This window comes from Plecotus auritus (genome assembly GCF_963455305.1).
Source record: "Plecotus auritus genome assembly, chromosome: 6".
In the NCBI taxonomy this organism is placed as follows: Eukaryota; Metazoa; Chordata; class Mammalia; order Chiroptera; family Vespertilionidae; genus Plecotus; species Plecotus auritus.
In genome coordinates, this window is record NC_137773.1 from 95,679,945 (window position 1) to 95,803,744 (window position 123,800).

The 123,800-nt window shown below is 47.0% G+C and overlaps 1 protein-coding gene and 1 pseudogene across 7 annotated transcripts; one reads left to right on the forward strand and one right to left on the reverse strand.

Annotated features, from left to right (window-relative positions):
- Window positions 1-2,166: 2,166 nt before the first annotated feature.
- EPS15L1 (epidermal growth factor receptor pathway substrate 15 like 1) lies at window positions 2,167-115,273 on the reverse strand. Of its 6 annotated transcripts, XM_080671862.1 has the most exons (25): window positions 115,169-115,273; window positions 87,941-87,982; window positions 87,656-87,745; window positions 87,157-87,204; window positions 84,925-85,020; window positions 83,800-83,862; window positions 80,740-80,865; window positions 79,091-79,150; window positions 74,057-74,290; window positions 68,847-69,004; window positions 66,304-66,460; window positions 65,972-66,057; window positions 61,312-61,384; window positions 42,911-43,072; window positions 42,124-42,321; window positions 40,071-40,235; window positions 35,235-35,358; window positions 34,256-34,306; window positions 32,807-32,943; window positions 27,503-27,563; window positions 26,644-26,726; window positions 19,210-19,342; window positions 16,882-16,929; window positions 7,807-8,012; window positions 2,167-2,786 (listed from the first exon to the last, which is right to left on the reverse strand). In XM_080671862.1, the coding sequence occupies exons 1-25, from the start codon at window positions 115,199-115,201 to the stop codon at window positions 2,643-2,645; spliced, it is 2,778 nt and encodes a 925-aa protein (XP_080527988.1). In that variant the 5' UTR covers window positions 115,202-115,273; the 3' UTR covers window positions 2,167-2,642. The 6 variants fall into 6 exon arrangements, 5 of the variants coding, with proteins under 5 accessions (XP_080527988.1, XP_080527989.1, XP_080527990.1 ...); XM_080671863.1 differs by lacking the exon at window positions 16,882-16,929 and having other exon boundaries at window positions 115,169-115,272; XR_013960785.1 differs by lacking the exons at window positions 16,882-16,929; window positions 19,210-19,342.
- A 1,887-nt stretch (window positions 115,274-117,160) lies between these two features.
- LOC308252290 (large ribosomal subunit protein uL23-like) lies at window positions 117,161-117,630 on the forward strand (annotated as a pseudogene). The gene has a single exon. The product of its transcript is annotated as a large ribosomal subunit protein uL23-like (transcript).
- The last annotated feature ends 6,170 nt before the right edge of the window (window positions 117,631-123,800 follow it).

The following is a 123,800-nucleotide window of genomic DNA, read 5'->3' on the forward strand; positions in this document are numbered from 1 at the left end:
CATCCCATTCCCCTTGGAAAGAACTCTTTCAATCCATTGCATGGTCTTCAACTCAATGCATTGCAAGGTTTTCAATTCAGTGTATGGTCTTGCATTTATAGGACATAAAGAGCCTCTTTCCGTGTCTTTTCTGGGTACATTGGGTATGTAAAGAAGCAGCAGGAATAACAAATAAAGCTTTTCTAAGACCAGCCAAACACTGAGCCGCCACCACTGGCGGGCTCTGGGGTTCTGGACAAATAACTGCAGACACTGAGCCTTGGTTTTCCCATCTGGAAAATGGGCTAACACCCCACCCTCACCTACAAGGCTTCTCTGAGGTTAGAACAAAATGATAGAAGTTGAATGGCACTGAAAACTGTGAGGTTTTCACCAAATAGTGTGGGACTCATGTTCAAGTAGGGAGCTATAACCACCTCGGAGAGAGGTGATACGGTGCCTTCCCTGAAGGGCCATGATGGTAGGCACATGTGGCACTGCGTTTGCAGATGTATTCTGGTGGTTCCTCCACAGGAGGAGGAAGCCTTGGGAATCACCTCCAGCCACATTCTGGAAGCGGCTTACTTTTCCAGAGAGGATCAAGGGCACCTGGCACCAGGCCTCAGACCCATGTCACCGCACTGACAGTTCTGACCTAAACTGTAAAGGTCACCAAGACTGAGGAAGTCCAAGGAACTGTCTCAGCCCAGAGGCACCTCAGGAGCCATGATGACTAAATGCAGCGTGGGGTCCTGGGACAGGAAAAGGACAAAAGGGGGAAACTGAGGAAATCTGAATAACGTATGGAATGTAGTTAATAATAATGTCTCAATGTTGGTTCCTTAACTGTAACAAATGTACCATACACATGTAAGATGTTAAAAACAGGGGGAATTGTATAAGGGCCTTATGGGAACTCTTAGTATCTTTGTGATTTTTCTGCAAATCTAAAACTGGGTTTGAAAAGTAAAATTAAAGTGTAAAACCAAGCAAATAAATAAAGTCATCCCTTGTTATCCACAGGGGATTGATTCCAGGACCAACACAGATACCAAAACCCCTGGATGCCCAAGTTCCTTATATAAAATGGTGTAGTATTTGCATGTAACCCACTTATCTTCTCATATACTTTAAATTAGCTCTAGGTTACTTATAATACCTAATACAATGTACATGATATATAAATAGTTGTCGTACTATTGCTTAGAGAATGACAGAAAAGCCTTATGTTTTCAGTACAGACGCAGCATAACATTTCCCCCCAATATTTTCTATCTGCTGTTGGCTGAATCCGTGGATGCAGAACCCACAGACATGGAGGGCCGCCTGTACCTCTCGGAATGATTGCCTGGTTTGGATAAGGCATTTGGAATCAGGCAGCTGAGAGCCACCGTGCAGGGGCCGGGGTCGTCAACAGCCCTGCCCCAGCTGGAGTAGGAAGGGGAGAGAGCAAGGCCTGGGACCCAGACACACAGAACACGGAGAAGGAACTTTTCAAAAGGGCTTCTAGGGTCTAACTCAGATGGGGTGGGGCTGCGTGTGCCCTGCGATTTCCGTTAGGGCTGATCCTGGAACATTCTGGGCCTGTGAGTCCTGGTGTTGGCATCTCACCCCCTTCTTGCATGGTTTTGGGATTGGAGGTTTCTCTGGATAAAGGCTGTTCTAAGGCTGTGTTCTGGCCACTCGGATTCCATCTTTATCATCTTTACCTGAGAGAAGTTGGCCTAGGAAGTGTTGTCTGCCTGAGGACAGTGAAAACCAAAGCAGGGCCAAGTGTGCAGTGTCCTCAGCATGTCCTGAGGTCATCCCAGCAGTGTTGTCCAAGCTTCTGGAATGTTCCGGGGGAATTCAGCTGTCCTAGTGGAGAGCTCTCCCAGTCTGCCTTTCAGAGCTCATGGTGTGAAGAATGCCCCTCCTGTAGATCAAGCCTCAGTGAACTGTACGCGGGAATCTCTTCAAACAGCAGTGAGGTGACAAAGGATTGCATCCTTGGGGGACAGGACGACCCATGAAAACTTCCAAAATTGGCTTTCTCTGTGGTCCTAGAAGCTACTCAAACAGGATTTAAAGAGAAACAACCCAATTCTCCACGTCACTGTGGCTGGTCTGCCTCTGTGACATCACGCGTGAACGTTAATGCAAGGAAAACAATATTTAAATGAAAGGGAAGAAGAGTCTTTGTGTTTTGTATTAAAATATTTTATATTAATCATTCAAACTTAATTTTTATACAACGAATGCATACATCGCCAAGGATCTGTCTTAGGTCGGGAGGCGGCAGGGTGGGTGCGCCCTGACGCTGGTACTCGGAGCAGCTATGAGCAGAGTGTGGCAGGCCAGGAGGCGCTGCCCGCTCCCTCTGCCCGTTCCAGGTGGGGCACTGTCACCAGGCAGGGCTGTCACAGTGGAGAGGTGATGGTGGTGGCGGTGGCCTGTGCCTTTCCAGGCCTCTCTGCAGGGCGAGCCGCATTTCCTCGCGTGGGACGAGCGGCCCAGAGCCTGAGGCCTTCTGACCAGCAAGTGCTTGACCTACAGTGGCTGTGACATGTCACAGGTGAAACGGGACCGCTGTGCGAGTGTGTGTATATACAGACTCGGAGGCTTTTCCTGTTGAATACCGGCCACGGCAGTCCTGCCCCGCGCACGTGCTTGGTTGCCTTTGCCTAGGCGGGCATGTCAGCCTTGCTGAGCGCGATGGCCAGCTCCAGGTCCTCCTGTTCCTGCCGCCGCAGCCGCGCCAGCCTCTCCTGCTCTGCCTTCTCACTTTCCCGCTTGGCCCACGCCAGCTGCTGCTCCTCATTGCCAAACTGCAAAGGAAAAACACAGGTTGGGTTACATGGCTTGGGAGCTGCAGCCACCGGCCAGGGGTGGGGTGCGTAGGGACAGGGGAGGAGACCGAGAAAAGGCCTGTCAAAGGTGGGCAGGAAGCAGGGAACTGCACGCAATGCTGGGATGCATGGGGGGGTGGGGGGTGAAAAACCAGAAAAAGCCAAAAGCTTGTATCTTGGTTGGAGTTGGGAAGGGGACACGCACGCCCCAGCCCTGACACCCAGTCTGGGAGGGGTCACATGCACAGAGAAGCAGGGCTGAGTCTGACCTTAACCGCCACCTTGGACCTCAGAGAAACTAGCCACCTGTCCCCTGCAGGGAACTGAAGCAGGCAACACGACGCATCGGTGTGGGACCCTAACTCCAGCGGTCCCCCGGGACTGAGTCTAGGAGGCTTCCTGAGCTGGGAGAAGCCCCTGCTCAGCCTCCTCTGGGGCCGGAGGGGCATCTCTAAAAGCAGCCATGGAGCAGAGGTCAGCTGACCCCCAAGGAGCTAGGACGGCGAGCCTACAAAGCCTGGGCCTCGAAGGCAGGCTGCTGACGCTGGTGGTGACAGGCGCTGGGACTGCAGAGTCTGGCTTGAACAGATCTCTGATTTCCAAAGTGCAAAAAGGTCTGGAGGCCAAGTGTGGCGACAACGGTCTTGAAATGTGGCCTCTCCTCCCGCCCAGCCTCGCTCCGGCTCACCACGACGGTGCCCTGGCATTTACGCTGCCATTCAGTCCACAAGGTTTTCATTGTTGGCGTCCTTCTCTGAAAGGTTCCATTTTTTAAAAAATGGTTTTTTCAAACAAGGGAGAAAACGGTTACGATTCCAAGATGGGTGATTTCAAACCATCTGAGGTCCCTTAGCTCTAAGGAAAGAAAAGAAGAGCCAGATCCACACGCTTTTCTCCCAGGGTGGTCCCTGGCTCCCCCGGGCTTCCCCCGAGGCCCCCGGTAACTCTGTTCCGTCTCCCAGTGAGACACCTCTGGCCCTGTGGGCCTGGACACGAGCAGAGCTGCGGCCTGTTCTGGGCCTTGGCCTCCCTTTGCCAGAATCTCCGTTCTCAGCACTGACTCTGCCAAGCCCTGGGTGACACAGAGATCAAGTGGCAGGCTGGCCCACGGGAACAGACAGACCAATAATCCCAATCCCACCCAGCTCCCGTGGAGGCCCTTGCAGGTCCACCAGGGTGCTGGGAAAAGTAAGTGTGACAGGAATGTATAGCTACTTCTCCACACACACACACACACACACGAGTCCGCGTGACAACCCAGGAGGTGGAATTCCGGGACAGATGGCAACACCACGGCCTGGGGAGGGTAGGTGGCTGCAGAGCCCAAGTCCTCAGTAGCCTGGATTCTCTTGGGGTCGGGGAGGGGGTGGGGCTGTCAGCTGTTTCTGCAGGAAGTCTGGGTACAAGATAGTACTCAGGCCTCCAGGGTCCACCTGTGCTCTGGGTATGGAGGGGCTGAGCATCCAACCTTGGCGCTACCAGAACGGAGGCTGGGGTGAGAGGGCTGGGCTGAGATAGGCTGTAGGCCCCAGAGAAGAGCTGAGTTACCCTCAGCTCCTTGGGCCAGTGATTGGGCAGTTTTGAATGATTCATGGTTCGATGGCCGATGTGGGAGTGAGAGAGGGCCAGAGGGTGGGGACCCGGCAGGGGAGTGGGGAAGGGTGATGGAGGGAGTCTAGTCTGAAGCAAAGGTGTCCTGGAGGAAGAGGGGGCAGCCCAGGAGGCCTCTCCCCACCTGGCCTGGGAGTCAGCATGAAGTACCATTCTGGGAGGAAATGTTAAGTTTTCATTGAGAAACTGCCCTGAAAACTGTCCCCACCCTTGTGTTTCCACCACTGCGCACAGATAAGCCCCAACACTCTGTGGGGAATTTTCCAACACCTCAACGGGAGAAAAACAAGGAAAAAACAACAAATGCTGGTGGAAATGACTCCAGGCTGCTGCTGACAGGAGAGGCAGGAGACAGGTGCACTGACAGGGACCCTGCCCCCTGCCTGCCAGCGGAGGGGTGGGTGGGGGCTGACGAGTGATGCCACAGGTTATCCAGACCAAAGCCTGGAACCAAGGCCTTGGTTCCCAGGGTCCCCGCGCAGCCCGTGTGTCTAGGAGCCGTCTGCTCACGGGTCTGCATTTCAGATGAAACAGCTGACAGAACGTTCCAGGTGCCTCCTGAGTGGACTGGTTCAAGGCCAGCTCAGGCCCCAGCGTGGAGACTCGAATCACACATGTGGTTTATGTGCGCCGGATAAGCATCGTGGACGGTGACGTCCGAGAGAAAACTGGCGGAGGGGGTGTCTGTGTCTCCAATCAGGTGACAATCCTTTCTGGGCCCTGGTGGAGACGCCGGAACAAGCCTATTCTCGTCCTCTGACCTGGAGGCGTCACGATGGCCAGGATCCGGGATGCCCGTGGGCGGCTCTGATCTCTGTATCACTCTAGTGCCATCATGGGGCTGAGACACACAGTAGGCACGAGGATGCTGCCCCTCCAAGACTCCTGCCCGAGGGTGCCCACTCGGGAAGAACGCTATGCGGTTTTATTATTGATCCTCGATTCAGACAACTCCTCACAGGAGGGCCAGGTGCCATTCCTCCATGGGGACCAACATCCGCATCCTGAGACATCTAACGGCACTGCCACACATCACCCAAGGGACACTTCTAGCTGCCTCCCATTAACTCACTTATTCTGATGTTGAAATTGCATCCAACTCACTCCACAACTCAAAGTTTGCCCCATCTGACATTTGCTCTGCTCTCAATGCAGACTTCCGGAAAAGGTGCCGTTTTGCTAACCTATAAACACTACTGCCTAATAAACACATTTCACGTGAGACAGAAAGGCTGGTTTTTAAAGAAATCTCGGAGAGGTTTCCCGTGAACAAGCACAAGTCACCCACTGATGGAAACTTGGGACTCGTAAATTAGAGGGTTCTAGGTGGCAGAGCTGGGGTGCCAAAGGGGGGCCACATACATGTATGACATTGGTGCCTGAACTCCAACACGGACCAAGCTACCTTTGCACAGGTAACACCATGTCTTGGCGGCACTCAGAACATCGGATCTGAAAGTCACACTGCCAGTCTGCTGGGCAGTGAAAGACCCCTCAGTTTTTACTGGGGACCTAAAATACACCGGAGAAACCCACTCTGGCCTTCTCTGAGTTAGCACAAATCCAGGTCCAGTGTACCCTGAAACCACAGGCTAATGGGCTGAACCCCTGACGCCAGGAAAATGCAAAAGATATCTTGATTTCCCAGAGGGGGACAGGTTTTAACATTTTTGGACTATGATATGACCAAGGGGAACAAACCAAACCAGTAAGATTCCTGTCTCTCCTCCGGCCATCCTATCAGAGGGGGCAGAATCTCACTGATTTCCAGATTTACTCTGGAAAACCTGGGGCATCTGAAGCAGGAAAGGTGATTTTAAACAGAAAACAGAGCTGCAAACTCCACTGGGCAGAATCAGATTCCCCACCTGGAAATGAGGGTGATTAAATATCGGGAGTGTTTTAAAATCAAAGTTAACAAGCGTTCTGGAATGACCAGAAGTGTTGAGCCAAATGATAATTTAAAACCTTGGTATTTTTTTTAATGTTTTCCAAAACCCAGCCATTGGGAGGGTGCGGGGTCCACAGGAAACAGAGTTATGCGTTTCAGAAAGAGAACAGTCATTTCTTCAAATTGCCATTCAAATCCACTTACCCCTCTGCCCTGCCCAAAACAGAGTACCTGAGTTATGCATGAATGGCTCTATTTTTTTCATCAGCATTTAATATTTTTTCCACTGAAAAACAAACGTGGTCCTATTCAAAAAACTGTAGATAAAGCAGGTTTTGTTTCTGGCTTTTATTAACAATGTCTCCATTTGTACACATCCACAGTGTGCACAGGCTGTCAACAAAACTGAGCTAACTGCAGTTGTAAAATATTTACAGGTCGCCAAGAGCCAGGAACATAGCAGCGCATTGGGCGGCTTCAATAAACCACAGGATAGTTGGGCACGAGGTGGATCTGAAATGAATCGGGCGTTCACGGGGCACGGATATGGATGGCAGAGGTTGTTTTAAGAAGGATATTCTAGGAGTCAAAGCATCTATAAATAATGCACGTCACACCTAACCAGAAAACAAGATACTTGGCAAATGTGAACGAAGAAAACTTAAAAAAAGAAAGAAAAGAAAACGTGGGTGCACAACAGACAGTAAAACCAATTCTGGGAAGACAAACTCTGAATCTCTCTGAGAACAAGATCTTTGGGTACTGATGACGGTGCCAAAAACACCAAAAGTGACAGCATTTATAATCTGGAATCTTTCTCATACCAAGAAATAGCCAGACTTCTGAAAAGGCACTTGAATTTGCTTAAATAGCTTTTGGAGGGTTTGGGGTTTTTTTGTTTTGTTTTGGCAAAAGGGCTTCAGAGTGGTTGTTCTAGGCTGGATTTCTCTTTTCATCAGAGCTGGTAACTGAAATAAAAGCTTTAAAAAAACCAAACTGCTCTTCCTTCATGTCCCCGCCTGGGTCCTTCACTGCGTACTTGCTGCACAAAATGCGCTGAGGAGGGACAGTTAGAATTCTTGCAGAGACCTTTTGGGGACAGTGAGATCCTAATGTAACTTTTGCAATCTTGCTTTGATACTTCAGAAGTGTCTGACATCTCAGCTTCCAAAAGTCAATGAACACAACAGCCTCCGGGTGAGAGAAACAATACAGAGAGTCGACCGGGACAGGGAAAGACAGAGACGGACAGGTGCGGCCACCAGCTTGGGCCACCATGCTGGAACGACATGTGCCCTCATCACAGAGTATCCAAACCATAGCACTTTTTTTTATTGAGAAACATTTTTTTTCTTACAGAAAGCAGCAGTACAGAATAAATAACACAGTTGATGGCGTGAGGTACCAGGAAATGTAAGCCAAAAAACAAAAAAATAGCCCCAAAGAAGCTGCAAGCAGAGGGGAGGGAGTGGAACGGAGGCGAAGAACTCAACTTACAGAGGTGAAGTCTGCAAAGCCCAGGGAAGAGGCTTTAGAAGGCTTAGCTGAAGAGGAGGGAGCAAATGGATCTTTTCCACTAAACGGGTCCCCAAACCCCCTTTTATTTTGGAACGGGTCACTGCTGTCAGCCCCGAGCGGCTGGAATGGATCGGGGGAGTCGGGAAAGTCTGCAGAACCGAGCTGGCTTACAGGTGTACTTTTACCTGGAAAGTTCAGGAGACAGAAAAAAAAAAAAGAAGAGAAAAAAGAAATACAAGTTACTGACCATGGACAGAACAGAGTCCATGAAATGGGGTTGCTGTGGGATGAACTGTGCCCACCCTTCACCCCCCCCAACTCATGTTGAGATCCTCAACCCCAGGACCTCAGGATGTGACTGTATTTGGAGAGGCCTTTAAAGAGGTAATTAAGTAAAAATGAGGTCATTACATGGGCCCTAAGCTGAATGGTGTCCTTATAAGAAGAGATCAGGACAGACACAGGGGTAGACCTGTGAGGACACAGGGAGGAGGCAAGCCTCAGGAGAAACCAACCCTGCTGACACCTTGATGTCACACTTCCAGCCCCCAGAACGGAGAACAATAAATGTCTGTGGTGTAAGCTGCCGGGTCATAGCAGCCCCAGCAGACGCATAGGGGACAAGGTGGTCTGCCCGGTGACTGAGCAGCAGCTGAGAGCAGGACCTGCCCACAGCGGTCCGCCTGCCTTTGTAAGTCACAATTTAATGGCACGCCAATGCCAATAAGCTGTGTGTTTATTCACGGTCTTCTATGCTGCCTTCATCCAGGACAACAGAGTTGGCCACTTGGGATGGAGCACGTAAAGCCTGCAAGGCTAAAAATATATTGGTTATAGCCTTTTACAAGAATACTGCATCCCCTAGCATGGAGAGGATGTTTAGCTCTGATGTCTGGCAGGCAGTAAGCAAGCCATATGTGAGACTGAGGGATGCTCCAGGCCCCCAGAAGTCAGAGCCAGGCCATCTGGGTACCCTTTGAATCCCAAAAGGAAACAGAGGACTCCAACTGTAGCTCTGCTCTGCCAGAGGTGCTCAGATATAGGTGGGTACCTCCCCCCAGTGTCTGCAATTTCCTGTCCAGCTCCCATCCAGTCTCCTCCAGCCCTCTGCACCCCTTCCCACTGAGAGGAGCACCATGTGTGTAGGTGGCAGGGGAAGCCTCCAGGACAGGTCCTCTTTGGGGTGGCTGGTTCAAAGCCCAGAAGAGTTGCCTTGGGGAGAGCCCAGGTGGTGGCACCATCCGAGGCTTGATCACAGACACACACGTCCACACAAAGCACACTGGGAGGGTGTATGTGTCCTGGAGCACCTGCAGCCACTCCTGGGCCCAGGGAGACCAGCTCTCATGTGTACACTGTGCCAGTGTGAGGACATCACACCCATGGGCAAGGGTGCCCTGGGAGACAGCGTCCAGAGGGATGGGGACACAGGTAACAAATGCTGACCTCCTGGCCTGGCTACCCCTGGTCTTTCCACAGCCATTTCCACTGCCCTGACTGCCCTGCACTGCCCAGCACAGCTAGTCTTGCACACCTCCACCTCCCCTGGCACCTCCCTTAGCCACTCCTCCCCTGCAGCCATCTCCACTGCCTTGGCCACCTCCCATGGCAATGACTTCTGTACTGGTCTAGCCTCCAGCACACCTGAGGGTCCCCGAAGGTCAGCTCCATGTGGGTGGTGGAGCTCAGCATACTATAGGTGCCAATAAATCACACTCTATCCCTGGTTCTAGCCAGGGATACATGTGAGCCAGGGACTCAAGGCCTTTGGGGGAACCACTCTGAGAAGCTAGAAGGGACTAAGGACCTCTAGCTTCCCTCCTCTGCAAGAAAGAGCAATACTCACTGGTGCACTCATGGGCTAATTTTTTACCAAAAACTAAAATGATGATGGACCAAACAGCAGAATTCTAACCCGGGAGAGAATAAGAGCTGCTGGAGACGGGCTGAGAGCCCCAGGGAAGGGCACAGACTCTGGTTCCGGCAGCAGGTCCGGGGCAGCTGCCTGACTTTTGGGGCATTCCTTGCAAGGTCTGGTTGGTCACAAAGGACAGATGTCTAAGCAGGATAAAAAGGTCAAGATGATCCCAGCCAGGGGTCTGAGTGTTCAAGTACATCACCCGCTACTGTGTTTTTCTTCTTTTTAATTAAGAACTTCCTCCCCTGGTTTGTTTTTTGTTGTAGGTTTTTTAAATTGCTTTTGGGGGTGTGGTAAGAATCCAGCCTGCTGGGATTTGAAGCTGAGGTTTCTGACAAGCAGAGATGTTGGGGAGATGAAAAGCATCGTTCACATCAAGAATTGCTCACGCCTGGTTTGGCTGGTGCCGAAACCGTTGTTATTTAGAAATCATGACTGTGTTCGTATGAAACCAGGGCACATCAACTGCTCTTGTTTTCAGAGGGGGGAAAAACACAACGGTTTTTTCTCGGTCATCTGTTTTTGTGTTTCAGTGCAAGGCTGAATTATTATTGTGCATGACACTTGCAAAGTCGGGGGTGTTGCCAGTTTGGTTGACACTCTGCTTGTGACCAGAGGCTTTCTGAGTAGGACACACACCAGGACAGCTCTGAACCCAAACTTCTCTCTCTGCATCCCCACTTATTTTTAGCAGCTACACTTATAAAACATTCTGGGTCTAGTTCCTGCTTTTACATAACCACTTCTGCTAATTCCTTAATCATTTTCCGATTTTCTGAGGTGTAGTTTATCTCAAACGTGACAGAATAACTTTAATTTGCTTCCGTGTCCCTGAGCAAACTCATTGCACAGTTTTATGCCTTTTCATGGTTCCAGGTACCACGAGAAAGGATCATGACTGATGCATGTTTCAGAGAAGAAACAAAAATCTTTAAAAAACTGGTACAAACGCTAACCAGGATAATGCCTGGCACGCACGGTTTGGTGTCATCTTCCTAGATTTCTGCCCAGGGAACCATCGGCCCCCGACTGTAGCAGAAGGCGGTGACCGAAGTCAAACGAAATGGAGACCCCTGGGGGCTGCAGGCTGCTGACCTGGCACCCACAGTGATTCTCCAACACTCAGAGTAGTTTTCATGAACAAGAGGAGGACGCAAGATTGAAGAGAAGGCAAAATAGGGCTTATTTCAAACCGCAGCAGTTTCAACAGTTACCCAAGCGGTGCACCGAAACCGCACACAGGACTGCCTTTAACAAAAACAATATGAACCCGATGGTTTACCACAGTGTGTGCTGTTAAAAAAAAAAAAGCTTGGTGGCCGGCTCCACCCTGGTAGAAATGTCTTCAATTCTCCTATTTCTTAACTTCTCGAGGCCTGAGAGCCCCCAGGGCTGGGATCGGCCAAGTGGCCAGGATCAGGGCAGTGACTCCAGAACGAGTTATTGGCAACGAAACTCCCAGTTCTGCTTTCCCAACATGCTTTTCAGGAAACCCTGGCCAGGAAGGGTCCCTGAGAGCCAGTGCATGGAAAAACAACAGAACACAAATACACACTCTGCCCGGCCCCCAAACTTCAAAAAATATGAACACTGAGAAGTCTGAAAGAAGACGGATTCTCTCGTTCAAAACTCTTAGGATGATAATGATAGGTTTTGGATGATTTAGGATCTCAACATATCTGATTAATAAAATATCAAAAATATACGAGTGTGAATGTGTGTATTCATTCCAACCTTTCCAACCAGACACTTGCTGAGTTCTATTTATAAAATTCAGGGCTATAGTTGGAAAATGCAGTTCTGCAGATGAGAGATAAATACAAAAACAACAGAAAATAAAAAAAATAAAAAACAAAGGTTTGTGGTCAGGACAGCTGCCCCACCTCAGCTATTACCCTACACAACACAGGACGTTCTCACAACTGCCATTTATCCCAACATGGGACATCCACACAGCTATCACTCACACTACACAACATGGGACAGCACACAAATGTCACCCATCCTACACAACCTGGGACTCCCATCCTACGGGGGATCCTCACACAACTGTCACTCATCCTACACAACCTGGGACTCCCATCCTACGGGGGATCCTCACACAACTGTCACCCATCCTACACAACATGGGACGCCCACACAACCAACCAGGCTTCTTAGAGTCACACCACAAGGAGAGCTGTGGCTGGGGAGGGGGCTCTCCTCATTCCTGTGGCTTCTCCCTTCCCACCCCCACATACCAGCAAAACAGAGTTGAATTGGGGGGAGTGGAAAGAAAGAGAGAACCAGGCTGTTCAGAGCACAATGCTTCAAATTCAAAATTTCTTGGGAACTTTACAGAAAAAGACTGCTTTTTACCAACATGGATCCATGTTTGCTCTGGCTCCCACTATGGTGGGCCGCGGAATGCCAGGATGCACAGGACCATCTCGCCGGCCTGCAGGTGAGGAGTCCTGCAGAAACAGCCCTGCGCTCACGGCTGCACATGCAAGGAGAAGGCGAGCGGCAGATCAAAGCTGTGCCAAGTAGCACAGCCCCACGATAAAATCTGAGGTCCCACCATCACAGCATTGAGATTTTCCACTAAAAATATTTACCGAATTTTAAGAAAATCTGCTTAATGCATTGAAGGGAACAGGATGAGGTTTGGTTCTGAATTGTTGAGAAAAGCTGAACAAATATTTACTATTATCCACTGGGCTCCCTACAACTGGTGTTTCCATCCTCTGGGAGGGGTCTGGGAGGTCAGAGGTCATGGAAATCTCACAGGGTGAGGAGCCCAGTGGACATGGGGTCAACCAGAATCAGAAGGAAAAGGAGACAAAGGGGGGAAAGTAGCCATGTACTTTGGGTCCTCCTAAGATAAATACCTCTCGGAATGAGAAATACAAGTTTCAAGGTTTCCACGAAAGGCTACTATGACATTTATAAGAAACCTGGTGGAGGAAAAATCAGATCTACAGCCAAAACGGGGGGAGCTACATGATTCACAAATGAGTCCCAACTCAGTCATCGTGACAAAAAAAAATACAGACTGCAGGTCTCACAGTTCTGCTTTTTGAAAAATCACATTTGTTCTTTGATTTGCACCTTCGACACACTCTGCCGGTCTGCCCGCACCCTCCAGGGGCTCAGGTGCCTTGGGGGCCTGGGGAGACGCTAGCTACATAGCAGCCAGGTGGCGGGGCCCTGGGTCTACACCACAGGGGCCACTGCCTTTGTTCCTCCCTACAGAGGAACGCTGATGCTGCCAGAATGCCACTACTGCTCTGGCAGAGAGGTGCCGTGCCCACATTTAAGAAAATCACCAGGGCGCCACGCTGTGGGTCTGGAAGCGGTTAGAAGGCATGTGTGCACTGGAGGGCCACGTGCAGAGCCCATCAAGAACCTTCTCCTGCTGTGGGGGCGGCTCAGGAGTCAAGAGAGCCTGTAGCAGAATGGGGGACCCCCATGCTCATTCTTTTTATGACCATCTGCCCCCAATCAATCATAAATGTGCTGCTTTTCAGTTGACAATGGTGAGGGGGGGGTGCGGAGGTTTGACTCAGTGCTTTGAATGTGAGAAAAACAAGAAGAAATGAACAACCATGTTCACCCCCATCAAAGAAAAGCAGGGCAGCACAAGGGAGCACCTTCCTGGCCCCCCTCACCTTGCTGTAGGTAGAACCAAAAACCCAAGGGCTGGTGGCAGGTACACAGGTCCCAGAGTGGTTGGGAAGGGCACCAGGGGCAGGGCAATGTCTCCTGTCTGTTCATACCCATGCTCAAATACAGGATGGGAATTCAGGCTCTCTGTACCCCACACCATGACCCTTGAGGACCCCACCTGGCTGAGCCAGCTGAGCCCTGATTTCTGTGCTTCAAGACCCCAAGCCTGGGCATTTGCAACGCACTGAACAACATGTGACAACTGTGTCACTTGACTCCCACTCAATCCACCCTTCTGGGTGCAGGAGGGTGGGTGTGCACTAAGATAGGCAAATGCTTCTATTTTCGAACTCAGCCAACTTTGCAGAACAGAAATTCACCCAAAGAACAACCCATCTCCAGGCATTTTACTTGTAAGAGGCCGAGAGGAAAGCACTTTCCCTCTGCTGCAAGTTGGGTCCCGCCAGCTCTCGAGCACTCCTCAGGGGCACGCCCAGCCTGGCACAGACCCTGCCAGTGTGCAGGAAAGGTGGCTCCGAGGGCTAGCTGGCAGTGCCGAAATTTTCCAGGCTTCTCATGCGGGCGGTGAACCACTTGTCCCATTCTAGAACTTCATATGTACCCACTGATTATCTCTTTGAAATCATCGTGGGAACGGAATTAAAGTAGTTAAGTTTAAGGCTGAGGTGCTAACCGCATGGCTCAACTGGAGAAGCCATTTTAAAAGTGGATCTTGTGTGATAAACATGAGGTCGGGACCCACATGGGTGAAGGACGACCACCCTGGTTTCACCCCAGCCTGCCTCTCAGAACACAGGGAGAGCCAAGCACACACCTGCCAACCCAAGGATGGGCGGCAACCAGAAAACTGTGCAAAAGAACGAACCTGAAGCCAGTCAACCTGTGTGGAATCCACACACAGTTTGTAGGAGGGACTCTAGGAGGAAAATGATTTTTCCTTTTTATTTTTTTTGAGAATCATTTGAATCACACAGGATGCAGGTTAAATGGTATCTCGTTTGTCTGTGGTCATCAGAAGGATTACGGGAAGGGAAAACGGGGCAAAAAGACCTCGTGTGTGCACTGGCTTTTTTGGGGGGGTGAAAAGGTCATTAGCAGTAATAAAAGGACAATTAAATTGTGGAGAGGTTAAAGGTGACTGGCTGGTTAGTGGTGAAGGCACACTAGCTGGTGTTACCCGGGCTCTGCAGGAACCGCAAAGCAGGGCTGCACTTGCAGGAAGTGGCAAGGGTGGGGCCGGGCATAGCGTCCCACTATCTATCGCCGTGGGGCGGGAGGCCCAATCACTGACACCCACACAGCCATTTCCTGCACTTGAAAAAAAATCTGTTTCTCCCTTTGCAAATCAACAACTTTTACCTAGAAACTCTTCAGCGGTGAGTTCTGACTGATCTCGATCTCTGCCCGTTGCAGAAAATACACACTGTTTACCTGGGGAGGTGTGTGCACGGACTCCAACTGACAGGTTTCGAAGGGTCTGATTTGCATCTGCCTGGAAGAAACCAATTCTCTTGACCCCAAACAGACACCTGCTGGTTACTCAATACTATAATAGACCTTTCTAGAAAAGACCTCCAGGCACAGAGAATTCAGTGCTAAAGCCCTGTGCCCCAGAGGGTGACATGATGGTCCCCAAGGGCACCCCTTCCTGGCTGGGGTCAAGAGAGAATTGAGGATTTGGGGTTGAGAGCAGATGGCCAGTCATGGGCTGCTATAGTCACATGAGTATGACACCAGAACTTTCTCAGGGAACCTCCCAGGTGGAGGTCCCACACCGTGACAGCACAGGCTGACATTTAAATACATGTATTTATCGCATGTCAATGAAACCTCGGATCAGGCTAAAAATAAAAAAATAAAAAAACAATTACCCCAGAATGTGAACACTGCAGCTTCTAGTGCATGCAAAACACCATGCATGACTAAGGCCCAAATGTGCATTTGGTCCCATTTGAGCGGCAGCGCCAAGCTTTGCCAGAGAGGCCCCTGGAGCCTCTTTGTAGTTCAGCTAACCAAGCTCTGGCTTTACTCAATTGCAGATTTCTCCTAAACTGCAGCCTGGTGGGGAGAAAGAGTCCCTGATAAACCCTGTGAGCACACAGCCCATCTCGTCTTTTCTGGGGAAAGGAGCCTACAGAAGGGGGATCCCGTGTCCTGGTCTCACACCCCAAGTGGGTTGGGTGATGCACGTCACACACGTCATATTATGGATCATTGCCTTGTGCAGGCACTACCCACATGGGCACTTGGTAGGCCAGAGTTGGTCCTGTGCTCAGACAGGAAAACTAAGGCTCAGCAAGGCTAAGACGCTTGCCCGAAGCCCCCTCAGAGAGATGAGCAGCAGGGGCAGCAGGGCCAGGACATGAGCCCAGGCCCTCACTCCAACATCTGTCCAGAAACCAGCCTGACCCAGCAGGCTCCCTGCGTCCTAGCAACACAGACAGCTCAGCAGCCAAGGGAAACAGCACTGGAGTCACCTGTGCTGGCTTCACATGTGACAACTCTAGGCACAGAGACTGGATGGGTTCTAGAAACCTCGGGGCCCGTGGGACAAACAAGCCCCAGGTAGGAAAGTGGCAACCTCAGACCCTTGTCATGTGCAGGGTGGCAAGATTTTGGAAAAGCATGTTCTGTCACCTTGGTTTCTGTGAGTGCAGGTATGAAGTTGTGTGTTTGGTGTGTAAGAAAAACCACTATAACTGGGCAGTCTAGATTGTCCACTATGCTGTGTCCACAGGATCACAGCTCAACCACCAGGACCCCAGGACCACAGGGCCCCGGGAGGAGGGTGCCCACCTTACCTCCTCCCCACTGAGCCACACTGGGATCGCGCCTCTGCTACATGTCAGGAAGGCCCTTGACACACAGCGCTCCCAGGTGAAGGTGGCCACCTCCTCATGCTGGCTATGTGGCCTCTCCAAGCAGGAAAAGGCCAGGTCAAGAGAAGAGCAAAAAACACATTCTTTTCAACCTGTCCGATTATATATTTTCTTAAAAAACAAAACAAAACCAACCCAACTCTTGGCTGCCTCCCATCCTAAGCAGCCAAGAGAACAAGAGGCGTGCTGGGTGTTTTTTAATGAATGCTTTGAGCAGGACTTCCCCCTTCCTCATCTGCCGATCTGTCCTGCTAATAACCAGGTACCTCCCAGGCTGCTCCCAGTTTATGCGCCCTGCTCCATGCAGTGTGGACAGCAAGAGGCGAGGGCACTGCGCACAGTTGGGCCTTAATTCTCTCAACTAGAGAAGCAGCAGCGTGGGGCAGACACCTTCCTTTGCATCCCCAAATTGCCAGATGCTTGCACCCAAATGCAACTCGTGAAAAATTCAACTGCTGGGTCCATGTCGAGTATGAATGCATCACACAGCTTGCAGTTTCCATGGCTAGTGCTAGAGGTTAGTATGAAATCACAGCAAAACGCCACTGGAAGTGCTCAAATGACAACCACCACACAATATGTACCTACCACCCAGTAGCGTATACAGTGCACAGCTTTTCTGTTCAGCCATCGCTTCTAAGTAAGAGAATCAGACGAGACATTTAGGCGTCTACCAGGATACGTCACGGCTGGTCACAGATTAAATACTGCATGTGTTGACAGTTTTCCAGAGCATTCCGGACCTCACAGTATGGTTCTCATTACAGCAGTCTTTGGAGATGGGAGGCCTGGGTGGGGGTAGGTTACTGAATTCAGGGTCAGTCCTGCTGCCACCTCGGCGTGTCCTCTCTCACTTCCCTTTCCTCTTATGGTAAATAAAGGACATCACAATGCCTGTCCTGACTTGCTTGCAGGTCTTCCTAGGTCTGGAGAAGCAACAGCGCTTCCTAAAGGTCTGCTGTTGTGAACAGGATATCTGGGGCACCTTACAGGCCAAGGCAGAGCACGGGTATGACAGCCCAAAGCCATGAGCAAAGGCAGCCTAAGACCCCATGATACAGGCCCAAACCTCCCAAGTTGTGGACAGCTCTCTAAAAAGCCCGAGCTCTGAAACCAGCTCCGAGGAAGTCACTGAAAAGAAAAAGAAGCCAAAATGGGGTGGGCAGGCTCGAAGACAGAAACCTGAGGGAGGGGACAGTGCGGGCAAGTTCAAAGCAGAGCTAGCACTGATTCAGGGAAGGGGAGGAGACTGGGTGAGAGTCTCCAAGGAACCTTGAGAATGAAGCTCTGCTCTTCCCAGCAGGTGAGGGGAGCAGCTCCTCCTCGAGGCCCAACTGGTGCACTGCCCTGTGGGTGTGAGCACATGCATTCACACCAGAGCGTGTGCACCTCTGCAGTACGAAAGCAGGTGCATGCAAGCACTGTGGGTGTATGCGCGAGGATGGATGCATTTGAATATGTGCATGTGTGCATGCAGTATGTGAACACATGCACACACATGAAGTGTGTGCCTGCGCGTGCACGTGTGTGTGTGCGCGCGCGTGCACGCTCTAACTCTCATCTTTCCGGTGGGATGAGGAGACTCGATGCTATTCCATCAGGAGACCATCAAGAGTCCCCTAAGAGCCACTGCCTCTGTCTCAGGTACACGCAGCCTCTCGTAGTGGAAGGGAATTCCTCTGTTGTTTTTGCTTTTCTCCCCATTTTATGGTAAATGCTTGGATGTGTGGCTGATAGAAGTGATCTCTTTATGCTTCTATTGCTGCTCACAGCTCACAGCAAATCTGTTATAAATCCACCCAGCCCATGGTCAGACTTGCTCTCATGTCTCATCTGCAGGGGAGCAAATGGCTCTGCACACAGGGCGCCCATCCTCCTGAGAAAGCCCTGGCCCTGGTGACAGGAGGGGCGTGGCAGCATTTTTAAATAACTCGTCCTCTGTCTCTACTGTGTATCTCATGTAGGAAGACTGACGTGCCTTGGCCCAATGACCATTTCTAACTACAGACTCAGGGGCTGCAATGATGACACCAAGTGGAGCCCTTGGGGCAGACCAAAGGGAAGGAGAAGGAACAGAAGGCAGAACCGAGGGAGCATCAAGTCTAGAGACAGTGGGTGAGAGTTTGCCTGGAGACCACAGAATGAAAGATACGTGCTGGCCAGGGTGCCAAGAACATAGAAAGTGGAATGGGTAAAGAAAATGGGAAATGGCAGTGAGTCCCTCTACTGCTTTCAAGTCTGGTACCTGGCCTGTGGGCCTATCACTATCACGTAAAGACTCCACGCATGACTTAAAAGTCCCCAGAATCCTCAGAGGGTGCCAGGGCCAAGGCTGAGTGAAATTGCAGCGCCAGCCACAGCCAGGCAACCCCTTGCTGGGAGCCATCTACCGAGATGCGGGTGGCAATGGGGGAGCATCCTGCCTCCTTTCATATCAAACTCAGCCAAGGAAGACTCCCACCCCTGATTTCCCACCCCGAGCCCTTAACCAGTCTAAATATACTGGATCGAGGGGGCAGACTCAGCTGCTGTCCCCACCCCTGGGCCACCCTGAGCCAACCTGAGAAAAGCTTGGTGGGGTGGGGAGGCCAGAGGGACTGCAAAGCCCTGGCCACATGTCAGACAGGGGCTGTGTGGCATCTCTCCTTGCACCGAGGAGGGCCCTAAGCCCTGGGCCTTTGGGAGACCATCTCAGCCTGGAATGGACTCTGGCCCACAGGACAGGGCAGGAGGAGTGCTTCAGGCACACACCATGAGCGGACCGAGGCAACTGGGCAGAGGGTGGACCCTCTTGTTCCCCGTGCAGACCTCACAGCAAAGCTCTATTCTGGGCTGGTGAACGAAGGGGCCCTCAGTCCCACACCGTCCTGTGACAGTGGGTGGGTGGGCGGCGGTGAGAGAAGAAAGCGTACTGACCGCTGGGCGGTTTAGGCCGTGGAGGAGCAGGTTTCTTCGGAGGCAGAGCGGGAGTGTCCTGTTTACTTTTAAAGGGGTCATCAGAGAATCCTGCCCCTCCAAAGGACGAGGTGAAAGGACCAGAAGGTGGGGGCTGTAAGAGAGGACACGAAAGAGAGGCAAAGATAACTGTTAACATGGAGCAGCGGACTTTCACCGAGTCAGCACTCGAGTACCGAGAGCCTGGTGAGGCCCCACCCTCTGGGCTGTGAAACTCAGTCCCCACTAGGACCTTGGATCTCTCACAAGCCCCCACTTTCCTCCACCCTCAGTAGACAGGGTCCCCTGGTCTGTGAGGAAGAAGCCAGAAAGATCACAGAATAGGTGAGAGCAACCCCATGTCTTGATGGGCTTGTGTCATGGAAGGGTGCTCCCTGCCACACACACATCTTTCCTTACTCCAGGATCCCATGGGCCTCCTGCTCATGCTTGAGATGTGCCCCACTTTCACCCCCTTCATTCAGTGACAGGCAGCTCCAGACAAGGGTCAGAACCATACCAGACCCTCACTGTGCCCCCGGGGGCCATTGCCCACCTAGTGACTCAGGTCAGAGCCCACCCTTGAATACCTGGCCCATCCCCACCCATAAGCAGGGTCAAGATTGCCTCAGGGGGCGGGGGGCTCTTAGCACCTCTGGGCCAGACCCTCTGTCAGCAGCAAACCACCCCATCGTCTCAAACCCAAACAGGAGCCCATCTCCCCACAAAAGACATATACATGGAAGATGGGTGGGTGTGTGAGTGGGAAGATGGTAGGTAGAGAGACGACAGGTGGGTAGGAGGTAGGTGGGTGTAAATCAAGATGACAGGTAGGTAAGTAGATGGTAGGTAGAAATGACAGATATGTGGGTAGGTAGGTAGAGATGATAAGTAGGTAGGTAGGTAGAGAGAAGTTAGGGATGACAGGTAGTGGGTAGGTAGGTAGGTGGTAGGGAGAGATGACAGGTAGGTAGATGAACAGAAATAGCAGGTAGATGGCACTGCATAGCCCTGGTGGTCATAGGTAACCTCCAAACACTCTTCATCACAACCCCACAGCCTAATTCTTTGGCCTCATCCCTGCTGACTCCCTCCATCCCCTTCTAAGACTCCCTGGTACCTGCAGCCCCTTGGGCCTGCATTTCCGGTCCCCTGTGCACAGAGGGTCTCCAGGTGGGGAGCCCTGTCCACCAGAGCCCCTCTACTTCCTTGGAGACTGGCTAGACCTCACTGCTACCCCCAGAGCTCTCTCTGACACCCCTTCCTGCCAGCTGTTCCTGCAGGTTCCCACAGGACTCACATCACCACACCAGGCTAACAGGTTCCCAGCCCCTTCCCACCTAACTGGTAGCCTGGGGGCAGGCTCGAGTTCTCCTCTTCTCCAAGTCTGCTGAGAGCGAGTGCAGGTGCTGGGACCGATGCCTGCTGGCCAAACCTATAGCAGCAGTGACTATCTATGTGCATCCTGACCTCGAGCACCAGCACAGCACCTGGCACAACACACATCCACTGACAACTGGATGAGCCACAGACAGGCCAGCTCATCTCACACGACGGGCATCCCAAAGGGAGAAAATCACTTTCTATGGGTTTGGGGAACCACTTTTACTGAGACAGAAAATAACTAGAAAAAAAGAACAAGAAGATACATAGCTACCTTTTCGCTTTCCACAGTTTCAGTTACCCCTGGTCAACTGCAGTCTGAAAATATTAAATGAAAATTTCCAGAAATAAACAATTCTTAAGTTTTAAATTGTGCACTTTTTTGAGTAGCGTGAATCATCCCTTTGCCTAGTATCTCCATGCTATAAACACTTCCTGCCCATTAGTCACGTAGTAGCCATCTCGGTGATCAGACCAATTGTCACTGTATTGCAGTGCTTATACTCAAGTCAATTTTATTTTACTTAATAATGTCCCCAAAGCACAAGAGTAGTGATGCTGGCAATTCAGGTATGACAAAAATAAGCTATAAAGTGCTTCCTTTAAGTGAGGGGGGGAGTGGGGGGGCACACAACGAGGGGCACTTTTAATTCTTCCCCCAATGGGGCAGGCCTAGGGACAGAAAACAAAGCAGGAACACATTGGTGGGACTTTCTCGGATAAGCTGGACCAAACAACCACTGGAGAAGTAGGGAGAAGGGCCCGCCCGTCACTGGGACTGTGCTGTGCACTGCTCCTCCCCTCCAGGATCCAAACACAGGGACAGGAACTCAGCTTCCTCTGTCTCTGGTATCTAGTCATAAACATTAGTCTCAGGTTGGGGACAGATGGCTAGCCCACAGGGAGGAGGGGTCCAGAAGGCTTCTACACACTCAGCTGACTCCATTGGACACGCTGGCCCCTACCCCAGCACTCTGATGCAGCCTGCATAGGAGATGCTGACTCTGCCATCACTTCCGTTTTATTTATTTGTTTGTTTGTTTTTAATATACTTTTATGGAATTCAGAGAGGAAGGGAGAGAGAGAAACATCAATGATGAAAGAGAACCATTGATCAGCTGCGTCCTGCATGACCCCTACTGGGGATTGAGCCAGCAATATAGGCATGTGCCCTTGACCGGAATCAAACCCGGGACCCTTCAGTCCACAGGCCAATGCTCTACCCACTGACCCAAACCAGCTAGGGCCCATCACTTCCATTTTACACACAGGGAAACAGGGGCACAGAGAGAAGACAGAGCCTGCTAGTCACACAGCACCTCAGAGGAGTCAGAGTGGGAACCCAGGACATATGCCTCCTGAGCCAGGGCTTCTGGGCCCTACCCTAGGCTCTAGCATCCTGTCACCTCATGGTAGGTCTCAGGCCACATTCTGGGCAGAGCATCACTGTCTTCAGGCCTGTGAAGGAGACACACGTGGATGTAGACAAGAGCAGAGCAGGCCAAGGGGTCAGCGGGTAGGAGAAGGCCCCAAGGAAGATGGGGATCTGTAACACCACCCTTCCGCCCTCCCCAGACTCATTTCTCTGTCAAGACCACACCCTAGCTCCAAGTGAGTGGGGCTGCCAGGGCTGTGGCAGGGCAGAGAGGTACCTTCTCCACAGCTGCTGCTCCCCTCTCCCAGGCTCTATGGTCACTGTTCTTTTAGATACAAGTCAGGGAGTCTCTTAGCAAAATCTGTGGCTCAAGTTTCCAGAACGTCTGCCTGGACAGGCTGCAGAGCATGGTGGTCAGGGGTGGGGTCTGGAAGCCCAGCCTTGCCACCTACTAACAGCCTCGGTGCCTCAGTCACCGCCTCTGTGAAGCTGACAATAATGACAGGCCCTAGCTCATAGGCTAAGGCCAAAACACAAGGTCATGTGTAAATTGCTCCAACTGGCTCCGGACAAAGTCAGCACAAAGACAGTGTGGTTATTACCATGACAAAGATGTGGATGTGATTGGAATTCTTTCAGACATCACAAGAATCTGCAAACACCTCTCAGCTCCCAACACTTTTGTCTGCTGCTGCCTGTCATCTGCAGTCTTTCCGGGGGCAGCAGCATGGGAACTGTGGTAGTGTTGACCTGAAGCTTAGCTTTAAAATGGGTGATTTAGCCCAGCAGGTGTGGCTCAGTGGTTGAGTGTCGACCCAGGAACCAAGAAGTCACAGTTCAACTCGTGGTCAGGGCACATTCCCAGGGTTGTGGGCTCCATCCCCAGAATGATGTTTCTCTCTCATCGATGTTTCTATCTCTCTATCCCTTTCCCTTCCCCTCTCTCTAAAAGCAATTTAAAAAATAAATAAAATGGGTGATTTAGGGTCTGTTGTCTGGGAAAGAATGGGGTGGGGGCAAAGGACACAGAAAGGTAGGGGACATTAGTGCTTCTGCCTCTGCTGTTCGTAGAACACACCCCAGGCCTGGGGCTCACACAATGTCACCACAACCTGAGACTAACAGGCAGGAATCAAGACCATTTTCCTAGTAGAGCAGCAGCACGACGGGCCCTGAGGCCCCCACAGGGACCCCAGTCCTGGTCCTGAGTACTGGCCAATGTATTAGCTCTGGGGATGGGGTGCAAAGGGATACCAGAGCCCTCTGAATAGCTCCCCCACCAAGTCTCTGGGTGCAGCGTTCCCTTGTCCAGCCGGCCCATGTGCTACAATAACTCTCCCGGCAGGCTGGGTACTCTCCACTCCCTCTTCTGTTTAAACACAATGAGTGAAGCAGCTTGCTCCCATGTGAGAGGGTTTCAACCGTAAATGCCTGGTGCACCCACATCAGCGAATTATATCACTCCCAACACTCAAAAGCCTGTATCATTTCCAAATCCCAATTTTCACAACTTCAAGTTTCCCAAGAAGCCTCCTTTGGAACCCGACTTATTTCTCCTCAGGCTGTGACTTCAGGGAAAGTCGCTATTTTTGGAAGTGTTTCAAGTAAAGTCAGTAGGGGCTCTCTGGGCTGGCCCAGAGTGAAGTGTGCTTTAAAGAGAGAGAGAGAGAGAGAGAGAGAGAGAGAGAGAGAGAGAGAGAGAGAGAGAGAAACTACTATAAAAAAAAAAGCAGCTCTAAAAGAAATGTTTTGGGTTAAAAAAAAAATCCCTAAATAGAAATGCCTAGCTAAAAAAAAACAAAAACAAACAAACATGAAAAACAACTCACGAGCTACCAACCAGCCAAGTATTTCATAGATGGCCTTTTTCAGAGGAGAGGTGTGAACTAATTAAGCTGGGGTCTTGTTTTTATTCTCAGATGCTCCCTGAAATCTATTTGGGGGAATGTGTTTTGAAAGCTGGGTAACATAGGCTTGATACAGTCTAGAAAAATCTCTCTGGGTCTGGGGACACCTCAGCTAGGAATGCAAGCCTGAAGAAGCTCCCAAAGGAATTGACTGGAGTCACATCACTGACTTGTTACTTTCCTTCAGCCAAGCCGAGGGTAGACAACCCTGCTCAGATGGGGAAAAGCTGGCAATGTATTAAAAAAAAAAACCAAAAAAAAAACCACACACCTTCTTGCCACTTTACTTTCGTTTCCCTCAGCCTTTTATTTATACACATGATGTTCTTGAAAAACAGAGAGGGAACCAAAAGGGAAACACAGACCTACAAGGTTAGGGCTTGGTATTTAGGGGGACCAGTAGCACGAGATCAGGAGCGGATGGGATCATGGAAGCAAAACAATGGGGTACTGGAGGCAGTTTTCCACGGCCCCATCCAGCTCCACCCCACACAGGGCTGCCAACAGGAAGGGGCGCTGGCTATGGAGTCATTAAGTGCACGTGTGTGTGCAGCCTGATGGGGACATGAGAACAAGGAGAAGGAAACTGGAATTTCAAGTGGGACAGTGCAACTTTAGGTTAGAACGAGATGAAAGACTGAAGGACCTAGGCTCAGAACTGCCTGGCTCTGGGGTCTCTGCAGAGTCTGCCTGGAGGAAGGAGGGGTGGCTGGCCATCCTGCATCAGCCCTCAGAGCCCACAGCCTCTACTGAGATACTCTTGAAATGAGGGCCTCCCTTGTGCTCTGTCCTTGTCCTTGTCCTAGTTGGACCAATGCTAGTTCTCATTCCCTCTGCCTCTGGGGCCAGCCTCCTGCAGGGAAATGACCCACAGTGACAGCTTGAGAATCCAATCAAACCCTTTCATGGGGATGCTGCCACCATGTGGCAGAAGTTTTCTGATTTCAAGAGATGGTTTCCCGTCTGCTAAGCAGGGATGGAAGCTGAGAGCACACAGCTCCACTCAAGGAGTGCAGGCACGTGTCACAGCCACTAAGCAACAAGCAAATGTGAGGAATAATCTCACACCCAGGTGCCTTCTGACCAATCCCAGACAGCAGCCCAATAGTCCGGGTCACAGTGTTTCCATATGAGGGATAGAGGCCCATTCCCTCCAGGCACTGGAAGAAGAGAGGCCAGAACACCAGCATCTCTGGGTTCCCTACTGCAGCAGTTGATGGGCACATAGACACTCTGCCTCTCCAAGCTGGATTTTCAAAGCTGGATTTGCTACCTCAACAGTATGCTAGCGCGTTTCTTTGAAAACCTAAACAGAATCTCAAATGCTTCTCGGAAGCTGCGTACCACAATCACATGTTGCTAACCACAAGAGCTCAGTGCCCAGACAATTATGTGCTCCTAGGGCTGAATGAACATGGAGCAAGCAAGCAGGATGCCGCGAGGAGCTGGTGCAGTGAAGGTACTGGAGGGGACAAGCAGGGTACTCCTTGATGTGCGTGCATGGCTCCCACATCCTCCAGGTACTCCCTACCCAGTCCCTTCTGCACCATCTAGCTGTGAGCCTTCCCCAACTAGAACATAAGATAAGAGAATGGGGATGTATTCTGTTTGTGTGTCCCTCCCCTCCCAGGGATCAATGATAACTGGCCAGGAGCAAGAAGAATGAATGAAGAAAGCAAAGTTCTACTGCTCCATGGCCATAGGGTGTATTGCATGAGGTTCTTTATCTATGAGAGATCCCCCCCTCACCTGCCTGGGGGGCTGCCAGAAGGAGTAGAACACACAGGCCAAGACAGCATATCTAACGCTTTCCTTAATTCTTCAAAGAAATGCATGCTCATAGTTAAAACCAAGGCACCCCAAAGGTTATAAAAAGAACAAAAGACCCTCAGCCTGCTGCCTTTCCCACTTGGGAAGGCCAACGTTTTCTACTTCTTAGTAGTTTCTTCTGAAATTTACCTCAGTAATCATGGGGTTCCACTGCTAGTTCTGGATCTGTCCATTCTGGACATGATCTACTGACTTCTTACTACATTAAAGATTCAGCTCCTCCCCAAATTGCTCTCGAGACAGCACTCTGACACCATCTGCAGCTACATCCATAGTCAATTAATGTACCTATAGCCACAAGGAAATGATGTCCAGCCTGAGAATGGCATGAATGTTGTCTGTCTTGAACTTTTCACCTGTGGATTTATTCACTGAACTCTCCCTTTCCAAACCCACTGGGATTCTGTCCACAGGCAGTCCCAGATACTTATCACACTTCCTCCAGACACCTCCCACCTGCCAGCCTGTGGTGCCAGGGTTCCAGCCTCAGAAGGGATTGGGGGCTAGGGCAGTTTAGCACAGAGGAAGGAAAATGGTTCTAATCACAGTCATAGGTACTTTCTAGACCAGCCTTGGGCAAACTACAGCCCACGGGCCGGATCCGGCTGTTCTATCCGGTTCTCTTGCTCTCCCCTCCGCTCCTTTACTTTGAATTTGTATTAGTTCACACAAACACTCCATCCATGCTTTTGTTCCGGCCCTCCGGTCCAGTTTAAGAACCCATTGTGGCCCTTGAGTCAAAAAGTTTGCCCACCCCTGTCTAGACCTTGTCCACCGTGTGAGGGTGCATTTCAGAGTTTGACATGTACAAAGAAAATACATATGTGGTGTTAACAACTACTCCTGGCAGCCATGACAAGACCACCACAAGAGGCACAATGACCTGGCAGAGGCACAGGTGCTCCACGGGAGGGGCTTTACCTTGGACATCTGACTGAAGTCTGCAAAGCCCTCAGCACTATTGAAGGACCCACTTCCGAAGGGGTCTAAAGTTCCAAAGTGACCTGCAAGCAGCACCAACAGAGGCAGAGTTACAGGGCATCCCAGGACACGCCTCCTGGGGTCAAAGGAAAGTGTTGCCTCTCGGTACCCAATAGCCCTGGAAGCAGGAGATCCGGGAGGTCACATCTGTTTGCTGGGGTCATGCTTCTGGTTGGGGCTCTCCCACTGGTTCAGGAGGAGAGGTAAGAGGGAGAAGAGGAGCCATTCCACAGTAACCCACCACCCACACGATTGACATGAGGTAGTCACGTGTGGGTAGAGATTTTTGTTGAGCTTTCTCTTTGCTGGGGCGATTTGCTTAGAGTAAACCCCCCATGCCCACCTTTGACATCACACTCTGTAACCAGCAAGCCAGCAAGGCCGCAGGACCAGGCAGGGCCTATTCCCAAAAGCAAGGGGGAGTCTGCAAATGCTCCTTTCCCTTGATGTAAAAACCAGTACCCTTGATCAAACTTTGGATTCTTTTAGGAAAAATTCCAAGGTACAAATCAAAGATTTATACAGAGGAATGAGTAAAGAGTAACCAATAACGTTGGTGTTATTACAGAGTTAATTCCTACTGCTGAGCTTCCTTTCAGGAAAGATGACAGCACTTACTTGGGAAGATGAACAGCTAGGGGGAGCTTTGGCTGAACTGCCTCTGGTGAGGGTTTGAGTACCACTGTCTAATGACATAAACACTGAGGACACACCAGTTTTGGAAATGAAATCATTAAATGGGTGAATTCTTTCCACTGCCTAAGGAAGAGTCAAAAGGAAAATAAGCCATCAGTCTCACCTGATCCTCTTGAGGAGACACTGGAAGATGAAAAAGGATCACTGGATTCAAAGGGGTCGAGCTGAGTGAAAGGAAAGAGGAAAGAGTGAAAAGCAGTTTATTGCCCCGTCTATTCATTCAACCCACAAATTTTCTTGACATCTACATGCACCATATCTGGTGCTGGGCCTTGGGGAGGGTAAAACCATTAAAACTAAACCCCAGCAGAGTGAAACCCCAACAGACTGACCCTTCCTGCAGATAATACCTATAAAGTCTTAACAAAATTAAAGTTAAAAAAAAAAAAAAAAAAAAAAAAAAAACAATAACAACCACCTGAAGGCTTAAGAAGTGAACCAAAGAAGGCAGGCTTTGGAGGAAAATCGAAACGTGGCAGAAAAAATAGTACATTTGACCCCTGTACAACAACATAAGTATTAAGGGCGCAGATCCCCCACACAGTTGAAAACCAGTGTATAAATACAATACACTCTCCACATATGCCAATTCCTAACCACAGATGAAAATTATAGTTGACCTGTGAACAACTTACAAACTGAATAAGTGAACCCGTGTAGTTCAAACCCATGTATGGTACAAGGCTGAGTTTTCCATTTTGACAGCTATATTTGAGAATATAGGGAGGCTAAGACTTCAATAAAATATGCCATCTTTTGCCCTGGTCGGCATGGCTTAGTGGTTAGAGCATTGGCCTGTGCACTGGAGGGTCATAGGTTCGATTCCTGGTCAAGGACATGTACTTGGGTTGCAGATTCAATCCTACTCCGGTCAGGGATTCAGGGGCATGTGCCAGAGGCAACTAATCTCTCTCTCTCTCTCTCTTTCTCTCTCTCTCTCTCTCTCTCTCTCTCTAAAAATCAATGGAAAAAAAATATCCTCACTCCTTGGGTAAGGATTTTTATTTTTTTTTTAATGCCATCTTTCTGGCTTGAAGACCAGAGGATGGAGGCCTAGGATAGTCACACCCATGGGAAGGGACAGGGATCCAGAAAAGAGAGGAAGAGAATGGAAGCCCAAATTCCATGTTCAGCTCTGCCCAAGTCTCAGGCTTACCCCTGTGGACGGAGAGCAACTTACAGGGAGTCTGAAGTGTGAATCTCTCCAACTTAATGGCCTGGTGAAACTAAACAACTCAAGCTCTTTGGAGAAATGTAACAGAGTACCCACGATGCACGGGATAGATTTCTAAATGATTCAACATACAAGAACCAGAAAAATGTAGCTAATTCTCAAGGGAAAAGACAATCAATGGGAGTTAATCCCAACATGACCCAGATGTTGGAATTCTCAGAGGATGATAACTTTAAAGCAGTGGTAACTGCTCAATGAAATAAAGGAAAATACGCTAGGATAAAAAGATACGGAGATCTTAACAGACAAAGAGAAACTAAAGGAACAAACGGAATTCTAAAACTGAAAAGTATAATTTCCGAAATAACTTCACTATGTTAGCTGAACAACAAAGAATAGAGAAAAAAGTGAGCAAAGTTGAAGACAGAAGAGTGGAAATTCCCAATCTGAAGAAAGAAAAAAAAAAAAGAATGAAAAGAAAACAGGGCTTTAGGAACTTGTAGGAACATTAGCAAAAGGTCTAATACAGGTATAACCATAAACTCACAAAGAGAAGAAAAAGAAACAACAGGGTAAAAAAGAAAATATTTGAAGAAATAATGGCTGAAAACTTGCCAAACTTGGTGAAAGACATAATTTATAGATTTAAGAACCTTGGCAAACCTCAAACAGCATACATACAAAAAGAACACACATCCAGACACTTCACAAACTAATGAAAAGTAAAGGTAAAGAGAGGCTCTTTAAAGCAGCAAGAGAAAACATGTTACATATAGGGGAACAACTATCAGAAAGATGGGTGACTTCTCATCAAGGACAATGAAGGTCACAAGGCAGTGGAACAACATCCTAAAAGTGCTAAAAGGAAAAAAATACTACTAGATTGGGCACAAAAACCCTTCCAGAATGACAACAAAGTAGACCAGTATTACAAGAAGTGCCAAGGGAATTTCTTCAGGTTGAAGGAAAATGATAACAGAGGGAAAACAAGATCTTAAGAGAGGAATGAAGAGTGTTAGAAATGGTAAATCAGTGAGTTAAAATCAAAGACCACTTTTTTCCTCTTTAAAGTTTCTTTAAAATACAATAAAGTAAAGCAAAAATTATAACACCATCTTACTGGCTTTATAATACATTTACATGTTTTAGATTCACAGGACAGCTATAACATGAGATGCTACTAGTTGAAGGGAGATGGATAAATGGACCTATATGGCTGCAAGTTTTCTACATTTTACATTAAATGTCATAATACTAACTCCAAGTAGCCTATGAAAAGTTAAGTGTATATGGTTAATTCCTAGAGCAACCTCTAAAAAATAATAAAAAGATGCATAGTTAAAAGGCCAATAGATGTAAGAAAATTCTAGAAAACTCTCAATCCAAAAGAGGGCAGGAAAGGGGGAACTGAGGTACAAAACAAAGAGGATTAAAAGAAATCAAACAATAAAATACTAGATTTAAATCCAACCATATCAATAATTACATTAAATGTTAAGGGATAAGGGACTAGATTAGACACTCCATTTAGAAGGCAGAGTTTTCCAGACTGGATAGAAAAGCAAGCCCCAACTACATAGTCAACTCAAAAGATATCCTTCAGCCTGGCTAGTGTGGCTCAGTGGTTGAGTGTTGACCTATGAACCAGGAGGTCATGGTTCAATTCTCAGTCAGGGCACATGCCCGGGGTTGAGGGCTCAATCCCCAGTGTGGGGCATGCAGGACACAGCCGATAGAAGCTCTCATCTATGTTTCTATCTTTCTATCCCTCTCCCTTCCCCTCTCTCTAAAAATCAATAAAAACATATTTTAAAAAAAGAAAGAACCAACCCTGCCAACACCTTCATATATAAACACCAAAGAGGTTGAAAATAAATGAATAAAAAAAATATGACGCAAACAGTAAGCAAAAGGAGGATAAAGTGGCTACTTTAAATGTGTGATTAAATAGTTTCAAGACAAAGATATAACCTGAGGAAAATAAGAAACCCTTTATAATGATTTAAAAAAAGGTCACTGCATCAGACAATAATTATACATGTACTAGAGGCCCGATGCACAAAATTCGTGTAAGAATAGGCCCTCGCAGCCCTGTCCGGACAGTCGTTCCGCTGTTCGGCCATTCAGGCGATTTGCATATTACACTTTTATTATTATAGATAGGTACTTGATAAAGCTTCAAAATACATGAAGCAAAACTTGACAGAATTAAGGGGGATATAAACAATTCCACAATAATTGGAGCTTTAACACCCTACTCTCAGCAATTGGAAGAATCAGAAAACAAATACAGTGAAGACATAGATGACCTGAACACAACCAACTTTGACCTAACTGGCATTTATATACCATGACACCCAATAACTGCAGACATTCTTCCTAAATGTATGTGGTATGTTCACCAACACAGACCATAAAACGAGTAGCAATAAATTTCAGAGTCTCAATAAAAACATACAAATATGTTCTCTAATAACAATAGATATTAATTGGAAATCAATATTATACAATACCTAAAGAAAAAAAAACAAGTATCTGGAAACAAAACAATGCATTTTAAATAACACATGGTTCAGAGAAATCACAGGGAGACCAGAAAATATCTCAAACTGAATAACAATGAAGACACATATCCAAATGTGTGGGTGGTGTTGGTGGTATACTGGCGAGCATGGCTGCTTTCCAAAATGTGTGGAAAGCAAGCTAAAGCTGTGTTTAGAGGAAATGTGTAGCTTTAAACACATTAGAAAAGAAGGTCTAAAATCAGTGGCCTAAGGTTAGATATTAAGATGTTAGGAATAGAAAAGCAACGTACTAACCCAAAATAAACAGGAGGAAGGAAATAATAAAGGGCAAATATCAGTGAAACAAAAAACAAACAGAAGAGAAAATTAACAAAGCCATAAGTTGGCTTGTGGAGAAGATAACAAATTGATAAAGAATAAGAGGACATGCCCTAGCCGGTTTGGCTCAATGGATAGTGTCAGCCTGCAAACTGAAGAGTCGCGGGTTTGCTTCCAGTCAAGGGCACATGCCTGGGGGAGGCAGCCGATCAATGATTCTCTCTCATCATTGATGTTTCTATATCTCTCTCCCTCTTCCTTCCTCTCTGAAATCAATAAAAATATATTTAAAAAGAATAAGAGGACAGCCCAGCCGGTGTGGTTCAGTGGTTGAGTGTTGACCCATGAACCCAAGAGGTCACTGGTTCAATTCCTGGTCAGGGTACGTGATTGATCCCCAGTAAATGCTGTGCAGGAGGCAGCCAATGGATGATGTTTCTCTCTCATCAATATCTCTATCTCTCTATCCCTCTCCCTACCTCTCTCAAATCAATAAAAACATTAATTTTTTTTAATTAAGGGGACAGATCATCAAAACCAAAAAAAAAGAATATCCCATGACAGGTCCTATAGACAGAAATGTTATAAATGAACCCCTGCCTTCAAGGAATACAGGTCCATGGGAAGAAGAAAACCAAGGAATGTGTAAGTGGGAACAGAAATGCAACCTAAAACACTAAGCGAGGCTACAAACCACCCTCACATAGTCACAAAAAATTATTCAATCACAAAACACTTTGCGGCCTAGTGTTGTACAAAACACATGGTTTGCTAGATGTTGGGGGGGCGGGGGTCATGTTTGCCTCACACACTAAGTGCAGCCAGGCTGGTCTGGGCTTCCTCCTGCCGTGACTGGGACCCACTGAGGCAGTCTGACTCCACTGGCACTATCAGTGCTGTGCACTAGGAAGACAGCAGGGGTCGTCATGTGGAGGCCAGGCTGGTGTATGGAAGTGTGTGGTGCTTTGTTTTGTCTTTGTCTTTGTTGGGAGACAGAGCAGCAGTTGGGGCAGAGACAGAGCAGAGAACCCAGCAGACAGGCCTGAGCTGAAGTAAAGGGGCACAGAAAGGGACAGAGGAATGACAGCTGTTCAGGGCACTGCTGCCTCCTGACTTGGGCTCCCTGGACCACTGGGATGTGATGCCATGCTTCACAGGATGATCCTCGCAAGGACCCACAGGCACAGCCACCCTGCCATCCAGGAATGAGCCCTGGCCCATGACCTGGCTGCTAGAGAACCACCTGGCCTCACACTGCCCACCATCGTCAGGCTTAGTGAGCACAGTTCAAAGGACAGAGTCCCAATTCAATGCGTAGGGGAAGACAAGGACAGGCTGCCTTCACAGGCACAATGCATACACGGGTATTCCCCCTTCCCACATCACTCACCTTTGAAGGTAAGGAAGGGTTTTTCGTGAATGGGTCTGAGGTAAACGGGTCATTCTTTGTATGTTTCTTAAAGAAGTCATCGGGGGCAGAGGCACGGAATGGGTCACTTTCTTTGAAAGGATCTCCTCCAAAAGGATCTACAAAGTGTTTTGGAAAGGAGGAAAAGAATGCATCATGAATAAACATTATGTTTAGTGAAAGAAGCTAAATATGAAAGAACACATAATTGACTGAGGCCATTTAGGTGAAATTCTAGAAAAGGTAAAAACCATAGTGAGAGAGAGCAGGTCAGTGGTTGCCAGAGACCTGGTGGTTTGGGGGTGGGTGGCACAAGGGAACCTTTCAGGATGATGGAAATGTTCATTATCCCACAGGACTGTACTCATTTCTCAAAACTCATCTCACCCTGGCCGGTGTGGCTCAGTTGATTGGAACGTTGTCCTGAATACCAAAAGGTGGCAGTTCGATTTCCAGTAAGGGCACATACCCAGGGTGCAGGAGGCAACTGACCGATGTTTCTCTCTCACATCAATGTTCCTCTCCCTCTCTCCCTTCCTCTCTCTAAATATCAATTTAAAAGAAAAAAAACTCATTACATACTTAAAATTAGTGAATTCTGTTGTGTGTAAATTATACCTCTCAATAAAGCCAATTTTAAAAATAATAAACAATGTGAGCGAATCCATAGAAAGAGAAAAGCCGATTGGTGGTTGCCAAGGCCTGGGGGAGAGAAAATGGGGAGATGATTACTAATGGGGATGGGGTCTCCTTTTGGGCTAATGGGAATATTCTGAAACTAAATAGAGATAATAGTGGCAGAACATTGGAAATGTACTAAATGCCAGTGACTTGTTCACTTTAAAATTATTAATTATTTGTTATGTGAATTTTATCTCAGTAAAAAAAAGAAAAGAAAAAATATAGGCAAAGTAATCCCAATACCACAATCACAGTGTGTTCATTCCCCTCAAATGTGGGGTGTGGCATGGTAACTAGAGAAGGGGGAAAGCCACCATCACCAGGAAAGAACAAGACACTAGGCTTTCGTGCAATGCAAATGGTTGTCCTTCCCAATAGTCACTGCCGCCACTCTTGGAATGGGTGGACAGAAGTCCTGCCATGTGCGTGTACTGCACAGGACCCCCTGAAGCTGCCACAGGTGACATAAGCAGGCACAAGTGACTGAGTTGCTGTGGGCAACAATCACCGGGCTGCCGGGAGCTCCTTTTCTAGTTCTAATGGGAGACTGGCAACAAGGGCACCAGACTATGAAAGGGAAGGACAACGTTACTGTCCATTTCCTTCAGAAATGAACTTCCCTGCTGCCCTGTGGTGGGGGGCCTGGTGTAGGAGACTGGAAGATGTTTTACATTGCCTTCATCTTGCACTAGGAACCAGACTATTCTGAGGACGAGTACATGAAATGTGTCTTTTAACAAAGGCTTTTACCTGTGGAAGCTATCTGCTGTTCTGCAAAGGGGTCACTCTGGAACGGGTCACCTAGATTAGAGGAGAGAGAAACGTTTAGCTTTACAGTAGAAATGACCCTAGCATTATCAAAGTAGGAGAGCAGGGAAGGCCACTGGCTGAGGCAGTTTTTGGTGGCTAGGATGTAAGATGAAATGAAAGGTATTCTGGCTGCTCAACCCAGGCCAGAGTCAGAGAAAACGTACAAGCCAGGATTCACTCTTCTCCTTCTACGCCATGTGCCACTCCTGTATCTCATCTTCCCCTCACATCCCTTGGCTATAAGAACAGGGGACCTGGGGCTGCCCCAGTCCTCAATCACGTGGGCCACCCTGGAGCCAAGATAAGCTTGGTCCATCTGAGCCTCAGGAGCTGCCTAAGGTGCTTCACTCCAAATCTGCAACTGGAAAGAGTCCCACTGCCACTCCCTGCCTCGGTATCTTTCTAGGAAATGTACAGATAGTCTTCCTGGAAATACTGTTTTGCTCTGGGGGGGAAAAATGGAGAAATGTAGGAAATCTTATTTCTAGAAATTCTTATTTTTGCCTCACGTGTAGCTCTGGGTAAACCCACCAGTTGAGTCCTTAGATTTATGTGGAGATCTGTCATTTGCTAGGTAGTTTCATAATCATTACTGTATCTGATTATCTTACCAATCCTTCCAGTGCAGTGAGGAAGTATGTGCCACCCACTGATGGATGGAAACTGAAGTGCGAAGTGTCTAGGGGCCGAGCAAGCCATGAGCTCTTCTTACCACACCCCAAGGCCTCAGCTCCTCAGTTAACTGGGCACGGTGAAAACTCAATACGGTGAAAACTCAAAAGGCCCGAGATGCTCAGAGGATTCCTTTCCTCCTCCGTTCCAGAAGGTGATATCCCCCACCTATTCTGGTCACTGAACAACCCTCAATGGCACAAACTAAACAGGCTTTCAGTGAGAGAGTGGGAGCCAAATAAAATACCTTTGAAGGGATCGGCTCCTTTAAACGGGTCAGATTTGAAGGGGTCTTCTGCCTGGAAAGGATCCGGATGCAATTCTTGGGCATTGTTGCTAAATAACAAGGCTTTATTTTTGAAAGGATCATCCTAAAATTTTGTGAAGAGACAGGACAGGGACTTTATTATTTCAGATTTAAAGCAAAGTACAGAATTCCATACCTAACTCATAATTTTTCCTTTTAGTGCTATGACTCTAAATAACTTTTTTAAAAAAATCATTGACGATGGACTTTAGTTAATAATACTGTGTCGACAGTGACTCATTAGTTGTGACAAATGTGCCATATAAAGATTTTAATAGGGGAACGTGGGTGTGGGGTGTATGGGAACACTCTGTACCACCTTGGCAATTGTTCTGTAAGCCTAACACTCTTCTAAAATAAGTTTATTTAAAAATCACTGAGTGGAAGCAACCCAAGCATCCACTGGTAGATGAATGAATAAACAAAATGTGGTATATATACATGCAATAGAATATTATTCAACTTTAAAAAGGAAAGAAATTCTGACACATGCCACAACATGGATGAACCTTGAGCATATTATGCTGAGAGAAATAAGCCAGTCACAAAAGGAATCATATATATGATTCCACTTATAGGCAGTCCTTATAGTAGTCAGATTCATTGAGACAGAAAGTAGAATGGTGGGTGCCAGGGGCTAGGAGTGGGGGAATGGGAAGTTAGTATTTAATGGGAAAGAGATTCAGTTTGGGAAAATGAAAAAGTTCTGGAGATGGACAGCAGTGATGGCTACACAACAATGTGAATGTACCTAATGGCACTGAACTGCCCACTTGAAAATGGTTAAGATGGTAAATTTTGTTATGTGTATTTTACCACAATTAGAATTTTTTAAAACATCATTGAGACAGAAAAAAGTCATATTTTTTGAAATCTCAGAAAATATAACAAGCCACCAACTGTAGCACAGGACTCTTCAAAGGTGTGATCTCCCTCAGTTATCTTTATTTCAGAGCGTGTGGGCATTTTAAAACATGCTGTTTCCACACCAAGAAACATACATGCTGGCTATTTGCATCCTGGGAGGAAGTGAGTGCTTATGCAGTTAGAACTACTAGAGCATATACACTACTTTGCATTTTTAAGTGCTTATTTCTAGAACAAACAAGCATATTTAAATCAGAAGGAAAAAAGATTTGCTTTGAAGAGTTTTTTTTATAGTGGAAATGGCCTATAAAGGGGGGAGGTGGAGTTTGCAGTATACAAGGGAACAATGTATTTGGCTTAAAAATACTGAGTGTTTTGGTTAATAAAGATACATCCTCAGTGAAAACATGTAAGTTTCACTGTGATATTTAAAAGCATAACGTCCTCCCTGACTCTCGTGAATGTGCCAGCATCTATGGGGCTGGCACATGAATCTATTCTTCCAACTGACCAAAACCAAATGAAAGAGCTGGAGCTTTGTCAAAATACAACAGTGCTTACTGGGAAATGATATCAAAGGTGCCAAAGGAAGATTCCTGACAAGCTTCTACCACATGAGCCAGTCCACCGAGGGGGGAGGGGGGGGGCGGGGGCGGGGGGCCGCTAACAGGAAGCCATGGGCTTTGGAAAAAAACAAACCAACACCCTGGCCTCTGATGAATATGAAGCAATTGTTCTTACCTGAGAGAGATTATCTGGAGCCTCCAGCCAGGGTGGGGAAACCACAGCAGGTTCTTAGGCAAGTAAGTACAGAGGTCTGCAAGCACCGCGTCTGGTGGCAGAGCACGGTTCTGTAGGGACATTGTGGTGCTAATGACCACAAGATGGGTACCCAAGGAGCACCCAATGGGGCTCTGAGACACAGAAAATAGGATGGAATCCTAATCTAAGGAAGCCAGGAGGCCAGGGGGAAATAATCCTCTCGAACTGTACCATGGGGCAAGGTACCTATCCCAGAAGGATCAAAGAGGGATCACAACACAGATGAAGCCAGCAGTTAAGAATAACAATTTGGCCTCGAAACAGAAATTTCTTTCATTTTTAATTGGCACCAATTTACAAGTTGATTAGATTTGTTTTGATTTGCTTTTTAAAAATGTTTTTCATCATTTGGAAGACTGACAAATACCAGTGGACAATGTCAGAGAAAAGGCTGATTCTGGGAGCTCTGCCATGAGCACCCTACACTGAAAGTCACGTCTCCACTCTCTCTCTCAGGGGTAATTATCTCCCTGAGGCAGCCATTGCTCCCTCCCCTTCAAAGGAAAAGCCTCAGAAGACCCTAGCAGGACTCATGTGGTTAGGCCCTAACCGTTAGGGTAACTACTGGGGGTTTGGGTTCCATTTCACAGATTCAGAGCAGAAAACTAGATTTCCCCTAGTACAGAGATACCATAATCTTTCCTGTCCATGAGAAATGAGCCATCTGCCAACTTGGGAAATGCAAGTGCAGCAGACCAGCATGGTGTGAGTGATACGTCCCCTTGGCAAAGGTTAAAATACCTTCAAACAATAAGTTCAGTGACCAGTCTCAAGTTTTGTACTTCATAGGAAAGAGAAACGACACCTGTGAAAGGGCATCAAAGGGGTTTCTGTGACGTTCCTTCCCTTTAAATGGGACTGGGCAGTGGTGTACTGGTGAACCAGCTTTCTGGAAAAAAGTCCTGATGGGCAGCTTCTGCCAGTTCTGTGGTGTAAATACACTGTGGCCGATTTCAAGTTATCAAAAGTTGAACAACCAGCTTACAAAATTCCGATTTAATAATCAGCTGTGGAGTGTCAACAACACTGGCTCCTGTGTGTCACTGGGGCTGGATGTGACAGACAACCCAGTCTTTCAGGATGAGTTCTCAGCAAGGCTTAAGTCAGGGATGACTTACAACCTACACTCTACTAGACAGATTGGTTGGATATTGACATCAAGGGCAAGAGGTCAACATACTCATCATCCAATGAGAGAAAAGACATAACCATGACTTTAAGAATCCTGTGTCTCTTGGACAAAGTAACACAGTGTGAGCTTAACACTAAACTTAGTAATTTTAGTAGAAATGCCTAGGCTTAGAAAGTTCTAGATGTAGCTCTGTGGTTATACTAATCTTGGGACTAAAACCCTCACTTTCACCCCTCTCAAAGAGAACTAAGAGCTCCCTCTCCTTTGGAGCAGTCTTGAAATGTTCAGGAGTAAATAAAAAGCCCTCTTCAAAGTGTTTATTAAGAAATGGAAACAAACAAAAAAATGCTTTAAAAACTGTATTTGTACAAGATAAATAGTTTTTCTTTCAGGTAGCAGTTGCAAGTTTCTACGTAACATAACTGACATCAACATTCCAAGATGAATTGACTCTCATGTAAACACTGCTCCACTTAGAAGAACAAAAATAAAGAAAGGTTAAAAAAAAAATCTGTGGGGATGGGGAATGGGGAAGGAGGAATCACTGGCCACTTGCAAATTGCCACCTCACTGCCAACTTTTATCCAAGGAAACCAATTTTACCAAACCCTGCCAAACAGTTTAAAAGCAAGGTGTTCCTAAACTAGCACAGAATCAGACAAGCCGAAAGTCATGGGAGGGGACTAGTGACAAAGAGGGGGTAAGTAAGAGCAGGGCTGTGAAGCTGAAATGCACACCGAGGGAGCCACACACCAAGCAGGAAATTCTGTCCCACGCAGTTCATGAAGAATGAATGTTCATCGTCTACATTCAAGCTGACGATGGGCCCAAGAGCGGATATGTCACCCATTTACAATTCCACAAGAGTGAGGAATCTGAATGGCTGAGGGAGGTGGTGATGGCCAGAGACAGGAGACAGATGAGAACACCACCAGCATATTCTAAGCAATGTGGGGAAGGAAGCTCAGCTTCCTCATAAATTCCTGGGACTGAGAACTTGGCTACTGAGAAAAGAAACATGTCAAGGAATGAACATAAAGAACCGAATCTTGAGAACGAGAAAGGCTGTCCAATTACAAGGAAGAAAGGAATCCAGGAAGCAAACAAGGCTGAGAGCAGAAGGAGGGCTTGGAAGGGGAGCCCTGGAAGAGAGAGATGAAGTGCAAGGTGAGCTGCTAAAGGCTTTGGGAGCAAAGCACAACAAACCCATCAAGACCAACCACGTCCCACTGGCACCCTTAAGAGCACAGAGACACTCTCCTCAGCCAAACTAAATTGGAAACAACACACACCAGGGCTCAGGGCTACAAAGACTGGTGGGAACAGGGAGACGTGACAATCTACGGAAAAAGTAGCACCTGCTGGATGCCAGAAGCCTGAGAGACCACAGCAACCTAAGAGGTCAATGGCCCCTCGGGCCTTGATCAGGGCCCCCAGGTTCATGAGGTTTGGACTCATGTGCCAAAGTTTCAAATGTAACCAGTATTTCAGAACAGAGGCCAATTCGTAGGTGAGACAGTAATGTCCCAAGAGGGCTATTTTCTTTATCAATACATTTGATTTTCAAGGTGCTCCTTGTGGAAACAGACAAACACATTCCCTCAGTCCCTCCATTAGCAGGATGTGGGTTTCACAATTTAGGAGACTGATCCAAGTTTGGTTAAGTTTGGGAAGCCTTCCATATTTGGGTGATTGGCCCATGGAGATGGAAGTCTTTAAAAAAGTGGTTTTACAAAGGAATCAGGCCTATCCCATTGCTTTGCCCTGGATGGAGCACAGCCACATACACTGGGCTGCGGGGCTGGTGGGGACTCTCAAAGCAGCAGTGAAAATGAGAAACACCCTGCACTTGGATAGAACAAAGCTGGCATGTGCTGGACCAAGTGGGAGGGGCATTCTCGGATCCCAATGTGGGACCTGATCCCAGGACCAGAATACATTTATTCCACCTTTACCATGGTTCCAAAACCGCCCCTCTCTGTCAGGGAAACACCCTCGCTCAGGTCAGCTAAGTTGGTCAGGCTGGCGCCATGGGCCCCATCGAGTGCCTCGTCGTATTGCTCCAGGCTCCTGTGGGCTTCCTGCTGGCTTTCATGCAGCTGAGCAAGTTTGCTTCTTGCCTGCACAACAAAGACATCACTTGCATCAAGTGGTGTTTAGGGGAAAATTCTCAAGCGAGACATGTTTTTCATACAACCCTGAGCAATTCCTGTGGGTAACTAAATTACCCATCTAAGAAGTAGGTGACCCCTGTCACCATTATTTACAAGAAGTGAGACCCCTCATAAACCAAGACAAGGTCCTTCTCATGGTCCCAGAAGACCTCTCTGTATCCCCAGCCCCTGAGAGAGGCATGAGTTCAAAGAAACATTTGTCGATTCCAAACAAACTGAAATGAGACAAAACCCAGATTCACAATCTGTTCAAATACTCTCTTTTATAGGGTTTTTATTACCCACTTGTTCCTCCTTGTCCTGGAGAAGACGTGTGAGGCCCAGGAAAGGAAGACAATCTATGAGGTCAGACAGATCCAGGCATTTATTTAAATGTCTTATATACACGGCATGACCTCAAGCTGGTGACCTAACCTCTCTGTTTCCTCTTCTCCAAAGTGAACCATTGGAAATCATAAGTAAGACAGAGTCTGGCAGGGTGGGCATTAATAAACAACAGTTACTGTTATCATTATCATTATTATTAATAACATACTCTTATATCCTGGCTCCTATGAAGATTTACAAATTCTAAAAATATTTAATATAATCCTACAGAAGTTAACAAAGCACAATTTAGGTATTAAATCCCCCCTAGTACATGTTTGTGATCAATTTTTGTCTGTAAACTGCCAAAGAGAACAAAAGCTCTAAAGAGCTGGCGTTGCTCAGTGATTAGAGTGTCAGCCTGCACACCAAAGGGTCTCGGGTTCAATTCCCGGTCAAGGGCATGTACCTGGGTTGTGGGTTCACTCCCCGACCCTGGTCAGGGCACATGCAGGAGGCAACCAATCCATGTGTCTCTCACATTGATGTTTCTCTCTCTCCCTCTTTCCCTCCCTCCCTTTATCTTTGAAGAAGCAATGGGAAAAAATGTCCTCAGGTGAGAATTAACAAAAGAAAGGAAGGGGTAGAGTGTCGGCCTGTGGACTCAAGGGTCCCAGGTTCGATTCCGGTCAAGGGCATGTACCTTGGTTGCGGGCACATCCCCAGTAGGGGGTGTGCAAGAGGCAGCTGATTGATGTTTCTCTCTCATCGATGTTTCTAACTCTCTATCCCTCTCCCTTCCTCTCTGTAAAAAATCAATAAAATATATTTAAAAAAAAAAAAAAAAAAAGGAAGGAAGGAAGCACAAATAGCCATTTCAATACTGCCAAGGGCACACATAACCCCCATTTTGTAAGAGGGAGACCCAAGGGCCAGCAGGGAGTCCTATGGCTGTCACATTAGTGGGCAGCAAAAGAGCTCTCCCTCTGCTGGTAAGCAGCGCTGTAGGCCACATGGCCTTCACACCAGAGCAGGTCAGGGAGGGGCTGCCCAGGAAGCTTGAAGAACCAAATAGGGCCCTGCATTCAACAATGCTCATTATAGGTTGGGGCCTCCTCAATGTAACAGTCTTCAAATCGCATGGGGACAGAGAGGCACTGGGACTTATCTCCCACACTCATGCTTATGGGAGAACCAGGCTGATGAGATCATTTCCTGAACCCAAGGCTCTCTCCCAATGAGCCATTAATTTAATGCCCTTCATTCTGCCCCTGCCCACTCCCTGAAAATGAGATGCATCCAGGCAGGGAAGGGAAAAGAGTAAGACCAAAGTCAACATGATGCTAGCACACCAGGGGTTCTCAGCAATTAACCTCCAGGCGGCAGGACGCAAGTGAAGTGAGTGAGAGCAAAGGGAACAAGAGGCCTCAGAGCAGACACTTGGCCCCGCCAGTCAAACAGCTCATGGCAGCTGCTCTGCTTGGCAGAAAACCCTAGGCCTTGGTAGGGCCTGCTCCCAGGGAGATACCTGGTTGATTTCATCTTGTGTGGACTTCAGAGACTTGATAATGGTTTCCAGTTGAACCTTTCCAGCCTGAATGCTCTGCTCCAGCTGGGTCTCTTCCTGCTGTAGCCGATTCAGTTCCAATTTGGCCCGGTTCAGGTCATCCTCCTGGGACTTCAGGTCAGATTCCTGCGACTGGATCTGGGTCTTCAATGAGGAAATCTGAAACAAGATGAAATATGGCTCCAAGGGAGAATTCTTAGTTTACAGTTCTTGAACAAGCTAAGCTAGGGAGGCCGGACGCCTGACTTCCTCACGGGCCCTCTCTCTACACCCAAAACAAAGACAGAAACAACTAGGCAGACATGCTCACCCATGTGACTAACAGAAAGTCATGTTGGGATAAAGAGGAACTCAAGTTCAAGCTCGAACAAACAGAGGCAATCTGTCCTAGTGGTTGAATGTCCCCATACGAGGCCTAAGAGGGTTTTATAATCTGCTGAGGCTAGGGCCTCCCTGGTTTATGACAAGCAGTGAAGATAGCAGAGGAAGGAGAGAGGTGTGCCGGACTCCCATGCTGTCAGGCATGGGCCAGGGTAGGTTGTCTACACACATGGGTTCCTGGGGATCAAGGCTGATCACTCCTACAACTTGGCAGGTGAGACTGAGGTCTAGTCCCAAATGTGTGAACATTTCTCCAAATGATATGTCCAACTACTCTATCAAACCAGCAGGATGCTCCACATTGTGTTTCAAGGTTGGAGAAACCCTTGGAAAGCTCCCTCCCCATCTGGACTCGAGCGGGACTCACCATCTGAGTCTCATCCTGGCACTTCTGCCTGACGTCACTCAGCATGTCTCGGAGTTTGGCCTTCTGCTGGTCCATTTCATCCAGGCGGTCCTGGGCATCCTGTTTCTGAGCTTCCAGCTCTTGTAAACTGCTTGTTTCCCGGTCTAAGTCATTTTGTAATTCCTAGGGAAGGGTTATATGAATTTACTTGAGACTGGTGAAAACAAGCCATGCTAATATAACAGGTCACAGCCTGGGCTAGAGCCCCTGGACATCTGTGCTCAGGGTGGCACCCTGCACACACCCACTGTGAATGTGTGCATCTCAGCTGGGTGACTTGGCTCAATCTCTCATTAAGTCCCTGCAGCAAATATTTACCGATGGCCTAAGAGAGGCCAGGCACTGGGAGAGGGGCTGGGTCCCTGACAAAAAGAGCTCTCCAGTGACCTATGGCTGGGGGTGGGCAGGAGAGAGGAGACATCTAAACACAAATGAACTGGGATGAAAGGCACGAAGAGACAGCACTGGTGCTGGTGGAGTCACGAGGGGGAATGGGGAGACCAGACTGATGCTACATGGGTGGAGCAGACCCCAGTGGAAGTACCACTTAGGATGGATCCGAAGAACAAGCAGGTGGCAGCCAGAAAAAGAGGCAGGAATGTGACCATGTTATCTCAGACATGCCCCGTGTTCACCAGTCTCAAGTAAATTCGAAGATCCAATAGAGAGGCCTGGTGGAAGGGGCCACAGGGAGCTCCAAGGGGTGTGGGGATGTCCATTCCAGCTGGAGCAAAGGGAAGCAGAATGAGGGCGGCAGAGGCTGCCTTGCTTCTGCAGTGGGAAGCCCCTGGACACTGTTCAAATGTGGGAGTGGGACCGGCTGATTCTCCATTGCTAAAGCCCCTCCAAGTCAGCCATATCTACAGAGATAGCCAGTGCAGGAATCCTTGGCCCTGACAACTGCACTCCCAGGAAAAGCATCCTAGAAGTATATGGAACATGTGAAAACATAAACATCTGTTAACAGAAAAATCATCAACAATGGAAACTCAACCAGGCAGGGCTGGCTGATGACTTACAGTACAGCCCACTCAAGGGATCTCAAGTTCCCAGTTACAATGTGAAATGAACAAGGTGTGCAACAGAGCACATGTGTTTTGCACCCTGGCATTCGTGCAAACAGGAAGGGGAGAATATGCATAGATGTCTCTCCTTAAACATGCACAAGGGAAGGCCTCCTGGGAGCAACTCCACTGCATCCCTGGAGACCAAAGGGAGGACAGGAGGCTTCTCATCTTTGATTTTCAACCAGACAAGAGTCTTATGGAATGTCTTATCTATCTGAAATAGGATGGCAGAAGAGAATGTAGCCTACGGAGCCAACAGAGGGAGCCAGGACGGTGGGCAGAGGGTTCAGGCTGGGTCCAGGGAGAGGTGATAGTGGCCGAGGCAAGGAGGTAGCTGTGGACTCAAAGAAAGGGGTGAATTTGAGGATCTCTAGTGGAGGTGAGGAAGGACAAGTGGTAAGGCTGACCCCCACGGCTGGCCAGAGCTGGAGGTGGCTGCAGCCTTTTCAGGACAAAACCTGAAGACTGTGCATGGTCTCCCTCTCCCTGCTTTGAGGATAGGAACATCTCGGCTCTCTCTTCTTTCAACAGGCAAAATGAATCTCTGAGTTATTTTGGAGAGCTGCATTCTCTACTCTGCAGTCTCCCTGCCCCTGACCTTTAATTCAAAGAGCACATCTCAAGTCTGACAAGTTTGGGAAATAACACAGAATGTCTGAAAGGGGGTTGGTGGTGAAGAGTCAGGGTGTAGGTTTACCACATCTGAGGGAAGGACAGGTGATGGGGGAGGGGGAGACAAAGTGTGGCAGCCTGGGACAGCAGGTGTCCAACAGCCTAGGCATGTGAAAGAATCTGAGCCTTGTTCCGAAATGGATAAGGAGCCATTAAAGAGCATTGCAGAGACAAAGACCCATCAGCTCATGTTTAGAAAGGGCATTGGGGTCACAGTGGGGGAGGTGTCTGAGCAAAGAGAGAACAGAAATAATGCAGACAACCCACAGACTCAATGAAATCCCCACCAGAACCCCAACTGGCTTCTGTGTAGAAACTGTAAACAGATTCCAAAATTCATAAGGAAATTCAAGGGATCCAGACTAACCAAACCATCTTTTTTTTTTTTTTTTTTTACATATATATTTCTATTGATTTCAGAGAGGAAAGGAGAGGGAGATAGAGATAGAAACATCAACGATGAGAGAGAATCACTGATTGGCTGCCTGGCAGCCCCATACTGGAGATTGAGCCCGCACCCTGGGCATGTACCCTGACAGGAATTAACTATGACCTTCTGGTTCATAGGTTGATACTCAACCACAAGCCACGCAAGCTGGTCTAAACAACAAAATCTGGAAAAAGAAAAACAAAGTTGACAGACTCATACTTTTCTATTTCAAAACTTACCACAAAGCTTCAGTCATCAAGACAGTGTGGTATTGGCATAAGGAGAGAGATATATAGAGATCGATGGGATAGAACTGAAGAGTCCAGAAATAAACCCACACGTCTATGGCTAATTGAATTTCTGATGAGTGCCAAGACCATTCAGTGGGGGGAAAGAATAGGTTTTTCAACTAAGAGCACTGGGACAACTGAATCTCTACATACAAAAGAGTGAAGCTGGACCCTTACCTCACACCATATATAAAAATTAACTCAAAATAAGTCAAAGACCTATATCTAAGAGTTAAAACTATAAGATTCTTAGAAGAAAACATGGGACAAATCTTAATGACCTTGGGTTTGGCAGTGGGTTGTTAGATGTAACATCAAAAGCAAAGGCAAAAAAAAACAAAAACAAAGGAATAAAATAACTGGGTTTCACCAAAATTTAAAATTTTTGTGCTTCAAAGGACACCATCAAGAAAATGAAGACACCCTAGCCCGTTTGGCTCAGTGGACAGAGCATCGGCCTGCAGACTGAAGGGTCCTGGGTTCGATTCCAATCAAGAGCACATGCCTGGGTGGCCGGCTCGGTCCCCAGTAGGGGGCGTGCAGGAGGCAGCCGATCAATGATTCTCTCTCATCATTGATGTTTCTGTCTCTATCTCCCTCTCCCTTCCTCTCTGAAATCAATAAAAATATATTTTTAAAAAATGAAATGAAAAGACAACCCACAGAAGGAAACAATATCTTCAAATTATATACATATATATAAATATATGTGATAGAGGACTTATAGCTAAAAAACATAAAGAACTCTTAGAGCTTAGTAATAAAAAAACAAATACCCGATTTAAAAATGGGCAAAGGAGAAACCAAGATGGCGGCATAGGTAAACACCTAAACTGCTGCCTCGCACAACGATTTCAAAACTACAACTAAAAGACAAAACGGACATCATCCAGAACCACAGGAAGGCTGGCTGAGTGGAAATTCTACAACTCGAAGGAAAGAGAAAAGCACACTGAGACTCAGAGGAGCTGCAGGAGGCAGAGGTACTGAGACGCGCGCGCAGAGAGGACTGGCAACTGAGTGCGCGGCTGGCTTTCTCAAGAGGGAGGGAGACAAAAGCTCCCGACTGCGCTGAACACCAGTTCCGGGCGAGACTCTGGCGACCCAGACTCATACGGGGTGAAACTGGACTGTCAGGAAAAAGAAAAGCACACTGAGACTCAGAGGAACTGTGGAAGGCAGAGGTACCGAGGCGCATTCGCGGAGAGGGCAGGCAACTGAGTACGCAGCTGGCATTCTCAAGCGGGAGGGAGACAAAAGCTCCCGACTGCACTGAACTCCAGTTCCGGGCGAGACTCTGGGGACCCAGACTCATTTGGGGAGAAACTGGACTGTTTGGCAGCAGGCAGAACTCAAGAGTGCTTTCTCTCAGAGGTGCTTGCAGCGATTACCACAGGATACTGAGACACAGGGACCTATTAGGGCAGGGCTGACGGGAAACCAATGCTGTCTGCTCCGCCCTGAGACTCTGCCCCATCCAAGCTGAGCACAGAGGCTTTTGCAAGTCTTGTCTCATAAGGGTGTCTCCAGCACAGAAGTTCTCCCAGCGTAGACACAGCTGATCCTCACAGCCAATTGGCCTGGAGGTCAATTCCTCCCAGTGACACCAACAACAATCAAGGCTTATCTACAACAAGACTGTGCACACAGCCCACAAAGGGGTGCACCAAGAGTGTCCACCTCAGGTAACTGGGGAGGCTGAGCCACTGGGCCCTATAGTACACCTAGCACACAAAGCCACTCTATCAACTCAGGGAAGCAGCCAAAATGTGGAAACAAAGAAACAGATCACAAATGAAAGAAATGGAGGAAAGCAAATGACTGGATATAGAGTTCAAAACCAGGGTTATAAGGTTTTTCAAGAATTTTCTAGAAAAGGCCGATAAGTTTAGCAAGACCCTCAAAGATATGAAAAAGGACCAACTAGAAATTAAGCATACACTGACTGAAATAAAAAATATTATACAGAGACCTAACAGCAGACTAGAGGATCCCAAGAATCAAGTCAAAGATTTGAAATACAAAGAAGCAAAAAACACTCAACCAAAAAAGCAAAAAAAAGAAAAACGAATCCAAAAATATGAAGATAGTGTAAGGAGGCTCTGGGACAACTTCAAGCGTAACAACATCAGAATTATGGGGGTGCCAGAAGAAGAGAGAGAGCAAGATACTGAAAACCTATTTGAAGAAATAATGACTGAAAACTTCCCCTACCTGGTCAAAGAAATAGACTTACAAGTCCAGGAAGCGCACAGAACCCCAAACAAAAGGAATCCAAAGAGGACCACACTAAGACACATCATAATTAAAATGCCAAGAGCAAAAGACAAAGAGAGAATATTAAAAGCAGCAAGAGAAAAACAGTTAGTTACCTACAAGGGAGCACTTATACGACTGTCAAACTGATTTCTCAACAGAAACTATGCAGGCCAGAAGGGAGTGGCAAGAAATATTCAGTGATGAATAGCAAAAACCTACAACCAAGATTACTCTACCCAGCAAAGCTATCATTCAGAATTGAAGGTCAGGTAAAGAGCTTCACAGATAAGAAAAAGCTAAAGGAGTTCATCACCACCAAACCAGGATTATATGAAATGCTAAAAGGTATTCTTTAAGAAGAGGAAGAAGAAGAAAAAGGTAAAGATAAAAATTATGAACAACAAATACATATCAACAAGTGAATCTAAAAATAAAGTGAATAAAAAAATCTGATGAACAGAATAAACTGGTGAATATAATAGAATCAGGGGCACAGAAAGGGAGTGGACTGACAATTCTCTGGGGGGAAGGGGTGTGAGGGTGCAGGAAGAGACTGGACAAAAATCGTACACTATGGATGAGGACAGTGGGTGTGGGGAGTAAGGGCAGAGGGTGGGGTGGGAACCGGGTGGAGGGGAGCTATGGGGGAAAAAAGAGGAACAATTGTAATATCTGAACAATAAAGATTTATTAAATTTTAAAAAAAGGGGGCAAAGATTGGAACTGAATTTTCTCAAAAGAAAATATACAATGGCCAATAAGCACATGAAAAGATGCCATCATAATTAGGAAAAGTATTTGGGGCACACCCAACAGAAAAGCTGTAATAAAAAATGGGAAATAAAAAAAATGGGAAATAACAATTGTTGGCGAGGATACAGAGAAACTGGAACCCTTACGCATTACTGGTGAGAATGTAAAATGATGCAACCACTTTGGAAAACAGTTTGAAGGTCCTTCAAAAGGTTAAGCATAGAGTTATCATATGGCTTAGTAATTTCACTCTTGGGTATACACTCAAGAAAACTGAAATCATATGTTCACATAAAAACTTGCACATCAATGCTCATAGGAGCACTATTCACAATAGCTGAAAAGTAGAAAAACCCAAATATCCACCAACTGATGAATGAATGAATGAATGAATGAATTAATTAAATGTGGTCCAGCCACACAACAGAACATTACTCAACCATAAACATTAAACGAAGCACTAACACACAATACAGCATGAATGAACCTTGAAAACATCATACTCAGCAAAAGAGCTGGCCAGCCCCTGGCCAGTGTTGCCCATTGGTTAGAGTGGGTCTCGGGTTCGATTCCTGGTCAAAGGCACATACCTGGGTTGCAGGTTCGATCCCCGGCCCCAGTAGGGTTGTGGTGCATGTGGGAGGCAACCAATCAATGCGTCTCTCTCACATTGATGTCTCTCCCTCCCTCTCTCTGTCTCCCCTTTCCTTCCTCTCTTCCATTCTCTCTAAAATCAATGGAAAAAATATCTTCGGGTAAAGATTAACAATAATAACAAAAAACACACAAAAAGAGGCCAGACACAAAAGACCACCTGGTATATAATCTCATTTATATAAAATGTCTAGAACAAGCAAATCCATAGAGACAGAAAGCAGATTAGTAGTTCTCATGGGCTGGGGGAGGGGTAATGGAAAGTGACAGTTAATGGAATACGGTTTCTGTTTAGAGTGATGAAAATCCTATCTAATGAAAGAGTAATATGCAAATTGACCATCACTCCAACACACAAGATGGCCACCCCCATGTGGTCAAAGATGGCCACCCCCATGTGGACACAAGATGGTCACTACAAGATGGCCAGCAGGGGAGGGCAGTTGGGAGGGACCAGGCCTGCAAGGGAGGGCAGTTGAGGGCAACCAGGCCTGCAAGGTAGGACAGTTGCGGGGGACCCAGGCCTGCAGGGGAGGACAGTTAGGGGCGACCAGGCCTGCAGGGGAGGGCAGTTAGGGGCAATTGGGCCAGCGGTGGAGGGCAGTTAGGGGCAACCAGGCTGGCAGGGGAGGGAAGTTAGGGGTGACCGGGCCTGCAGGAGAGGGTGGTTATGGGCAATTAGGCTAGCAGGCAGAAGCGATTAGAGGCAATGAGGCAGGCAGGCAGGCAGGCGAGCGGTTGGGAGCCAGCAGTCCTGGATTGTGAGAGGGATGTCTGACTGCCGGTTTAGGCCCGATCTGGTGGGATCGGCCCTAAATGGACAGTCGGACATCCCTTGAGGGGTCCCAGATTGGAGAGCGTGCAGGCTGGGCTGAGGGACACCCCCCCTCCATGCATGAATTTCGTGTACCTGGCCTCTAGTGTTCTATAATTGATTGTGGTGGTGGTTGTAGAACTATGTGCATATACTAAAAACCACTGAATTATACAATTTAAATGGGTGAATTATATCTCAGTAAAACTGTTGATACAAAAACAAAACAAAAAGATGCCGCAGGCCCTCACCAGTACAGTAGTGGGTAGCAAAGGAATGGAGCTGAGATGCCCAGGGCATGATGGGGGAGGGGGGTGATATGAACAGGACTATGGGGGCTGAGGCTGAGCTGAGCTTTTGCTGCTTAAAACCAAACATAAACTGACTTGAGTGGAACAAAGGGCCCCCACTCCACACTGAGCCCTGATCCATAGCTGTGCCAGCAGGTGTGGTGCATGATCTCCTGGCCTGACCCATCTGGGAAAAGGCATACTGTTCTGTCCCTGACCAAGGAGCTGCCATCATTCTCGCCAGCTTACAAATGAGGCCCCCAAAGAACAGAGCTGGCCTGGCTAGAATTAGGCTTCCTCCCAGCTGGGGGGGTGGGGGGGAAGGGGTCTATCAAGGTGCACATGTACCCAAGTGTCGTAAAGATGGTAGGGTACTGGAGCCCACCAGTAGGGGCTCCGGGCGGTCTCACCATGCCTGCCACAGACCAGAGGGGACAGTACCTCCGGACTTTAGATTGAATCTCTGAAAAGACCCAATGGCTTTCTCAAAATTGGCTGGGAGCAGGTGCCAGAGATCTGGTGACTGGTTTCCTTGGTAGTTAAATGACATTACAGCACCCAGATCCTCAGTGATCAGAATGCAAACCACAGCTGGCTTAGGCAATATGGTGGGAAGGGAAAACCACTCAGACTGGGTTAAGACATGAGGGAGCCCTAGCTGGTTTGGCTGAATGGATAGAGCATCGGCCTGTGGACTGAAGGGTCCTGGGTTCAATTCCTGTTGAGGGCATATGCCCGGGTTGCAGACTCGATCCCCAGGAGGGGGCGTGTGGGAGGCAGCCGATCAATGATTCTCTCTCATCATTGATGTTTCTATCTCTCTCTCCCTCTCCCTTCCTCTCTGAAATCAATAAAAATATATTTAAAAAAAAAAAAAAAAAGACATGAGGGAAGGGGAGGCTAGCTCCACCACACCACACCAAGAAATTAAAGCAATGTGGGTACCTGTGGGGGGCGGAGGGTGGGGGTGGAGCGCTTTGTATCTAAGGTGAAAATCAGAAGGCATGGTGAGAATAAAATGACTGGATGAAGGTACAAACATGTAAAAAAATAGTCACTTCACCTGTGAGGCGCTCTTATAAAAGCACCCAACCCTGGCCGGTTTGGCTCAGAGCAGTGGTCGGCAAACTCATTAGTCAACAGAGCCAAATATCAACAGTACAACGATTGAAATTTCTTTTGAGAGCCAAATTTTTTAAACTTAAACTTCTTCTAATGCCACTTCTTCAAAATAGACTTGCCCAGGCCGTGGTATTTTGTGGAAGAGCCACACTCAAGGGGCCAAAGAACCGCATGTGGCTCGCAAGCCACAGTTTGCCGACTACTGGCTCAGAGGACTGAAGGGTTGCAGGTTCGATTCTGGTCAAGGGCACATACCTTGGGTTGCAGGCTGGATCCCCGTTCATGGTCAGGGTGCATGTGGGAGACAACCAATCGATGTGTCTCTCTCACATCAATGTTTCTCTCTGTCTCACCCCCTCCCTTCCATCTCTCTAAAAATCAATGGGGAAAAAACATCCTCAGGTGAGGATTAAAAACAAAACAAAACACTGAATATCAGAGGTAGGCCAGTCCCTGCCTTCTGACCCAGAACATTCCAGGACACCATCTAAGGCTCAGTCCTCACTGCCAATATGCAGAGACTGAGAAACCAGTGAAGAAGGGTCTGGACACAGTACAGTGTGACCCAATGAAAGTCCTAAAGCTGAGCAGGCACACCCACCCCACCTTGTCTGCAGACTGCAGCTATGACAGAGGACATTTCTCACAGGGCCAGTGGACAGGCATCAAGTGCCATCCACCCCATCTACACTAATAAAAGAGTAACATGCTAACTGACTGTACCTTTGCAACGCCCACCAGCCAATCAGAAGTGAGTATGCAAATTAACCCAACAAAGATTGCGAGTGTCCCCCCCACATCCAGCGTGGTTCAGGGTTCCTTGTTCACACCTCTCTGCTAGTGAAGACAATGGGCAGCTTCCAACAAAAGATGGCAGGTTAATTTGCATACGCAGGCCCTAGCAGCCAGGGGCTGGGTGGGATGCTTGCGTCGTTGCCATAGCGATGACGTAGGCGTTCTGCACCACCCCAGCTGCTCCAGGCCTCTGGGCAGCGTGGGAAGGCAGAAAGGCAGCTCCGGGCCAGAGCAAAAAGGCGGCTCCAACCAGAGCAAAGGTGGTGCCAACAGCCAGGGGAAGGAAGGCCCATTCTTGCACGAATCTTTGTGCATCGGGCCCTCTAGTGTCTCATAAAGTTCTCCAGCCCCTTGTGGGTAAATGCAGGGAATAGGTAGGAGGACTGTAAGCCCGACTTGGCTTCCCCTAGCCCAGACTCGGGTCCCCACCCTAGGAGGTGGCCCAGAACAAACCAGCCACTCATGTAGCACACACTGGAACCAAATGCTACTCTCAGCTCTATGCAGAGCAGCCCATGCACTGATCCTCACTGTCAGCTAGAGATGAAGGCGGGGAAGCTAAGCCACCCATCCATGGTCACCAAGGTGGGATGTGGTGAGCTGGCATCCTGACTGCTCCACTGTGCTCCTCCTTCCCCCAGCTCTGAGTTCAAAGCACTCAAGACCCCAAGCAGAGCCAGTCCCAGCTCAGGGACCCATGGCCAACTCAAGTCCTCTCCCAGTGGCAGTGCCTTCTCTATGCATTCACACCTGGGATGCTGCAGGAACTTATGTCTCTTCAAGGGTGTAGTTCCCAGGTGCTGACCACTTTGCTCCTGGTGCAATCTCCCCTCTGCTCACTGAATAGCTGAGTTGGCCCCAAGTGAGTACTGAGCATGTGCCAGACTCCATGCTCCAGCCCCACAACCCAGAAAAGCAGAACACTCATTCATTACCAATGTCACACAAAGCCCAGAGACATTTCATTAAGTAACTTGTCCAAAATCAAGCTACTAAGGAGCGCCGAGTTTGAGCCCAGGTAATTAGACAACCCCAGTCTCTGCCATCACCACCACCCACTAGGAAACACTCTGAGCAAGAATGTCCTAAGACAGGTTAGAGGCCATTGTCTGAACTTCACAAATTCAGGCTGATTGAAAGAAGCCAGACACAAAAGGCCACATGTTGTACGATCCCATTTATATAAAATGTCCAGAACAGACAAATTCATAGAGATAGCCCGGCTGGTATGGCTCAGTGATTGAGTGTCAACCTAGGAACTAGGAGGTCAGGATTCGATTCACGGTCAGGATACATGCCCGGGTTTCGGGCTCGATCCCCAGTGGGGGGCATGCAGGAGGCAGCCAATCAATGGTTCTCTCTCATCAATGATGTTTCTACCTCTCACTCCCTCTCCCTTCCTCTCTGAAATCAATAAAAATATACTTATAAAAAGTACATAAAAATATATTTTAAAAATCCATAGAGACAGAAAGCAGATTAGAATCTTCCAGGGAGGGAGGAAAAATGGCGGCGGAATAGACAGAGGTGTTCCGAGCCTTGTCCCGGAGCAGAAAGAAAGAACAGCTGAGGGTCTCACGAGGAGTGTTTGTTGGCAAATTAAGGGACAGCTAAACTCCAGAAGAAGGTGGGGGAATGCTAGACGGGGTTCCCCTGACCGGGCAGCCCCCACTGCAGCTGGGTCCCCTCCCGGAGCTATGGGCTCGGACTTGGAGTTTGCGCCATCTTGAAAGGGAAAGTGGAGCTTATCGGAAGCCTGAGAATCCACAACTGCGGCACCCACAGAACAGCTGCGAGCCCCAGAACACCAGTCCCCAATTGACGCAAACACACGGATTCAGAGGAGCTCTACACTCCACCACGGAAAGGTCAGATTTCGCCTGGGATAAGGTGAGGTCTCGTCCCGGTGGGAGAGAGGAACGTGCGTTTTGCAGGAGCTGGAGGACCAGGGAAGTCTGTGCCTAGAAAAAATCCGTGGCTGTTGGGGCTGGCGGGATCCGTGAATGTGGAAGGGGGTCCTCAGAGCTGCTAACAGAAGGGATCTCTAAAAAGCAACCCATTTTGATCTGATGTGCAGGGACAGCCTAAGAATTTCAAAGGTGTGCCGGCTACTTAGACTTGCGCGCAGACCCATTGTTCGCACACTTGGGCTTTTTCCTCTTGAAATTCTTGCTTCTGATTACTAAGCCCAATACATAGGATCACCCAGTTGGGGATACCCTGGGAGACTGCAGGGGAAAGTTGTTTTTCTGGAACCTGGGGATCGGAGCGGGGAGTGACCACCCAAGAGCCAGCTCTGAGGCAGCCCACTCCCACACACCGGTAGTGAGTGCCACAGGGAAAGAAGCCTCTAACACTGCCTAGAGAGGCCATATACAGACCCGGAACTCAAGCCAGAAACACTGCCACCCAGGGGCTGAATCACAAATTGACTCTTGTGTAATCAAAAATAAAGGAATACGAGAAATTAAGAGACACCGCCTGCTTAAAATCAGGACTGGCTTACAACACTGAAGAGCAGTGGAATGCAGGGAACTGCAATACTGTCCGGACTGAGAAACAGGCGTGCCAAACAGAACAACAGAGGAAGTAAATGACCTTCACTACTCCACATTTTTTTTTATTTTGTTTTGTTTTATTTTCATTTTTTGCATCTTTTACTCAAGAAACTAATTTTTTTTTCCTCACTTGATTTTACCTTTTTAATTATTACATTTTTATTTTCAATCAGTATTATTACTACTGCTATTTTATCTTTTTTTTTTTAAGTGTCATTTTATTTGCTCTTTATTTTACTTTCGGATTAGTGTTCTACACTCTATTTTTATCTTTCCTTTAGCATCATTTTACTCTATCTCAACTCTACCTTTATGTCATCACTCTCTTCATAACCTTTCCCTTTTCAGTGTCCTCTTTATCTTACCCCTTTCCTGCTTTAGATTTTCCCTATTCTTTCTGTTTACCCCCTTTTAAAATTTCACCCTACTTATATATCTAATCTCCAATCCCCTGCTCCAAGTACATACACACCTTTCTCTTCCCTGTCTTAACTATCCAAAAAATTGTTTTTCTCTCTGTCCTTTTGTTGTTGTTTGCTTGAATGTTGATTATATCGAATTTTTATGCTTTTTTGTGAGATTGTTTTGCTTATTCTTCTTTTGTTTGTTTATTTTTTTGGTTGTTTTGTGATTCTGTTTTCCCTTGCCTCGCTTGATATTAGTTAGTGTTGTAGTTTGTATTAATCCCCAGGTACTTGTTGCTGGCATTTGCTGGGATTAGTGGTTGTTCTATTGGAGTTTTATCCCCATATATATAGTTTGTTCCCCTTTCTCTCTTAGTCTCCTTCTTGTCTCTCTTACTTTTTTTTTCCTTTTCTCAATTTCACTTTGACACTCCTTTTTTTTTTTCTTTCTTTTTCCTCTTCTTCTTTCTCTCCTATCCCCTAATTTGCCTTTCTCTGGTGGTCACCTTTATTGGAGGTTATTAATATCGTGAATACATTTCCATTCAGTGCCTTGTGTGTTGTACCTGGTAGTGCTGAATTTTGTGCCTTTAAATCAACGCAGGAGAGAGAGAACTACATAACCAGACATCCAGAGAAGAGAGACCATGGGGAGACAAAGAAACAGCCCGCATATGAAAGAAAAGCAGGCATCACCAGAAAAGGAAGTAAACGAAATGGAGGCAAGCAACCTTCCAGAGAAAGAATTCAGAGAAATGGTCATAAGGTGGCTGAAAAGAATGGAAGACAAATTCAACAATTGGAGCAAAAACCAAGAGGAAATGAAGAAGAACCAAGAAGAAATGAAAAATGACATAGCTGCTGTAAAGAACTCAATAGAAAGCATCAAGAGTAGAATAGAAGAAGCAGAGGACCGCATCAGTGAGCTAGGAGACAAGATGGGAAAAAATACCCAAGTAGAGCAGCTTCTAGAAAAAAAAATTAAAAACCAGGAGGAGAGCCTAAGGGAACTTTGGGAAAACACGAAACAAAACAACATCCGCATAACAAGGGTTCCAGAAGGAGAGGAAGCTGAGCAAGGAATAGAAAACCTGATTGAAGAAATAATGACAGAAAATTTCCCTGATATAAGGAAGAAAAAACCCACACAAATCCAAGAAGCTCACAGAGTCCCAAGCAAAATGAACCCCAAAAGACCGACGCCAAGACACATTATAATTAAATTGGCAAACACCAACGACAGAGTAAGAATCTTAAAAGCAGCAAGAGAGAGATAGAAAGTTACATACAAAGGAACCCCCATCAGACTAGCAACGGATTTCTCAACAGAAACTCATCAGGCCAGAGGGAATGGAATGAAATATACAAAGTCATAGAAAGGAAGGGTCTGAATCCAAGAATACTGTACCCAGCAAGGCTATCAATCAAAATTGAAGGTGAAATCAGGAGCTTCACAGACAAAAAAGGACTAAGGGAATTTATTACCACCAAACCAGCGATGCAAAAAATGCTAAAGGGTATGCTGTAAAAAAAAAGAAATAGGAAGCGAAGAAGGAACACAGGGGTAAAGAATAAAAATGGTGACAAATAAGTACCTATCAATAATAACTTTAAATGTAAATGGATTAAATGCCCCAATCAAAAGACATAGGGTAATGGATTGGATAAGAAAACAAGACCCATATATCTGCTGTCTACAAGAAACCCACCTCAGAAAAAAAGACACACACAGACTGAGGGTGAAGGGATGGAAAAAGGTTTTCCAGGCAAATGGAAATGAAAAAAAAGCTGGGGTAGCAACACTTATATCTGACAAATTAGATCTCAAAGTGAAGGACATAACAAGAGATAAGGAAAGCCACTTCATAATACTAAAGGGAGCAATCCAACAAGAAGAAATAACTCTGGTAAACATATATGCACCCAATACAAGAGCACCGAAAAACATAAAAAAAACTCCTGGAGGATATCAAGGGAGAGATTGACAGCAATACAATCATAGTAGGAGACTTTAATACCCCACTATCACCATTGGACAAACCCTCTAAACAAAAAATCAGCAAAGAAACATCAATCCTAAATGACTCACTAGACCAGATGGAATTAATTGACATCTTCAGAACATTTCACCCCAAAGCCACAGAATATACATTCTTCTCAAGTGCACATGGGTATTTTTCAAAGATAGACCATATGTTGGGACATAGGCAAAGTCTCTTCAAATTCAAGAAGATAGAAATCATATCAAGCATCTTCTCAGACCACAGTGGCATAAAACTGGAAATCAACTACAATAAAAACAATCCAAAAAAAATCAAACATATGGAGACTAAACAGCATGCTATTAAACAATGACTGGGTTACCAGAGAGATCAAGGAAGAAATAAAAAACATCATGGCAACAAATGACAATGAAAACACAACAATCCAAAATCTATGGGACACAGCAAAAGCAGTCTAAAGAGGGAAGTTCATAGCTCTACAAGCCTACTGCAAAAAAACAAGAAACAATGGTAATAAATTACCTAACCCTACAACTCAAAAGAGTTAGAAAAAGAGCAACAAGAAAAGCCCAGTGTAAGCAGAATTTTCGAAATAATAAAGATCAGAGCGGAGATAAACGACATAGAGGCCAAAGAAACAATGCAAAAGATCAATAGAACCAAGAGCTGGTTCTTTGAAAGGATAAACAAGATTGATGAACCTCTAGCCAGGCTCACCAAGAAGCAAAGAGAGAGGACCCAAATAAACAAAATCAGAAATGAAAGAGGTGAAATAACAACGGATCCCACCGAAATACAAAGGATTGTTAAAAAATACTACGAACAACTCTATTCCAACAAACTGGACAACCTGGAGGAAATGGACATATTCCTAGAAAAATATAACCTTCCAAAACTCAATCAGGAAGAATCTAAACAGCTCAATATGCCAGTAACTATGGAAGAAATTGAAGCAGTCATCAAAAAGCTTCCGGCAAACAAAAGCCCGGGGCCAGATGGCTTCACAGGAGAGTTTTACCAAACATTCCAGGAAGAACTAAAACCTATCCTCCTCAGACTATTCCAGAAAATTCAAGAGGAAGGAACACTTCCAAGCTCCTTCTATGAAGCCAGCATAACCCTAACACCAAAACCAGATAAAGACAACACAATGAAGGAGAATTACAGGCCAATATCCCTCATGAACGTAGATGCCAAAATCCTCAACAAAATTCTAGCAAATCGGATCCAGCAGTACATCAGAAAGATCATACACCATGACCAAGTAGGATTTATCCCAGGAATGCAAGGATGGTACAATATCCGCAAATCAATAAACGTGATAAATCACATAAACAAATTGAGAGATAAAAATCACATAGTCATATCAATTGATGCAGAAAAAGCATTTGACCAAATCCAACACCCTTTCTTGATAAAAACTCTCAACAAGGTGGGAATAGAAGGATCATACCTCAACATAATAAAAGCTATATATGATAAACCCACAGCCAACATCATACTCAATGGGTAAAAACTAAAACCATTTCCCCTAAGAACAGGAACAAGACAAGGATGCCCACTCTCACCACTCCTGTTTGACATAGTACTGGAAGTATTAGCCATTGCTATTAGAGAAGAAGAAGAAATAAAAGGCATCCAAATTGGAAAAGAAGAAGTAAAGCTGTCCTTATTTGCAGATGACATGATATTGTACATAAAAAACCCGAAAGACTCCATCAAAAAACTAATAAACTTAATAAATGAATTTGGCAATGTAGCAGGATACAAAATTAACGCCAAGAAATCTATGGCACGCCCTAACCGGTTTGGCTCAGTGGATAGAGCGTCGGCCTGCGGACTCAAGGGTCCCAGGTTCGATTCTAGTCAAGGGCATGTACCTTGGTTGCGGGCACATCTCTAGTAAGGGGTGTGCAGGAGGCAGCTGATTGATGTTTCTCTCTCATCAATGTTTCTAACTCTATCTCCCTCTCCCTTCCTCTGTAAAAAATCAATAAAATATATTTTAAAATAAAAGAAATCTATGGCATTTCTATACACCAATAGTGAACTTATAGAAAGAGGGACTATAAAAGCAATCCCATTTACCATCGCACCAAAAAAATTAAGATACTTAGGAATAAACTTAACCAAGGAGGTAAAAGACCTATATGCAGAAAACTACAGGACACTGAAAAAAGAGATAGAGGAAGATGTAAACAGATGGAAGAACATACCATGTTCATGGATTGGGAGAATCAACATCATTAAAATGTCCATACTACCCAAAGCAATCTATAGATTCAATGCACTCCCATTAAAATACCAATGGCATATTTCACAGACCTAGAAACTCTCCAAAAATTCATCTGGAATAAAAAAAGACCCCGAATAGCCACAGCAATCCTGAGAAAAAAGAATAAAGTAGGAGGGATCTCAATACCAGATTTCAAGCTGTATTACAAAGCCACTGTCCTCAAAACAGCCTGGTACTGGCACAAGAACAGACATACAGATCAATGGAATAGAATAGAGAATCCAGATATCGACCCAAACCACTATGCACAATTAATATTTGACAAAGGAGGCATGAACATACAATGGAGTCAAGACAGTCTCTTCAATAAATGGTGTTGGGAAAATTGGACAGATACATGCAAAACAATGAAACTAGATCATCAACTTAAACCATACACAAAAATAAACTCAAAATGGATACAGGACTTAAATATAAGACGGGAAACCATAAAAATACTAGAGGAATCCACAGGCAGAGAAATCTCAGACATATGCCAAAAGAACTTCTTCACTGATACTGCCCCTAGGGCAACGGAAGCCAAAGAGAAAATAAACAAATGGGACATCAAAATAAAAAGCTTTTTCACAGCAAAAGAAACCATCAACAAAACAACAAGAAACCCCACTGTATGGGAGAACGTATTTGCAAATGTTATCACTGATAAAGGTTTAATCTCCAACATCTACAGGCAGCTTATACAACTTAATAAAAGGAAGATAAATGATCCAATAAAAAAATGGGCAACGGACCTAAATAGAATCTTTTTGAAAGAAGACAGAAGGAAGGCCAAGAGACACATGAAAACATGCTCAAAGTCACTAATTATCCGAGAGATGCAAATCAAAACGACAATGCGATACCATCTCACACCTGTCAGAATGGCTATCATCAACAAATCAACAAACAAGTGTTGGCGAGGATGGGGAGAAAAAGGAACCCTCGTGCACTGCTGGTGGGAATGCAGACTGGTGCAGCCACTGTGGAGAACAGTATGGAGTTTCCTCAAAAAACTGAAAATGGAACTCCCATTTGACCCAGTAATCCCACTCCTAGGAATATATCCTAAGAAACTAGAAACACCAATCAGAAAGGATATATGCACACCTATGTTCATAGCAGCACGATTTACAATAGCTAAGATTTGGAAACAGCCTTGGTGCCCGTCAGCAGATGACTGGATCAGAAAACTATGGTACATCTACACAATGGAATATTATGCTGCCGTAAAAAGGAAGGAATTCTTACCATTTGTAGGAACCTGGATTGAATTAGAGAACATTATGCTAAGTGAAATAAGCCAGTCAATGAAAGAAAAATACCACATGATCTCACTCATTTGGGGATAATGAAAAACATTATAAACTGATGAACAAAAAGATAGATACTTAGGCAGAAAAGCATCAAACAGACTGTCAAATTACAGCGGGAAGGTTAGGGAGAGGTGGGGGAAATAAGAGATCAACTGAAGGACTTATATGCATGCATATAAGAGTAACCAACGGATGCAAAACATTGCGGGGTGAGGGCATGTATGGGAGTGGGGTGGGGGGGGGCAATGGTAAGATATGTACACATATAATACCTTAATAAAAAAAATTTTAAAAAAAGAACCTTCCAGGGTAGGGGAAATGGGGAGTGATTACTAATGGTTATGAGGTAACTTTTTGGGGTGATGAAAATATTCTAGGATTAGAGATGATGATTAAGCAACATAATATGCTAAGAACCACTGAACTGTACACTCCAAAATAGTGACTGTACATTACACAAATTATATATCTCAATAAATTTTTAAAGCCCCTGTCTATGATTATAGGGAACTTAAGAAAATTCACTTGGAAATGCCCACAGAGCTCCAATTCCCAGTGAGTGCAGGGCCACTTTCCCCTTGACCCCATCCTGCCACCACCGATGAAACTTCCTGCCCTGCATTTGACACAGGACAACCTGACCAGAAGGAGCACCATGCTTACCTGCACCTCGTTCGTTTTCTGTCTGATGGCCTCTTCCTTTTCTCTAATATCTTGTTCCAGTGAGTATTTCTCCCTGAGTATTTAAAGATATTTCATGAAAGCACAGAGTAAGTTAACTGTCACCACAGTGCAGATTCTCCACCTGACTTCGCAAGACCCAATTCCAGCCCTAGCTGGTTTGGCTCAGTGGATAGAGCGTTGGCCTGAGGACTGAAGGGCCCCAGGTTTGATTCCAACAAGGGCACATGCCCGGGTTGCGGACTCGATCCCCAGTGGGGGGCGTGCAGGAGGCAGCCGATTGGTGATTCTCTCTCATCATTGATGTTTCTGTCTCTCTCTCCCTCTCCTTTCTTCTCTCAAATCAATAAAAATATATATTAAAAAAAAAAAAAAAGACCAGCCCTGGCTCGTTTGGCTCAGTGGACAGAGCGTCAACCTGCAGACTGAAGGGTCCCAGGTTCAATTCCGGTCAAGGGCATGTACCTTGGGTGTGGGCACATCCCCAGTGGGGAGTGTGCAGGAGGCAGCTGAATCGATGTTTCTGTCTCATCGATGTTTCTAACTCTCTATCCCTTTCCCTTCCTCTCTGTAAAAAATCAATAAAATATATATTTTTTTAAAAAAAAAAAAAGACCAAATTCCATCCATCCCTATGGAAACCCACGGAAGTCTAGGAATGACCCCAAGGACCATTTGCCCTGGTCAGTGGTTGGCAAACTCATTAGTCAACAGAGCCAAATATCAACAGTACAACGATTGAAATTTCTTTTGAGAGCCAAATTTTTTAAACTTAAACTTCTAACACCACTTCTTCAAAATTGACTCGCCCAGGCCGTGGTATTGTGGAAGAGCCACACTCAAGGGGCCAAAAAGCCGCTTGTGGCTTGTGAGCCGCAGTTTGCCGACCACTGCCCTAGGTGATCCCCTCCCCTGAAAACCTGTGGATGTGATGAGGCATCACTCCCACTGTGAACATGAGAGCCCTTTAAAGCAAAGGATTTTCAGAAGGAGTCAGAGTGATGCCCATGGTGAGGAGGACTTTAAAGACTGATGTTTCAGGAGCGAAGGAGCAGAACAAGCGAGCACCCTTGACCTTGGCTCTCTGAGACCCTGACCAGGGAGCCCAGTCAAGCCCCTTGGGACTTCTGGTCCATAGAGCTGTGCATTAATAAATATGTGCGATTTTAAGCTGTTATATTTGTGTCAATTTGTTATGCAGCAAGAGAAAAGTAATCTCCAAATCCTGTATTCACTCACTCACTGAATAGTGAGCATCTACTGCTTGGAAGCACGAAGGGCTAAGGACCTGGGGACACACCACCAGAGGCTCCTACCCTCATGAAGCTCACAGTCCAGTGGGGAAGACAGGTGACAAATCAATGCACAAATGAATACAATCTAAGGGCCACAAAGTAAACCCAACAGGATAAGGAATGGAAAGTGCTCTTCAGGGAGGTGGTCTGTGAATGGCAGACATGGTGGAAGAACATTCTAGACAACATGAAGAGGAAAGCAAAGCTTGGCTGGGGGAGCCATGGTGAGAAATTTGAAGATGCAAGTAGGGTGGGGTTTAGAGGGCTGGCAGCAAAAAGTGATAGTGAGGCTCTCGGGTCCCTGGGCTGCCCCCAGCTAACCCCTATCAGGAGGCTGTGGTTGGCCACTATGCACACCAGGTGCTCAGTGTGGCCCTGCCTGTCTCTTCAACTGCACACAGCTATCAACCCCTGGTGGCGGAAACCAGTCTCATTCTCCTCCTTACGGACTGAACATTTGTGCCCCTCAAATTCATATGCTGAAACCCTAACCCCCAAAGTGATGGTATTAGGAGGTGGGGCCTTTGTGAGGTGATTAGGTTATGAGAGTGGATGGAGGAGCCCTCAGGAACAGGATTAGGGCCCTTATAAAAAAGACCCCAGAGAGCTCCTTCATCCCATCTGACATGTGAGGGCACAGAGAGAAGACAGCCATCTATGAACCAGGAGGCAACCACACCAGACACCAGACCTGCTGGTACCTTGATCTTGGAACCTCTAGAAGTAAATGTCTGTTTTTTAAGCCCCACAGTCTATAGCAGTTTGTTACATGCACTAAGTCACTCTTATTGTGCCCAAAGGGGCTGTCTCGGTGGCAGAACATCACTAGCCAATGCACCCTGCCAGCGCTTGCACAAGAAGGCCTTCTTTAGGATATTCTGCCAGATATGAAACAACTGCAACCATCTGAATATTCATCTCTACAAGCCTAAGACTACCTAACAATGTCCTTTTTAGACCCAACCCATTATGACTGGATCACGTTGTAAAGGGAGAGGCAGCAGGTGTCGAAACAACCCCCACCAGCAACAGCTTGCCAAGTCCCTCTCAAAGCTGCCAACTGGGGGCCCAGCCTCCTGTAGATAGATGCTCTTACACACTGGCCTCTCACCTTCAGAGGAAACACTCCTGGCTGTCAGAGGCTGCACAGCTGCAGACGCTCCCCTGGCCTGACTTGGACACTGGTGCCCCTCCTAAGACCCCAACCCTTGCATTATAGGGCCCCTATGCTCCTCCACCTGCTGTTCTGATTAAAACCTGATGGGGCTCTAGGACACTGGCCTCCGTCTTCACAGACCCTCTCAGCCTTGCGAGGTTGATTGATCTCTGGTTCTGAGTACTCAGCCCCTGGAGCTAGGGGAAGAATGGGGGCCATCCTCTGGACTGAGCATGAAGGGGGAGTCTGGCTTCTGCAGGCAGCCCAGGCTGAAGCTTTGTGACCCACCCAACCAGTCCCACCTGACATCTGACCTGCCTTTGCTCTGAGAGGGAAAGAAGCCACTCTCACAAACCTCTGTAGCTGAGGGCTCCCAGCTGTGAGTGGAATCCAACCCACTCTGGCAAAATACTGTCATTTAATTTTGGATAAATGCAAGGTGTAACAAAAGTAAGCTTACAGTTGTTCCTATGGAAAATAATACAATCCTATATAATAAAAGCCTAATGTGCTAAGTGTCTAGTCATCTGGTCAGCTGTTCAACCAATCAAAGCATAATATGCTAATGATATGCTAAGGCCACTCAACTGCTTGCTATGACGTGCACTAAACACCAGGGGGCAGACAATTGACCGGTTGATCAGTCGCTATGACGTGCACTGACCACCAGGGGGCAAATGCTCCAACCGGTAGGTTAGCTTGCTGCTGGGTCCAGCCAATCGGGACTGAGCAAGTCGAGCCAGACACACCCTGGAGCCCTCCCTTTGTCCCTCCCCAGCTGGCCAACTTCCTGCGTTCCTCCCTGGCCCCAAGTGTGCACTGGTGAGGTCACTCGGCCTGGCCTGCACCCTCTCACAATCCGGGACCCCTTGGGGGATGTCGGAGAGCCGGTTTTGGCCCGACGGCAGAATGACCAGTTGCTATGATGTGCACTGACCACCAGGGGGCAGATGCTCAATGCAGGAGCTGCCCCCTGGTGGTCAATGCACTCCCACAGGGGGAGCACCACTCAGCCAAAAGCCAGGCTCATGGCTGGAGAGTGCAATGGCGGTGGCACGAGTCTCTCCCGCCTCCACGGCAGCACTAAGGGTGTCCGACTGACAGCTTAGGCCCGCTCCCCAGCTTAGGCCCGCTCTCCGTGGGAAGCAGGCCTAAGCTGTCAGTTGGACATCCCCTGAGGGCTCCCAGACTGCGAGAGGGCACAGGCCAGGCTGAGGGACCCCCACGAATGCAAGAATTTCATGCACCGGGCCTCTAGTAAGTAATACTACAAGAGTAAACTCTGTTTTGCATACTCATAACTGTAAACCTACTTTTGCCCCATCCTGTAAGTGCTTTCTTTCCCATGGAGGGCAAAGTGCTTCTGGCCCTTCTGCTCATTGCCCCTAAGTAAGGAAAGTGCCCTCTTTCCCAGAATTAACTAAAAAGAGAATGCAGCCTGGCTGGTGTGCTGTTCAATGGTTAGAGCGTCAGCCCACAAACTGAAGGGTCTTCGGTTCAAGTCCTGGTCAAGGGCACATACCTGGGTTGCAGGTTCAAGGTGCAGCCCCGGACAGGGTGCATGCGGGAGGTAATCAATCAATGTGTCTCTCTCACATCTCTCTCTCTTGCTGTTTCTCCCTCCCCCTAAAAATTAAATAGAAAAAAATATCCTCCAGTGAGGATTAACAAAACAAAACAAACAAAGAGGATGCAGTTCTGCAGAGGAACCCAGGGACCTCCAGGAAGTGGGCATATTTCTTTATGCCAGACTCTGAGAGTGCAATACCCTGTCCAAAGCCTTCATTCTCATATGGGGAAACCCAGGAATGGAGCTGGAGACCCAGATGCGAGGCCCCTCTAACAGTTTAGCTGTCAATCCTACATTAACTTGCCACCTGAGTCACAGTCACTTTATGTGTCAGAGATAACAAGGCCTTTGGGGAAGGTGGAGGGAGGTGCTGGTGCTGCCTGGTAACCACCTGCCTGAGACCCCACAGCCCACTGGCTCCAACTGAAGACTCATATACTCAAGCTCATTAAATCACTTCAGAAACACAGAAGAATTTGTGTCCCTTTACTTCTGCTGAACAAACTAGTGATGGTCACTTTCCAGAAGTTTCTGAAACCTCTCTCCAATACTTCTGATAATGACCTGGGATAGGTTTGTTTGAGATTCGGAATCTGAGGGGAAGAAGTCACTCTCACATACCTTTGTAGCTGGGCGATCTCTTGACTGATATCATCGAGTTCCTTCACACCAGTGAATTCCCCCGACCCAAGAGAACTTGAACTGTCCTGGAACCAAATTCAGACACTCTTACATATTACCACACTGAACTCACCACACAGCAGGGACTAGTAGGTCTTAGAATGAGGGATAAAATCGTCTATGTCTCCCCCAACCCCCAGGCCTGAGAACTATCTGGGCATCCGGACACACCAGAGACCCCTGGGGAAGACTCACACAGGCTGCCAGCGCCACCTGGTGGCGGGCTGTGGAAGAGATTCAAATACAACAGGGGTGTGCCAGTGGCTACTCACCGGGATAGGGGTGCCTCTCTCTGAGGGTGGGACCATGTCCGGCGAGAGGACCTGAGGGGGGTCGATGCCTTTACTGACCTTCTGCTGAATGAAATACATAGCTAATGCGAATTGGTCTTTGCTTAACTTTCCCGTTTGCCTCGTATCGGCCAGGGCCCTGGGAGAAATGTGGGACGCTAATTACACATCACAGACTTCAGATTTAGGATTCACCCGGAGCAATGAGTACCAGTCACGGGACCCATGCTTTTAAAAACTGGATAACGATGATAAAAACAACAGGCCATAGTGCAACACCTTTTCTACTAAACATCCTACTCTGGGGATCAGTCCTGGCCTCCCACTAGAGCTTCCCACCCAGACACTGGTCAAGGAGGGGCTGTGGGGCAGGAGGGGGCTCCCTCCTGGCTATTTATATTACGTTGGTGGTAGACACAATGGTCCAGCACTGAGCAGTCATTCCTATGAAAATGGAAGCTGGGCCAAGTGAGCACTCAGATCTTTAGCCAATTCCTGCAGCCCTGGGTCATCTTAACGGCCTGGGACACTGGTTTTCAATGGAGACAATGGCAGCAGCATTTTGTGTTGTGATCATAAGGGGATGGGGCCTGAAAAGCCAAGTAAGGCTATGTTGCACAGGACAGTCCCTCCCTGCTGAGGTGTCACTGCCTGCATGGCCTTTTGCTGTCCTGGCAGGTAGGCAAGGCAGCACATAAGCTCAGGAACCAGGAGCTGGCCACTATGGGAAGGGAAGCCTCTCATGGTAAGGACTCGGCCTCTACGTCTTCCAGAAAGGTCTTCCCTTCATTCAATCACTGCCCACTCAACACGTAGCCTCTTTCCCACTGCGTGGAGTCACTACAGAAATGAAATCATTTTCTGATGCACAGCAAGGAGAGCTGGGAATGTTGAGCAAACTCAGGCCCTAACACTGTCCATGAACAGGGGGCCACAGGGAGCATGGGAGCATGGAGACTGCTGACTGTCGCTAATCAAGGCTCATTTTAAAAAGTCTTCGTTCCATCACAGTTTGAGGGTACAATTTCACACTGCAACTACTTCTTGGTCTGCCTGAGAGGGCCAGTCCTGCTGCACACCGAGCCCACAGCAGCTTAGGCTCTCCTTCTCTCCAGCACCTCCCCATCTCTCAAGGATTGTGGGCTCCAAGGCCACATGTGGGTGCTTTGTCAGGTCCATGCTGGTCCTGACACTATGCTGACTGACCAGGCACTAGGTGCTGTTAGGGGAAAGGCCTAGTCCCTATTTTCCCTCTGCAACCCGTCTTGCCCGGTTCACTCCTTTTAGTTACATCCCCTCCCCGGTCACCTGCAGCCTAATCTAGACAGTTGTTTCACTTTCCTAGTGGTGATTCTAGAACTCACACAGTATCCCCTTTCCCTTCACTCCCTATATGCAATCCTCTGCATTCCTTCTTTAATCCAAAAGGATGATTTAATTGTGTCATTTACATGTTGTTACACCACTTACAGGTTGGGGTATATGTTATAAATTTCTTCCCTTGCATTGTCCCTTTAAGTAATGATCGGGCCTTTGACTTCTGTGTACATCCATTTCAAGTGATAAAGGGGATGTGTTTATTGGTTTCTCAAAGGAAACATTGGATCTGAAGGGGCTGCAGCTGGGCCTCCCTCAGCTGGTTTGTGACTAACTTTGGGTGTCAGGTGTTCCTGAGGATGGTATGGCCCACTTCCTGGGCAGAGGCCTCCCTTTACAACATGGAATTACTGCTCTACTTGGAGGACTCACTTCTCCAGAATAACACGAAAATTCTTTCCTTATAACCCCAAGTGATGCTCCCGAAGGTCCTGAGCTCTGAGGACAAAGCTAAGAAGTGACTTTCAACACAGGCCAGGTACAAAAAGAGCCACCCCAATGATGTGAACATTGCTCTGGCTGGCCCCAAAGGAAAGTGGGAGTGAACCCTGCTCTTCAACCCAGCCCTGAGGTGCAAACCAGTCTCACCAACAGTATGCCCAGTCACTGTCCTGCAAAGGGCACCGTCTCTACAGCAGGCAGCTACAACCTCCACTGCCCAGGTCGGCCCTGCTGGAGCCTTGGGGGTTCTTATTGCATATTCCCCCACAGGTGACCAAGTGTTTCCATCCCAAAAGACTGTGATGAAGGCTGACCTCCCACTAGAATCAGCATAATCACTAGTAAGAACTGGTCTTAGCCATTCAAACAGGTCACCCCAGAGCTCTCTAGGGGGGCGGGACAGGAGACCCACCTGCTGGAGGAAAGTGAACTGACAGGCACGAAATATAGGGTACAGGCTTTTATACCTATACCTTGCTCAGCCCCCATCAGACTGGTGAAAATAAAGTAAGAGACAGACACAGAGGCCTTTGCAAGGCTGAGGAGGCACCCTGACCATCCCTGACTGCCACACCCTCCTGTCCTACTTATCCCTACAGCACAGCCTCATTTCCACGGGGCCCCTTTGAGCCACTCACAGCCATTATAATCTTCCATAGAGCAAGGCCCAAATATTAAGGAGCAGATATCCGTCTACCTGTCCTTACCATATGTGTGCTAGAAGGTTCTGGTTGAGACCAGAGTGCATGAAGATCTCCTTCACCTCCTGGCCACTCACATAGCCATCCAGGTCCAGGTCAGTCTTCAGGAAGATCTCATCAAAGCGCATCTTGTCTGCCGCTGGCACCACCCAGTTTACTGTTGGCTGAAAGGTGGTTTTTGTACAATGGTTAATCCTCAAGCTTTTCATCACCTACAAATATACACTATTAAAGTGTTTTCACATGCATTTTAGCAGAAAATCCTCCTCAGGACACAATGAGCCAACAGGGTAGACAGAACCCTATTCTGTAAAAGGGGAAACTGAGACTAAGAGAGTTTATTGCCAACTCGATCAATCTCGCCCAGTGGCCAGCCTGTACCTCTCTGCACCCCATCACAACACCACTCTCCCCTCGTGCTGAGAGGGAGGTAAAGACCCAGCAGGTCTGTCCACCAATAGCTCTTCACCCCCACTGCCAAGGACATGCCAGTGATGTTCCAGGAGTGGCTTCAAATGTGTTGGGCTAGACCCTTCTGACCACCTACAGGAGACAGGAGATGGAAGGCCTGTCTCCTAAGAACTGGCCTAGCTCTCACGCCAGCCTTCCTGTCTGCCATCTTCTGTCTGCAAACACTTCCCTGCAGCTGCCAGGCATGTCTCGATGCCCACAGTACCAGGATTCTGTACTCCATCCTCTGTCCCTGCCCTGACTCTATGTGACAAAGGAGTGTTCCTATGAGGTGTTGGCATGTGCAAAGCCCTGATGGGGGACCTCTGACGAGTATGCCCAGGCCTCTCGAGGGAGGGCGTTCTGGCAGACCAATGCAGTGCAACTTTGGCATACGTGGAGCTTGGCCTCTCACACAGCCTTTTCAAGTTTACTCAAGAAGGACAAATGTGGCCGAAACCGGTTTGGCTCAGTGGATAGAGCGTCGGCCTGCGGACTGAAGGGTTCCGGGTTCGATTCCGGTCAAGGGCATGTACCTTGGTTGCGGGCACATCCCCAGTGGGAGGTGTGCAGGAGGCAGCTGATCGATGTTTCTAGCTATCCCTCTCCCTTCCTCTCTGTAAAATATCAATAAAATATATTTTAAAAAAAAAAAAAAAAGGACAAATGTGCCCTAGCCAGCTTGATTCAGTGGATAGTGCATCAGCCTGCGGACTGAAGGGTCACGGGTTTGATTCCAGTCAAAGGCATATGCCTGGGTTGGGGGCTCGATCCCCAGTTGGGGGCGTGCAGAAGGCAGCTGATCAATGATTCTCTCTCATCATTGATGTTTCTCTCTCCCTCTCCCTCTCCCTGCCTCTCTGAAATAAAAATATAAATAAAAAATAAAAGAACAAATGCCACCAAGGGTGCACTAGGGCCCACACAACGCCTAATTCAGGGGCTTCAAGGACCCTTGGATGTTTGGAAATAGGCCTCTTCGATTGCTAATTCTGGAAGTGTCACCTCTGACTTTCAGCACTCTCATGGCACCAAATTCCACAGCATTTCAGCCCCTTTTTCTAGAGAAGTTTCTCCTCATCTGCCTTTCCTAAACAGGTCTCTTTCATTACCCCAAATCCAGCAGGATCCTGGTGCTCACAAAGTGAGGTTGGGAAGCCAGGGCACAACATCACCCAGATTGTTTCAGATTGGGGTTTTGGATAATAACAGTACAGCCAAGAAACTGGTCAAAAAACTTATCAGGACCTATGGGCCAAATTCAAAAAGCAAGGGCTCTGACAGAGAGACTTCCAGCAGCAAGATAGACCTGCATTTTACTTGTCACCTGATGTGACTTTGCAGGCTGCTTCCCATCGTCTATGGGACGGGGTCAGAAGAGATGTGCATACAGGAGCTCTAGTGAAGAAGAGGCTTGCTGTCTTAAGTGACTGGAGCAAACTAAACCTCAGATGCCAAGAAACCCAAGGAAAAAGTTACAGCGGGTCAGATAGGCTGAGCTGAGGGGAGAATGGTTTCTGTCTGGGACAACAAAAGTCCTGACGTTTGCTGCACAAACAGAATAACCTTGCTGCCTGATTTCTGGGGTATCGGGGCATGTCAACAGCAAAATCCTGATGCTTGCTTGGCTACAAATCTAGACAGGGCAGACTTCCCCTAGAGCTGGGTTTAAGCTGGCTCTGTAGCCGCAGGCCCCCAGTGAATGGGAATAGACCCTGGTGGCGGGAAGGAGCCTCACCCCACATCTGGCCATGAACAGGAACAGGTGGCCCTTGGGGAAGTCCCAGATAGGGCATCACTAACCTGCAGATGAGAGAAGTGGGGGAGAGGGAGCATGGTGACTGTGGGTCCCCAGAAATGCTCATTCTCATTTCTGATTCCTCCAGGTGGCCCTAATCCTGAAGGGGAAACACCCACCCACTCCCCCTTTTGAACCTAACGACCACTCGTAAAATCAGTCTAGTTTAAGAACTCTTGGCAAGCCCTGGCTGGTGTTGCTTAGTAGGTAGTGTCGGCCCATGCACCAAAGGGTCTCGGGTTCAATTCCCAGTCAAGGGCACGTTCCTGGGTTGCAGGTTCGATCCCCGAACCAGTAGGGCATGTGCGGGAGGTAACCAATCAATGTATCCCTCTCACCTCAATGTTTCTCTCTCTTCTCCCCACCCCTCCCTCTCCCTCCCTTCTACTTTTTCTAAAAATAAATGGAAAAAATATTCTTGGTGAGGATTAACAAAGAAAAGGAACTCTTAGCAAGAATTTAGCAGACTAAAGGAGATGCTGGGTTGTCTTAGAAAACAACAGCTTGTGTAGGTCTAAGTGACCAGCCTCACCCTCTCTTTGTCCCCACCCTACTGTCCCCTTGCTCACCCTGCCCTGGCCTGCTTCATTTCTAGGACATACCAAGTGCTCCCACTTCAGAGCCCTGGAGCCCTGGCACAGACTAGTCCTCTGATGGCTTCTTGACATGCAGATTTTAGCTCAGGCATCATCCTATCAGTGACTGTCCAGCTGGCCCCATCTGCAGAAGCATGCACTCCTATTCACCACACTTCTAGGCCAGGCCCAGTCCTGGTTTCTCATGGCTGTCAGACCTTCCTTAGTTTATTGATTTACCTATCATTCGCCTTCCCATTAGGGAAGGGGCCTATCACACAATCACTGTGGCACCACCCAGGATGTCCAAACACGCCAGGCATGGCTGGAGAGCTACTAAAGATACCTGGCTGGGTTGTCTAGACACTGGCTTCTTAGCAGACAGCCATGTATATCTGACCAACCAGGTTAACAGCTGTGGGTCATACCCTCCACCTGGCCAGGGCACTTATAGGAGCTGCATTAGCCTTGTGACCGAGCCACTGGCCCTCTCTGATCTCTCTTTTTATTTTTTTTACTCTAGGGTGCAAAGCTGTGTTCTATGAGCTCCTTGAAAATGAGCCTCCTGAGTCAGAGGTTTAACTCTATAAATATGTTATGAGCAAGAGAAATCACTGTCTGATTATGCACTTCTCATGTTCATCATATTATGAAGTTGCACAGTGGTGCTGGCTGGCCTGCTTGTTACATTCATTGCTTTGCCTTTGAAACCAGAAATGAGGCAGAAAGCGAAGCATGGTTCCAGATGTAACTCAAGTTCGAGTTCTCACATATTTTAGACAATCTCAAAGGTATTCTTTTATAAAGATGCTGCATTTGCCAGAACAAAAAACATTTTTTACATATATATATATATATATATATACACACACACACAAAAAAAAAATATATATATATATACGTATATATACATATATGTGTGTGTGTGTATACACACACACACACACATATATATGATGCTACTGTGCATGCAGAGTCTGAGCCCCCATGTGTCTAACATGAGATGGATGCTCTCATTCACCTCATCATTCAACATACACTCACTGAGCATCAAAGTACCGGAGATTGTGCTAAACAGTGAGATTATAACCAAGACCTAAGTCTGCTCCCGTGAAGCTACAAGGTGTGTGTGTAAACAAACCATACATAATTCACTATATTCCCAGGTATGAGAATCTAAAAGAATGTGGGGTAGCCCTGGCCAGGTATCTCAGTTGGTTAGAACATCGTCCTGATACGTCAAGGTTTCAGGTTCAATCCTCAGTCAGGGCACATACAAGAATCAACCAAAGAATACATAAATAAATAAATAGAATAATAAATCAATGTCTCTCCCTCCTCCCCCTTTCCTCTCTCTAAAAATCAATTTAAAAAATGTAGATGAATGTAAAGCAAAAGGAGGAGAATGGCTGAGTGAGCAGGACCTGGGGATTGCTGGGTAATGATGTGGTCATGCCAGGCTCCCTGATGAGGTGTTTCATGATAGAAGGCTCACTAAGCAAGGTGCCCCAGTGCGATCTGGGGATACCCTTCCCAGCAGAGGGACTGCCTGAAGCAGGAGGGGCAGAGAACTGAGGAGAGGGCCTGGTGAGAGGTTACTGGGTGTGTCCGAGGAAAGGTAGTATTTATATGCAAGTAAATGAGAAAATTAATTCTGAGTCCCTGTTGCTATGGGTCTGAATGTTTGTGCCCCCCTAAATTCATCTGTTAAAATCCTATCCCCCAATATGGTGGTGCTAGAAGGTGGAGCCTTTGAAAGGTAATTAGTCATGAGGGTGAAACCCTCGTAAATGGGATTAGTGCCCTTATAAAAGAGACCCCAGCCAAAACCGGTTTGGCTCAGTGGATAGAGTGTCAGCCTGTGGACTGGGGGGTCCCAGGTTCGATTCCGGTCGGGGGCATGTGACTTGGTTGCGGGCACATCCCCAGTGGGAGGTGTGCAAGAGGCAGCTGATCGATGTTTCTCTCTCATCGATGTTTCTGACTATCACTCTTCCTTCCTCTCTGTAAAAAATCAATAAAATATATTTAAAAAAAAAAAAGGGACCCCAGAGTTCTCTAGCCCCTTCCACCATGTGAGGACACAGCGAGAGGATGGCTGCCTGTAAACTAGAAAGCTCTCATCATTTGCCCAATCTGCTCATGCCTTGGAGGCTTCCAACCTCAAAAACAATGGGATATAAATGTCTGTTGTTTATAAACTACCTAATCTATGGCATTCTGTTACAGCAGTCCAAATGGACTAAAATACCTGTCACAAATATTTTTAATTTAAGCATAATCATTGCCTTTTGGGAGCACAAAGTACTTGCTCCCAAGAAACATCTTGCTGGGCCTCTACACATGGAAATGGCTGTGCTGAGAAGTGGCCACGTACACAGAGGGCACCATACCTGTGTCTGCTTGATACTGTGCTTGGGAGACAAGCTTCCTGTGCTGTTTAGGCTGCTGACGCTGCCATGGGAAGGCGTGGAGCGGAGGCTGTCTTTAGGCGGGGGGCTAGCGGGCAGGACAGGCACGGCACCTGGGAACACTGTCTTCTTCCTCTTGGTGGGTGGGATGAGGGACGGGGGCAGGACGGAGGGCACGGGTTCCTTCTCAAGGGCTCGGTACACCAAGTGCATGGCCTGTAAATGCAAAAGAGAATCACGTTCAGGTGGTCAGGACAAGGGCGGACAGAAGGCAGCTCTATCAGGGGCCACAGTGACAAGACAAAGATCATTATATATATATATATATATATGTGTGTGTGTGTGTGTGTGTGTGTGTGTGTGTATGTATGTGTATATATATATATATATATATACTGTTGATTTCAGAGAGGAAGAGAGAAGGAGAGAGAGATAGAAACATCAATGATGAGAGAGAATCATCGATTGGCTGCCTCCTGCATGCCCCCTACTGGGGATCGAGCCAGCAACCCGGGACCCTTCAATCCACAGGCCGACGCTCTATCCACTGAGCCAAACCGGCTAGGGCCAAAGATTGTTCTTTTTGAGGTCACCTCTAAGTTGAACAGAATAAAAATAAACCTCTTCTAATAAGCTATACTTACAACGTAAAATTTCCCAAGGCATTTGTGTAACTGTGATACTGAATGAAGGCAAAAGGAAGTCGATCATGCCAAACTCCACACATCCCTTCACTACACAGGAGGGCCAGGGCTGACAACTCCCAAAGTACTGGAATTCGATAGTCTAAAGAAACACCACAAGAGCTATGTTTAACTTCAAGATATTCTGGAGACTCAGAAAACTACAGGAAAGGGTGCTGTGCCCAGGACAGGCGGCTCTCCTGTTTGAGGCAGGTAGGAAATGGAAACTTTATCTAAAACAAAGATTAAAGTTTATTTCAAAATGTAACAAGACCAAACCACATTTACAATGCTCCTCACTTCAAAATATTCTTTAGGTTGCTATTTGTATAAATAACAGATCCTTAACACAGGTAGGTCACTATAAAATTCAACAAAATATTACAGCCAGCTGGTAAATAAAAAAAAACAAAAAAACACCACAAAATGACAATTCTAAGACCCATTTATAAAAGAACATAAATCTTGGCTAACATGATAAGAAATGACAAAAACAAAACAAAAAGGGCCCGGCTGGTGTGGCTCAGCGGTTGAGCATCGACCCATGAACCAGAAGGTCACGGCTTGATTCCCAGTAACGGCACATGCGGGCTTGATCCCCGGTAAGGGGCGTACAGGAGGCAGCCAATTAATGATTCTCTCTCATCATTGATGTTTCTATCATTCTATCCCTCTCCCTTCCTCTCTCTGAAATCAATAAAAACATATTAAAAAAAAAGAAAACGGGGGAACTTGGGGCTCATGAAGCTGTGAGAAGAAAGAGGCCCATTCCGGGTTCACTCCGGGCCAATTACCCCATTCCTGAGGACCACTCCAAGGACTCTTCAATGATATGAACACTTTAAGTCCAGTGCAGTCAAAAGAAATATGAAAAAATAAATAATGAGGGGGCAAGGGGAGGAGACTGGGGAGTTTCATGTTTAATAAGGGCAGGGTTTCAGTTATGCAAGATGTAGAGAGTTCTGGAGATGGATGGAAGTGGGGGTGGCACAACAATGTGAATGTACTTCATGCCACTGAATTGGACACTTAAAAATGATTAAGATGGTAACTTTTATGTTATATTTTACTATACAAAAAAAAGTGACAATAATAATGGACAACCAGTGAAAACACAGATGGAGAAAGATGGAAAATGCTCAAAGTAAAAAGGCAGAACAGAGTTGACATGAGTGAGTGGAGAAAACACAACTGAATACTTGTTGGGTGTAAGGCAGGGGTAGGGAACCTTTTTTCTGCCAAGGGCCATTTGGATAGCTATAACATCATTTGTGAGCCATACAAAATTAGCAACTTAAAAATTAGCCAGCTTTAGGACTGTCTCTATTAACTTTCTTTTATGTAAATAATTTGTGAAAGTTTATGAAAAACTTGCTTTTGCTTATTTAATTTTGAATAAAAGCTAAATTCATAATAAAATAAAATTAGCCTGCTATATTTGGTCAAACATTTAATTAACTCACCCCTAATGCCTTGGCAGGGCCAGATCAAATGATTTCATGGGTCTTATATGGCCTCAGGCCGGACGTTCCCCACTCCTGGTATAAGGGATTATGAAGGGGGATGGTAAGAGAAATCTGTAATTCCCTTGTAAAATGGTTTAGATTTAACCTATAAGTTTAAAATCTCGAAGGCTTTATACACATAATATAGAAAAGATAGTAAGAAGCTTCAATTCATTTATATGTTGTAAAAATCACATTTTAAAGATGTTTAAAATTCCTAGAACAGAGGGATATGGTTGGGTATTCCCAGATAATTCACAATTGTGGGTTTTGTTGTTGTTTTTATTTTGTTCTTTGGGGGCAGGAGGGGGGAAACCTTTGAACTTAATTACTGTTTACTAAAGCCTTAACTACAAGGGACTACTTTATTCTTTGAGATTTAATGCAATGAGGTAAGTGAATAAATCCTATGAATGGGAGAGAGAAAGGTCCAACATGGGGATGAGGTAGAAGGAAGAGAGGCAGAAGAGGAGGGACAGGCTGACAGGTACACAGGATGAAGAAGGCAGGCTCAAGGAGAGGTCAGCCCAGCCCACCGGGCAGCTAAAGAAGCAGATGGGTCACTGCAGGGGTGTGCAGGGAGGGCAGCTACATGGGAAGGTAGCTCATAGGACAGAAGAGCCCTATCTACACACAGCTCCACTGCTGTCACTAAAAGGAGAAGAGGGTTTAGGCCCAGACAGAAGCCGACGTGGAGCAGGAGCACCCCAGGGGTACTGAGCACCCCAGTGCACAGATCCTGGTTTCCAACAACATTCTCCACTACAAGGACTGGGATGCCCTGGAAAAAGGGCTGGTATGGGGGAGCCAGGAGGGTCTTATTGTGCCATGAGGAAACAACTGGTCAGAGAATGATGGGATATGACCAAATGACAAAGGAGTCAACTGGGAGGAGCTGCCACTGGGCAAAGTAAGTCAGGCCAGTAAAGGATTACAAACTGTGAAGTAGAGGACACATCCATAGTCCACTCTGATACAAATTCCTGACGATAGAAGGCTAGCTAAAAAATGTGCAAGGAATGATGGAATTACAAGATCACCACCTGCAACCACCAGAATCCTAACTGATAAACTCCTGGGAGAATGGGAGAACGAGCAGGTGAGAATCAGAGGGGTATTAGGCTGTTCAGTCTCCAAGTGTCTCTCACAAGAGACCAAACACGAAGAAAAAGAATAACTACAGCAACCTCCACCCTGACCTCAATCAAGAATGGACACTGTCGTAATGACATGTAATAAGACATCACACGTTCTATAGATGACTTGCCATAAGACATCACATGTCCTATGGATACCCCAGGAGAACACACATCACCTCTGTGCATGTCCTATCCCATAAAGGTGCATGGCCTGGGCCATCAGAGAGAACAAGAGACAAGCCCATACCGAGGGACAGGCTACAAAATGCCCTCTTCAAATGCCCATGTGGCCATGAGACATGAAGACAGACAGAGCTGCCCCAGATTAGAGGACACAAAAGAAACAGGGTTACAGAACATAACATACCAGGCTGGAGTCTCTTTTACTACAAAGGACATTGTGTGGAAAATTGGCAAAAATATGAATAATTTCCTTAGATTATATAGTAGATGATATAATATAGTAATATAGCCTGACTGGTAAGCTTAGTGGTTGAGTGTCAACCCATGAACCAGGAGGTCAGGGTTCAATTCCAGGTCAGGGCACATACCCAGGTTGTGAGCTCAATCCCCAGTAGGGGGCTTACAGGAGGCAGCCGATCAATGATTCTCTCTCATCATTGATGTTTCTCTCTCCCTCTCCCTTCCTATCTCTAAAATCAATAAAAATATTTAAAATATATATATAGTAATATACACTGAGTGGCCAGATTATTATGATCTCTGAACGCATAATAATCTGGCCACTCGTGTGTGTGTGTGTGTGTGTGTGTGTGTGTGTGTGTGTGTGTGTGAGAGAGAGAGAGGCCCGGTGCATGAATTCGTGCATGGGTGGGGTCCGGCCAGCCTGGCCAGGGGGAGGGGACATGGGCGATTGGCCAGCCTGCCTGCTGGTCAAACTCCTGGTCAAGGGGACAATTTGCATGTCAGCCTTTCTAGGATATACACTGAGAGATCATAATAATCTGGCCACTAAGTGTATAACTATAATAATAATTACTATAATAAATTAATTTCAAAGCTCATTTCCTGGTTCTGAAATGGAAAGTGGTTATGTAAGAAAATTCCTTGGTTTTAAGAAACACACACTAAAGTATTTTGGGTTTAAAAGGTATTGAGTCTGTAACTTACTCCAAAATGGTCCAAAGGAAAAATTCATGGATGTGTACACATATAATACATCTACTCTTAGAGAGAGGGAGGAAGGGAGGAAAAAAAGATAAATGCGGTAAAATAGAATCTGAGGGAAGGGTATTTACTATAACTTTTCTTTAAATCTAAATTATCCTATATAATAAAAGTTTAATATGCAAATCGACCAAGCGGTGGAACAACCGGTCGCTATGATGCGCAGTGACCACCAGGGGGCAGATGCTCAATGCAGGAGCTGCACCCTGGTGGTCAGTGCACTCCTACAGGGAGAGTGCCACTCAGCCAGAAGTCGCACTCACAGCTGGCGAGCGCAGCAGCGGTGGCGGGGCAGTGCTAAGGATGTTGCGGGGAGCAAGCCTAAGCTGGCAGTCGGACATGTCCCAAGGGCTCCCGGGCTATGAGAGGGTGCAGGCTGGGCTCAGGGAGGATTCTAAATAAACATTTTTAAAAATTAAAGAAAAAAGTAAGTCCAGAACCCTTCCCCACACCATGAGAGGCACAACAGAGTGAGGAAAGAGAGTCACAGTGGGGGCCTACCACAGCAAACTCATCTCTGTCCAGATGTCCATCCTTGTCAATGTCACTGAGGTCCCAGACCTGCAAGGGAAAGAGCAGCAAGGCTTACTGGGGGGTGGGACGTACCAAGGCTTACTGGGGGAGGAAGGGCTGGTGTACAGCAAGAGAGCCCACCAGAACTCATATTCTGAGTACATGCTCAAGTTAAAACAAGGCAATCAAAATGCATTAAGAACCAATCTGCAGATTCTCTGAAAAACCATCATCCAATGAAGTATTATGAGTTCCAAGAACCATTATGTCATATCATGTTCATGATTTTCTCTAACAAATGATCATGATTGTAATCACATCCTCCCGATTTTTTTCTTTATCACCTCACAAAGAAATCTTAGCTAGAAAGATAGTTTGTTTTTGGCACAGGTGTTGCTCTAAACATAAGACCTCCTACCCCACCCCAACCCCCTCTCCCCCACCCCCCCACACACACACCAGCTCCCACCCCTATTCTCAATGCACAGGGTCATGGACATGTGGTTGAGCAGGTCTGTGGTGTCTCATCTCCTCTCCCATCAGCAGATGGTGAGTCAGGTGCTAGGCTTACCTAGAACCTGAAGACCAGGCAGACAGGTATGACTTCCTAGAAAAAGGCCACGTGCCAGATTTTTTAAAGCACAATTGAGGCACTGACCCAAGTTAGCTCTCCACCCTGCTGTGTCCTTGGCTATGACCTCTCAAACATTCCAGAGGCCAGAGCTTCCAGGTGGCCTCCCTGCCTTTAGTACTATCCCCAGGGTAAACCATAGGGACTGCTCTAGAATAAACTCTGACACTACGATGCCCTGCTGACAGTTCCTCAGTCTGGCACACAGAGTCCCCGATACCCTTAACAGGTCCTGCACCCCAGTCCAGCCTCCTGGGACTCCACCTTGAACTCTAGGGACACCAAAGTATTCATAGTCCCCTCAAGCATAGGAATACTCTCTTAAAGGTGTTCAGAAAAGCTGGCAATAATAAAGTCATGTTACAAGCCTTAAAAACATTGAAGTCATTAAGGTCCCTGAAAATGGGTATAAGAAATTTTAATAATGAAACCATTTTCATAAGACATGAGCTAATTTTAAAGCTTCACTATAACTAGTACTAATGACTTGGTGGAATTTCTAGATGTTAGTAAAAAATAAAAAAAATAAAGTGTTCAGTAATGGGCTGAGTGCTTTATGCCTTTTCATTTAGGAAGCAGAAAAGTAACTTTCCCAAAGATACAGTGTATGTGTGGGGGAACCAGTATAGGAATGGGCCTTCCTGCCTCTACAGTCCTCCCTGTGCCCAGGGCTTCCCCCTGACATGGGCCAAATCATTCTTTGTGGGGCATCCTAGGGACTGCAGGGTGTTGTGCAGCACCTCTGGCCTCCATCCAAATGATGCCAACAGCACCCAAGCCAGGTGGGACAGGCCAAACTGTCTCCAGACATTGCTCATGTCCCCTGGTAGTAGAATTGCACTACCCAGCATGCCAGGCTGCTTCTGATCATGCTATCACAGCATGGCCTTCTCATCCTGTAGTCTGCCACCTGAATGAGCCATGTCTAAAGCCTAGAAGTGTCTGTGGACAGCAAACAGGGGGCCAGCAGAATCTGCAGCCTTGCAGGAGGTGAGAAACCACTTACCCTGCCCAGAACATCAAGAGGCAACTTTGAGTTCATGAGAACCGGCTTAACTTTGTCTCCAGAGAGCAAGCCATTTATGGGTAACAAGCTTTCGAAAATTCCATCGAATTTTGCCTTTTCTTCCACCTAGTTGTAAAAAAAAATAGCCCAAGTGAGTAAAAAAGTGGGCCTGTGGGAGAGTCTAAAGCGAGCTGGAAGTTCAATGAAAGCGGACGAGGATTCACCCCAGGCCTCATCTAAATGCACAAGACAGTCTTACAGCAGTTCCAGAATGAACTTATGCCCTGCAAGAAACCTCTGATACCCATGGATCTGTCAGTCAAGATCAATGGGAGAGAGAGGATCTGACCCCAGGGGCTGCCAGGGAGATAAAGATCACTTCACCTGTGTCCCAGGACAAGAGCATGCATGGATTTTAGTTCTTTAAGATAAGGAACTAAATCTGGATATCAATCTACAGAACTAACAGAATTAAAAAAACAAATATAAAAGTAAACCAAAGATTTGCCCGGACAGCGTAGCTCAGTGGTTGAGCTTCGGCCCATGAATCAGGAGGTCATGGTTCGATTCTCAGTCAGGGCATGTGCCTAGTCTGCAGGCTCGATCCCCAGGAGGGGGGGTTGTGCAGGAAGCAGCCGATCAATGTTTTTCTCTCATCGATGTTTCTCTCTCTCTATACCTCCCTCTTCCTCTCTCTAAAATCAATAAAAATATATTAGGCCTAGCCAGTTTGGCTTAGTGGATAGAGCATCGGCCTGCGGATTAAAGGGTCCCTGGTTCGATTCTGGTCAAGGGCACATGCCTGGGTTGCAGGCTCAATCCTCAATATGGGGTGTGCAGGAAGCAGCAATGATTCTCTCTCATCACTGATGTTTCCATCTCTCTCTCCCTTTTCCTTCCTCTCTGAAATTAATAAAAATATATTTTAAAAAATAAAACATATAAGAGTAACCAACGGATGCAAAATATTGGGGGGTGAGGGCATGTATGGGAGTGGGGGGGGGCGCAACAATGGTAAGATATGTACACATATAATACCTTAATAAAAAAAATTTAAAAATAAATAAAAATAAAACAAAGATTTAAGTAACTAGTTATCCAAATCAGCATTAAACTAGGAAGTTCCCTGTGTCTAACAGTAAAATAATAAATAATAAAAATTCCTCATGAACAGAGTGAAGGTCTGGGCAGAGCAGTAGCTCCTGCTATTTTGAAATATGACATGAGGACAGCATGTAAAGGGGGCTGCTGGTGAGGAGGTTTTGGGTGGGAGATTCCAATAGACCTCCTGCAGAAATAGAGCCTGCAGTAATTGCAACCAGGGGACCAAAGACCTCTCACCACCCGCTCTGACTACAAGCTGAAACCACTGGGGGCCCTAAGAAAACACTCTCAACAAGTGTTCATCAAAAAAAGAAAGAAGCAGCAAAATGTGGTTCATATTCCAGTGTATCATTCAATCTTAAAAAGGAGGAAATTCTGACATAAGCTTCAGTATGGATGAGTCTGGAGGACATTATGCTAAGTGAAATAAGCCAGACACCAAGGACAAATTCTGTGTAATTCCACTTATATGAGGTCCCTAAAGTGGTCAAACTCACAAAGACAGAAAGTAGAATGGTGGGTGTTGGGAGCTGAGAGAAGCAAATGGGGAGTTAGTGTTAAATGGAGACACAGTTTGTGTTTAGAATATGAATAAGTTCTAAGAATGAACAGTGATGATGGCTGCACAATGTGAATGTACTTAATATAACTGAACTATAAATTAAAAATCACTAAGATGGTGAACTTTGTTATGTGAATTTTATCACAATAAAAAGAAGAACAGAAACAAGAAGATGACCAGACACTGCACATATGAGTCACTGTGAGCGATAAGAAGCCAAACACTCAATATCTGCCTTGAGCGTTGGGCTTCTCCCGCTGACCTGTCAGGCTCAGTGATTTGGTGCTTCAAGAAATCCAGAAACTTTCACAACAGAAAAGAACACTTGGCACTTCAGGTTAGTTTGTCACTGTTCTCACTGAATGGAGTCTCTCTTGAAAACAGTCTACCCCATCCCAGCCCCACTTCTACCCTGACTGCCTACCTCCTCAAGGCCTCAAAGGCTCTTCAGCTTCAAGCCTTCTTCCTGAGGCCTCCACACGGCTCCCACCAGAAAGAGACCAGAAATGTTTAAGGAATAAGATCTCTTTGGTGCCATTTTTCATGACAAAGCAGCCCTTTTTCAAAGCAAACATCATGCAACTGAACGATGGATAAAGAAAAAGTCCTTTGCTACTGGGATCACCACCAGCAAACTGCTCGATTGCTCACAGAGGAAACTTCACAACTCCTTGGTCACATGAGGCTTCCACCTGCCCTGTCTCTGCACAGACCTCTCTCCATCTAAACCTTTCCAAGGAGAGAACAGACCAACTACGTAAAAACAGAAAAGAAGCACTTGGGGGCTGGAGGGGGTTGATATTTTATAGCAAGACTGTTGTTAATGTCAGTATTTAAGCCAAATAAAAGTGAGGAAATGTGACAATCCTCTCACAGTGAGTGGGAGTGAGGAAGTCTCATCATTATCTGAGGGACCATCTCTGCATCCCCATGTGCATTTCCTTTAGGAGTAATTCTGCACTTACTGGAAGACACCACTCATTTTTTTCTTTCTAGAAGCAGTAACACAGCTTTCCAGCGATAACATCTCTTTCTTAAAAGTTTATGTGCTGAGAGAAGCTTCAAAAAGCAATGAAAGCATCAGAGAAGGAAGAGTGATAACACATAAGCCAGCTGGAAATGATAGAGTTGCAAAGACATGCTGGAGGTCCTAAAGTTTCCAAGTTCTCACAATTTCCCCTCTAACCAATCCAAGCAGCAAAAACCACAGAACATGACCTAGAAATGCAAGGCCATAGCTGCTCTAAAGACTTTCATTTGAAAAAGTATTTCATCCCAATTCTATGGCATACTCACTCTGAAATAGAGTAGATGACAAAAATATTTGAATCAACATTATAAATGGCTAAACTGCACATGAAGGACAGCCAAGGGGTGTCACCCCTGTCACTTACCCTCACAGCCCAAAGAGCCTCTGCAGAAGGAGGCGTGACCATCAAAGGGCTGCTGGTGTCATGCTGGGGGGGAAAGAGAAAGAATCTGCTGTGACTGACATAGAATTAAATTACAGGAGGATGTGTTTATGTTAAGGATACACATTTCAAAGTGCTTTCAAAACAGGGGAAGACCTGGCGCGCTCGCCCTCTTGGGAACATACCCACACTGTTCCCTCCCGCCTCTTCTTCCCTCTCAGGCATGCATCTCCTAAACTTTAAGGGACCCCAGGAGACTTGCAACCAGGGAAGCAATGGGCAATGACAGCTCATCCCGGGCTAACCCCCTGAACCTGTCTCCAAGGCCCCCTTTTCTCTGACTTTCCAGTGAGCTGACAGCAGCCCGCCCCCCCTTGGCTCAGTTCTTTCCCATAACGTTTCTAGAGCCAAAGCAGCCCCATGTAGTCTCTCTCCTGTTGCGTCCTATATCCAAGGCCCTTCCTTGTTTCACTGTCCCCAGCTTTAATAAACATACTCTCAAAATAAATATTAAAATGAAGGGGGAAGACATCAAAAAGTTAAACACAATGACCATAAGACCCAACAATTCTACTCCTAGGTATGCACTGAAAAGAAGTGAAAACAGGTGTGCAAATCCTTGTATATGAATTTTTATGTCCACTAGCAGATGAACAGATTCAACAAATGGGTGGGCCATACAATGCAATCTTTCTCAGCCATGAAAAGGAATGAAGCATTGACACACACTACAAAGTGAATGAATCTTGACATTATGCTGAGTGAAAGAAGTCAGATGTATATGATTCCATAAAATGTCTAGAACGGGCAAACCCAGAGACAGAAGCAGATTAGTGGCTGCCAGTGGCTGGGGAAGGGGAAATAGGAAGTGATTACTTAATGGGTAGAGGGTTTCCTTTTGCGGTGATGAAAATGTTCTAGAACTAGGTAGAGGTAATGGTTGCACAATATTGTGAATGCATGAAATGTCACAAAATTGTTCATAATTTTAGGTTATGTGAATTTCATCTCAGAAAAGGGAGAAAGAAAACATGGAGAGAGAGGCAAGCAGACAGATAGATACATGGGTGGTATTACAAGGTGAATTGGAAGGATTTTGACACTTACGAATTTAGGCGGTGGCATGTTCAAATTCAGATTGCTCAAGGTAACTTCGTGGCCACTCTGTGCACAGGCCACTAATCTCAGTGCAACATAGAAACCCTGCAAATCCAAAAGGAGGATATATGAATCCTACCCAGCTGGCAGTGGCAGCAGAGGAAGAGCTGACTGTGGCAGCAGGCTTTAGGGAAAGAGGGATGTCAGTTCACATCAACAGAGACTGCATGTGCAAAAGTCACTTACAGTGTCAAGGTGAACTGGGAGCATTGTTTAAATGAATATGCTAAAACAGACTTAGCCCATTTGCATTCTGAATGCTGTAACATTTCAAATAAATGTATTTTCAAAAATAATCAGCTCCCGCCGAAAACCGGTTTGGCTCAGTGGATAGAGCATCGGCCTACGGACTGAAAGGTCCCGGGTTCGATTCCGGTCAAGGCGGGCACATCCTCAGTGGGAGGTGTGCAGGAGGCAGCTGATCGATGTTTCTCTCTCATCGATGTTTCTAGCTCTCTATCCCTCTCCCTTACTCTCTGTGAAATATCAATAAAATGTATTTAAAAAAATAATAATAATAATCAGCTCCCAACACTTAGGAAATGCTAGATTATATAACTAGCAAGCTTAACATGTTTAAGACTATGAATTATGGCTCATATGTGTGACTTTTTAAAAATGGTTTGAAATAGATACAGCTATTTGGGAATTTACATTCAGGATTCCTGTGATCCCCTTGGCTGGCCTCACTGAACAGGGCATCCCCTGCCCTCCCACCTCCACCTGTCATGGCCCAAGGTGGACTTCACCTCCCATGTAGGGACAAAGAACCTGAACTAGGCAATCCGCAGCCTTGGCTCTTCCCTGCCCTCCTCCTAACCCTGAACAAGCCTCACCACAGGCTTAGTGAACTCATGCAGCATCACCTAATTTTTTTTAATTGATCAACTGGATCAACAACATAGACTATTTTATTTTTCTTAGTATTTTATGTTTGTTTTTAACATGGACTGTTTTAAAACTACAATTACAGTATTTTTTAATGTCTTCAAAGAGATAAGAAATAGATCAGTCTTCCTCAGGCTGCTGGCCACAGAATGCCCGTGGAGTGTGTCAAATAAAAGGGGACATAAGCCCTAGCCAGTTTGGCTCAGTGGATAGAGTGTCGTCCTGTGGACTGAAGGGTCCTGGGTTCGATTCTGGTCAAGGGCCCACGCCTGCATTTCGGGCTCAATCCCCAGTAGAAGGCAGCCAATCAATGATTCTCTCTCATCATTGATGTTTCTATTTCTCTCTCCCTCTCCCTTCCTCTCTGAAATCAATAAAAAATATATTTTAAAAGGGGGGGGGGCATAAGTTTAGGGGGACTAAATTAGGAAAAGGTAACAGGCTTCTTTCCATTGAGGATATTCAGACCTTATACATGCAGATATACAGTGTGAACCTCAAGGAAGGAAGGAATAGTGGCTGATGCTTTCCTGATGGATCAGATCCTAAACTGTGAGATACCAGGAACAACATCCCTTAGAATGCAGTTTAGGGAAAAGCTGAGCTAAATTAAAATATGACCATTTAATATTTGTAAGTACTATAAATTTCCATTTATAGAACATTCTTGAAATGATGAAATTGAAATGGAGAAGGAACCAGCGGTTGCCAGGGAGTAGGGTGTGACTACCAAGGGCAGCAGGTGAGGGATTGATTCACTGTGGTGCTGGGGCAGGTCTATGTCCTGACTGTGGTGATGGTTATGTGAATCTATGCATGTGATAACATGATACAGAACGACACACACCAAAAATACCCAAAGAAGTGCTTATAAAACTGGTCAGCTGTGCGTAAGGTCTCTTACTGGTTTAGTACTGCCTTGGCTCTGATCATTATGCTGGAGTGACATAAGCAGCTCTCACTGGGGGAGCTGAGGAAGGAGACACGAGAACTCTGAAACATTTCTGCAACTTCCATGAGAGTCGCAAGTTGTTTCATAATGTTTTTGAAAACATTTTAATCACTTGTAAGCACACAAAATATGAAAAGATAAGCTAACCATGAAAGATGGTTCCAAATGTTCAACAAAAGGCCTTTATTTATAAAGAAAATCTTCCCATTTTAACAATTTGACAACTGCACTTTTGTCTAGTGACACGTGTCAGTGTTTCAAACAGGAAGGAAGTGCAGAGGAGGACAGCATGGGGTCTCTGGCCCGGCCCTTCCACTTGGTCTGAGCATACGTGTATATACCTGTTTGTCCAAGAACCCTTTACCTTCTGGGTCGGCCAAGTCCCATATCTGTAGAAACAGAAAAATTCTCATGAGTATGGCTGCTGATCGCTGCTCATTTATTCACAAAACAGGAGCCACCACCATTATATGTAGATCTTAAGGGAAGGCTGGAGAAATCCCCAATTTGTAGCAGGTGAATGACCTGTGCCCCTCCCTCCGCCAGTCCACGCAGAGCCCCAAGAACACCCAGGTCCATTCAGCTCCCAGGCTGACACAAATCCATAAGTTGTCAAGACCCCTAAAATGCTCAGGCCCCTTGTCTGCTACCTAAGCAGCGAGTAGCAGCTGCCACCAGAGCATGTGGACCCACCTTTTACAGCCCTATTACAGAGGGTGGCAATGGCCTGTCCACTCCCAGGAGGCCTGTCCCCAAGAAAAGGGGTCGGCAGAGCACATCCTTCCACCTGCTGGAGAAGCCCCAAGGGCAGCTGCAGAAACACGCTCAGTCTTGACGTACCTTCCCAAGGATAATGTCTGAGAGCCCAGACTTCTTTAGAAAAAGTGCAGCTTCACTGGCTCCAACTCTCCCTGTGTATGCTGGGTCTACCTGCAATGGGAGAGCGACACTGAGATGCAGCTTCAGGAAGCAGAGCAGCAGATAAGGCAGCATCCACCACACTAACAGGGCTGATAATCCAGAGAACAGAAGCAACCAGAGGCCACGCCAGGCTTTTGTACAGGGCTGTGCTTTCTGGGTCACTCACTCTATAGTTCCATCCAAAAAAATACCAGTGAAACTTACCTGCTTGTAATATGATTCATATAATGGATTTCCAGTGGGAATCTGTAAACAAAACCAGATATTGGTTAAAAGTAGACATACCCCTCAATTTTATTACCAAAATATAAAATAGTGAAAAAATTTGCACTTTAAATATCCTCTATAGACACACTGCAGTTTATTTTCAGCTACAGACATTACACTTACTTGATTTAGAAAAAGGAAATGCTAATGCTCTTTAATAAATCCCAATTTCTACACCAACAACATGGTTGTTCAGGCAGGAGTGGCAGCCCAGAGTTGATTTCCATGTGCTGAACGATGGAATTCAATGTGTCTGGGAGCTCAAAGAAAGACACCCTTTTACTGTGAGATCATTCTCTGGCCCCAGATCAGAACAGGAGTCTCTGCATTTCATCATGAATCACCAGACATGCAAGCATCAAACCGGTTTCCCAGCCCCAGATTTTGTCCCCACCTGCCACCAAGGGACTATGCAGAAATGCACATTGACCAGCCCCGCTGGAAAAGAACTGGCCAGTGACACTCCCACTATGATAGGCAGGAAGTTCAAAGCCCTTGGCTCAACACAAGATCCTCCATATTCTGGCCATCAAATCCCCAAGACATTGCTATTAACTGCCTTGTCCAGTGTCATGTGGCAAGTTAATGCCCCACCTGGATCCAGCCTGGTTAGCAGCTGAGCCCACGCACTTCCCACCATGTCCAGGACCTCTCTTCCAGTGGGGAAGAGAGAGTAACCAGGGAAGGTGGCAGATGGGAAGGAATTAAGCAGCCACTAAGATGTGGGCTATAAAGGCTGACACATGTTGGTGGTTTGCTTATTTGTTTTTAAGATTCTCAAATTGATTTAGAGAGAGAGGAAGGGAGAGGGAGAGCAACACTGATGTGAGAAAAACATCGATGGGCTTCCTCCTTTTGCACACACTCTACTGGGGATCGAGCCGCAACCTGGGCATGTGCCCTGACTGGGAATTGAACCAGCAACCTTTTGGTGCACAGGATGATGCCCAACTGAAACACACTGGCCAGGGCAATGTGTTGGTGTCTTACAGCGTGCAGGGAGCAATGTAGTATAAAAACCTGCTGTTGATTAAGTGAGCAAAGAAACGTGAAGACAACACTATCCTATATAATAAAGAGGTAATATGCAAATTGACCCTCACATCATCGCACAAGATGGCCATCCCCATGTGGTCAAAGATGGCTGGTAGGGGAGGGTAGTTATGGGCCATCAGGCCAGCAGGAGAGGGCAGTTGGGGGGGACCAGGCCTTCAGGGAAGGGCAGTTAGGGGCAACCAGGCCGGCAGGGGCAGGCAGTTGGGGGGCAATCGAGCCAGCAGGGGAGCAGTTAGGCGTCTATCAGGCTGGCAGGGGAGGGGTTAGGGGGTGATTAGGTAAGGGGTTGGGAGCCAGCAGTCCCGGATTGTGAGAGGGATGTCCCAGATTGGAGAGGGTGCAGGTTGGGCTAAGGGACACCCCCACACACACACAGTGCACGAATTTCGTGCACCGGGCCTCTAGTCCTATATAATAAAGAGGTAATGTGCAAATGGTTGTTACACTGTGGCGGCATTAACGACCAGCGGAGAGCTACCGGAGGGCGGGGCAGCGAGCTACTCACGCACGGATTTGTGTGCAGGGCTACTAGTCCTATATAATAAAAGGGTAATATGAAAATTGACCCTAACTGCAGAATGACCAAGAATGACTGGGCACTATGACGCGCACTGACCACCAGGGGGCAGACACTCAACGCAGAAATTGCTCCTGGTGATCAGTGTGCTCCCACAGGGGGAGCTCCGCTCAGCCACAAGCCAGGCTGACGGGTGCGAACGCAACGGCAGTGGAGGGAGCCTTTCCTGCCTCCTCAGCAGTGCTAAGGATGTCCGACTGCAGCTTAGGCCCACCATTCACTTCCCTCTGCCGGCTGCATGTGCCCTATTCCTGAGATTACCATTAGCCTCCATCCCGTGATGACAATGGACCAACCCAGCCATCTGGTCAACCTCGCTTTGTTTGAGGGTTATAAAAGTGGTCTCTAGGCAGGTGGCACATGACTAGTGAGCCAGACAGGGACAGGTTGCATCAAGACCACGCGGGTGGCAGGAACGTAGGGCCAGGCCTAAGCTGTCAGGTGGACATCCCCCGAGGGCTCCCAGGCTGCCAGAGGGATGTCTGACTGCCAGCTTAGGCCCGATCCCTCGGAAAGCAGGCCTAAGCTGGCAGTTGGACATCCCTGAGGGGTCCCAAACTGCAAGAGGGCACAGACCAGGCTGAGGCACCCCCCACCGAGTGCACAAATTTTCATGCACCAGGCCTCTAGTTATCTATATATATAAAAGGCTAAGCAACCGTTATGACCAAACAACCAGTCAACCAGTCGCTATGATGCACACTGACCACCAGCGGGCAGGTGCTCAATGCAGAGCTGCCCCCTGGTGGTCAGTGCACTTCCATAGCCAACTTCCCACAGCTGGCAAACCTCCCACGGTCCCTCCCCCCGGCTGGCTTCAGTCTCTCCCCCCACCAGATCACCCCAACTGGGCTGGCGGCCAACCTCCCGAGGTCCCTCGTACACCGGTCCTCTAGTGTGTATGATAATATAGAAAAACAGGTGTAAACACAGCAAAAGAGAAGAGAGTGGGAAAGATGAGAACTGGATGAGAGGTGAGATTCCAACGTTTATTAAAGTCTTTGAATGTTGTTCTGTGGTTTTTCATAATGAGTAAGACTGGGAAAAGGTGGGTTCCTTCCGGTTATAATCACTGGATTTAAACCAACCCAACACTTGCATACACTGCCTTAGAATCATTTCAGATTAAAAATAATGCCCAGATTATAGTCAGCTTCTCTGGGTGGTTCCAGCACCTGCTAACACATAAAGAAGTGAAAGTACTGAGAACAATACCACTATAGAATGAAAATAGAAGGAAAAGAGCATAGAGCTCTGGAAGGGAAGAAAGAAAAGTAAAAACACAAAGAAAAAAGGAGAAAGGGAGAGCTCTGGCTGGTGTGGCTCAGTTGGTTGGACCATCGTCCCATACACCACAAGATTGTTGGTTTGATTCCCAGGCAGGGCACATACCTAGGCTGCAGGTTCCATCCTAGGTCAGGGTGTATACAGAAGCAACCGATAGATGCTGATACCTCTCCCCCCTGCCCCATAGATGTTTCTCTCTCTCCTTCCTCTCTCTTTCTCTTTTCTCTCTCTCTCTCTCTCTCTCTCTCTCTCTCTCTCTCTCTCTCTCTCTCTCTCTGAAATCAATGAACATGCCCTTGGGTCAGAATTAAGAAGGAAAAAAAAAAACTAAGTAAGAAAGGCTGGAAGGTAATGAGTGATGGCTTGAGAAAGAAAAGGTGGTAACACCAATGAGGATTAAGAAGTATGCTGCTGTATCAGCTCCCTTCCCAGAGCTCTTACCTGACACCATCACTGGGGGAGGCTGTCACCCTTAGCTCCTTAGGACCTTAGGGGACAGTGTCCACCATCACACTCTATGTGGCCTCCTAGGTTTAAAACTCCACATGCCTTCAAAACACTCCCATCTCCCAAAGGACTAAGGCTGACAGGGGAAGCAAAATCAGGCAGGCTATTTGTCATCTCTCAGTCAAGGTGACAGGGGCCGAGCCAATATAGCAGAGCACGTGCCACTGACACTAGAATGGAATGCACAGACTCAGAGGTCCACACCATGACAACAAAGGTCCCCTTCCCGCCAAAATTCAGGGAGGCACAGGTATGAAGTGCATTTCCCATGGGTGTTTTCTTTAAAAAATCTCATGGTAGGCAAGAAAGGTTTCCAAGCTACTGTGAGTCCAGTGAAAAAAGTTACAGTAAATGGGGAAGACAGGGTTAACAACTGTCTCAAACTTCCCAAATGCTTTTGAGCTTCAAGATCCATGATCAAGAGAAACAAGGCCCTGAATAGTCCAGAAAAGTGTCTAAAGCACCAGACCCAAAGCTTCCCCCATCTGTGCTGAGTGCTTACCCCAGTCTAGGGCCAGGTTCAATCCCAAATCATCTCAACTGATGGAAAGACCAGACCATGCCTCTGCCACTCTTCTCTAACTATGGGATTTAATTTGGGTAAGCTGGGGCAATGAAGCAGATAGAGGTTTGAATTTCATTACATATAATTCAGCTACTGCAAAAGCAGAAGGGGAGGAAAGAAGGGAAAACACCAGATCTAACTGGTACTTCCTCTTAACACACTACTTTCTCACACGGATGGTGGTTACACATGCAAGCTGCCCAAAATGCCACCGCGACAAAGCTGAACATGCATGCTATTTTTAAAAATATGTTTTTATGGATTTCAGAGAGTGAGGGAGAGGGAGAGATAGAAACATCAATGATGAGAAAGAATCATTAATTGGTTGCCTCCTGCACACCCCCTACAGGAGATTGAGCCCTCAATCGGGCATGTGCCCTTGATCGGAATTGAATGCAGGACCCATCAGTCTGCAGGCTGATGCTCTATCCACTGAGCCAAACCAGCTAGAGCTGAATATGCATGCTATTAATGCCATCAATCTCTCAAATCCTGAACAATCTGTGTGGCCAGTGCTTGCACAGAGACCTCAGTACAACGAGCTGGCTGGTGGGGCAGCAGCTCCCAGAGGATGCATCAAAGTTACTGGGACAAAGCCCTCCGAGCTGCCTGCCTATGTCTGACCCCAAAGTTAGCTCAGGGCCAAGGCCGAAAGAGAACAGGCCAGGGGACAAGGCTTTCAGTGTAAGAGAAGCAAGGCCCTGGCAGGGTAGTTCAAGGTTATGGGTTTGATCCCCGATAAGGGCGCATATAAGAAGCAACCAATGAACGCATAAATAAGTGGAACAACAAATCAATGTTCCCTCTCTCTTTCTCGCCCTTCCTCGATCTAAAATCAATACATAAAAATTAAAATAAAGAACAGAAGCAAGACAGGCAAGGCATTCTCCTTTATCAGCCGACTGTACTAATAAAATGCCATCATCAACTAGGCAATGTCTGAATTATGGGTGAGTTTCAGTAAGTTTGGGTTTGACCTTTTAGTTGCTCTTCATGTCTTCTTTTTTAAATAAATTTTTTTTAATATATATTTTTATTGATTTTTTACAGAGAGGAAGGAAGAGGGATAGAGAGTTAGAAACATCGATGAGAGAGAAACATCGATTAGCTGCCTCCTGCACACCTCCTACTGGGGATGTGCCCGCAACCAAGTTACGTGCCCTTGACCGGAATCGAACCTGGGACCTTTCAGTCCGCAGGCCGACGCTCTATCCACTGAGCCAAACCGGTTTTGGCTTAAATAAATTTTTATTTTTAATTACAGTTGACGTACAATATTATACTAGTTCCAGGTGTACAACCCCATGATTAGAAATTTATATAACTTACGAAGTGATCACCCTCATAAATCTAGTGTCCATTTGACACCAGAGTTATTAAATATTATTGACTATATTCCCTTTTTACATCCCCATGACTATTCTGTAAATACCAATTTATACTTCAACTTTATCACCCAGCCCCTTAACCCCCTTCCCAGCTGGCAACTGTCAAAATGTTCTCTGTATGTGAGTCTGTTTCTGTTCTGCTTGCTCATTTATTTTGTTTTTTAGATTCCACATGTAAGTGAAATCATCTGGCATTTGTCTTTCTTTGACTTATTTATTCAACACAATACCCTCTAGGTCCATCCAGGTTGTTACAGATGGCAAGATTTCATTTTTTATGACTGAATCATACTCCATTCTATACATATGCACCACTTCTTCTTTATCCATTCATCTATTGACAGACACTTAGGTTGCTTCCATATCTTGGCTATTATAAATAACTAGAGGCCTGGTGCACAAAATTCGTGCATGGGGGGGGTGTCCCTCAGCCCAGCCTGCACCCTCTCCAACCTGGGACATCCCTCTCACAATCCAGGACTGCTGGCTCCCAATTGCTTGCCTGCCTGCCTGCCTTCCTGATTGATCCTAACTGCTTCTGCCTGCCAGCCTGATCACCCCCTAACCACTCCCCTGACAGCCTGATTGATGCCTAACTGCTCCCCTGCCAGCCTGTTTGCCCCTAACTGCCCTCCCCTGCAGGCCTGGTCACCCCTAACTGCCCTCCCCTGCAGGCCTGGTCACCCCCTAACTTCCCTCCCCTGCAGGCCTGCTCCCCCCTAACTGCTCTCCCCAGCAGGCCTGGGTCCCCTCCAACTGCCCTTCCCTGCAGGCCCAGTCACCCCCAACTTCCCTCCTCTGCTGGCCTGGTCACCCCTAACTGCCCTCCCCTTCAGGCTTGATCGCCCCTAACTACCCTCCCTTGCAGGCCTGGTCCCTCCAAACTGCCCTCCCCTGCTGGCCTGATCGCCCACAACTGCCCTCCCCTGCTGGCCATCTTGTGGTGGCTATCTTGTGTCCGCATGGGGGCAGCCATCTTGTGTGTTGGAGTGATAGTCAATTTGCATATTACTCTTTTATTAGATAAGATGCTTCAATAAACATATGGCCGATGTGGCTCAGGTGGTTAGAGATTGTCCTGTACACTTAAGGCCGTGGGTTCAATTTCTCGTCAAGGCACATACCCAGGTTGTGGGTTTGGTCCCCATAGATGTCTCTCTCTTTCTTTCTCTCTCTCTTTCTCTCTCTTCTCTCTCTCAACATATCCTCAGGTGAGAAATAAATTAGTGAATAAATAAATCCCTTTAAAAACAAACAAAAATATGGATGTAAATGTATTTTCAAGTTAGTGTTTTGGGTTCTTCAAATAAATACCCAGAAGTGAAATTGCTGGGTTCACCTCTTTTTTTATAGTCTTCATTTTAAAGTCCATTTTGTCTGGTATAAGTATTGCTATCCCAGATTTTGTTGTTGTTTTGTTCTACTACCCCATATCTTTTGTTGGTTTGTTTCCATTTTCATGAAATGTCTTTTCCATCCCTTTATTTTCAGTCTGTTTGCCTTTTGACCAGAATGAGTCTCTTGTAGACAGCATATGTAAGGGTCTTATTATCCATTCAGCCTCTGTACTTCTTTTGATTGGGGCATTTAATCCATTTGCATTTAAAGTAATTGTTTATATATTGCCATTTTATTATTCACATTTTTCATTTTTTTGTTTTCCTCTTCATCTTAAAGAAGTCCCTTTAACATTTCTTGTAATAATGGTTTGGTGATGATGAACTCCTTTCGCCTTTTCTTGTCTGGGAAGCTTTTTATCTGTCCTTTAATTCTAAAGGATAAATGATAGTTGCGCTGGGTAGAGTAATCTTGGTTGTAGATCCTTGCTCTTCATCATTTTGAATATGTTTTGCCACTCCCTTCTGGCCTGCTAAGTGCTGTTAAGAAATCAGCTGACAGTCTTATGGGAGCTCCCTTGTATGTAAGTAACTGCTTTGTTCTCTTGTTTTAATTCTCACGCAGTGATATGTTTATTGAATTTTAGAGAGAGGAAGAGAGAAATAAATATCATCTCCGATATGCGCCCCAACCAGGGATCAAACCCACAACCTAGGTATGTGCCCTGAGAGGGAATCGAACCCACAACCTTTTGGTGTACGGGACAATGCTACAACCAGCTGAACCACCCGGCCAGGGTCTAACTGCTTTTCTCTTGCTGCTTTTAAGAGTCTTTGACTTTAATCTTTGGCATTTTAATTATGATTTGTCTTGATGTGGGCCTTTTTGGGTTCATCTTGTTTGGGGCTCTCTATGCTTCCTGGACTTGTATGTCTATTTCCTTCACCTAGTTAGGGAAGTTTTCCAACATTATTTTTTCATATAAGTTTTCAATTTCTTGCTCTCTCTTCTCCTTTTGGCACCCCAATGATGCAGATGGTGTTATGCTTGAAGTTGTCCCAGAGGCTCCTTATGCGATCCTCATTTTTCATTTTAATTCTTTTTTCTTTCGGATGTTCCAATTGGGTGTTTTCTGCTTCCTTGTCTTCCAACTCACTGATTTGATTCTCTACTTCATCTACTCTATTGTTGGTTCCCTGTAGTGTATTCTTCGTTTCAGTTCATATATTCTTCATTTCTGACTGGTTCTTTTTTATGCTTTCTATCTCCATTTTTTTATCCTCACCCGAGGACATGCTTAGAGAGAGGAAGGGAGGAGAGAGAGAAACATCGATGTAAGAGAGAAACATCGATGTAAGAGAGAAACATCAAGCGGTTGGCTTCCACACACACCCTGACTGGGGATCAAACCCAGGCATGTGTTCTGACTGCCTGACTAGGAATCAAATCAGCAACCCTTTGGTGCACAGGAGATTGCTCAACCAACTGAGCCACTCCAGCTGGGCTTTTCTATCTCCATATGTATGTTTCCTATCTCTTTGTTGAAGTTCTAAGTTCCCCTACTCTTCCCCTAAGTTCATTGAGCATCATTATAACCAGTGTTTTGAACTCTGCATCTGGTAGATTGCTTGTCTCCATTTTGTTTAGTTCCTTTTCTGTAGTTTTTGTTCTATTCTTTCATTTGGGACATGTCTCTTTGTCTCCTTATTTTGGCTGCCTCCCTATGTTTGTTTCTATGTAGGGCTGGTATATCTCCCAGTCTCAATAGAGTGGCCTATGTAGTAGGTGTCATGTAGAGCCCAGTGGCGAAGCCTCCCCAGTCACCTCAGCTGGGTACTCCATATGTGGCCCCCACACACCCCATGTGGGCTCTGTGCACCATCTTGTTGTAGTTGAGCCTTGATTACTATTGGCATATCAATGGGCGGGTGGATTTACCCACCCATCCCCCAGGCCAATTGGCTGTGAGGACTGGCCACAGCCACCATGGAGGATCTGCTGTGCAGGGGCTGACCCCATGGAGCAGAACTCACTTCAGCAGGGCTCAGGTACCCGCCAAGTCAACACCTTGAGTTTGTGGCTCATGGAGGTGTTTGGGTAGTGCTTCAGCGTGGTCTAAAGCTGTCCACCAGATGCACTGGATCTATGGCCTCCTGGGATATGCAGGCCAAAGTCAACCACTGCCTGTGCTCTGCCCAGGGCCACCTGGCATGACCTACAAAGTGATCTGCAGATGGTTGCTACTCTACTTGTGCTGGGCTCAGAGGTGCCCAGAAGAAGCCAAGCTGTAAAACAAGGCCAGCTGACACTAGCGCCATGCCTGAGGCCACTTAGCAAGAGGTACAGGGTGGCCCAGCTGGTGTGGCTCAGTGGTTGAGCGTCGACCTGTGAACCAGGAGATCAGGGTTCGATTCCCAGTCAGGGCATATGCCCGCGCTGTGGGCTCAATCCCCAGTGTGGGGCATGCAGGAGACAACTGATCCATGATTCTCTCTCATCATTAATGTTTCTCTCTCTCTCTCCCTCTCCCTTCCTCTCTCTGAAATCAATAAAAAAACATATATATATTAAAAAAAAAAGGGGGGGGTAACAGGGTACACAGAGGCCAGATGCTTGTTGAAAGATTTTAGGAAAGTTGGCAGCATGAGCCAAGACAGGCTATTTGTATGGAAAAGCCACTGGAAAGGACTTAAGTGAACCCACAAGTTGGGTGGGGCAGGGTCTCAGGGAATCACTGGGACAGGGTGAAGAGTATTAGCAAGGTTGAAGGTATCTCAGATATGGTGCCTGCCTACTGACTGTGGGGAAGCACTCAGCAAAGGAACAATGGCCTCTGCCAATACCTCTGTCTGGGAGAAAGCTGCCCCTACAGCTCTCAACCTGCTGCCAAACAATTCAGTCCCTCTCCATATATCCCTGGCAGCTTTTGAACTGCTGCCCCAGCTCTGGAGCTCAGAGTGAGTCTGAGTAAATTTGTGCAAGTCTTTTAAGAGAAACACCAGGGACTCCAAGAGCCCTCCATCTCACTTGCCACAATCTCTGCTGGTTTTTACAACCAGAAGTTATGGGGATTTCTCTTCCCTGGGCTGGTGTGGGGGGGGGCTGGTTTGGAGCCGGGACCCCTGACTCCTCAGGGAAACTTCCACAGCTGAGATATCCCTCCTGATTTTTAACTACCACACATGGATATAGACCAGCCTGTTCATCATCTCTACCCCTCCTACTAGTTTCAATGTGGCTTCTACTTTATATCCTTAGTTATAGGACTTCTATGCAGGTAAATTGCAGGCTGTTCTGAGGATTATTCTGTAGCTTAGTTGTATTTATGATGTGGTTGTGGGAGATTCTGAGGATCATGTTTACCTATGCCACCATCTTGACTGGAAGCTCCCTTCATGTTTTACTTTTTTTGTTTGTTTGTTTTATTGTGGTTTTTTTTTTTTTTTATTGTTAATCCTAACCACAGGAAATCTTTTTCCATTGATTTTTTTTTAATCCTCAACTAAGGATATTTTTTCTATTGATTTTTATAGAGTGGAAGGGAGGGAGGAGAGGGAGAGAGAGAGAGAAAGAGGAGAGAGAAACATCGATGTGAGAGAGACACCATCGATTGGTTGCCTCCTACACACGCCCTGACCGGAGGTGGAGTTTGAACCGGCAACACAGGTAACTGCCCTTGACCAGGATTCCAACCCGAAACACTCTGGTGCACAGGCCAATGCTCTAACCACTGAGCAATGCCAGCCAGGGCTCCATTGATTTTTAGAGAAAGTGGAAGGGAGGGGGAGAGACAGAAAGAGAGAAACATCAATGTGAGAGAGATACATCAATTGGTTGCCTCCTACATGTGCCCAAAATGGGGCTGGGGACCAAGCCTGCAACCGAGGTATGTGCAACTTGACCGGAATTGAACCGGCAACCTTTCAGTCTGAGGGTCAATGCTCAAACCACTGAGCCTACCTTCATGTTTTATTTATTTATTGTTTGTTTGTTTGTTTGTTTGTTAATCCTCACCCGAGGATAATTTTCCACTGAGAGAGTGGAAGGAAAAGGGAGAGACAGAGAGAAACATTGATGTGAGAGAAACACATAGACTGGTTGCCTCCTGCACACATCCCGACCAGGGCAGGGGAATCTGCAACTGACGTATGTGCCCTTGACTGGAATTGAACCGGGACCCTTCAGTCCGCAGGCCGACGCTCTATCCTCTGAGCCAAACCAGCTAGGGCTTTGTTTTAAAATACTAAGAGAGCCTGGCCAGCATGGCTCAATGGTTGAACTTCGACCTATGAACCAAGAGGTCACGGTTCGATTCCCAGATTCCAGGGTCAGGGCACATGCTTGGGTTGCGGGCTCGATTCCTAATGTGGGGTGTGCAGGAGGCAGCCAATCAATGATTCTCTCTTATCATTGATGTTTCTATCTCTCTATCCCTCTCCCTTCCTCTCTGAAGTCAATAAAAATATTTTTAAAAAATAAAATACTAAGAGAGAGAACATAAAAACTTCCTCCAGCCCAGATGCAATTTACAATTGGGGGGACAGGAGAGGGCACATCAGAGATTTCACATCCTTCTGTTGAGAGGGCTTTAAAACACCACAGTTAGGTGAGCTCATGCGATTTTAATGCTGCATAAAACTAGCTTGAGATGAGGGCACAGCAGAAACATTTTGAAGGAAAGACCCTCCTGACACCTAATGCCCCCAGAATTGAGTCTACCCAGCTCTGATCCTCACTTTCATCCATGGCAGGATTCCTAAATCTTTACGCCTGGAGCCAGGAGAATTCGCAGTCTGCTGGAAGTACGTGCTCACATGCCAATGATCCCTGACCTTGCTTAGTTCAAAGATGACATTTCTTTCTAAAGCAAATTAGTTTTCATTATACAACTTTTAGAAAAGTATCTGTAATTTTTGTATTGATGAATAGTGGATCACATTTATTGAGCACTCACGGTTTTCTATCCTGCATCTCATTTAATCCTCCCCAATAACACTATGGGCAGGTAGTATTATAGCCCCCAACTAACAGGTGGGGAGACTCAGGGTCACAGAGCCAATGAGTGATGGAACCAGAGAACCACCCAGGCATGTAGCCCTAAGCTAGTGTGTCTGTCTCCTGCAAAAAACCACCCAAACATGACAGAGCCAAGTACTGGGCCACAGCATGGCCTCCTGCACATACTCACCTGGCAAAATGCACAGATCACATGATGGTGCATTTTATTCAACAGACAAGGTCAAAGTGCAGGACACAACTTGAGCATATATAAACCCTGACTCGAAAACCAGCACAGCCTGCCATTTCCCCAGGAAAACGGAGACCCCATCAGGGCTGTGTTTCAATGTGCTATTGCCAAGTTTTGCAGGAAGTTGGGCACATAACACCAAAAGACATGCTGGTATGAGTTCCTCTGTGGAAAACCAAATAATGATGCAAAAAACCAGGGCCTGAATAAGTACTTCTTGATAATCTTTGCATTTTTGCCTTCCACATAGGGATAGTTACCCTTGTTGCTTGCACAACCATTATCTAGGCTGTATGCCCAGCCACATTCTGCAGGTGAGAAAACTGGAACTTAATTCACTATCTCTCAAAATTTGTCAAGAAACACTGGGGCATCCCAAATCTTTCTAGAACTGACAGCTCCCTCTGATTGCCCGATCAGAGGTTCCTAAACCACAGCTAAGGTAAGCATTACCAAGAGGAGAAGAACTTGAATGTGAGGAAGAGCTTTTATAAAGCTCAAGGAAAAAGACAGATATCCCAATTTTAAAAATGAACAAAGGGTAAGAGAAAGACAATTCAGAAAGAAGAGAGGCAGCAAAGTTAGGGGAAAATGTTCAATTTATGTATTGCAAAATTAGAAGAAAATGTCAGTGTTTGCCATCAGGTTGGCAGTCATAGAAAGGTTATCTGCAGGGCTGGCCAAAATGGAAACATGTCTTGTGCCATGCTGGTAGAAAGATAAACTGACCAGCCTTTCTGAAGGTCAATGCAACAACATGTGAAAAATGTGTCACCTCTGTTATGCAGGTTTACTTCAATTCCTACCAAACTCAAGGAAGATTCTTTGTAGACACCAATAATATTATTCTTTTTTAAAAAAATAAATTTATTGAGGTGGCATTGGTTCACAAAATCATACAAGTTTCAAGTATACAGCTCAATAAAACATCATCTGCACACTGCATGGTGTACCCATCACCCCAAAGGATTACTCTAAAATGTAAATAGAGCACTGGCCTGTGTGGTTCAGTTGGCTGGGTGTCTTCCCGTGCACCAAAAGGTTACTGGTTTGATTCTTGATCAGGGCACATGCCCAGGTTGTGGGCACAATCCCTGGTGAGGGGGCATGTTAGAAGCAATTTTTCTCTCTCTCTCCCTTTCTCTTGCTCTAGAAATCGATAAAAAAATATTTTTAAAAAATAAAATGTAAATAGAAAGGCAAAGAAACTAAGATGAATAAAACAACTCTGAAAAAGAAGAATAAAGTAGGAGGAATCACTCTACTTGATTCCAAGGCTTGCTATAAAGCTATAATATTCAAAACAGTGTGGCCTGGCCTGTGTGGCTCAGTGCTTGAGCATCGACCTATGAACTAGGAAGTCATGGTCAATTCCTGGTCAGGACACATGCCCAAGTTGTGGTCTCAATCCCCAGTGGCGGACAGGAGGCAGCCAATTAATGATTCTCATCATTGATGTTTCTATCTCTTTCTCCCTCTCTCTTCCTATCTAAAATGAATTTTTGAAAAAAAAAATTTTTTAAGTGTGGCACTAATGGATAGATGGACACACAGAGCCATAGAACAGAATGGAAAGCCCAGAAACAGACCCACACAGATGTGCCTACTTCTGACAAAGATGTAAAAGCCATCCGGGAGGAAAGAGTCCTGCTCAACAAATGGTGCTGGAGCAACTGGACATCCAGCCAGAGGAAGAAAATGGAACTCGACATAAGTCTCACACTTTATATAAAAACTAGTGGTTGCCCTGACCAGTTTGGCTCAGTGGATAGAGCATCGGCCTGCAGACTGAAGGGTCCCAGGTTCGATTCAGGCTAAGGGCACGTACCTTGGTTGCGGGCACATCCCCAGTCGGGGGTGTGCAGGAGGCAGCTGATCGATGTTTCTCTCTTATCGATGTTTCTAACTCTCTATCCCTCTCCCTTCCTCTCTGTAAAAAAAATCAATAAAATATATTTTAAAAAAATAAAATAAAAAATAAAAATAAAAACTAGTGGCCCGGTGCACGAAATTTATCCACAGAGGGGGGGGTGTCCTTCAGCCTGGCCTGCACCCTCTCCAATCTGGGACCCCACGGGGGATGTCCGACTGCTGGTTTAGGCCCGATTGGGCCACAGGGATCGAGCCTAAACCAGCAGTCAGACATCCTTCTCGCAATCTGGACCACTGGCTCCTAACCGCTCACCTGCCTGCCTGCCTGATCGCCCCTAACCACTCTGCCTGCCAGCCTGATCACCCCCAACTGTCCCCCATTCTGGCCTGATTGCCCCCCAACTGCCCCCCCAACCTGATCGCCCCAACTGCCCCCCCCACCGGCCTGATCACCCCCAACTGCCCCCCCGCCGGCCTGCTCGCCCCCAACTGCCCCCCCGCCGGTCTGCTCACTGCCAACTGCCACCCCCTGCCGGCCTGCTCGCCCCCAACTGCCCTCCCCTGCTGGCCTGATCGTCCCTAACCGCCTCTGCCTTCAGCCCTGCCACCATGGCTTTGTCCAGAAGGACGTCCGGAAGGTCTCCCAGAAGGTCTCCCGGTATAATTAGCATATTATCCTTTTATTAGTATAGATTAACTCCAAATGGCCCTAGCCAGTTTGGCTCAGTGGATAGAGCGTCAGCCTATGGACTGAAGGGTCCCCGGTTCGATTCCGGTTGCAGGCTTCTGAGTTGCAGGCTAGATCCTGTGTGTGGGGTATGCAGGAAGCAGCTGATCAGTGAGTTTGTCGCATCATTAATGTTTCTCTCTCTCCCTTCCTCTCTGAAATCAATAAAAAAAATATATTTTAAAAAAAATTAACTCCAAATGGATCACAGACTTAAATGTAAAACTATAAATAAAACTTTTAGGAAAAAAATATAGGTGAAGATATTCAGGATCAGAAGCTGGGAAGAGAGTTCTTATACTTGACACCAAAAGCCTATTTCATCAGAGGAAAAACTGATAAACTGAATCTCATCAAAACTAAAAAATGCTTGCTCTGCGAAAGATCCTGATAAGAGGATAAAAAGACAAGCTATGGACTGGGAGAAAATGCTTGCAAATCACATATCTGACAAAGGACTAGTATCTGAAATATATAAACAACTCACTCACTCAAAACTCAAAAGCAAAAATCCAAACAGTCCAATGAGAGCATGAGCAAAAGACACCAAAGAGAATATACAGATGGCAAAAAAGCACAGAAAAGATGGCCACCATATTGTCAGCCATCAGGAAAATGAAAATTAAAGCCACAGTGAGATACCAGCACACACTATTAGGGAATGGCTAAAATAGCAACACCAGTGAGCAGGCAGAGAAACTGGATTGCTCATACATTGTCAGAAGAAATGATAAAATGTACAGCTACTCTGGAAAACAACTTTGCCATTTCTTAAAACAAACAAATAAATAAAAATTAAACACACAACTACCACATAACCCAGCAACTGTTTTGGGTACTCATCCAGAGACATGAAGACTTAGCTTCACATAACATGCTGTACTCAAATGTTTAGTGCAGCTTTATTCATCATCACCCAAAACTGAAAACACCCCCAATATCCTGGGATTGGTTAAATGAATTATGGTTCCATGGAATACTGCTTGGCAATGAAAAGAAACTAATTGCTGATACATGCAAAAATCTGGAAGAATCTGCAGAGGATTATGCTGATTGGAAAGGCTAATCTCCTAAGGTTACATACTGAATAATTCCATTATATAACATTATTAAAATGCTGAAATCAGCCTGGCCAGCATAGCTCAGTGAGTGAGCACTGACCTATCAACCAGGAGGTCAGAGTTCGATTCCTGGTCAGGGCATATATCCAGGTTGTGGGCTCGATCCCCAGTGTGGGGTGTGCAGGAGGCAGCCGATCGATGGCTCATCATTGATGTTCCTCTCTCTCTCTCTCTCTCTCTCTCTCTCTCTCTCTCTCCCTTCCTCTCTGAAATCAATAAAAAATATATTTTAAAAATAAGTGTTTTCCCATCTGGGGCACTTCATTTTTTAAAAAAATGCTGAAATCATAGAAATGAACAGATTAGTGACTGCCAGGGGTTAAGGAAAGGGGGGGGGAGTGGGAGTGGCTATACATGGGTAACTAGGGCCTTGGCCAGTGTGGCTCAGTTGGTTGAATGTCATCCCATGCACTGAGAGATCACTGGTTCAATTACTGGTCAAGGCATATGCCTAGGTTGTGGACACCATCCCCAGTAGGGGGCATGTGGGAAGCAGCCAATGAATGTTTCTCTTCTCTCACTGATGTTACTCTGTCTCTCTCCCTCTCCCTTCCTTTCCCTCTAAAATCAATAAAAACATTTGTTTTAAATAAAAAAGGGCAATTCAGGATTCCCGTGGGAATGGAACTGTTCTGCATCTGACAAGAGTAATGTCCATGTTTTGGTTGCGATGGTGTACTATAGATCTCCAAGACATTATCACCAGAGGAAAGTGGGTTAAGAATACACAGGATAGCCTGGACAGTGTGGCAAAGTGGTTGAGCATCAACCCAGGAACAAAGAGGCCATGGTTCAATTCCTGGTCAGGGCACATGTGAGCTCTACCCCCAGTAGGGGTCGTGTTGATGGATGATGTTTCTCATCAATGTTTCTATCTTTCTGTCCCTCTCCCTTCCTCTGTCTCTAAAAGTCAATAAAAATGTACTTTTTTAAAAAAAAAAGAATACACAAGATGTCTGCATTATTTTTTGCTACTGTATGTGAATCTACAATCATCTCAAAATTTTAAAAATTTTTTTAAAAAAAGGACTTAGGGGACCTCAACCAAATGCAAAGTTCCATTTTTAGACAATCAGGAAAATTGAATCTGGACTGGGTATCAGACAGTACTAAGAAATATTGTGTAAGGTGTGACACAACAATAACTTCTTTATCAAAAAAAACAGGAAACTACACAAAGTGGGTGCTTTTGTTTTTAAAGAAAAACGGTCTTAACTGTTAAAGATGCATATTGAAATATGATTTCTAAAATTAAAAAAAAAAACACACTTGGAAATAAAAGTGAATATGGGAAGATCAGGAGATGGTAGCCGGGTGAAAGAGATTTGCAAAATTTTGGCCTCAATGGTAAATGGGTGGTGGGTACATGGGAGCTCATTAAACTCTTCCTGCGACTTTTATTGTTTAAACTTTTACATAAAAAGACCAACATCTGATGAGTTTCTACTCTGGCAAGGATCCTAAGGTACAAGCTGCTTCTCAGTCAAATATGATAAACAAAGAGCAGCTTTATCACCAGCTGGATCATGCTTCTGTCAAACAATAAAAACTAGCATTTCTTTAAAATATACACATGTGCGCGCACGCACACACACACACATACACACATGTGTACATATGCTCTCCCAATACTGTAAGGACTTGTCCTGAAGAGTGATCAGCTATGCAGAAGAGGGAAGGGCAAGAGAGTTTCATCAGTTCGTCCAGCTTAGAGGTGTGACTGCAGGTGACAGTGAAGGGCTGAAAACCTCTAAGGACTGGTAAAGATAATAAAGAATTGTTGTGTCTCCACTGAACAGAAAACCACATGGCAGTAAAAACAGTATGAGCAGAACATGTATGAGTGTGTTATGATCGTCAGACATTTGCTAAGTGAGAAGGAGGGCCCAAACCAGCTCCACAGTTGAGACCTGGCTGGTAAGCACAAAGTAATCAAATCCATGTGAATCTAAATGTGGCTGGAGAGACACCATGTACTATCAGGGATTCGGACTGGTAAACCGCTGCCTCCTCATGGCTTTCTGAGCTCTCCAGGGTTCCAAGCACACATTGCTTTTGTAAATAGGTCAAAAAAAGGGAAAGGGAGAAGCACAAGAGGGATCTAAAGGGAGATACACAACTCTCCCTAGGGACCGAAATGACCCCATGACAAGGGACAAGCTGAGGACCTGTGCCCGCCATTCAGCACAGGACTCTGTCTGACCCATGCTGAATTCAGGGCTTGAGGTGTGGACATGACAGGGGGGTTGGGTGAGTAAGACCTGCAGTCCCCCAAGGAGAACCAAGGAGTAAAAGAACCACAGCTGAAAGTTTAGACGAGCAATGAAATGTCATGATAAACAAGACAGCTGGAAGGAGTTCAGGGCCAAGAGTCATTTGGAGAGGCTGAATGTCAGGAAGGAACAGGAACACAGAATCAAGGTGTGAAAGCTTCGGTGCTCCTGGGAAACCATCTCTCTCAGCCCATCTACCAGAATAGAAAGTGAGGAAGAAACAGAGGTCACCCTGACACACTGTCCTAATGCAAATGCAGGACACCGAGGTCATCAGCACCACCAGACAATGTGACCTCGAGTCCTACCCTAACCCTGGAAACTTTATGCAACCCTGGGGAGGGTGAACAGCCTCTTGGTGCCTTGGTTTCTTCATTTGGAAAATGAGGATGAGCATCTCCATCACAGGAGACTGACTCAGAGTAAGCGCTGGTCAAACACTGGCTGTTTTGAGTCCTGTTCTCTCCTTGGTCACTCTCCTTCCTCCAGCTCCATGTGAAAACTTTGTGCTAGTCTCATAAATGTCCCCATCCCAGTTCTACCTCAAGCTACCGCCTGTCCCTACCCTTCACAGAAAACTTCCTAACAGGGTATCTGCCCTTGGATTCACCAGTTCTCAACCTTGTAGATTCATTCATTCATTCATTCCCTCATTCAACAAACACAATGAGTTCACACTGAGGAGGCATGGATGACACAAAAGTGTGTGGGATGGCGCTCTGAGGCTCAGGAAGAGGAGACAGGTAGGCAGAGTGAGCCCGTGGCTACAGAGCAGGGTGCTGAGGGGCACAACAGCAGGAGACACAGCCATGGCTCCAGAGTCTGGGCAAAGGTCAGGGATGGGTAAGCCAAGTTCCAGGACAGAGGGGCAGGCAGGGACTCTGGGTCACTCAGCACCATTTCAGCCAGGCAGGAAGGGTAGATAAGATAAGATGACAGGGTCAGTGCATGCCTTGCTGAGAAGCCACCCTGAAGGCGACCTTGGCAAATGTGCACATGAGAAGGTGACCTGAACATGCACTCAGCTACACAAAAGGGGGAACAGGAGGGCAGGGCAAGAAGGAAGCGATCAGGATGCATACCCAGGTTGTGGGTTTGATCCCCAGTCGGGGTATGTGCAGGAGGCAATGATGTCTCTCTCTCCCTTCCTCTCTCTGAAGTCAAAATAATAACAATCCTATATAATAAAGCGGTAATATGCAAATTGACCCTCATGCCCTCACAAGATGACTGCCTACGACCAGGCTGGCAGGGGGGTTAGTGAGGGACAACCAAACGACTGAACAAGCAGGCTGTGTGGGGCAACCAGGCCGGCACGGGGGTTAGTGAGGGATGACCAAATGAATGAACAGCAGGCTGCATGGGGTGACCAGGGTGGCAGGGGGAGCAGCTGGGGGCAACCAGGCCGGCAGAGTGGAGGGGGCAGTTAGGGGCAACCAGGCTAGCAGAGGGGGGCAGTAAGAGGCAACCAGGCCGGCGGGGATGGGGGGGCGGGGGGGGGGGCAGTTAGGGACAACCAGGCCAGCAGGTGGGTGGGTGCAGTTGGGGGTGACCAGGCTGGCAGAGGGGGCAGTTAGGGGCAATTAGGCTGGCAGGGGGGGCAGTGAGGGGCGACTAGGCTGGCAGGGGGGGCAGTTGGGGGCAACCAGGCCGGCAGGGAAGGCAGTTAGGGGCAATTAGGCTGGCAGGGGGGGCAGTGAGGGGCGACTAGGCTGGTGGGAGGGGCAGTTAGGGGCAACCAGGCCAGCAGAGGCAACCAGGCCGGCAGGGGGGGCAGTAAGGGGATACCAGGCTGGTGGGGGGGGGGCAGTTAGGAGCAACCAGGCCAGCAGGGAGGGGGCAGCTGGGGGCGACCAGGCTGGCGGGGGGGGGGGCAGTTAGGGGCAATCAGGCCGGCATGCAGAGGCAGTGAGGGGCGATCAGGCCAGCGGGGGGTGGGGGGAGGCAGTTAGGGGCAACCAGGCAGGTAAGCGATTAGGAGCCAGCGATGCAGGATTGTGAAAGGGATGTCTGACTGCCAGTTTAGGCCCGATCCTGGATCGGGCCTAAACCGGCAGTCGGACATCCCCCAAAGAGTCCCAGATTGAAGAGGGTGCAGGCTGGGAGTCCCTCTTCAATCTGGGACTCCCCCAAGGAGTCCCAGATTGAAGAGGGTGCAGGCTGGGCACGAATTTCGTGCACCAGGCCTCTAGTAAATAAATAAAAACAAATGAGATCTCACACTGTTATAACGCTTAGCAGCTTAAAAATAACTTTTTTTTTTTTATCAAAAAAGACAAAACTACAGCGCAATGCAGAGCCCAGACCTGAGTCAGAAGAGCAGTGTAAGCAGAGCTTGCTGGATGTGACCTTTCACAAGTGTCATAATGCCTATTGGCCTCAGTTTACCCTTTATAAAGTGAGGATAAAACCAACCAGACTAACTGGGAGGATAAACTGAGTAATCCAAAACTCCTTTTCTGCTCAGTCCTTGGCACCTTCGTAGTGAGACCTTTCCAGACCTCATGTATGGGGTCTTGCTTCATAGTTCTCACAGCATGATCCCATTGCCATGGGACAGACTCTGTAGGTACCTGTTCATTTCCTTATGCTGTGCCTCCCTCCTTAGAATCCTGGCTCTATGGGGCAGGATTGTCTTCACGCTCCCTACTACATCCCACTGCCCAGAAAGCACCCAGCAAAGAGAAGGTGCCCAGTAAATACTTGCTGGAAGAAGGGCTCACTACACAAATAAACACATTGACAGCATACCCATCAGGGTCCTGACACTCCACTGCTCTGAGGCAGATATATAAAACTGAAGTTATTACCAATTTGCAGATGGGGAAACTGAGGTGCAGAAAATACTGCACAACTAAGGGCACTGAAAGAATATCTGGGGACCCTAACACTGAAATACAGGCACCCTGAAGAGACCTCAAATGATAATGGAGCTTACAGTCTTCTTCGAGGGAGAATATGTAGTAGTTTTATGCATGGACGCTGGCCACTCAGGTCAGGTCAAGGTAGTGAGAACCTGAGAGCACCCCCAGGAGCGGGACTGATGAAATGCCTCTCACCTGGGTGGTAGTGTTGTGTCTGTCTGTTGGCACAGTAATGTGGCACAGCCTGGGACATCAGAAAGTGGACACTAAGCTCTAGGGTACCATCTGATCCAAGATAGTCACTCCACTTCTCAGATCAGCTGATTGAGGTTAAGAACGAGGCGTGGGAAACTTGCTTTAAAGTTCAAAATCGGGGCAGAGGGGGGAGAAACTTATATGTTCTTGCTTGACTGGGAGCTAGTTAGTGGACAAAAACAAAACAAAACAGGCCAATGCAGGTCTGTCAGACAGAGAGACAGCCAAGGAATTCTGCATCTTACAGGGAGGGGCCAAACTTTACTCTCAAACCGGGCTCTCTGCCCACCAATTTATATGGCATCACCATTAGCATTCTAGTAAGATAGTGAGACAGCAGATATTTTAGAGAGAGAGAGAGAGAGAAAAAAAAAAAATGAAAGGACAAACAAGTGTCCCAAGCTATCAGCATTCATTCCAGACACACTGGCCGGGTGTTGTCTGGGCGGGGTGCCCAGCAGGCTGCCTGGAAGAGTGGAAAGAGCAGGGTTCTACAGGCAGATGAATGTGGGTCAACCCCAGCTCTGCACCCACCAGCTACAGATTATTGCAATCTCTGTGGGTCTGTTTCCCATTTGCAAAATGGGAAAGTAAGCACATGACAAAGGGGGTAAGGGTGGGGGTGGAACTCCTTGAGCAAAGGGAAGTCTCTCCTCACCAATGAGACCAATGCTTTCCTCCAGTTACCATGTACTTCCTAGGTCCAGAAGCAACACAAGGGACTCACAGGAGGGACAGGAGGGAGAGCTTCTGCTCAGGTGGGGCTGAAGGAAAACAACAGCAAGGAGGCCTCTAAAAGCAGCTGAGCAGGCAGCATGCTGCAGGAGGTCACAGCATGGGGTTGAAGGGGGCACTGGGAAGAGAAAGGGGGTTGCGTGGAGATGATGGAAGAGTGGAGAACAAGCCTACAAGGTCAGGTGGAGCAGGAGCAGAGGGCATGGGAATGCCAGGCCAGGAGCAATCAAGCTGGACATACTGAAGGGGAGAGGAATGGGAGCCGATAGAGGTTTCTGGACCAGGCAAGTGGTTGAGGATGCGTTTTTGAAGATGAATCCCACAGTAATGTGGAATGAACTAGGAGGCTCAGCAGGAAGGGGAACAGCCCCAGTGCATGTACTTGTGGGTGTAGTAAGGAGGTAACTGGTTCCAGAGTCCAGCAGGCTGGCAGGGACAAAGGAAAAACAGGAGGCTGGACTCCAGAAGAAAGTGGAAGACAGGTTTAGAGTGTAATGCACGAACATGCCAGAGACCATGCCAAAGACGGAGCACACAGAAAGAAAGGATACAGGCAGAGAAGGCTGACATTTGGGGGTAGAAACGAGAGTGTGAAAGTCCTTTGGTGGGCTACAGTGACAAGTGTTTTGAGAAAGACTAGCCCCAATGATGTCCACTGGGGTTAAGAATGGCAAGATGTCTCTAAATGAAATAAAACTCTAAAATCACCCATAATTCACCCTAGCTGGTTTGGCTCAGTGGATAGAACGTTGGCCTAAAGACTGAAGGGTCCAGGGTTCGATTCTGGTCAAGGGCACATGCCCAGGTTGCAGGCTTGATCCCCAGTAGGAGACATGCAGGAGGCAGCTGGTCTAAGATTCTCTCTCATCATTGATGACTATCTCTTTCTCTCTATCCCTTTCTGAAATAAATAAAATTTTTTTAAGAAAATAAAAAATAAATCACCCGTAATTCCACCAACCAGATGTAACCATTATGCTTGTGTTGCAGTGTCCGCTGTATCATCTAATCTTTTAAAATAGTTACATATTAAAAATTAAATTACACCATACAAGCAGTCTTATAATTTGCTTTTCCTCTGAGCTAAATCCTCAATAATTTTTTTTATTTTAAAAAATATTCTTTTAAATATAATTTAACAGCTATGTGGTAATTTCATCATGTAGGTGAATATTTTTTTTATATTTTTGTATTATTCCAATTTTTCCTCATAAATCAAACTGTAATAAATTTCTTTGTTGCTTAAAAAAAAAAAGAATGGCAAGGTGGCCAGTAACCTATGAAAGCACATGGTACAAAGGGGTAACACAGGTGTGTTTCTGGTGTGGGTGAGGCTAAGGAAAGCTGTGCAGAGACAAACATAAATCAACTAGTGACCCGGTGCACAAAATTCATGCACATTAAAAGGGAATTAATTAAAGGAAATACTTTAATATTGCTATTTGCCCTTTCTCTATAATAGAAGTGTCAGAGATGAAAGAAAATTAGTAAAATGTATATGAAAATCTTCCTCCTGTCAGAGTCTGGGGCACACCACGGGAACCAGAGTCAAGTCCCCACCCACCCATGTGCGCCTTGAAATTACGTGAGACCCAGACCCAGCCAGAACCAGTCAACAATCTAAACATTGGGCTAGATCAAGACCCGGCCGGCCCCACCCCCGTCAAGCCCTGCCAGGTGGGGTGTGCAGCCTCAGGTCGCCTGGCCCGGAGCTGGGGCAGGGAGTGAGGCCTGAGGTCCCCCAGCCTGAGCCGGGCGGGGGGCGGGGGGGGCAGCCTCAGGTCCCCTGGCCCAGCGCCGGGGTGGGGTGCACGGCCTGAGGTCCCCGTCAAGCCCGCATGGCAGGGGGCACGGCCTCAGGTCCCCTGGCCTGGCGTCATGGTGGGGGGCGCGCCCTGAGATCCCCCAGCCCGACACTGGGGCGTGGAGTGAGCCCTGAGGTCCCCCATCAAGCCCTGCCAGGCGAGGGGCATGGCCTAAGGTCCCCTGTCAAGCTCCACCAGGCAGGGGATGCAGCCTGAGGTCCCCCGTCAAGCCCTGCCGGACAGGGGGCACAGCCTGAGATCCCCCAGCCTGGCGCCGGGGCGGGGGGTGCAACCTGAGGACCCCGGCCCGGCGCCAGGGCAGGGGGCATGGCCTGAGGTCCCCTGTCAAGCCCCACCAGGTGGGAGCGCAGCCTCAGGTCCCCTCCCCCAGCCCAGCGCCACGCTGCTGATTGCTCATTAAGGCTTGTTAGGGGAACTCTGCCTCTGCTGTGGGCGTAGCCATCTTTGTTATGGTGTGATGGTCAATTTGCATATTCCCTCTTTATTAGATAGGATAAGATGCTGATGGGGGGGGGGGAGGATATTGATCCTAGAGGAAGAACTATAGACTCTTAGAACTGACAAGATTTATACTCAGGGTTTAGGGAAGGAGATGTCATAAAGATATCAGAGAGTAAGGAGCAGACCAGGAAAGCTGCTGATGGGCAAAGCGCACGCGCACGCGCGCGCGCACACACACACACACACACACACACACACACACACACACACCGCCACTCTATAAAACCACTAGCTAACCACCTTACTCACCTTCAACTGGCCACCCATGTTCCAAGTGTGCACTACATTTCAACCAGGTCACAGCCTCCTACTCCAGGGGCTCCCCACTGCCTCAACCAGAAGTTATCCTGGAATCATATTTACCCTTCCCCTGTAATTATCTGTGAACCATGTGATCAGCCAGACTGGAGGTGCCTGGAAGGGCTATGCCTCACACCTGGGTTGGTAGGAACACCTGGTGCAGCGCTTCACTTAAGAACAGGTGCACAAAAATGTTGACATAATTACCCAAAGGAAGAAAGCCTGGCCATGACTTCATTCAACAAACATAAAGGGAAAGCAACAGGAAAAAGCACCATCAGTGACCTGAACTTGGCAGAGGTCAGAGGATCCAGGCTGTCAGTCTCTTATAACTCCTCATTCAATTTTTTTTAATTTAAATTCTTTATTGTTTAAAGTATTACATGAGTCTCCTTTTTCCCCCATTGACCTTCCCGGCCGCTCTCACCCCCTTCCTCATTCAATTTTGCTCCCACCACCAGCCCCCATGCCACACATAAAGAAAAGCCATCTGTGAAAAGCTTTGGGCAGTGCAAGTCCCTACTTCATGGCACTTGTCATAAGTAGACCCCACCCTCCTAGTAGTGGGTCTTCCTCACACCACCACTCAGCATGTATCACAGTCCACAGGTGTGAGTCTGTGTGCTATCTGTCTCCCTAGTAAACTGGGCGCCAAATAACAGCAGGCACAGGTTTCTTGATCCCATGCCCCCAAACCCATGCCCACCCCCCAGCAGCAAGAGGCCTTATGACAGGTGACCAGCAAAGGGAAGAATGACATTTAAGCTGCCACCTGAAGGAAGGAAAGGAGCCAGGCACTGGAAGATCAAGGGAAAAAACAGGGAAGAGTGTTTCAGGGAGAAGGAACTACCTGTGGGGACAACCTGAGGAAAGGGAGTCTGACTATCAGAAGAACAGAAAAGCAGCAAGTATGAAGTATGATTGCAGTGTGGGTGCCAGACAGAGCAGGCGAGAGAAACTGGCAGACACCGGACCAGCAGGGCTTCCTGGGGAGGTACGGGGATTTTATTCGAAAAGATTCTAAACATGTGAAATTATATGACCTGATTTACCTGATTCAGGTTTTCACACTGCCTTCCTCTAAAGCTAATCCTTCAGCAGTAAAATAAGAATCCCCTTTGTTATGCTGATAAGCATCACCGTGTTAGACAGCCCTTAATAAACTCTAAGGCACTCAATAAACATTAGCTATCGTCATCAAAGTTCACATTAAGGCTAGTGGCAAATTTGAAAGGAAGTTTTTAAAAAGATTTCCCCCAAAAGCAGAAGCCCTTTCTCATTAAATGAGCCTGAGCGAGTTTCAACCCTAACACCCTAAACTGTAGCAATTGGCTATTATTAATACCCAACTTCTGTATGGCACTTGGTTTACAGAGCATTTTCATTATGTTACAGACCTTGTTAACTAGTAACCGCTGGCCTTTAATGCTTTCAGTTTAGTAACAGTTACAAATAGGCTAGTTCTTGCAAGATTTAGCAGGTATGCATGTCTCTCTCCTTGGATCAGCATACCACTCATGTCAACCTGCCTATCAGCTCTCCTAGGGTTTGGCATTCTTATTGCTGTGTCTCTAGTCCCACATGTCCAAATCTGCCAGAGAATTAAATGATAGTTATAGAATCACTGCGTGCTTTGATGTGCCAGGCACTGTTCTAAGGGCTTTACATGTTTAATCTTCACATTATCTCAATATTTCTTTTATTCCTAGTTTCCAAATGAGGTGGCTGAGGTGTAAAGAGGCTAAGAGCTTCATCTAAGGACACTCAGAGGAATAAATGCTGAAGCCAAGATTTGAACACAAGATGATGTAACCTATGTCCTCACTCTTAATCCCGGTGCTGTGCTAGGTTAATTCTGGCAAAGTGCTTATAATATGGTACTACAGCAAATACAACACAGGTATTCAGCAAATAAAGGCAGTTTGTTATCAGCAGGACACAGGTAGTTTCTAGTTCCCACGAAAGTGTCACCTCTAGGAGAGCAGCGACCTTGTCTGTCCGGGTGACTGCTGCGTCCCCAGAACCTGGACCAACGCACATCGGACGTATATAGATAAATGAATGAACGTCCCACCCTTTAGGGAGCAGGGCTGCTCGTTCATGGCTCTTCTTTGCACGTCTGTGTCGCGCTACTGTTACTGCCCCTTAGAAAGAGCAGCAAGCGGACTTGCGGACACAGTGGGCGCCCGGAAACCTGCGATCCCCCTTTCGCGGCTCTGGGGTGGCCGAAGAAGCTCCCAGGAGAGGGAGAGATGAGTCCAGGATTCCACTGCTGGCGGGTCCTGGCTCCAGTGGGGCTCTGCCCTCCACCAGGGACACAGTCCACACCGCCGGGGACATTCCGCCCCGCCGCTGAGAGCGGGCAGGAGACAAAGGGTCCCGGGGCCGCAGCACCGGCAGAGATGCTCGCTCCTCTCGCCCATCTTCCCGGGAGAGAGTCCAAAGCCGTGGTGCCTCGCCCAGATTGGGAGCTACGGCGGAGGGCGGCGGGTCCGGACCCCGCACCGTACCCCGCCTGGTCGCACCCGGTCCAGGGTAGCGCGGGTGCCGGAGGCCCCGGGCCGGCCTGTCACCTTCAAAACAGCCCGCCCCCTCGCGCGTCCTTCGCCAGGGCCCTAGAGCGGGAGCCGCCGCCGCTCAGCCCGACAGCCCCGCGCCTCGGCCTCCCCGCGGCACCCACCTCGCGCCCCGGCGCCGCGCCCCCGCCAGTCCGCCTGGCTCGTACCTGCTGAGAGAGCGGGAGAAGAGGCGCCGCCATCTTCCCACGGACCCGGGATCCAAGCGGCGGCGGAGGGGCCGCGCGTGCGCACTGTGCGAGGGGAGGTGCGTGCGCAGCGGGGTTCGAGAGTGGGCGGGGCTGGAGCCAAGCCGCGCACGCGTAGCGGAGCCTACAGGGGCGGGGTCGAGGGTGGGGTCAAGCGCGCCCTGCACTGACTGGGACCGCGGGGCCGGGCTAGCGGGCGTGTTCAGCGGACCCTAAGCCGGTGTTTGCGGTGCCTAACAGACCCCCGCCGTCTGCCAGACTTTACCACGCTTCATTTCTCCAGGTTCTTGCCGATGCCGAGCCCTCTTCTAGGGATTCCGTTCGCCTACCCGTGCGCCTGGCAAACGCATTTATAGGGAGGCCGTTGCCCACCCAGCAGAGGGTCGGGACCCTCGCCCTGCCCCGCATGGTGCCCTTTTCCTAGGACAGCTCTGTGTGCCTGTGTTCGAATCTGAGTCTACCCCCTTAGGGCTTTGGCTAAAACTGGGTTGCGACACAATCTATGCTGCAGCAGCAGCCACAATGCCTAGAGTCAGTTCCCAGTCTCCACTTTCTAGCTGTCTGACCTTGGCAAGTCACTTAAGTCGCCTCTCTGGCCCGTGGGCTCCCCTTCTGAAAAGAGGGAATGATAATACGTTTGCTGTTGTTTCACCTCTGTGCCTCACACTGTGCTCAGCATGGAGCAAGCACCTACCTGATGTTTGCTGGAGGACCATTCCTGGAGAGGCATTTATTTATTTAAACACTGATAAGAAAATTTATGAGGTGTTCTAAATTAAATTACAGGGGGCTGGAGAGTGAGAGAAACAGAACAGTAAGGCTGTTAACAGCTGGGGAGCAGCTAACAAGACTGCTTACACATCTGAGTGTGTAATTCGAGGTGGCTATTTCCACCATTATCTAAAAGAATAGCCAGCAACTTCAAACCCCGGGAGCCTGGCACTTGTTTGTTTACACGTGAACTTTCAGGACTTGCCCACTGCTACCTGGGACTCTGCACCTATCTCAGAATTAGCTTGCCTCACCTTCTCCCACCTCCTTAATCTATAGTCAACATAAATTCTTTCAAAACAACTTACATTTTCCCCCACTACTTACATTTTCTCCCCTACTCAAAGACACAGGACTTGTGTTTTTTTTTTCCACCTGTCACTGCTGCTGGTGGTTTAGACTCCATGCCCCAGGACCTGGTCTTTTTCCTTGCTAGCAATGGCCCAAGAAACCCTCTTTTTTGTTTTTTTGTTAATCCTCACCAGAGGATATTTTTCCATTGATTTTTTTTTTTTTTTTTTAGGAGATAGTGGAAGGGATGGGGAGACGAGATTGGTTGCCTCCTGCATGCGGACCAGCCGGGGGATGGAGCCTGCACATGCTCCTGATGGGAATCGAACCCAAAACCCTTCAGTGTGAGGCCAGTGCTCTAATCATTGAGCCAAAACAGCTAGGGCTATACTCTTTTTTTTTTTTTTAATATATTTTATTGATATTTTACAGAGAGGAAGGGAGAGGGATAGAGAGCTAGAAACATCGATGAGAGAGAAACATTGATCAGCTGCCTCCTGCACACCTCCCACTGGGGATGTGCCCACAACCAAGGTACATGCCCTTGACCGGAATCGAACCCGGGACCCTTCAGTCCGCAGGCCGACGCTCTATCCACTGAGCCAAACCGGTTTCGGCTAGGGCTATACTCTTTATTTTAAAAAGTAATTTATCCCTAACTGGTTTGGCTCAGTGGATAGAGCGTCAGCCTGTGGACTGAAGGGTCCCAGTTTCAATTACGGTCAAGGGCACATGCCTGGGTTGTAGGCTTGATCCCCAGTAGGGGACGTGCAGGAAGCAGCCAGTGAGTGATTCTCTCTCATCATTGATGTGTCTATCTTTCTTTCCCTCTCCCTTCCTCTCTGAAATCAATAAAGATTTTTTTTTTAAATAATTTAGCCGTGCCTTTTTATGAAGATGGCGCCGAAAGCTAAGAAGGAAGCCCCTGCCCCTCCCAAAGCCGAAGCCAAAGCAAAGGCTTTGAAGGCAAAGAAAGCAGTGTTGAAAGGCGTCCACAGCCACAAAAAAAAGATCCGCACGTCACCCACCTTCTGACGGCCAAAGACACTAAGGCTCCGGAGGCAGCCTAAATACCCTCGAAAGAGCGCACCCAGGAGAAACAAGCTTGACCACTATGCCATCATCAAGTTCCCCCTAACTACCGAGTCAGCCATGAAGAAGATAGAAGACAATAATACACTTGTGTTCATTGTGGATGTCAAGGCCAACAAGCACCAGATCAAACAGGCTGTGAAGAAGCTCTATGACATTGATGTGGCCAAGGTCAACACCCTGATCAGGCCTGATGGCGAGAAGAAGGCATATGTTCGACTGGCTCCTATGATGCTTTGGATGTGGCCAACAAAATTGGAATCATCTAAACTGAGTCCAGCTGCCTAATTCTAAATATAAAAATTTTACACTGAAAAAAAAAATAAAAAATAAAAGTAATTTAGCCGTGAAAGTTAAAAGTTTTAACGTTTTGCCTTCCATTCACTATGGACACCCATTCATCTATGGCGGGTTTCCACTAACAGGGTGAGGAAGAAGGGCCAGCAGGCAGCTGACCACAGTGGCCTAAGGTTTCTTCAGGGCCAGTTGGACCCCCTTTACCTGGTCCCCTGTGATGGTGCCTGGCAGGCAAGCTAGAAGGCATGGGATCTCAGGGGTGGGGCACAGCTTCCTGTGCACCTGCTCCATTCTGGAGTCTCAAGCACTGCTGCTCCAGTGTCTTCAGTGAGTTGGTGCACCTCACGCCATTCAGATGATTATAGCATGCTTTGTGTCTCACTCAACAACTCTGTCCCCATCAAATACTCCTTGAGCAACCCTCATCCCAGCACAGGTGCTCCATGTTGGACCAGGCAGACACAAGCTCTACCCACCTCAACAGCCTAGAGTGGGGGTCTAGCCCTGGCCTCCATCAGAACCCCCGGAGGGCTTCTTCACACAGACTGGTTTCTGACTCTGACTCCTAGATCTGCTGAGGCAACTGGTCCCACTCCCGCTGTGGGAACCCCCGGTCTAAAAGAGGGAAAGACATCAAATAACTACACGAGAAGCAGACCACTGTAAGCAGTGATAGTGGGTTGCACAGAGTACTCCAAGGCTGTGCCACTTGAAGGTGGAGCATACATTGGGTGACAGAGGTAGGAGTGAGGACATGGCAGGCAGAGGGAGCTAAGCAGCACAGAGAGACTGAGGCTCTGGAACTCAGCACAAGTCTCAAGATGAGGCCAGATCATACGTGGTCTTACAAGACACCCTTTTCCAAGAGCAATGAATTAAAAGCATGTGTAATCCAGCCTCATCTTCAAACTGTCTTGTTCTCTGAGCCCCAAGTTCTAAGATTCACCATGCTCCTTTGGCCCTGGGCAAAGAGCAATGGGAAGCTGCCAGAGGGTTTTCATTTGTTTTTATTTTGAGGGTACGTTTGTTAAAGCTGGGGACACTGAAACCAGGAAGGGCTTAGGTCAGAAGAAGCAACAGAAGAGAGCCTAGGCAGGCTGCTTTGGCTCACTGAGAAATAAGTCACAGTGAAAGAAGTGAGCCAGGGCGGGGCTATGGTCAGCTCACTGGAAAGTCCAAGAAAAGGGGGCCTTGGAGACAAGTTCAGAGGGTTAGCCTGGGATGAGCTGCGCTGCCCATTGCTCCCCTGGTTGCGAGTCTCGTGGGGATCCTTATGAGTTTAGGCGATGCACGCTTGTGGGGGAAGCAGGGGAATGGAAAGGCGAGGGCGTGCCTGCCAGAGGGTTTTGAATTTGATCAGATCTGTGTTCTAGAACAGTGAGTCTGAATGCAGTGGGCAAAGTGGACTGAGAAGAGAGGGATGGAAGTGAGTAGGCCATCTCACAAGATGCAGCAGTGGTCCAGATGGGGGTGATGGAGGTTTTTAGCTATTCTGCGTACTTTATCAGGTCCATGTTCCCTGAGGAAAAGAGAAGTCAACCTAGATATTTCAAACAGAGGATATTTGATACAGGGGATTGAGTACAAAAGTACAGGAAAAACAGAACGGGAGTGTCAGGTTACCTAAGATTAGTAACTATAGGAAGCTGCTAGGCACACAGGTCAAAAGGAAAAAAAGGTGTTACCCAAAACCAATATAATCAATGGGCCCTCACCAGTCATGACTGTTTCGGCCGTTGTTGCTAGAGTCACAGCTCCTGTCACCACTGCCTAAGGTGTTGGCAGAATATTGAAAATAATGGTTTCTCTCCACCTGCCTTAGGACTTCCTTTGACAGAACATGGGAAATGGTATCTTGGAAATATGTGCAGTTTCCAGCCTGGGTGTCAGAGTCTACAGGGGCCATAACAGCAGACACTTCTGCACCTGCTCAGCTGAAAATAGAGGCTTGGTCCCACATGTCTGGACTGAGTGGCCTGGGACTCCCCCTACTGATGTGGCCACCATGCTTGGCAGTGCTCAACTGTCCTGGGGACTCTCTCACTAGAGTCCAGGGTACGCTTCCCAACCCAGCAGCCATTCACCACGTGTGGCTATGTAAGTTTTATTTTATTTTTTTAAATACATTTTTATTGACTTCAGAGAGGAAGAGAGAAACAGAAACATAAATGATGAGAGAGAACCATTGATTGGCTGCTTCCTGCACATCCCACACTGGGGATGGATCCCGCAATCTGGGCATGCAACCCAGCCAGGAATCGAATTGTAACCTCCTGGTTCATAGGTCGATGCTCAACCACTGAGCCACGCAGGCCAGGAGCTATGTAAGTTTTAATTAATTACAATTAAATATGATTAAAACTCATTTCTCCATAGAATGTACAACAACAATAGGAGTTAACCCCAATGCAAACTATTGACTCTGGGTGATAATGACATGTCAGTTCATCAATTGTGACAAGTGTACCACTGTGGTGGGGGATGTCGTTGGTAGGGGAGGTTATATGGATGTGGGGACAAGGGGTATATGGGAACTCTCTCTACTTTTCACTCAGTTTTGCTGTGAACCTAAAACTGTCCTAAGAACATGTATTAATTTTTGTAAAAAGTCATTCCTCAGTCCCACCAGCCATATCCCAAGGGTTCACATGCAGCCAGTGGCTATTGTATGGCCAACACAGGTGGGGATAATCTCCATCTTCACAGAAATTTCTCCAGGAGAGTGCTGCTTCAAGAGATCATCTCTGAGGGATTGCTTCCAGCATTTTCTCCATAGGCCTGGCTCTCCTTCTTCCCTTACTAACTTCTCAGAGTTGAGAGAGGTAGGTAATGTTTGAATCCCACCCCTGCACAGCAAGGGAGTATTTAGTTTCTAAGACTGAAAACCCCTGATGAACTCTGAAGACCAATGAAGTCCAAGTTCGAAGGTCTGCCAACTTTGGCCAAAGCAAGAACAAAACTTGCCAGAAACTCACTTTCTGAGTGGACTTTTCATACTGATCATCTGTGAATATGCCATTTATAATTTCCAATTTATTCAGCTTATTTCTAATATCACTAGATTCCAAATTTCTGGTGTTCTAAATTTGATACAGTAAACTCTCGATTTTGCAGACCTTGATTTACCAGACTTTGGATTTAATGGACAAAATGTCCGGTCCGTATGTCACATGTGAAAATTAACACCCTGTTCTTTTAAAATACGTTTAGCCCTAGCCAGTTTTGCTCAGTGGATAGAGCATTGGCCTTTGAAGGGTCCCAGGTTCAATTCTGGTCAAGGGCACGTCAGGCTCAATCCCTGGCCCTGGTCAGGGCGTGTGTAGGAGGCAACCAATCGATGTCTCTCTCTCACATCGCTGTTTCTCTCTCTCTCTCCGTCTCTCCCACTCTCTCTAAAAATCAATGGAAAAATATCCTCAGGCAAGGATTAACAAAAAAATAATATGCTTTTAACCAAGATTTGCTTATAATTAAATTAACAAGTTATTTTATTGTTATTAATTCACTGTTTTTTAAGAATAGTTTAGCCCGGCTGGTGTGGCTCAGTGACTGAGCATCAATCCATGCACCAAGAGGTCACTAGATCAATTCCCTGTCAGGGCTCATTTGCGGGTTGCAGGCTAGATCCCCAACAGGGGCATGCAGGAGGCAGACAATCAATTATTCTCTCTCATTATTGATGTTTCTAACCCTCTCTCCACCCTTCCTCTCTCTGACATCAATAAAAAAAAGTTTTGTTAAAAATTATAGTTTATTGATTTTTAGAGAGAAAGGGAGGGAGGAAGGGAGGAAGGGAGGGAGGAGAGAGGGAGAGAGAGAGGGAGAGAGAGAGAGAGAGAGAGAGAGAGAGAGAGAGGTGAGAGAAACGCATGGACCCGTTGCTTCCTGCACCCACCCCAACCGGGGCCGGGATCAGGATTGAACCTGAAACCCAGCTACATGTCCTTGATCAGGAATCAAACCTGCGACCCTTTGGTGCTCGGGCAGATGCTCTAACCCTTGAGAAATACTGGCCAGGGCAATTTATTGTTGTTTTTAACAAAGTTTAGCGAAGAGGCCATATGTCGGAAAAAACACTGTAGTAATTTTGCCAACATAAATAAATATTACATCTACAACTATAGTCTACATATTTAAATCCAAGAGTCACTACTCGTAAACAATGTTTGGGGAATGATTAGCACGTGATCACACTGCATTGTGCTCGGTAATTGGTTCTGTTGTGCAGTGGTGCAACTTTCTACAGCAGTTTTAACTCACGCCTGCCAATTTTCAGACATGTGCTAAGCCACACTCCAACCATGTGCATCTATTTACTCTCGGGGACTGGTGAATGCATGCATTTACTACATCTATTCAATATAAATTTAAAATTACGGTAATACATATAGAAAACTTTTCAGTAAAATTGAACTTCTCATACATAATTACACAAACGTGTCTACATAAGTAAAAACAAGTAAACTAACTAATTTGTTAATTTTTTAACATATACATTCTGAAAACCTACTTTTATATACTACAGGCTCAGTGCACGAATTTCGTGCACAGGCAGGGTCCCTAGAGGCTGCCGGCTAGGGTCTTCCTTCCTTCCACGCCGCCCTCTGTTGGTCAGTGTGCATCATAGTGAGCGATCAAACTCCTGGTTGGTCGAATTCCCAAGGGGACACTTTGCATATTAGACTTTTATATATATCGATGGGACTTTCAGTTTTAGCAGACACCGCCTCGCCCAAATTAGTATATTATATCAAGGTTTTACTGTAATTTCTAACACAAGTTTCTGCATGAGAAAACAAGTCTCTTCAAAACCGAAGATTGCTATGTGTGACTTTTTAAAAAAAAACCAAAATGCCCAGCTGGTGTGGCTCAATTGTTTGAGCATCGTTCAATGCACCAAGAGTTCACCAGTTCGTTTCTAGGTCAGGGCACATACCTGGGTTGTGAACTTGATCCCCAGTAGGGGGCGCGTGCAGGAGGAAGCCAATTGATGTTTCTCTCTCATAGATGTTTCTATCTCTCCTCCCTCTCCCTTCCTCTTTCTCTAAAATCAATAAAAACATATTTGTAAAAAGCAAATTATTTGATTTGAAAGGAAAACATTAAACTGAGAAGTTATCACTATTTTCACTTGAGAAAATGAATTTCATTCCTCTGTCTTACAGAGAGCTCACGGTCACAGAAGTGGGCCACAGAGTAGGGAGGGGAAGCATCACCTTCTTTATGGCATTTCAAATGTCTGTGTGCGAGGGAAGCCTGGTTCTTCAAAATAACCAAGATACCGGTGGAGCACACAAAACCTTACCACACTGAGGATGTTATGTAGATTTCATATGGAAAATTTTCTCTTATCCTATCTAATAAAAGAGTAATGTGCAAATTGACCATCACTCTAACACACAAGATTGCTGCCCCCATGTGGTCAAAGATGGCTGCCCCCATGTGGACACAAGATGGTCGCTACAAGATGGCCAGCAGGGGAGGGCAATTGGGAAGGACCAGGCCTGCAAGGGAGGGCAGTTGGGGGCAATCAAGCCTGCAGGGGAGGGCAGTTAGGGGTGACCAGGCCAGCAGAGGAGGGAAATTGGGGGTGACCGGGCCTGCAGGGAAGGGCAGTTGGGGGGGACCCAGGCTTGCCGGGAAGAGCAGTTGGGGGGTGACCAGGCCTGCAGGGAAGGGCAGTTAGGGATGACCAGGCCTGCAGGGGAGGGCAGTTAGGGGCAAACAGGCTGGCAAGGGAGCAGTTAGGCATCAATCAGGCTGGCAGGGGAGTGGTCAGGGGGTGATCAGGCTGGCAGGCAGAAGCAGTTAGGGGCAATCAGGAAGGCAGGCAGGCGAGCAGTTGGGAGCCAGCAGTCCTGGATTGTGAGAGGGATGTCCGACTGCCGGCAGTTGGACATCCCTCGAGGGGTCTCAGATTGGAAAGGGTGCAGGCTGGGCTGAGGGACACACCCCCCATTCACGAATTTCATGCACCTGGCCTCTAGTGTTATTAATAATTTAAAAACTGAAGAAATAAGGCATTATTTCCCCTTTTTCAAAATAGGTTTTACTAACTTTTATTTATAAAACATTTTGGGATTAAAAAAAGAGCATCAGGCCCTGACCAGGTGGCTCAGTTGGTTAGAGCATCTCCCCATAC

What these genes read in the sequence shown, in the direction of transcription:
- EPS15L1 (XM_080671862.1), bottom strand. Translation starts at nt 115,201, where the DNA reads ATGGCGGCGCCTCTTCTCCCGCTCTCTCAGCAG. An exon ending in ATGAATCATATTACAAGCAG is followed by an intron (nt 87,746 to 87,940) that starts GTAAGTTTCACT and finishes CTCCCATTGCAG; the next exon opens with GTAGACCCAGCATACACAGG. An exon ending in AGGAGCCGATCCCTTCAAAG is followed by an intron (nt 34,307 to 35,234) that starts GTATTTTATTTG and finishes CCTCTAATCTAG; the next exon opens with GTGACCCGTTCCAGAGTGAC.